The sequence below is a fragment of the Trichosurus vulpecula genome, chromosome 7 (genome assembly GCF_011100635.1).
Source record: "Trichosurus vulpecula isolate mTriVul1 chromosome 7, mTriVul1.pri, whole genome shotgun sequence".
NCBI classification, from domain to species: domain Eukaryota; kingdom Metazoa; phylum Chordata; class Mammalia; order Diprotodontia; family Phalangeridae; genus Trichosurus; species Trichosurus vulpecula.
In genome coordinates, this window is record NC_050579.1 from 61,175,527 (window position 1) to 61,319,705 (window position 144,179).

At 43.5% G+C, this 144,179-nt stretch overlaps 4 protein-coding genes and 1 long non-coding RNA gene across 8 annotated transcripts in view; 2 read left to right on the forward strand and 3 right to left on the reverse strand.

The window, feature by feature from the left end:
• LOC118856571 overlaps nt 1-5,443 on the forward strand; it is a 6,883-nt gene extending 1,440 nt beyond the window's left edge. The window contains exons 2-5 of one of the 2 annotated variants that reach the window (XR_005010873.1): nt 1-1,095; nt 2,595-2,724; nt 3,249-4,857; nt 4,968-5,443. The exon at nt 1-1,095 is cut by the window's left edge and continues 553 nt beyond it. This is a non-coding gene — a long non-coding RNA (uncharacterized LOC118856571). Of the gene's footprint in view, nt 1,096-2,594; nt 2,725-3,248; nt 4,858-4,943 lie in introns of both variants that reach the window. The other variant, XR_005010874.1, reaches the window with a different exon arrangement.
• AMPD2 (adenosine monophosphate deaminase 2) overlaps nt 1-14,687 on the reverse strand; it is a 19,354-nt gene extending 4,667 nt beyond the window's left edge. The window contains exons 1-12 of one of the 3 annotated variants that reach the window (XM_036766943.1): nt 14,142-14,687; nt 5,808-5,938; nt 5,435-5,565; nt 4,939-5,007; nt 4,382-4,493; nt 3,901-4,087; nt 3,239-3,380; nt 2,942-3,031; nt 2,626-2,755; nt 863-1,057; nt 599-730; nt 1-104 (exon numbers count right to left, since the gene is read on the reverse strand). The exon at nt 1-104 is cut by the window's left edge and continues 60 nt beyond it. In XM_036766943.1, the coding sequence (XP_036622838.1) occupies nt 1-104; nt 599-730; nt 863-1,057; nt 2,626-2,755; nt 2,942-3,031; nt 3,239-3,380; nt 3,901-4,087; nt 4,382-4,493; nt 4,939-5,007; nt 5,435-5,565; nt 5,808-5,938; nt 14,142-14,151 (1,433 nt within the window). In that variant the 5' untranslated portion in view covers nt 14,152-14,687. Of the gene's footprint in view, nt 105-598; nt 731-862; nt 1,058-2,625; nt 2,756-2,941; nt 3,032-3,238; nt 3,381-3,900; nt 4,088-4,381; nt 4,494-4,938; nt 5,008-5,434; nt 5,566-5,807; nt 5,939-12,277; nt 12,381-13,406; nt 13,463-14,141 lie in introns of those variants that run through there. The other 2 variants (XM_036766944.1, XM_036766945.1) reach the window with 2 other exon arrangements.
• A 12,020-nt stretch (nt 14,688-26,707) lies between these two features.
• GNAT2 (G protein subunit alpha transducin 2) lies at nt 26,708-38,915 on the forward strand. Its single transcript, XM_036767333.1, has 8 exons — nt 26,708-26,825; nt 28,647-28,689; nt 28,990-29,131; nt 30,368-30,525; nt 34,985-35,113; nt 35,316-35,445; nt 38,188-38,341; nt 38,606-38,915. Exons 1-8 carry the CDS (start codon nt 26,708-26,710, stop codon nt 38,794-38,796), a joined length of 1,065 nt encoding a protein of 354 aa, XP_036623228.1. The 3' UTR covers nt 38,797-38,915.
• Nucleotides 38,916-49,951: 11,036 nt separating this feature from the next.
• GNAI3 (G protein subunit alpha i3) lies at nt 49,952-94,286 on the reverse strand. The gene is made up of 9 exons (XM_036766491.1): nt 93,970-94,286; nt 67,310-67,352; nt 67,042-67,183; nt 61,966-62,123; nt 61,068-61,196; nt 56,819-56,948; nt 55,940-56,093; nt 51,288-51,493; nt 49,952-51,189 (listed from the first exon to the last, which is right to left on the reverse strand). The coding sequence occupies exons 1-8, from the start codon at nt 94,085-94,087 to the stop codon at nt 51,303-51,305; spliced, it is 1,065 nt and encodes a 354-aa protein (XP_036622386.1). The 5' UTR covers nt 94,088-94,286; the 3' UTR covers nt 49,952-51,189; nt 51,288-51,302.
• A 6,213-nt stretch (nt 94,287-100,499) lies between these two features.
• GPR61 (G protein-coupled receptor 61) lies at nt 100,500-101,339 on the reverse strand. The gene has a single exon (XM_036768867.1). The coding sequence runs from the start codon at nt 101,337-101,339 to the stop codon at nt 100,500-100,502; it is 840 nt and encodes a 279-aa protein (XP_036624762.1).
• Nucleotides 101,340-144,179: the final 42,840 nt, after the last annotated feature.

Genomic DNA, 144,179 nt, shown 5'->3' on the forward strand with positions numbered 1-144,179 from the left:
GCCCAGCGTGCCAGCTTGTCCCATTCGTCCCGAGAACGGCCATACACGGAGAGACGCAGCTCTGCATTCTGGTACTTACTCTCCTCCAAGTCCGACATCACCTCCTGGGGGAGACGCAGAGATACCGCCCAGTAACATCTGGGTAAAGCACCAAACTTGGAGGCAGGAAAAACCAAGTTCAAATCCTGCCTCGGACATTTGCCAGCTGTGTAACCCAGGGCAAACAGAATAACGAAAACAGTAATAAATGGTAATGATAAAAATGGCTAGCACTCATGCAGCCCTCTAAGTCGGCAAAGCTTTACTTCCAAGTATTATCTGATCCTCCCAGCAACCTTGGGAGGGTAGCTGCTATCATTATCCCCACCGTACAGACGAGCAAACTGAGTCATCACAAGGTCAAGGAACTTGTCACACAGCTAGTACGCACTGACTCCAGGCCCGGGGCTCTATCCCCTGTGCCAGCCGGCTGCCTCAACCGCCCTCAGCCTCATCTGTGAAACGGACACAGTAACAGCCTCTACCTCCCGGGGTCACTGTGAGGACCGAACGAGATAACCTCCCTGCGAGCTACTGCTATCACAAACAGCGCCCTTACCTTGATGATGTGGGCAAAGTATTTCCCCGAGACCCTGTTGTCTGTTTTGATGAAGATCTCTCGAAGGACGGACTCCCCAATGGGGTTGTACTTGGCGTTGAACTTGTCAAACCGATGGAAGGTGTTCCGATCCTAGGAGCCAGGCCAGACCAGAGAGATCTCAGAGTCTCCCTCCGCCCAGACGCCCGCCACAGACCCCGGAGCCCGAGCCAGGACCCTTCCCTAGCCAGGCCTGGGCCCCTCCCCCTCTGCCGTGGGACCTACCGCATGCACATCAAGCGTGTCCACACTCAGGTCATAGGCCGTGAGGTTCATGCTCTGGAAGACCTCCCGCAGCGTCTGCTCCCGGCCCTGCTCCACATGCACAATCTCCTCCAAGTGCCGCTTCATGGCCCTCTTGATAAAGCGGAGGAGGTGCTTCTGGTTCATACAGGACGAGGCGTGTATGTGAGTGTCCACCTGGAGGCACCGCAAGGTCGCAGAAGGGTCACAGAGTGGTAAGGGGGTGTGTGTGTGTGTGTGTGTGTGTGTGTGTGTGTGTGTGTGTGCACGTGTGGCAGGAGGGCAAGGGAGCTAGCTGGAAATGTCCTTGGGCTCAAAGGGCAGGATCTGTACTGGCAGACCCCAGGAGGGCAAAATCCTGCTCAGGATGGGACAGGACAGCCTCAGGGGAGGAAAAACTGTCTCCCTCTCCAAGAAGTGAAGGAGAAAGAGATCGCCCCACGCTACACGTGCGCTTTATGGAGAAGGATCAGTGGGAGGTACACCAGACAGGGATGGATTTGGGGAAAAGTTAGGGAGAGGAGACAGCAGTGAAGAGAGAGGGAGAGGGAAGAAGGGAGAGAGAGAAGGGAGGGAGAGGGGGGAGACGAGGAGAGAGACAGGGAAGGGATGAAGAGAGAGGGAGAAAGAGAAGAGAGAGAGGAGAAATAGAAGAGAGAAAGGGAAGGGAGGAGAAAGCGAGGGAGAGGGGGCAGAAGGAGAGACAGGAAAGGGATGGAGAGGGAGAGGGAAGAAGGGAGAGAGAGAGAGAGAGAAAAGAGGGGGAGAGAGAGGGAGAGGGGGGAGAAGAGAGACGAGAAGGAAGGGAGGGAGGGAGAGAGGGAGAGAGAGGGAGAAGAGGAGACAGGGAAGGGATGGAGAGGGAGGAGAGGGAGAGGGAAAAAGGGAGAGAAAGAGAAAAGAGGCGGAGAGAGAGGGAGGGGGAGAAGAGAGAGACAAGGAAGGAAGGGAGAGAGGGAGAGAGGGAAAGAGAGGGAGAAGAGGAGAGAGGGAAGGGATGGAGAGAGAGGGAGAGGGAAGGGAGAGAGAAATAAAGGAGGGAGAGGGGGGGGAAAGAGAGAGACAGGGAAGGGATGGAGAGGGAGAAAGAGAAGAGAAATGAGAAACAGAAAAGGGAGAAAGGGAGGGAGAAAGAGGAGAGAAGAAAGGGGGGAAGAGGAGAGAGACAGGGAGGGGATGAAGAGAGAGGAAGAGAAGAGAGAGAGGAGAAACAGAAAGGGAGGGAAGGAGAGAGGGAGAGAGAGGAGAGAAAGAAGGGAGGGAGAGAGAGAGGAGGGGGGCAGAGAGACAGACAGAAAGGAGGGAAAGACAGACAAGGCAAGGAGAAAGACAGAAGGGAAGAGGAGAAACAGGAGGAAGAAAGATGGAGGGAGAAAGCAGGAGGGGAGGGAGAGATATAAAGGAAGAGAAAGGAAGAAAGGGAAAGGAGAAGGGAGAGAGAGCAGAGGAAGAGTGAGAGAGTGGGAAAGAGGAAGAAAGGAGAGAAGGGAAGAGGAGGGGCCTGGCCTCTTGGTAAAGGGAGGGGCTCTGCACTGTGGCACAGAGGGTCGGGCATGATTGAAGGTTCATCAGATTTGCTGAACTGCTTTCTCTCCTCCTTTTAATTCTTGTAACAAGGGAAGGATTGTTGGGAGGTGAGAGGGGAGAGATATATTTAGAAACTAGGGTGCTATGAAAACAAAAATCAATAAAAATAAGAGTGGATTTTTTTAAGGAAGGAGAGGGAAGGACCATGGGGAGCCAACCTTCCTGATGTTGTAGAAGTCCCGATGGGGAACCTTCTTCTGGGCAGCCAGCTCCTTCATCTCGTTGAGCAGCACGTGCATCTGGAACTTCGAGCTCAGGTACTGCAGCCGACGGTAGCAGAAGGACTTTCTGGGAAATGGTAAGGGGGACAAGGTCACCCAGGAGGACGGCATGGGGGCAACGAGGCGATCGTTCAGCCGGCAGGCAACCTGGGCAGCAGGAGCTGGGGCAGGGTGGCATGCCTGAGGGTCCCTGGCTGGGCCCCGGAGGAGGATGGCAGGAGATGTGGGGGCCACGTGGGGCTCAGGGGCTTACATGGGACCGTTGATGATCAGTGCCATTAGCACGTTGACATCAGCTACAAACTCCTGGAGGTCGGGGTATGGCAGCTCCAGCTCTGCGTTCCTGCAGGGAGCCCGGGCTGAGGAGAGGGAGCCGACTCCAATGGCCTCCCTCCCTCCCAGTCTTGGCTCAGCCCGCCTTCCCCGAGCCCCCTCCCTGCCCCGTTCTCACTTCCCTTCTAGGGGCCTGCATTTCTCCCTCCCCTATCACAATGTGTCACTGACTACCCCCTCCTCTTCTTCCCTCCCTCCGTCCTTCCTTCCCACTTACTGTTCCTCAGGATCCCTTTTCAGATAGACATGAACGACTCCCTTGACCATGCGGAGGCCGAAGCCCAGGTCCCCTGGCATGGCAGCAGGCTCACAGTGATCATAAGGGTGCTGTTCCAGCACTGGGGGGTGGACTGGGGCATCTGCGATGTGTGTGAGTGGGGAAGGACACAGGGGTCAGGACCACGGATATTTTACCAGCTCTGCCTCCTTCTTCACCCAAGAAGGGTCTAGAGAAGGAGGTGCAGAGCTTCTCCCCAACCCCAGACCTGGGGCAGCCAAAGGAGCCTGGGGCCACCATGCCAAGGCCAGGAGCAGAGGGTACTAAGTCCTGAAGGCCATTGGAAGAATGGTGGCCCCCACCCCTGTCCACCCCTATCTTTCCCCCAAATGCTAGCTCTGCACATGGGTCTGTCCGAGCCTAAGGCATGCCCAGCGTGGAGGCCCCAGAAACCCATGCAGATCTGAACAGGGCTTGGACAGGTAGGTAAAAGGAATGGAAATGAGAGAGGGCCAGAGTCAGAATGGACACAAGACCTGTGATAATGCAGGTGGGGGAGGGGGGAAAGCACACAGAATGCATTCCCAGAGTTGGGATAGGGAGTCATGGGGGCCCTTCTTTTGGGAACAGAAGTAGAAGGGAAACAAAAGAGGATGTCACACCAGCAGACACAGGGGTCTCTGGGCCCTGCTCAAAGGCCCTGGTCTCCAGGGGCTTCTCAGCTAGCTGCTGCAGGAAACGTCGCGTGGTGGGGCAAAAGCTCTGAAGGCCCAGGGCCATGTACTTCTCCCGGATGAACAGTGCCCGGACCACACTCTTAGCTGCATCCAACAGGTCGGTGAATGGTACCTGGGGACAAGGGATGGAGGCAGGGGAGAAGGGCTCGTTATCGCACATCCTTTTCCCAGATGCCATCTCTGTACCCACTGTGTATGTTCTGCCCCCTCCTTCCCCTCAGCCCAGGACGTCCTCCTGTGTATGCCGTGAAGGGTTAGCTTAAGAGTTCCCAGATGGCCAAGCTTGGAGTGATCCTAGAGCCCCAGAGACAAAGCACAGGGCATAATCCCAGTGACTCAGAGCTCTGAATGCAGCCTCCCCAGACCCAGACCCTACAGCTCATCTACCTGTCCAGGCCACACTCACCCCACACTTCTCCTCCCCTGAGATGGAGACCCTCTGAAACTCCCGTTCCAGATGTCCATCTCGCTCCCTGGGCCCACGGTCACCCTGAGCTTCACTCTGTTCCTTGTACAACCTGTGGAGAGAAAGAGCCCTAACAAGTGAAGGGAGGAGGTCCCAGAAGCTGAAGGCAGGGACTTATCCCACTCACACTCCTTTTCAAAGCTCTGTGTCTGGAAAGCAGGAAAGAGGTGGCGGGGGACAGACTTGTAATAACGCCTGCTCTGGGCAAGGTTGAGCCTGGCGGATCTCCTGAGCTCAGGAGTTCTGACCCAAACTAGGGCTAAAGCTGATCAGCTATCTGTACTAAATCTAGCAATACAGAGAGTCCCTGGGAGCAGAGGGGCCACCAGGTTGCCCAAGGATGGGCAGAGGAGTAGGTCCAGACCCCTGGCCAAGCAGAGATGGGATCAGACCTAGCCACGGCACTTCCAGTCTAGGTGAGACAGTGAAACAAAATGGTGAGTGGACTGGGGGGACAGTGGGGAGCAGGTTATCTCCCCACCCCCATTGTTACTCACTGTAGGTCTGCATCGCTGTCCGTCTTCAGAAAGTCTTGCTTGGCCCTAAGCAGAATGTCCGGTTCCAACCTGGAGGGAAAAGAGGTCAGGCAGCTAACAAGGGCCTGAAGGGGGTCCAGCGCTTGGAGGCAGGAAAAAGCAGCATGAATTGGGGCAAGGAAGGCCGAGGAGCACCCACTGGGCCCAGCCCCACACAATAATACTCCCTTTGGGGAGCAAGGGACTGATGGGGGTGGGGACGCTGATGGAGATGAGAGTGGTGGGGAGTAGAATAAGCCCCTTCCCTCCTCCTGTATTAGCCAAACAGGGCATGAAGGATAAGACAAAGCAGGGAAACCCCATAACTTTGAAGACAACTAAAACTTCAATAAAAGAGAAAGGACAGCTAAGGCCTGTAGCACAGGTTTCTCCTCCTCGGTCAGTGAGGCCGATCGCTGGCTTGGCTCTAGGGAGGCCTGTGACTGGGGGGTAGCAAAGAACAGGGGAAGGGGCTCACTTGACATCCTGGCTGATCTGCCGCTCCAGCCGCTGGCGCCGCTCCTCCAGTTGCTCAATGGGGCTCTCCTCCGGGAATTCATATGGGGCACTCCGAAGCTCGCTCTCTGCCAAGGAGCGGCTAAACAATTCCTGGTGAGAGAGAGCAGAGGTGGCAGGGGCATCCTCTAAGGATGTGTGACTACGGACACGCTCTGCCCATCCCCAGCAGCAGGGCGGCCCCTGGCACGCTCCTCCCTGCCCGGGCTATGTTTGGAAGGTGTGGGTGAGGACCAAGATGGAAAGGGCTGGGAGGCAGTCCGCAGGCAGTCATGCATCAGGAAAGGGAGGAGGGAGGCAGCCAGGAGGTGGACCAAAGGGCACGGGGAGGGTACCTCGGCGATCTCCTTGCATTTGCCATCCATGGAGGTGCGCAGGTCGAGCGGGTAGTGCTTGAGGCAGGGGGGAGGGCCCGGCAGGGAGCGGGCAGATTGCAGCGGGGGTCCCCCCAGCCCGCCCCGAGCCTCTGTAGAGACAGAGACGGTGACCGGGATCAGCAAGGAATAGGAAAGGAGGAGGATGGGAGTCACCAGGTACTCATTCCTCCCCCACCTCCCCATTTCTGGCTCATCTCCCTCATCGTGAGCCCGGGCCCACACCAGATGAGGATCAGCTGGGTGGCTGCCGGTGGGACTGTGTGCTGGAGGAGGGGTGGGAGCCAACTGCCTGAGACCAAGGGAGAAGGTATGTTCTAGAGCGAACTAGACTTAGAGCAACCTCAAAGACCCCGCAGCCCCTGACCCAACTCAAAGGAAGATGGGTTCTGGCTACTGAGCGAAGAACTTCAGGAAAGATGAAGCCTTCTCCTGACCCCTTACTCTACCCCAGGCTTTCTACCATCGGTAAATGAATGGTGAAATCACACAGCAGGGACTCAAATAACCATGGGTTTTGATGCAGGAGGCCGAGATGCTGCAGTCTGGGGGAGCTTCAGCATCCCCCTCTCCCCACAACCCTAATTCTCAGAAAGCCTCAGTGGGACCCAAGGCTCTGTTCTGGACCTACAGCTCGGTGCCTGTACTTAAAGGATCTTGACCGTGGTGGGGGAGGGGAGCGAGGAAGCCAACATCACTGGCTGGCAGACTAGAAGGGGAAACCATAGTTTGACTCCCCACGTAGGGCACAGCCCACAAGGGGCAGGGCCAGGGAGGAGCGGGAACTTCACTGTGTCCCCCGAGACTTATCCTTTCCCCCAGGACCCTGGAGCTGCCAAGAGGCTGCTTGGCCCCACCCCACAATTGGCTGTCCCTCAAGGAAGGAGCCACCACGAACAGGCTACGCCACTCTGAGGCCCGTGCCACAGGGCTCACCAAAGGACCCGGGGAAGGTGCAGGGAGCTGCTTTCAGTCTAAGGATCTCCAAGTTGGGACTGGCACCTGGGATGCCTTGGAGGTCTGGGGCAGACATCCAGCTCCACACCCCAGAGCTGCCAGAAGCCCCCAACCCACCTCATCTCTAGCCCTCATCTCCAGGGCCCACTGTCTCTCTCCCTCCCGACATCCAGATGTCCAGGACCAGGTACAAGTCAGGCCAAGACTCTGGCTCTGTGCCTCTCTAATCCCCCCCACTCTGGTTCGGGGAAAGGCTGGAGGACACTGCCCAGAGGAGTTCTGCAGGGGCCAAGGTCCCAGCCTAGCCCCATGTGAGACCTGGACCCCAGGGCCCTCTCCCCAGGCTACTCAGAGTTCTAGTGCCTGGCCCTTCCATGCTCAGGAGAAGCCCCCAACCCTGCCTCACTTCTCTTGGGACCAGGGAAGAGGAATGCCTGTATACTGCCTCAATCTCGGAGCCTTCCCCCTGGCTCTTCCCCGGGCACGCCACCCTCCCAATCCACTCCCCTACCTGCAGAGATCTGGCAGCCCCAAGCCAGGCCTCTGCCAGTGGCTGTGTGCCCCTCACTGGAGCTGCTGCCCGCCCGCCCGTGTGAGGCTGCAGTCAGTCCCTGAGGACGGCTCTGGAGCCGGCACGGACCATACCAAGTGCAGCTGCAGACGGGGGTGAGGTGGGGGTGGGGGGTGGGAGGGAGGAAGGCTGGGGTGTCTGGGCAGGGGCAGCTAGTGGGGGCCAGGAGTCCATCAGGAGACTTCTGGCTCTGCCACAGTGAGAGTCAGGACACTGGGAAGAGAGGTATCGGAGGTGGGCATCCCAAAGCTGGACCTTGGCCTTAACCCCTGGACTACCAAAGCAGAGGCCAGAACAGGACACCGAAGGGGGAAGAGTGGGAATATTTGGCTAGGAGTAAGGAGGGGCTGTGGACATTCCTGTTGAAAATTGGCTGCCCCTCCGGGTCTGGTGGCCTGGCACCGGCCCAGACCCAAGAGTCGGCACACCCTCTTGGACGGGCGAGCAAGGCCCTGGCGCACCAGGGGCCAACCTCCCTCAGGAATCTGGTCGGGGGACAAAGCGGGCAGATGAGACTATCACCTGCCCATGCACAATAGCCCACTCCAGCCCTCCTTCTATTGTTAGAAGCCCAAAGCTGCCACAGCTGCTTCCCTGGCTCCCTGCAGGGAAGGCCCCACAGACCGCTACAGTATCCATGAGAGAGAAAGACAGACAGACAGAGACAGAGACACATAGAAAGAGAAAAAAAAGAGAGAGAAAGAGGGAGAAAGAGACAGAAAAAGAGAGAGAAAAATAAAAAAGAGGGGAGAAAGAAGGGAGAAAGGGGGGAGAGAGAGACAAAGAGAAAGAAAGAAAAAGAGAGGCAAAGTAAAAAGACAGAAAAAGAGAGGGGAGAAAGAAGGGGGAGAGGGGAGAGAGGGAGAGAAAGAGAAAGAAAGAAAAAGAGAGGGAAAGTAAAAAGAAAGAAAAAGAGGGGAGAAAGAGAGAAGGGGGAAAGGGGGGAGAGAGAGAAAGAAAGAAAGAAAAAGAGAGGGAAAGTAAGAGAGAAAAAGAGAGGGGAGAAAGAGAGAAGGGGGAAAGGGGTGAGGGAGAGAGAAAGAAAGAAAAACAGAGGGAAAGTAAAAAGAGAGAGAAAGAGGGAGGGAGACAGAGAGATAGAAGAGAGGAGAAAGGAAGAGAGAAGAAAGGAATGAGAGAAAAAAGAGAGAGAGGAGAAAGAGAGAAGAAAGGAGGGAGAGAGAGAAAAGAGAGAGAGGAGAAAGACAGAGACAGACCCTACCTGGAACTGAAGAGGGACAGAGAGACAGGCAAGGCCAGTGACGGAGCAGATAACAGGGACAAAGGATCCCAAGGACTCCCAGCTCTTCCCCTCTCAAAGCAGCCCCATACTGTCCCTGGCTAGCAAGTCCATACCACCATCCATCCTACACACACCCTAGACCACCCTTCACCCCCACCCCTCCCAGGATTGAGAGCCAAGAGACCTGGCTTCCAAGTCAGCCTCTGCCACTTACTTAATGGGCAGGTCAAATCATTTAACCTCTCTAGGCCTCAGATTCATTTGCTCTTCCTAACTCACCAAGCTACTGGGAGGAAGCCTTCAAGTCTTCCCAAAATACGAGCTATTAGCGTTCTCAGGCAATAGAAAAGAGCTGGGCAGGAGGAGGCTCCCGACAACAGGTGAAAATTGCAAAGCGCCAACTCAGGCTCCGCCAAGGAATAAAGCTGTAGCAATTAGCTATGTGCCGTGGGCCTCTAATCAAAGCCTAGATGGCCACTTGTCGAGCATATTATGTTGAGAAAAGAAGCCGGCCCTCGGAGGTTCCTTCTGCCTGGTATTCTCTGAGTCTACGTCCCCCCAGAACCCAAAGAAGGGAGGGGGTCATTGGGAGGCCGCCTCTCCAGGGGACACCAGGACCGTCTGCTTACTGAGGGCAGAGGCCCGAGATTCCTCACTCCTTCTGGCCTGTACCTCTCCCAGGGAAAACCCACTCAAGAGGAACAAGGGCGGGCATCAAGGCAGCCAGGAAATCCGCTGAGGGCACCCGGTTCCCTGGTTTTACCCACTCGGAAAATGCATCAAAAAAGTCTTCCCTTCACGGTCCCGTTGAAGGCTGCCAGCGACGAGGACGGCAGCAGAGAATGCCAGCCTTGTGGAGGAGGGGGAAGTGGATTCAAATCTTAGCTCACCCAAAGCGAATCGCTTTACCTCTTGGGGGCTTGGTTTTCTCACCATGCCTAAGACTGAGACGAATGCTTTGAAATGCTTAAAGTGTTACAAAAATTGTGCCCGTAGGCACAGTAGATGGTGACCAGCTTGGTGGCCCAGGAAGTTACTCCTACCTCAGAATACCTTGTTTAGAGGTGAGTCAGCGGACAGAACGTGGGACCCCAAGTCAGAAGAAGGGAGCACAATTCTAGCCTCAGATGCTCACTAGCTGTGTGACCCTGGGCAAGTCACGAGCCTTTGTCTGCCTCAATCTGCCTGACTCTAAACAGTGGGACCTTCCAGGGTTGATACGAGAATTAAATGACATAATATCTGTAAGGCGCTTAGCACAGCGGTTGGTTTGAAAGTAATGATGCTCATTTCTCTCCTCCTGGTGTCAGAGATTCCCAAGGTTGTAAATCTGGAGCGGGGGAAGGGCCTCGTTTTACAGACTTGCTCGGGGACACGTCCGTCCCGAGGCCAGATTCTGGTTCAGGCTCCAAGCCCTGCACTCCATCCACGACACCACGAAGTTGCTCCATGACTCACAGAATTACACAATCTCAAGAGTGGGAAGATTCAATGTCACCTAGTCTAACCCATCTTTGAGCAAGAATTATCTCTAAAGCAATCCTAACAAGTACCTACCCATCTCCTGCCTAAAGGACAAGGTGGCCAGGTGGCTCAGTAGGTAGAGAGCTGCACCTGGAGTCCGGGAGACCCGAGTTCAAATCCAGCTTCTGATGCTTACTGGTTGCGTGACCCTGGGCAAGTCACTTAACCTGCCTCTACTTCCCCATCTGTAGATAACAGCAATTGTTGTGGGGTTAAAACAATATATTTGTAAAGCACTATAAATGGTAGCTATTAATTAATGCAAATTGCCAGTCCACAAGGAGATCTCTGGGAGTCTACGTGACCCAGACTGGAAAAAAATGTACAAAATACAAGTTGTACCACAGGCAAATAGCAACCCTGGCCTTCTGGGAGACCCAGCTGTCTCCAAAACCCTGGCACCTATCCTGAGGCTCGCCGTTCGTTAGGCAGCCCTGCCTATCTAAACCTCATAGGCAGCAACTTAAGTCAGATAAAATCTGGCTGAGCCCAACACCGAGCCAGCAGCCTCAAATACTTCCCTGGACACGCCTTTTGGCCCAGCAAGATGGCGGCCCCCGTGCCCCTCTGCCCTTCAGGTTGGTTTCCTGGCCAGCAGGTTCTCCTTCTCCCCAAGACTCTGCACTTCTTACCAACTCAGCAAGCTGACAGGTCTACACCTGAGGTTCCCAAAGACATCGGCATGGGGAAAAAGCTGCACCCTCCTGCCACACACAGTAACAAGAGAGTTGGCACAAACCTAGGTACCCCGGGGCCCCAAACATGGGTCGGTGCATGGGCGAACGGCCCCAACCTGCGCAGCATCCCTGGAGGCCGGGTACTCCCGGCTGGGCACAGATGCAAGCCCCCCCCCCCCGGGGTGCCGGGTGACTTCAGCGATGGCACGGTCCCAAGTGTCCCTGGAGGTCGGTCACCCTTGGCAATGACACAGACCTGGGCATCCCCAAGGGCCGGCGCACCCACGGCAAGGATATAAACCTGAGCATTCCTGCGTGGCAACAGCACAGGCTTCAACACCTTCATCCACGACCCAAACCTGAGCACCCCAACAGTCTGGGCTCCCTTGGCAATTGTACAGGCAAGAGAGAGCACCCTTTGGGGCTCGGTGCCCTCGGTCAACACCAGGATGACCATAAATGGGTATTCTTGGCGATTATATAGACAAGGACATTCCAGAAGATAGCGCACTATAGAGGATGCAGCTCTTTGTTGGGGGGAAGGGGGATCCTCGGTAAATACACGAATGTAAGTAAACTATGCAACGTGGGCACCAAAGTGGGAGGCTGGCCAGGAACCTCTCGGCATTGTCACAGATGCAGGCAGCCCTTCATCACCTTCCCTAAATGGTGCAATGGTGCCTGCTGGGGCAGGAGCAGGAACAAGAGAGTACAGGAAGGAGGCAGCCTGCTGAGAGCTGGCATGCTTCTATATACACACATATGTGTTCACAGACTCAGGGGAATCCTTAGGGGTAACTGGTGCCACCCTCACACGCAGGAACATCCTTCCAGAGTCACAGACGGATGTTCTGAGGGTCATCATGCCCATGAGCATAAAGACATCAGTACAGGCATGCCCTGAGACAGGACGGCTTAAAACAGATGAGCACATACCCCTCCAGCTGTCAGGCCCCCTCTGGAAATCCTGAATGGAAGCTGGGGGACAGAGGGGTTCAAGGAAGAGTAGGCAAGGGGGAAGAAAGGGCCCCCTCCGGTCCAGTGGCTTCCTCCCAGTGTGGCAAGCCCTTGTGGCTCAACACACTGGTATGTCCCCGTTTACACTTATCACTCCATTCACACACTACAGGCTGTTTTGGATACCTCTACGGACAGACAGATGCACGTGTGTACAAACACAAATCTCGGGATGTCCTACACATAAATACTGGTGCAAAGGAAGGTTCCCCCACAGGACAGGGCTCAGAACCAAACATAGCACCAGCTCTCCCCCACTTTCCCAGAAAACAAAAAAGCCCCTTTCCCCTCCCCAGGACAGCTCTCTGACGGCTTTCCACTGTCCCGGGACTACCCCAGCCTCCACCATCACCACCTGGGCACCGGGAATACCCACTCTGGGTGGGCCAGCCATGGATCTGCCCAGGGGTACTTGGGGCTGGCCCAGGGGCCCCAGACTCACCTGGGGCATTTGCTACCTGCAGACTGGACCGCTTCTTAAAGGGGTATTTGGCCTTGGGCGTTCCTGGTGAAGCCGAGGAGGATGCCATGGCTGGGGCCTCAGCTGGCAGGCAGGGACCTCAATGTGCCACATCCAACCCCTTCCTCCGCCCCGCCTCTCCTCTCCTCTCTCCTCCCTTCCCTTCCCAGCCTGCCCGCCTCCAACGGGGAGTGACTGATGCAGGAAGCTAAGCCCAGCTCAGCCTGGAGGGCGGAAGAGGCCCAGGCCAGGATTTCTACGGTTGCCCAGGCAACTGAAGAGCGCACTGCCTCCCTCCCTCCCTCCTTCCCTCCCACCACCACCCCTCAGCCCATGCCCCTGGGATGGCGCAACTGATGTCTCAGCTGGGGGGAGGAAAAAACAAGAGAAAACGAGACTGGGGGGAGGGGAAGCCAGGCGGCAAAGTCAGGGCCCAACTCTCCAGGAACAGCACCACCCCCACCCCCAGCCCAAGCACCCCAAGCAAAGCTGGGGCCCTGTTCGGGCCAAGTGAGAAGCTGGCTAGCCAAGCCCTGGTGGGAAAAGAACCCAGGAACCCGACCTCTGTCCACATGTTTAGAACTCAGTCTTTTCACGGCAGAAGGGGAGCCTGGGTCGGGGAGAGAGAGATTCTCCAAGCCGGGTCTGAGTCCCCTCCCAAAACACAGACACCCCAGCTCTCCAAGGGATGCTTCCCTCTACATGACAAGGGGGTCGATCCTGAGCCAGATGGAAAGGGGTCAGTCTGGGGGAAATTCCACTGTTCCAGGCAGTAGCTGCCCAAGACCGGAGGGAGGGGAAGAGTTGGGAGTCCACTCTGGGGTCAAGCCCTTTCTTGGGTGGATATGTTTTGTTTTCCTTTTGGGGGGTTGGAAGGGAGCAGGATTCTGGGAAATTAGAACCACAGAATGTTAGAACTGGGAGGAACATCTAGTCCAACTTAATTTCACAGACAGAGAAAAGACGCCCAGAGTTGAAGTGGTTTATCCAAGTCACCATCAGAAAATTTAGAAGCGTTCCTGGGACTGAAACCCTGATCCCACGATTCCCAATCTGTCCTTTTTGGCCCAAAGCCCCCCAGGACTTTTTCTTTCAATAATCCGGCTCTTACCTGTTCATATCTTGAACGCTCAGCCTCAGGTGTGTGCTCTGGGGAAGGCAGGCACCTGCCCTTTGCCTAGGAAACTGAGCTAGCTCCCTCCTGATCAGAGGTCAAAGAACCATAGGGTGTTATGTGCTACAACTTCCCATGCAGGGGGTCATAGCCTGGTGCCTGAGAACTTGTATTTTTAAAAAATACTTCGATGAATATATTTCAAAAGCTAAATTTAATAAAAATTACCCAAAAATGTATTTCCTTTGAAATCCTTTGTATTTTATTTTACTCATGTAAGAACATGGTTTGGAAAAGGGGTCCACAGGCGTTCCCAGATTGCCAAAGGAGTATATGACACGAAAAAGCCTCTAGAACACATCCCCCTTCTAAGAGACGAAGAAATGGAAGAGCACGACCAGGTGAAGCGACTGGCCTAAGGTCACCCCTCCATCTAAGCGCTGGAGTCAGAATTTGAACTCAGCTTTCCCAAGCTGACCTCCTTCCACATCCCAGTTAATGCTGTTTGGGATTTTCGAGATCACCTGGTCCAGCCCGCCCCCCTCCACCCCTTGATCTGCAGGTGGGCACAAGGAGGCCCAGAGAGGAGGAAGGTGGTAAGAGGCAGAGGCAGGATCCACCCCCGGTCTCTGGTTCCAAATCCTGCGCTCCCCGCACCAAGCCAGGCTGCCCCTCCGGACACGTGCGGGGGGGACCAGCCCTCGCCCCCCAGTCCCTGTAAGCCACACTCACCTGCTGCCATGCTGGCAGAAAGGGAGGGAGGAGGAGGCTACCCGGGGGTCGGGATTCTGCGGCTATCGAGGGAAGGGCTCGGGCAGCTCCGGACCTCGGAGGTCAGTGGCAGGGCAGCCACGTGCTCCCCGGGGAGCAGGGAGGCCAGGCCCGGGGCCCTGGAACTGGCTCGGTCCAGAGCTCTTCCCACTGCACCCTCCGGGTCTGCGGGACTCGGACTCCGACTCTGTGCTGCGGGCAGGGCAGAAACCCAGAGCACACGCAAAGCCCCTTGCCCGCCAAAAGCAAAGCAAAACAAAATGAAACACAAAACTGCCCCAGCTCTGGCCCCGCCCCGATCCGGCCGGCTCCTGGCCCCGCCCCCGACTCCGCTCCTCTTGGCGCTCCTCCCTCCGGGGCGTGATCACGTGGGCTCCCTGGGCGCGCTCAGAGGGATGCTCTTCTAACTAGGGCTTGCAGGTAGCCCGGTGCGCGGGCGCCTACTCAGCCGCCATCTGGGAGGAGCTTCCTAATCACCTTACCTCTCTGGCCTCTGCTTGCTCATCTGTAGAAGGAAAGTGTAGAATCACATGATCTTAGGCCTTTTCCAGCTCTAAAGCTGGGAACCAACAAAAAGCTATATGCAGTAGGAGTTAGGCTGGATGACCCTTCAATTCTCAAATTTTATAATTTGGAGCCTTATTTTCCATAGACAAGGCCAAGGTCCAGTGGGGCTCTGGTCTTCCCACCATCTACTGGGCCCTTTAGACTTCACTGGCATTTCTACAGCACTTAAAGATGAACAGACCCCTCTTTTTTTTTTATCAGAATTACCTTGTGAAGTTGGTAGGCCAACTATTATCATGCCCATTTTACAGATGGGGAAATCGAGGGGTACTGAAGTTGAAGTGATTTGTCCACAATCATCCAGCCAGTAAGGGTCAGAGGCAACGGTTGAGTGCAGGTTTTCTCCATTGCTCTTTTTACTGAACCAGTCCTACCATAACCCCAGCGGTCTCCCAGAGCATCAGCAAAAAATGTCAGCAGTAAACTCCCTGTCCCTGGAAGTGTTTGGGTAGAAGTAAGATGGTGATCCAGAGAAAGAACTATAGAGTCTGAATGCATATTTTTTTTTCTTTCTCGTTTTTCCCTTTTGTTCTGATTCTTTCTTCACAACATGACTAATGTGGAAATATGTCCAATAGGATTGTACATGTATAGCCTACATCAGATTGCTTGCCATCTTGGGGAAGGGAGAGGAGAGGGAGGGAAAAAAAAATTTGCAACTCAAAATCTTATAAAGTGAATTGTTGAAGACTTTTTTTTTGGAAGGGGAAAGGCAAGGTAGTTGGGATTAAGTGACTTGCCCAAGGTCACACAGCTATGAAAACTATTTTTACGGGTAATTGGGAAAAAATAAAATACTATTAGGCAGGAAAATAAATAAATAAAGGGGTTTTTGTTGTTTTTTTAAAGTAAAATGGCCATTTGTTCAAGATGCTGTAGAAAGGATTTGGATGAGGTGATTACTGAACTTCTAAATAAACCAAACAGATGAGTACATAGTTGCTATTTGTCCTTCATTTCTGAAGAGGCGATACTGGTTTAGCCCTTCTGCCAAGTCAGTTTACCAGGGTGTGGTTATAGCTTTGTGGAGCAACAGGTGAGAATCGGATGAATCAGGTTGATACCAAAGGTGAATAAGAAGCTCTAAAAAAAACTCAGCAAACCCTCCCCCCAGAGGTGCTGTTAGTCCTCCTGGAATACCCCATACACTCCCCTCTGGGGTACATAGTAGTCATTCAATGAATACTTCATGGAATTACAGTCTAAGAGTTGGAAGGGACCTCAGAATCCATAGCCAGATTCGTAACTGAACAAGAGTCCTTTCTACAACACTCCCAATAAATGGTTACCTACTTCTGTTTGAAGGAGGCTTCTGCTTGAAGACCTCCATGAAAAGAAACCCACAATACCTCCATAGGTCCCCATCCCATCTTTTAATATCGCCAATTGTTAGAAGAATTTTTTTCCTTCATCAAAACCAAATCTTTCGCCCACTGCCCCTCATTCTGTCCATTAGTGCCAAGCCAGCCTCTCGAATGCTTGAAGACTGACATCACATCTGCTATCTCCCTAATGCTAAAGTCTTTTCTCTAAGCTAAACATTTCCAGTTCCTTCGATTGATCCTTCATGACCTGAAAGTCTGTCATCATCCTAGCGGGATGTTCAGCCCTACAGCACTCTGAATATGGCCTGACCAGGGAAGACTATAGGCATAGGAGAGTACTTCATTGGTTATATGGAACTTCCAGGTGAGGAAACCCGCTCTATGGAGGCAAGGTCAGCACCTTCTTAACAACGTACATACAGTCTTAGAGAGTGCACTGAGAGGTTGTTGACTCGTCCAGGGTCACACATTCTGCAAAAGAACTATTACCTCTTTATCGTTGTTCTGTTCACTCTTTCCTCATACAACCTAGGTGACTTAGAACATCCTTAGAGCTAAAAGCATTAGCTTTTTGGGTTTCCATGTCACTCTATTAATTTCCTTTGTGGGATGAACAAATGGACGAAGTGACCCTGTAATTTTAGCTGTACTTGTCATTGGCAGTAATGAAAATTGCTACTAATAATAGCTGCTCTTTTTCAATTTCTCTAGCAACCATAGACCTTTGCCCCCACTCACACACCCAGTTGTGCCACTAATTTGTATCCACATCGATTTAACTCCACCTTCTACTCACTCATCCCTACTGACAGCTTTTCAGCTTCTGGCCAACTGTGTTCAGCTACTTTCAACAAACATCCATTTTTACAGCCATGGGCCCCAGGGGCCCAACCTTTGCCTTAAAGTATGCAATGCTTCACTTGGGATCTCAGCAGGGCAGTGTGGCACTGGAGAAAGAGCACTGGGTAGTGAATCAGGAGGGCTGGGTTCAAGTCCTCATCATTATATTAACTTCTTTTTTATTCAGTTTTCTTTATTTTATTCTGGACTTAAGGAGTAAAACAAGCATTTCCATAACGTAGGAGAATAAAAAAAAGATGATTGTACACGAAACTGCAAATCTATCATGCACAACTTACTATTCCTTTTAAATAGTTAATAAAATTATCATGTAATTTTCTTTTTTTTTCTTTTTTCTTTCCCGCCAAGATTGCTATCATTAGCCATTCTATACATACTTCTATTTATCAGTTCTTTCTCTAGGTGCAGATAGCATCTTTTAAAAAAACTATATATATATATATATATATATATATATATATATATATATATATATATATTTAACCAGCACCCTAACCCTTCCCCCAACTTAAGAAATAAAGAAAAATGAACCCCATTACAAACATATATAGTTAATCAAAACAAATTTCCATGTTAGCCATATCCAAAACTAAAATTTGTGTCATTCTGCACCCTGAGTCCTTCACCTGGTCTATCCAACCTTTTTTGTATAGATGTCTACTTGTGTACCATAACTATAGGAGGTAATTTTCCTTTCCCTTCCTCCTCTCAGTGTATTCCTCTTCCCCTCCCATTTCTAATAGTTCTCATGTCTTTTTCTAATTTTTTCCTCAAGCACTCTCATTTCATTTATAAAAACATGTTTTCATTTTTCTTTTTAAATTCTTGCTTCATCCCTTCTAGGAATTCTAGTTGAGTTTGTGCCCAAGCTGTGTTTTCCTCCGAGGCATTGCTTGTAGATGTTTTAGAGTCATCCTCTTCTGTGTTTGTATCTTGAGACTCCCTGACAATATAATAGCTTATTATGGTGAGGTTCTTTTTTTGTTTGCCCATTCTTCCAGCCTACTTCCTGATTTTGGACTTTATCTTAGGGCTGGGCTCTGCAGCACTTCTGGAGACAAGGTCTTGGCTATTCTTGCTGCTGGTTTCTTCGGGTATTGAGTGTTATGTTATTCCAAGATCTCAAGAACAGACCAAGGACTTGCAAAGTTTCAGTGTTTCCAAAGTGGTCTATAATCCAGGGCAAAATCTGATTGCTGCCCACCTCATCTGGGCTCTACAAGCTCCTGACCTGGGTTTCAGTCTGAATAGTAGAATGCTGCTGGGCTCAGTCCCTCTCAGCCAGCTGGGTAGTTCTGCTGATTCAGTGACAACTGCAGGATCCCCTTTGGTCCGGATTTCCTGCTGCAGTTATGGTTGAGATGTCAATGGCATGACTTCCTGCCACTTCACCATCTTGGTCCCATCCCTCCCTCCACTCACGTTCTATTAACCTTGACCAAGTCAATGTAACTTCTCTGGGCCTCACTTTCTTTATCTGTAAACTGAAGTGTTTAGACTAGACCATTTCCAGGGTAGTTTCTAGCTTTAATGTTCTATGAGGATATGAAATTGACCTGAGACGTTCAGTGGTTAGGAACATTATGCTGCTTCCCAAAGTCATTGATTCACAAACTCTCAGAATGAGAAGGTGATAGAATTCATTCTGTGTCTGGGCAGGAATACCCTCTAGACCAGGAGTTCTTAACCTTTTTTAGGTCATGGACCCCTTTGTCAGCCTGGTGAAGCTCTATGGGCCCTTTCCCAGAATAATGTTTTTAAATGCATAAAATAAAATACATAGGATTACAAAGAAAACCAGTTATTTTGAAATAAACAACATTTTTAAAAAATTCATAGGCCCCAGGTTAAGAATTCCTGCTCTCGAATATGCCAGGCTAAGTGACTATCTCAGGGATGGGGAACTTGTGACTTTGAAGTCACATGTAGCCTGCTAACTCCTCAAATGTGGCCCAGGGCCACATGTGACCTCGAGGTCACAGGTTCCCCACCCCTGATTCTGGATTTGACTGGAAGACCATCAATGATGGGAACTCACTTGTTCCTAAGGCAACCCATTCCAACTTTGGACTGCTCTAATTGTTAAGAAATTTATCTTAATATGGACCCCAAATCTGCTTCTCTGAAGCATCCGGGGCTTCTGCTTTCCCTTCAGGGGCCTAATAAACCAAATTTTCCCTCCTTTGTGTAAAATAACTATCCTGTCCTTCCCCCATCTAATTTTCTCTTCTTCAGGCTAAACATCCTAGTCCCTCAACTGATGACACACCCTGCAGTTCGGTTGCCATATTGGCCAACCTCCTACGGATACACTCCTGTGTGTAAATGCCCTGAGATATATAGTTTATCGAAGGCTAATAGTTGGAATTCACTGAGGACAAGTGAGATTCTCCTTCCATCTCCTCATTTCCCTGGTTTTAGCTTCCTCTTAACCATTTTTGTTCCATACTTTCCAGTCTGATGATCATTCTCCTTGGTAGAGAAGTCATGATTTTTCCTTCTGTTTGTCCTTCGTCGTCATTTTTCCATCCACTCCAAAGAGGGAACCTAACCATTCTTTAACCTCCCCTTGCCTTTTTTGTTATCCTTAGTATTCACAATAACTCCTATTTATATAATGCTTTAAGGCTTAAAACAATGTCCTTACAATATTACTGGGAAGTAGGTAGCAAAATGATCACTGATAATAATAATAATATCATATCCTCATTTTACTCATGAGGAAACAGTGGATCAAAGAAATTCAGGAATTTGCCCATGGTCACACAGCTGGCATCAGAATCGGAATTCAAGTCTGCCTCCTGAATCTCGTTCCAATGCTCCCACCGTACACTACCCAGCTTACTCTGCATGTTAGCGTTCCCAACATTCTTGGGACGTACATTGCTCTTTTGGATCTCCTTGGTATATATGTACTGTTTTTCCTCAAAAGATACAAGCTCCTTGAGGGCAGGAACTGGTTTGATTTTGTCTTGATCACCCCAGTGCCCAGCACAGTGCCTGACAGGTAGGGGGCATCTAAATTTTGGTTGAATTGAATCCTCCATTATCTATTCTTGCTTCCACCTTCTGTATATCTATTAAAAATCTAAGGAAACAAATAAATTGCCTGTGCGCCTATCTCACTTGTGCTTAAATAGTCAGCAACTGAGTTGAATCATACAGAATCATGGAGTTCACAGATAACTCAGAAGATGGTCTAACCACCATAATATCCTTAACAAGTGGTTATCTACCTTGATGAAAGGCTATGGGATTTATCTCCTCAAATGAAGGTCTCTAGTCTATTGTATCATTCAGGTACCGCACCTTTGCACACGGACACACGAGACCATTGTTGGGCTTCCTGGCTACTATTTCTTCTGTGTTACTGGCAATCTCCTCTGATATTTTTCTTTTGTCATACCCACAACTCTCTGTGGTATTCTGTTTAGCAGATGTATGTGGGAAGCATGGTATGATCTTGGAGGCCATAAAAGGCCGTCAAAGGTTTTCCTGCAGGGGAGTGACTAATCCGTAAGTCATGGAAGATTATTTTGGTTTAAGGCCCTCTTGATCAGATCCACAAGGAGGCCCCAGGCAAATATATTCTTCTCTGACCTCATCAGAAACACAACATCCCTGCTGAGAGTCCATCATTACTAAAAAGTTACAATTAGATTGAAATAGTACTCAAATGGATCTGTGATAACATCATTTTGGGAGTTCCTTCCTATGATGCAGATCACAACCCATCCTACGCAACTCTTGTCCATGTTCTCCCAAAAGGTCACCAAGAGAGGTTACACTCAATGTGCTGGAGGTCTTCCTTACTTTCTCCCAGCATCTCAAGCATCCCAGGGAAGCGTTTCTGGCTGGCCAGCTGTTGTCCCTGCTATTTTCATGTAACTACTTATCTTTCTGTGATGGCATCTTTTACTCCTATTCTTCTTTGGAGTTATATCTTCCAGCCCTCTTGCACCCCCTTCCATCTCACTCTCCCACCCCACTCCTTCCATCTTCTGGCTCTCCTCGCTGAGACCTAGCTGCCTTCTGATAACACAGCCTCCCCGGCCTCCCTTTCAAGGACCGGCTGCACTTTTGTTCACCTTCCCCTTCTCTTACTCACTAGTGGAGGTGGGAGAGTTGGGATACTCCTTGTTCCCGCATTGCCCTTTCCAGCCTCTCTCTCTACCATCATCACTCAGCAATCTCTCCTTCTTTGAGGTTCACTTAATCGTCTTGACTTTGTCTTGCCTCTGGACAATGATGACTGCGGAGGAGGGAGTGACAACTCTGCTTCACTTAAATCCAATTCAAGGGAAAGTCAAGACACCACCCTTGTGATGTCATTGGTCCTCTTTGAGAACAAGCCCCTTCCCATTCCAGTCCATCCTTCACTCAGCTGTCAAAGTGACCTTCCAAAAGAGCGGGCCTGACTAGGTTATATCCCTATTCAAGAAACTCCAGTTAGCTGCTCCCTATCACCTCCAAGATCAAACATAAAATCCTCTGTTGTTTAAAGCCCTTCATAAAATGTCACCCCCACCAGACTTCTTATACTTGGCCCTCCACCCCCCTTAATCTGGTTCCTAATAACATAGGCTTTCTTGATGTTCTTCAGCTAAGCTGCTCTATCACCTAATTGTAAGTGTCCTCATTGTGCTTCCCACCTGGAGTTCTCTCCTTCCTCATCTTGCCTGCTGACTTCCCCGGCTTCCTTCGAATCTCAGCTAAAATCCCACCTTCTACAGGAAGTTTCTCCTGATCCTCTGTAATTCAAGTGCCTTCCCTCTGTTGATTATCTCCAATTTATCCCGTGTATAGCTTGTTTGTACATAGTTGTTTTCATATTGTCTCCTGAATTAGACCATCAGCTCCTTGAAAGCAGGGACTGTCTTTTGCCTTTCTTTGTATCTCCGGGTCTCAGCACAGTGCCTGACACATAGTAGGTATTTAATAAATGTTTATTGACCACCTGACCCATCACATACTTCTCTCTTGCTCTTTGTGTGAAACTCGCCTTAATTCCTCGGAGGCAGGTGGTATTCCAAGTTAGTGCCACATAGCAACACTGGTAAATTATTAGACTTGGAAAGATGGGCCTTGACTTTCATGGGAAGCTTTGCAATTTCCTGAAAGTAAGGCCAACCCTCTCCTCCTCCTTTTCAATGCTGGGCTCAGCTCATTGTCCATCTGCCCTAGGTATACAAACTAGTGTTTGAGTTCTATAGGGCCTCCTTCCAATTGCCTGTTGAAATTGGGACTATGTGCATTCTTCATCTGTTTGGTCTTTTCTGTGCAGATGGGCAGGCCAAACTCCTTTGGATGGTTACAGATTTCTTCCAGGGTATTTAAGTTTAATCAAAAAAGCACAATTTCATCCATGAGCAGGAGCCTCTGAAGCACTTCAGCATCTGTAAGGAATCCCTCCTCAACCTGGAATCTGTGCTAGATCTCCTTCATTACAATGCAAGCAAACAGCTTGCTTTATGCCTCACCTGATATTTATTATCAGCAATAAATAAATAAAAACAAAGTAACCATTTCTCTTTTTTCAGCTTCCAGGGAAACCTGTAGGATCTTGATGTATGAATGACGAGAGACACCTTGCTGTCAAAGAGCCCATATGATAGCATTTTGATCTAATTACAATAATAATGGGAGGCAGAGATGTCATAGTAAGAAAGAGCCAGCCACCAGGAGAACCTGGGATGGAGTCTTCCCTTTGACACAGACTGGCTGTGTGATTCTGAGTAAGTCATTTAATCTCTTGATGCCTCATGAACTTCTCTGAGACTGTAATTCGCAGATAGCATGCTGATCTTCATTGACAGAGAGAGTTTTGTTATCTGGAAACTCCTGTTACCAACGAAATTATAGGATGCAGTCTCTATTCCTAAAATAACATGCAAATCAAATGTAATACTGCCACGAGTGTCTAACCTACTTTAAACAAGAAGGATCTTGGTTTTGATGAGGGAGGAGAAGCAAAAGACATTTTTGATTAGGGTCTGAGACCTCTCAGGTACCCCCTACACCCTCAAATTTCATGGTAGTTTGTTTCCTTGACTCCACTCAGGGAAACCTGTGACTGTCCCTTCCTTGATCCAACCCAGTGTAAGGAAATGCTACTTTTGTTAAGCTTTTCCTGCTTCTCACCTCCAATGTGCCTACCACCCATACATATCTCCTCTTTTTCTATCCAGCCAAAATGGTATCACACCTAAGAAATATTGCCCTATTATTGTCAAGTCTCTCCAGTGCCAGCTCTCCCCTCCCCCCTACACATACACACACTCAGTCACAGCACACATCTTGAGATGATGCAATTAGACGGCATAGTGAATCAAGCTCTGGATTTGGCATTAGGGTAGACCTAGGATTGAATTCTGCCTCAGACACTGGGCAAATCATTTGACCTCTCCCAGCCTCACAGTCTCCTTATCTGAAAAATTAGAATGATAACAGCACTTATTCGATAGAGTAATTTTGAAGATGAAATGAGTTAATGTATGTAAAGCGTTTTATAAACCTCAAGTATATGTAAAGCATTTTACAAAACCTTAAATATGTTAGTTATGAGTCTGATCTTGATAGGAATTTCATTCTCTCAATGTATGTAGAAATTGATAAATGGGTTTATCAGTTTCCTTCCTTCCTCGATCTACTAATCCCCAGTAGTCATCATCCTCTATTTCTCTCTTCCTTTTCATGGGTAAACTCCTTGGAAAAGCCATCTACAATTGGTGTTTCCACTTCCTTTCCTCCTATTCTTCTAAACTCTCTGTAGTCTGGCTTCTCACCTCATCATTCAACTAAAACGGCTCTCTCCAAAGTTACCAATGATCTCACAATTGCCAAACTTAACGGCCTTTTTTCAGTCCTCATCCTTCTTGACCTCTCTACCCTCTTTGACATAGTCCATATCCATCACTCTCCTATCCTTGATGTTCTCTATGTTTCCATGTCACTGCTCTCACCTGGCTCTCCTACCTATCTGACTGCTCCTTCTCAGTCTCCTTTGGTGGATATTCATTCAGATCATACCCACTAACCATGAGTATCCCCCAAGGCTCTATCAAGATCCTTCTTCTCCCTTTATTCTATCTTACTTGGTGATCTCATCAGCTCCCATCGATTCAATTGCCATCTGTATGCAGGTGATTCTCAGGTCCATTTATCCTGTCCTAATCTCTCTTCTGCATTTCAAGCTCAAAAAGATGTCCTAGAGAAGTTTTAAACTTAGTGTGTCCAAAAAAGAACTCATTATCTTTTCCCATCCACCCCACCCCTGAAAAAAAACAAAAAACTCCATTCCTTCTTTAAAACTCCCAATTATTGTCAAGGGTATGACCATCCTCCCCATCACCCAGGCTCATAACTTTCCTTCTGCAGGAGGATTTTTCTGATCTTCTTCAATGCTTCCTCCAATTTATCCTGTTTATATCTTGTGAGTACATAGTTGTTTGCACATGGTCTCCTCTATTAAAATGTGATCTCCTTGAGGGTAGGGGCTGTTTCTGCCTTTCTTTGTATCCTCAATGCCAGCAGATGGCTCTTAATAAATAAATGCTCATTGACTTGACTTGGTTAGACTTCGTGTAAGGACCTGAATGTTTACTCTAAGCCTCCAGGATCTTCTATAATCACCATCCTTTACTCTCTGGGTCTACTACTATAGTTACTTCATTGGGTCTTCCAGCAAGCCAAGCCTTCTCCCTCAACCTGGAGAATTAGATTTGCAGCCTGGGAAACCTGGTTTTGAATCCAGTGCAGTTATTTACTGAGTGAACTTAACCACTACAAGCCTGTTTCCTCGTGTACCAAATGGATTAGATGATCTTTGGGTTCAGTTCCAAGAGTTCTAAATATTTGATCCAATGGAAAAGCAACCTCCCCTCCCCCTCCCCTCTCACTATCAACTGGGCCTCATTTGTCAGCTAGACTCTTCTCTGAAGACACTGAATCCAATGGAAAAGCATCTGTGTAACTGTTGAGAAAGATAATTGGCTGGGAGTAATTTCCCAGGCCTCACCCAGTGACGAGAATATCTCCTTGCCTCAGCTTGCTGAACTCCACCTCTACTCTCTCTCGCCTCTAAGTTTTTATGTACACAGGGCATTCCTCCCTCCTGAAACCCTCCCACCCATCCACCCGTCCACCAGTCCACCCGTCCACCCACCACAGCCCCACAGCATATACATCATTACCTGCTCCTCCCCAGCCTGATAAGGCTTCCTCCAAGGAATTATAGTGACAAATGTCACTCTCTGGTCTATACCAATGTACTTGTTAATGCTATGCCTCTTTCCTGTGTGTCTATTACATCTCTCCCATTAGTTCCAGAACATAGTAACCGTCTCCTTATTTCCTTATATCTTCTTGATCTAATACAGGCCCTTGCCCCGCCCCCCATCCACTGTGTTGACTCGTCAGTCAACACACATTTATTAAGCACCTCCAATACGCCTGGCACCTGTGTGACTGACTGAATTCCATCACTAAAACATTAAAAAGCTCGTGAGGGACCCCAGCTCCCAGGAATCCTTCTCTAAGTCAGTGGGAAACAGGGGTATCTGCCCCCAGCATCCAGTTTCAGTGGATCCCTGAGCACTGTAGCTCTTCCCTCACCTACTAAATGTAGCCAGTGTAGGGCTGTAAGACCGCCAGGAGTCAGGTCAGCTAGGTTCCAGCCATCCCAACTCTGCTGCTTACTATGTGGTCGTATGCCAGTCATTGCTTCTCTGTGCTTTGGTTTCTGTATTGTGAAATGGAGCGACAATGCCTTACCTCGCCTAATTCATAAAGTCATGTTATGAGATGGCACTTATAAAAGAGCTTTGAGAAGAACAGTTGGGGGTTAGAGGGAGGAGGAAGGAGAGAGGGGGCTGCACAAATGTAAACTATCCTTAAAAACCAGGCTCTCCCAAATAGAAATTCCCAAAACCTAGGTTTGACCACATCACTCCCCGGCTCAACAAACCTCAGTGGCTTTAGGGTCATTGCCCTTCTCAGTCTGGCTCCAGCCTGGCTTTTCAGGCTGGTTTCCGATTACTCCCTATCATGGACCCTATAGTCTAGCCCAACAGGTCTGCTTTTTGTTCCCACCATGTTGATGTTCCATCTCCTGCCTCCTATACCTCAACAGAAGTTCTTTCTCATCCCTGGAATGCTCTCCTTCCTTACCTCTCCCATCAAGGCTCAGCTCAAGTGTTGCTTCCTTTAAGGGACCTTTTCTGATTCTTCCAGGAGGGAAGATCTAGGTTCAAGTCCTAATTCTGAAAGATATTCATGGGCAAGACACAACTGAGTGGCCTCTGGTATCTTTCTAATACTTTAAGTCAAAGAAGAGTTATTGATCTGCATTGGTAGAGGGAGTTTTAATACAGGGAGTTCCTCACACTGATATAATTAAAAGTCCAGACTGAGAAAACCCCCCCAAATCCTCCACATTCCACCTTTCCCTCCCTTCTACCCCTTCTCCCCCTACCCCAGCCTTCTAGTCTTTGCCGTTTGTCATCTCAAACTCCTTAATTGGCTTTCCCTATCACATGGGTGGACATAAAGCTTCCAATCCCTGGGATAAGAAAAGAGGATCCAAGGAGGGAAACAGAGAAGAAACTCCCTGTCGAGGTCTGCTCTCTCAGCTAGACCCAGCCCTACCTCCAACTTTCCGAAGTCGGGTGACAACTATCCTTCTATCCCCTTCTTCCTTCTCCTCTTTCCCACCCCACTTGAGGAAACCCTAAAGGAGAACACTGTTGGAGAGCAAGCTGAGGAAAGAAGATCGAGATGGGGAGCGGAGCCAGTGCTGAGGACAAAGAACTGGCCAAGAGGTCTAGGGAGCTGGAGAAGAAGCTTCAGGAGGACGCGGACAAAGAGGCAAAGACTGTCAAGCTATTATTGTTGGGTGAGGTACCAGTGGTTGGCAGGGAGGGAATCGGGGAAGGGAATCATATCTTTGTCTAGCATCACTCCCCTCTCTGCTACTTAGCCATCATGCCTCAGCTCTCCTGACTCTACTCCCATGGGCCCCTTCTTCCATTGGTGAGTTCTCCTTGGAACCTCCATTTTTGAGAAGGGTCAGAGACCTCATTCTCTGGACTTAACCATCATGCCCCCTTCCCCTGACCCAGATTTTCAGCATCCCTTTTATGTTTTGTCTTCACCCATTAGAAAACAAGTTCCTTTAGGGCATAGGCTTTCTTTTTGCTTGAATTTAAATCCGCAGCATTTAGCTCAGTACCTGACACATAGTAGATACTTAATACATGCTTGTTGATGGACTGCTACCCCTAAGGTTGTTGGCTGATTCTTGCCTCTTCCTGGAGAGAGGTGTTCTCTCATTCTCAGGCTCTTGGCAGACTGGGATGAGAATGGAAGTTATGGAAAAGGTACCAGGCCACTTGATCAAATTCAACACTCCCCTCTGATAGAGCGGGTATCAAGCACTGAAAACTCTGACCATATGGGCACCTTCCTTTTTTGGAGGAGGGATAGTTCAGGTAAAGGGGTAGGCTAAAAGAACCCAAGTATGGGGTAGGCCATAGAATCTGAATTAGAAAAGGATTCAGAATTATCTCTTCCAAGCCCAGTGGATGAACAGCATTTCCAACAAGTGGTTTTTCAGCCTTTGCTCAAATCCTTCCAGAGATGGGGAACTTACTACCTCTTCAGAAAGTTCATCCTCATCGGAACTCCAAAGGATGCCATGTTGAAACCAAGGGTTTCAAGGGCCCAAAGCCAGTCTTATCTGGCATTGATCTTGCCAAGTTGCTTGGACTCCCTACAAGAGAAGAAAAATTGGGGAGCAACAGAAATAAGAGCTCTCGGGGTGCGGGGGGCAGAAAATTGGAGTAGGGGTAAGGATAGTCTTCACCTATGGTAGCCTTCACTTAAGGGGAGGGGAGTGGGGAGGGGAGATGCTTACCACCTGGAGAATTTCTGAGCAGGTCTGTTGTCTAAGCTATAGAAAGTCTCTCAATCTATCTGATCACATTTACACCTGGAGTAGTTTAGCTAAGGATGGGAATGGGGGCACAGGAGACTGAATCAAACTAAAATATGTTGAATCCAAGTGGAAAGCTCAGATAGGCCCCAGGAACCTCAGGGTTAATTGGCTCAGGAGGCTGCAGACATCACCCCTCACCCAGCTGGTGGAAAGGAGATGTTCAGGCTACTAAATGATCTTTTCTTAAGCCCAAGCAGCTTTCGGTCAGTTCAGAATAAGCTGCTTAGAGAAAAGAGGTATAATGTGGTGATAAAGGGGAGGAACAATGGGGGGAAGAAAATAGAGAATTGGAAGCAGGTGGAAGAGGAAGAAGATGGAGGCCATTCCTGAGTCTGCATCACAGAGGCCAGATTAAGAAAAGGAGCTGGAGAGAACTCAGTAACGAGTCATGGCTACAGAGATGTGGGGGTGAAAAGGGGAACCCTAATCTAGAGCCAACCATCTGAGTCAGAAAAGGAGAGCAAAGAAAGGAAGAGTAGGAAATACTGTCTCCAAACCCATCCTACCAATCTGGGTCTATAGGAGTCAAGCACAAGGAAGAGAGGGAAGGAGGCAGGCATCTGGGAGGAAAATTTCCTTCCTTCTCCTCAAGTCTGAACCCAAGGATAGCATGGATTTATTTTTTCAAGGGAGAGACACGAATTTCATACGGATTCCTCCTCTCTATGGTCTGAAGAACGTACAGGGTGGGGCTCAAGGCAAACTGTTCTCTCCTTGCAGGTGCTGGGGAATCAGGAAAGAGTACCATCGTAAAACAGATGAAGTGAGTAGGACCCTAGACTTGGGAGAAGTAAGGGGCAGGGGGAGGGAGGGGAGAAGAGCCCCAGATACCCAGGATGCAGCAGAGGGATATTCTGTCCCATTCTTCCAGACCCATATTGGTTAACCCCATTTGGTCCCATCTGGGCCAGAGAGGGCACCAGGTGTGGGTTTCCAGTCACCTGGCATTAAGGAGTCCCTTTGTCTCTCTTACCCCACATGGAAAAGCAACAAGCACAGTGAGTTAGGCACTCTCTGGCTCCCCAGGCCTACCTGAGGATTAGAGCTTTGCTCTGTCTTCTAGAATCATACACCAGGATGGCTACACACCAGAGGAGTGTTTGGAGTTCAAAACCATTATCTACGGCAATGTGCTACAGTCCATTCTGGCCATCACCCGTGCCATGTCCACCCTGGGCATTGACTACGCAGAGTCATCTCATGTGGTATGTGTACATCCAGGGTGCTAGGCATGATGGGAAGGGGGCAAGGTGGGAAAACGGGATCACTGATAAAGAAACCTCAGGATGAAGTCACCCAACTGTGAGGTAAGCTGGCTTTGGAGTCAGAGGTCCTGAGTTCAAATCCTCCCTACTACCTGTATGCCCTTAGGCAAGCCAGAGATCCTTCCTAGACCACAGCTTCCTCATCTGTTTCATCAAAGAGTTGAATCAGACGCCTTTAAGTCCCTTTTGGCTCAAAATCTATGATCCTGTGATCTTAAGTGAAGAAACAAAAAACACAAAACACCAACCATATTCTCTGCTTCTTGCAGAGAACTAGAAGGAACCTTGGGCCTAAATGTCTTATTTTACAGATGAAGAAGTAGAGGCCCTGGGAAATGAACAGACTTGCCTGAAGCCACACAATGGCGAAGCACAAACTGGAACGTACATCTCATGACTCACAGGCCACTGCTTTGTTTTTATTTGCGTTTCCTCACCCACCCATTACACCACACTCCGTTCTCCTGCAATCTAAACCCAGTATCTCTTGTTTGGTCACAGAGAAGAACGGGCAGTCACTCCCCTCCCTAATAACCTTTCACAAACCTAGAGGTGGTTATGAAATGTCTTTTCAGTCCTTTATGTTCTAGAAGATACATGTTTGTCAATTATAATCATTATGTACTCAAAAGCCTATCTCAGTGATGCTTCTAAAATGTCCTGACCAGGAACCAAGAAGAGGAGCTAAATTCAGGGTTCCAGAACAGAAATTCTTTAATTCTTTTGAGTTTAGGTAAGATGAGAAGTTGCAGGGCAGGAGGTGATGTCTCTTGCACCCTTACCCTTCTTGAAGGAATAAAGCCTTTAGATCCTGGCTGTCTATTACAGGGACCCCACTTTTCCCTCTCTTGGCTGCCATTTCTAGACTCACCAAGGAGGGAAGTGGCACCAGGGAGTGGGCAGGAAGCTTCTACTAGCCATCAGACATATAGCTTGCAGGATCTGTTGCCACCTTCTGGCTTGAGAGAGGTCATTTTAGAAGCAACCCTGAGATAGCACTCTGAACACATGCCCCAGCTAGAACTTAAACAGAAACTAAATTGGCATTACCAACATAAACCCTTGACCTGGAAGAATTATTTCTATCTCAAGGTTTGGGAAAACGTTAAAGTCAGTAGCACCACCCTTCTGGAAGCTCCTCCTCATTAAGCACTTTCCCGGTTCTCTCACTGGTAGGATGATGGACAACAGCTTAACAACATGGCTGATTCTATGGAAGAAGGAACCATGTCTCCTGAGCTGGCAGCCATCATTAAAAGATTGTGGAAAGATGGGGGGGTGCAGGCCTGCTTTGAACGTGCTGCGGAGTACCAACTCAATGACTCTGCCTCTTAGTAAGTATCTGATGCCAGAAGGTCAGAACTTACCCTGGGAGGTGCTGATCACAGGACTTGCCCCTTGCATCACTAATTCAATATGCATTTAGTCATATTTGGGGTTAAAAAACCAAGCCAATTTCATAAGTATGGTTAAAAAATATATAGTCTAAATATAATATTGATATGAGCTCATAGTATAATGTTATGGTCAAAAAAAGTGAATAGGCTCTTGGGCTGAATTGGGGGGCATAGATTCCAGAAATAAGGAGGCGATAGAACCTTTGTATTCTGCCTTGGTCAGACCTCATTTGGACTATTGTGTTTAGTTCTGGGTGCTATGATTTAAGAAGTCCCCGAGTGTCCAGAAGACAGCAAACTGAACAGTGAAGGGACTTGTACTCACATCACATAAGGATTGGTCAAGGAACTGGAGAGATGGCTAAAGTCTGGAGATTTGGGGTTAGGGTTATGATATATAATCATGGTCTTCAAATATCTGAAGGACTGTCATGTGGAAGGATTAGACATGTCCTGTTTGACTAGGCCACAGTGGGTGGAAGTTGCTAAGAAGTGAATTGGGGCTGGATATCAGGAAAAATCAGAGTTGTCCTGAAGTGGAATGGATGGCCTTGGGAGGTGGGAGGTCTGTAAGCAGAGGCCAGATGTCAACTTGTCCAGTGTGTTATAGTAGGGACTCCTTTCAAGTCTGGGTTAGACTATATAGCTGTTAACATTCCTTCCAACTTTTTTTTTTAATTTATTTATTTATTTTAGTTTACCACACACGGTTCTACATAGTTTTGAGTTCCAGATTTTCTCCCCTTCCTCCCCCCTCCCTCCCCAAGACGGCATGGAATCTCATATAACTGTCATGTATAACTTCGCATTGAATTAATTTATGCACTAGTCAAGTTGTGGAGAAGAATTTTGACCAATGGAATGAATCATGAGAAAGAAGAAACAGAACCAAAAAAAAAAAACAACCCAAAAACAAAAACAAAAGAGAAGCAAAAAAGGCGAGCATGTAGTGCGCCTCGATCTGTATTCAAACTTCACAGTTCTTTCTCTGGATGAAGACAGCATTCTCCATCTTGAGTCCCCTGGAGTTGTCCTTGCACCTTAGGTTGCTGAGAAGAGCGCAGTATGTCAGGGTTGGTCCTCATGGAATCCATATATCTGTGGCTGTGCACCACGTTCTCCTGGCTCTGCTTTGCTCACTCAGCATTATGTCGTGTAGGTTTTTCCAGGTTGTTACGAAGTCTGCATCATCCCCATTTCTTATGGCACAGTAGTATTCCATCACCTTCATATACCACAGCTTGTTCAGCCATTCCCCAATTGATGGGCACCCCTTTGATTTCCAATTCTTGGCTACCACAAAAAGAGCCGCTATAAATATCCTTGTACATATGGGTCCTTTTCCTGCTTGTGTGATTTCTTTGGGATACAACCCTAGAAGTGGTATTGCTGGGTCAAAGGGTATGAACATATCTATAGCCCTTTGGGCATAGTTCCAAACTGCTCTCCAAAATGGCTGGATCAGCTCACAACTCCACCAGCAATGCAACAATGTTCCAATTTTCCCACAGCCTCTCCAGCATTTATCATTTTCCTGTTTTGTTATTTTAGCCAATCTGACAGGAGAGATGTGGTATCTAAGAGTTGTTTTGATTTGCATTTCTCTAATCAGTAGTGATTTTGAGCATTTTTTCATATGCCTATAGATAGCTTTAATTTCTTCCTCTGAAAACTGCCTGTTCATATCCTTTGACCATTCCTTCCAACTTTAAATACTATGATTCAGTAATTCTGTAATGGCACATCAGGGTAGGAATGACAACTGAAACCCAAAGCTAAGATCATAGGGTCATACATTTAGAGCTGGAAGGAGTCTTCAAAGTGAGTCCAACTCTCCTTGCTCCATAGATGGAGAAACTGAGGCCTAGAAAGTTTAGGTTAACTTTCCCAAAGTCATAGTAGCAGAGACAGATGTTGACCCTAAATTTTCTAACTCTAGTGCTGACACTGTCCTCTGTTACAACAAATGCTTCCATCTGGCTCATACCACCCTTTTTCTACTCTCCCAGGTTCTACATGTCAGGGAAGCAGAGTGGGCTTGGAAGTCAGGGGGCCTGGGTGCAAATTCCATCTCCATTGTTTACTACCTGTGCGATGTTGGACAAGGTTATTTGAGCTTCCTGGCCTCAGTATCTTCATCTATAAAATGGAGGAGTTGAACTAGATGGCTTCTGAGGTCCCTTCCAGCTCTAAATCTAGGCTCTTGCTCTTCTGCCATGCATACCCTTGGGGAGATGTAATAGAGAATGGCCCCACAATGGCCTATTCAACACAGCTTGCCACATAGCACCAACTGGTGCTACATACCAATTTGGCATTGGTTCCCAAGAGTCAGGAGTTCCTGCTGTTGTTCAGTCATGTCCCCATTTGGGATTTTCTTGCCAGAATACTGGAATAGTTTGCCATTTCCTTCTCCTGTTCATTTTCCAGATCATGAAACTGAGGCAAATGGGGTTAAGTGACTTGCCCAGGGTCACCCAGCTAGTAAGTATCTGAGGCTGGTTTTGAATTCAGGTCTTCCTGACTGTAGCCCCTGTACTTTATCCAATGAGCCACCTAGCTGCCCTACTCTACTAATTACTATTGGTGTGACCATGGACAACTCTTAATTCCCCAGTCTCAATTTCTTCTTTTGTAATTAACTGGAACTCGATTAGGGGGAAGGGAGTATAGGAGACATTCAGTAATGTTAATGAAGCATCAAACAGAAAGTAAAAGAAATATAATAACAGCAAATGTAGGACAAGATGGAATCAGTTGTGTTCCCCTCAAAATCTAACTTTTTGATGTCATGGACTCTTTTAATGCTTTTCTTCCACCCATCTCCTCACTCCTGCCTGCTGGAATCCCTTCTTCCAAGGCCCAACTTGGGTGTCACTCATTTGAAGCTTTCCCTGATTTCCCTCAGTTAGAAGTGATCTCTCTCTCCTTGAATTTCTCATAGTACTTTGTTTGGACTTCTTGAATTCAAATTAGACAGAGAAATAAAGCATTTATTAAGTGCTTACTATGAGCCAAGCAAAGGCAGCTAGGTGGTACAGTGGATAGGACAGTGGGCCTGGAGTCAGGAAGATTCATCTTCCTGAGTTCAAATCTGGCTTCAGACATTTATTAGTTGTGTGATCATGGGTGAATCACTTAACTCTGTTTGCCTCAGCTTTCTTATCTGTAAAATGAACTGGAGCAGGAAATGGAAAACCATTCCAGTATCTTTGCCAAGAAAACCCCAAATGAGGTCACAGAGTTGGACACGACTGAAACACCTGAACAACACATGTCAAAGGCTGTGCTGTGTTGGGATAAAAATACAAGACAGTCCCTGCCTTACATTCTAATGAGGCATAACTCATAAACAGCAGCTGGAAGGGAGTGGGGTTGCAGAGGCCTGAACCCAGGCAAAAGCTCACCAATCAGAGTCCAGCTGGGGTGGTTCCAGAGCTGGAGTCCAAAGTTCCACAGAGGAGGTAGAGATGATGAACTGGAAAAGGCATGGTTTGGAGATGGACAGGAAGTATATATGTCCCTTCTTCCCTTTTAGAGCATAAGCTCCTTGAAGGCAAAGTTTGTGTCTTATTTTGTATCTTCAGTTTCTTACACGTAATAGATACTTAAATGTTGGCTGAATTGAACTCCCTTCTCAGTGCTGCCTCTTAGTCCTTTGTCCTATCTATTTAAAATGCTTAGAAAACCATGGAAAGAAGAAAAGTTCCAAGCCTAGCCAACCCTAGGGAAATGAGGTCAGCTTGGACTTTATGAGGCCAATGGCTACCAGCCAACAGCCAATGTGGTCCTGCCCCTCAGTGCGGCCCTTAAGCTCCTCCTGCTTGGGTGGAGGGAGTAGCATGGAAAAGAAGAATGTCTGAAAGACTCCTTAACCTGGTATTCAGGGTTCTATACAATTTGGGCCCAACCTACATGTAAGTAGTGGGTGTGAGGCCGGAGGAACAAAACTGTGGTTGCATAATAAAGATGTCTTTCAGAGGCTCTACAGTACAAGGTTTGTGGGAGAGAGGATATATTACAGGAAATAGAACTGGAAGGCACTTAGGGATGTCTGGAACAATCCCCTCCTTTTGTAGATAAAGCTGAGGCTCTGAGAGCTTGAGCGATGACTTGTCTAGAATCACAGAATTAGAATCCAGGTCTTCCAAATGCTTTTTTTCCCCTACAGTACCTGCTTCTCCTTCTGTTAGTTCTATGACCTTGGACAAGTCATTGTCTCTCAGAATCTTGGAAGAGACAATGTTAAAATTGGAAATTAGGTCTGCTCTACGGCACAGAGATGGTGGGACTGAAATGAAAAATGAAAGCATTTTAAAAATAAAAACTCTAGAAATGCAAGAAGCTCTTCTTGGCCATTGGGTAACATTGCTGCTAATTATGATCTCTTGTCTAGCTATCTCAATCAGCTGGATCGAATAACAGCTGCTGACTACCTTCCCAATGAGCAAGATGTTCTACGGTCTCGGGTCAAAACTACAGGCATCATTGAGACCAAGTTCTCAGTCAAAGACTTGAACTTCAGGTGGGTGTGTGTTTCCCTACCCCCTTAGGCACACAAATTAGATCCATTTTCCTGATGCTGGCCCCTCTGGCAGCCCTAGTCCTTGATGTGGCAGAGGGCCACCATGCTCTTCTCGAGAGGTGGCTATATCTCCATGATGAGCACGCAGGCTTTCAGGTCACAGGTAAGCAGCATTTGTGAGACAAGTGGCTTCTTCCCCCAGGATGTTTGACGTGGGAGGGCAGAGGTCAGAGCGCAAGAAATGGATCCACTGTTTTGAAGGTGTTACCTGCATCATTTTCTGTGGAGCCCTAAGTGCCTACGACATGGTACTTGTGGAAGATGATGAAGTGGTGAGTAGAATTTGTGCCAAGTAGGGCAGCCAGTTCCACTAACTCCTGGGTGACTTTTACTTTAAGCTTTCATTCTATTATTTCCCAACTTGCGTGATTTCAACCAGGGTTCATTTTCAGAATCAGATTCTTCTGCACATGCACAAAAACAGATACCCTGCTCCTGCTACTCAGACTCTGGTAAGGTGCCCTTGGGCTTTAGAATTTGAGAAAGCTGGTCAGTTTTCTTTTTTTAGCTCACTTTGTCCCATAGGAGTACAAAGGCTATAATCTCAGTCAGAGTATTCAAGGACCGAGAACATCACCAGGTCACTAGGAGAACTTTTCCTTTCTGCCTTTGTGTATGGGGGCAGGCAAGGGAGGGGAGGAGCGTGGAGGAATAGGGTAGTGAAGATAAAAATGATAACCAGAAAAGAGGAAGTAAAGCTTGCATCTCTGTTCGACCTTACTAGCAGAGGTTGTACGGTCCCACCTGAAGTCCAACAGAACTGCCCAGGGGGAACAAAGTTAAAGGGGCTAGTAGGACATGAGCTCTTTGTTTTTATCCTTGCAGCACACAGTCAGGTTGTCAGTAACTGTGTGTTGGATTTAATTAAATGCTTCCTGGATGGCAAACACAATGGTGGAGTGACTTCCCAGGATTAATTCCTACTGAACTTTTAGACTTCTGCTCAACAGGAGTGGAGGAAGGTGTCAGGGTCAGGCCAGGCCCTTGCTCTAGAGTAATTTCAAACTCAAATCACTGAGAAGCATTGATTTCCAGTAAGTTTACGCTCCAGAAACAGGAGGGCCGTCTCTTGAACCCATTCCTTCTCTTTGTCCTCCGTGGCCTCAACCTACCTCAGTCATCAATGAAACAGCATTTTTATTTTTAATTTATCAATTCCAGTTCAAGATTCCCAGTGGAGTTTGAGGCAGTGTTAGATATCTTCTGGCTACAGTAGAGGAGCACAGACCCAGCTTAGTCCACCACGTACACCCACAGCACGTGAAACTATGACTACTATAGCCTTGGACACGAGTTGGTTTGTAACAGGCTGAGGCAACCGTGTGTATGTGCACGGAACAGGGATCACAGGGTCATTTTCTTTAGAACCAGAAGTGAAAGGGTTCCATCTCCCACCTCATCTCTGCCTCTCGGAAGCCTTGTCTTCATTACCCCCTCCCTTTCTCTTTTTGGTGCATTCACCCTCCTCAGATTGTCTTGTATCATATTTGTGTACACAATGTATCCCTTTAGGAGAAGTAAGTTCCTTGAGGGCAGGGTCCATTCTCTATCTTTGCTGCCTAGCACAGTACCTGGACCATGGTAGGCATTTACTGCTTGACAAACTGAATTCTATATTATTTAAACCAATTTGTATAAGGAAGAGGGTTTTGGCCCTGGTGCTGAGCCAAGGTGGGTGAGGTCTACAGCAGCCTCTACCCTGAAAGATCTGAGCTATACCAAGGAGCCCCATCCTCCAGAGGTAAACATGCAAACAATTCCATGGGAAGTATCTATCCTTTGTTCTAGCATAGAGAGGGAAAGAGTTGCTTCTGGATTGCCACAGGGTAATCCCACTGCCTCCCCTATTGCTGTAGTATCTGGGGCCTCCAAAATTTTCTTCTGCTATTGAGATTTGGGAGAATTTGCCTAGAATCTATGGTAAATATCCAAGGCCTCAGCAAGGCACCCACTAACTGGAGCCATCTCAACCCCACCCACATCTGGGTTTAATGTGTATACACTGTCACCTAAGCACAGTCCCTGGCACTTAGTAAGCTCTTAATAAATACTTGTTGACCCAATAATACTCAAGAACCTTACTTAGGGATGGGGTTGGGATCTGTGAGCCCACAGCTGTGCCCACGACCCCTGCTCTAAACAATGCACAGAGAAAGGAGGGAAAGCAGAAATAGTAACACGCTCATGTTTATCAACATCTTTTCTCCTCCCCAACCATCAAGCTGAGCTGGGTTCCCAGGGAGAGAAATTCCTTAACCACACAGCAACCTGTAATACCACTGTTGACTGTTGATCTGACCTCCTCCCTCCAGCTGAAAAAACAGCATCTGTACTTTCCCCAATAATAATCCCTGCAGGAGATAAGAGATATAGCTATAGAAAACACAGTAAGGGAACACCTCCTTCCCCCACCCTCCGTTTACAGGAGACCTTTTTCGGTTGTTCAAAACAGCTGGTTAAAATCAAGTCTAGCTTTTTCTGTAAATCCACAATTAGAGAGTAACTAAAACTCAGAAACAAGTTTATATGTATCTAGATGAGATAAGAAATTTCCTTGTTCTCCCATTTGGAGAATTCAAGATCAAAGGATTATAGATTTAGATCTGGGAGGGTCCTCAGGGGCTATTTAATTGAACTCTGTTATTTTACAGATGAGAAAATTGTGGGCCAGAGAGGATAAGTAATTTGTCTAAGGTCACAAAAGTATTGAGAAGCAGAGCCAGGATTCAAAACCCAGATGACTCCATATCTTTCTATCCTCCCATGCTGCCTCTTTGAAGGGACACATGACAGATATCCTCAAGTCGTTGAAGGGTTATCATGATTATCATGAGGGATTAGATTTATTCTGCTTGGTCCCAAAGGCAGCTGAAGGGAGGTAGCCTTTAAAGACAGTTTCAGCTGTGTCAGTCTCAGCTGCTTCTCTGCCTGTTTTGTTCTACCTCTAAGAGGAAGGGGGCCAGGGACTGGGTGGAAAGGTGCTCCTGTTCTTGTCTGACTTTTTCTTCCACCAGAACCGCATGCATGAGTCTCTGCACCTGTTCAACAGCATATGTAACCACAAGTTCTTTGCGGCTACTTCCATCGTCCTCTTTCTCAACAAGAAGGACCTCTTTGAGGAGAAGATCAAGAAGGTTCACCTCAGCATTTGCTTTCCTGAGTACAATGGTAAGTGTCAAAGGCAGTGGCAGTGATGTTGAGAATCCTGGGCTAGCAGTGGAGTGGTGGCCTCTGGGGGTTTCTTATGCAACAGAGAACTCGGATAAAAGCAACAGGCACGGAGGTGCTCATCAGTTGCTTCTGAAAGAAATGCAGATGTTAGATGTTATCACTACTTTTTGAAGATGAGATCATCTGCCCAACTATTATGTGACCAATGAGGAAGGTAAACCATATTGTTCAAGCCCTGTTTGTTTTTTGTTGGAAAACTAGGGAACAACTCCTATGAGGATGCAGGAAATTACATAAAGAGCCAGTTCCTTGACCTAAACATGCGAAAAGACGTCAAAGAAATCTACAGTCATATGACTTGTGCAACAGACACACAGAATGTCAAATTTGTGTTTGATGCGGTTACAGATATCATCATCAAAGAAAACCTCAAGGATTGTGGGCTCTTCTAGTTCTCATTAATCAGCAGGTACACATTGGGAAAAAAAAACAGGCAGGGCTGGACTACTGGTTTGGGAAATTGGATAATTTGAAGTGACTGTTTGGGTGGTCAGAAATCACAGGCCAATGTATAATGGGTATCATACTGCTTGCCTTCTCAGTGGGTGGGAGAGGACCTGGAGGGAGGCACAGAATTTGTAACTCAAAAAGATTTTTAAATGCTAAAAATTAATAAATGTTTAAAAAAGATTAAAGGCTAATTTTAATATGTTTTTTGAAAAAAGAAAAAAAATGATAGATCAGCCAATACTCACAGCACAGCCATTCTCTACCGGAGGTGGAGCGTGCCTAATTGCCGCCTCCACAGCATTCTGTGGCAACATCTTGGCATTATCTACTGAGGGTGAGGGTTATTAGAAGCTAACGGACCTTTGGGGCTTCCTCTAAGTTGTCTCTTATGCTTTCACAGTGGAAGGGCACAGACAAATGGTGCCATTTTAAAAATTCACCACTCAGTTTTGTGGGATAAGGCATTCCAAAACACACCCTCCAATCAAAACAGCTTACAAAATGCCCACTGCTCTGAATGTTTCCATGTACTACATTCTTTGGAGACCAAGGCCTCCAATTAGGTTTTGCAAATCTGTTAGTTTTCAAGGCGTATACTAAGAAATTATGAATTTTTTTATAAAGTTACACTCAGAAAAGTCAAAAGATGTAAAGCTATGATCCCCATTTTTTTAAAAAATGAAACACTAAAGCAGGCACACCAAGTAGTCCAAAAGTTATATCCATTATAAATGCTGAGGAAATGGAGGCATCAGCAGCCAAGAACCTTAAAGTTTTCTACACTTTTGGGGGGCCAAGGAAGAGTGGGTTCAGACATGTGGAAGCTTTGGGTATGTAAACTCTTTCCAGTACACACCACAACTTACAGTCGGTTATCTGGATTGGAGAATCAAAATGTGTTAGAGATAGGACTTGGTTGCAGAATCAGAATGTGTCCGAGATGGGACTTGAACCCAGATCCTCTATCCACTACATAATGTTGCTTTTTTAGGTACATAATGGCTGTTTAATAAATGGTTGTTGAATATTGTAGTGAAAACAATGAAAGGAAACTCATCCAAAGAGCCACAAAACAAGCAGAAGTAGATAGTCCCCTACAAAAATCAAAGCTATTCACAGACTATACCCTCTGCCTCTCACAATGTGACCTATATAGAGTGGCCTTGACAGTTATTTTTCCAGCTATGCAAAATCCATGGGGCTGTGCAAGGGATGCTGATTTGGGTTTCAGCAGAAAGGAAATCAGAGAATTATAGTGTGTTAAAAGGGACCTTGGAGCTCATCTAAGTTCAACCCTCCTCATTTTACAAATGAGAAAAACAAGGCAAAGATCTAAGTAATTTGCCCATTGCTAGTAAATGGCAGAGCCCATACTCAAACCTGGGTCTTTCTTCCATTCTGTAGAACAATGGATATGGTTCCTGGGGTTATCCGCTGTACATTCCCTGCTCTCTTTAGAGCTTGGGAAGAAACGGTAGCTGTAGTCGGGCTTTTCATATACCAATCACGCAAAACTCGCATTTCAACTATTGCATGTTCCTAGAGAACAAAAAGGCAGCAAGTGTTGATTTAGGCAACAGAAATCTCGGCAATAGGGCCCACGTAATGTTGATTGCAAACCAATAATATACCCAGTCAGGCCAAGGAAATTGCTCCCTTGAACTCCTTGAGGGGGGTGGGGGAGAGGACAAGAAACCTTGGAAATAACTTGACAGGAGGTATTTAAGTAAAATCCAGATTTAGCAACTGCAAATACCAGCGAGGAATGTTCTTGGCAGCCAAGATTTAGTATGTAAAGGAAAGCGTTGATGAAAATGAAAACCTGCCCCTTGCCAGAAACATACATTCACACTTTTGTCTGCTACCACCAATATTGATAGTATGGAGCCATATGAGCCTAAGATTCACTGAAAAATATATCTGTAGCTGTTAAATTTTTGTATATTTAATGGTATTTTCCTTTTTCCATTTCCCAAAAAAGAAACATTTGTGAGCAGAATCACCACAAAATTGAGTGAAAAAATATTCAGACTACTTCCCAGTTTTCCCAACTTCTATGAAATTCTAGCTTATTTTTTTTACTGTGACCTTTAAACACACACACACACACACACACACACACACACTCTGGAGGTTTAACATGGCTGCTCTGAGACCAGTCCTGATCAAATCTCAAAAAGGAGTATGCAATTTAAAGTATAAAAATGTTTAGATTTCTTTAATTGTGTCCTTAATAGCTCATATCACTACTGATGTGGCAGCAGGCTGGAGCGGTAGAAAACATGCCAAATTTGGAAAAAAGACACCAAGTTCAAATCCTAGTTCTGCTATTAACTACCTATATGACCCTGGACAAGTCCTTTACCTTTACCATCCCTATTTTCCTCTTTGGTAAAATGAGGGTATTGAACAGGATGACCTTCTTATTCAATCTATGCTCCAATCATCATGTGATGACAATCTCCCAAGTGCAAGAATCATAACTAGGCCATCCTTTAGAGCATCAAGCAAAGGTATATTTAATGCTTTTGAGAACAATAAACTATATGCAAGCAAAACTGAAGCTTAAATCTTATACCAAAGGGTCTCAAAATATCAGAAATAATATTCTGGTCTTTTGGTTAAAAGACCAGGAAACGAAAATCAAGACTTAAGTAACAGACAAGAAACTCTTGACCTGTAATAGTCCTTACTCTGGACATGAGATCCACCAAATTAGATGAATCAGAGTTTTCCTTGGCAGATTTTGTGAATGGAATAGACACAGCTGAGAGAGGGGCTGTGCTGCTGTTCAAATTGTGCTAACTATGATGGATGAAGTACTAATGGAGAAAGGAAGACATCCTGCCTCACCTTTCCTACTCGATTTTCCTCAACTGCCAGCATTGCTTCAGTGTTGGACCTCGAAACTCCAGTATGCCTAAATCTACATTCTTGTAGTCCAGACTGGTAGAGAGGGCAAAGAGGTTTTCTGGGTAGACAAATAAATAGGAGTCTGGGGACAGAAATTTATTGTCCCCCTTAAGCCAATAGTGATATGAAGATAAGCAAGAATTGAATTTAAATCTAAAACAACCTTCTCTGTCCCACTTAAGTTAAAAAAGTGGAATAACTACAAACAAGTAGCATTTCATTTTAGTCTTCTACTTGTGGTATGACAGTGGGGTTCAAAGGCATAATACAGCACATCATTTGCCTGCCCTACAATTTACTTTAATTATCTGGATTGATCAGAAACTTAACTCTTGGGCTAAGGGGAGGTCTCAGGTAGTTTGGTGGAGTAGTGGATAGAGTGCTAGACTTGGAGTCAAGAAGACCTTAGTTCAAATCCTGCCTCAGATATTTACTTGCTATAGGACTCTGGGCAAGTCACTTAACCTCTATCTGTCTTGGTTTACTCATATGTAAATGAGAGTCTGAAAGACTGAAAAGGTCAGAGGGCGATATTGAGCACGGAAATCTCTCCAGTACTCAAGGTGATCAAATGTTTGGCCCTAATAAAGGATGAACCAGAGAACTAAAGACCACTGGGATGAGAAACTAAATTGTATCTGTCAAACCAATGTAACAAAGAAGAGTTTGCAGTCTAAAAGCCTTTTAAAGTACAGAAATGATCTGCCCCAAGCAGTGTGGTGAGCTATATTTAAGAAATATATATATATATACTATTGTGCTATAAGAAATGATAAACAGGCAGACTTCAGGAAAACCTAGAAAGACTTATATGAACTGATGCTGACAGGAGCAGAAACATTGTGCACAGTTGTGAGATGACTAACTTTGATAGACTTGGTTCTTCTCAGCAATGCAAGGATCCAAGACAACTCCAAAAGGCTCATGATGGAAAATGCTATTCACGTCCAGAGAAAGAACTACGGAGTCTGAATGTAGATGTAAGCATACTATTTGATCTATTTTTTGTTTTGTTTTGTTTCTTCTTTCTCGTGGTTCATCCCATTGGTTCTAATTCTTTACAACATGACTAACGTGAAAATGTTTAATACGAATATATATGTAGAGCCTATAATAGATTGCATGCTATCTTGGGGAGGCAGAAAATATTTAAAACTCAAAAGCTTGTGGAACTGAATGTTGAGAACTAAAAATACATTTTTTGTAAAAAAAAATACATACATATATATACATATGTATATATATATATACACACATATGTATATGATGCAAGACGTAGCACTGATGCCACTGAAGTTCAAATCCAGCACTGGCATCGGCTAGCTGTATGACCTTGGCCAAGTCATAACTTCTTTAAACCTGTCCTTCTCTAAAATGGGGACACTAAGAAACGTCCCACCTTTCTCACAGCTTTGTTGTGAGCTTCAAGTGACAGTGTGTGGAAAGTATTATATAATTATTTTTATCCCTTTTCCTGATCCCACTAGTTTTCACCAAGACAAGAAAAAGTAAGCAGCAGGATTCATATAGTCCTTTATACCCAGTTCCCCTCCATCATCTGCACCATATCCTCTTCCCCCAAGACCAAATAAAGGAAGAACAGTGAGAACATGGGAGCAGTGTCAGCAGGACATCGACCCCCCTTTATCTTCTCAGTGATTCTGCCATGGTATTTTCTTTGGTCTTTTCAGTTTCCCCTGGTATTGGCTTTTACTCTCATAAGCTTCTCATCGCATAGCACAATAATCCAAAATAAGCAGCACTGGATTTTTTCAAGTTTCTCGTTTATTCTTCCTTTTAAGGAGTACTGTTCTAAAATAAAAATAATGGCTAACATTTATATAGTGCTTACTTATTACGTGATAGGCACTGCGTTAAGCGTGTTACAATTACTGTCTGGGAGGCAGGTGCTATTAGTATGCCGCTTTATAGATGAGGATATTGAGGCAAACAGGAGTTAAGTGACTTGGCCAGGGTGACAGCTATTGTGTCTGAGGCCAGATTTGAACTCGCGTCTAGGTAGTGCAGTGGATAGAGCACTGGGCCTGAAGTCAGGGGAGCTCCGAGTTCATATCTGACCTCAGACAATCACTAGCTACATGACCCTGGGCGAGTCATTTAACCCATTTGCTTCAGTTCCTCACCTGTAAAATGGGGACACAATGGAGAAGGAAAAGGCAAACTGTTCTAGTATCTTTGCCAAGAAAACCCAGAATGGGGTCACAAAGAGCCAGACACAAGTGAAAAACAACTTTCTGACTCCAGGCTCCGCACTATCTCCACTCTGCCACCTGGCTGCCCAAAGTGTGGAAGAATATTGTATTTGAGAAAGAAAAAAGCAGGCCCTTTTCATTAACTGGTGCCACATAATTTTTTAGGTGGGAGAATAGTGCCAAGCGTATCTGTTATCTTTTTGACGCCCTCTTGGCTACCCTTTAATAACACCTGGTGTAAGGGCAGAAAGAATTAATTGCTCTCCAAGAGGATACAGACTGGGAATAAACTTGAAAAGGATAAAAATCTGAAAAAACACGTTTTAGAAAAAAGTAGGTGTTTATGAATTTCGTTTTGTGTGACTATAGAGGATTCTACTCCACGAGCATCTGTCAGGTGCCTGTGCGCTGTTATGTGCTACGGATATAATTACAACACTGAGAAGAGCTCATCCCCTCAAGGAGCTTCCAGTCCATACGGTTAAGTCATAAATATGCCTATCCTGTGATGCCTTACATGTCATAAATATCCAAAAATATTTACTGATTTAAGAGTTGACGGACTTGGGCTAGGCAATCATATCTCATTCACAGAAATAAGGAATCCCATTGTACTCTGTGCTTGTCAAAGCAGTTCTGGAAGCCACATTTTCAGAGGCAGATAAGGACAACCAAGATGGTCACCAGACTCAAAACCGCGTCGCCTGAGGAGCAGGGCACATCTAGCTTGGAGAAGAGACCGTGGGGAATATGACAGCTGTTTTTGGCTTTTTCAGTGTGGCTTGAGGGAGCTAGGAGTAATGGGTCAAAACTTCAGAGAAGTATATTTTGACTCCAAACAAGAAAGAATAAACTAACACAACTAGAGGAACTTTCGAAGAACTCTAGTTGTTCAAAAAACAGAATGAGTTAAAACCTCGAGAAGTGGTAGGTTCCCCATTATGGAAATAGAAGTTTTTAAATAGATGCTGACCGCTCAGAGGAGATGCTGTAGAAGGGGATTCCTGTTCTGCTATGGATTGGATTAAATGACCTTTGAGAACCTTTCCAAGTCTAGTTTTTAATCATCAAAGTTAACTCTTTTGTGTCCAGGTTCCTGGGAATGCTTGAACCAGGCTGGCCTTACTCCCGTAAGAAGGACTATCCCTACTTATCTGAAGCCTGCTAACCTTTGGCTGAAGACAAATTTATCAGGGGAATAAAGTGAAATAAAACAAGAAAACAAAGTCCTTGTTGCTGTACATTGGAATCTAGTATGGATTAAGGTCCAAATAACAGGGCAACGGGGGGGAGGGGGCAGAGGGGAGGTACACTCAAGGCAGAGGGCAGGGAGAGAAGGCCTCTGGAAGGCCATGGTGTTCCCTTCTGTCCCATACATAAACACACTCTCTGTGGACAAATTTACTCCCCCATGCATCTGGCTGGGGTCAAGTCAGCTAGTAAACACTTAATCTAACAGACTTTGTGCTCTGTGAAGGGTTCTGGCCTTTTGCCATCCCATGCTAGGCTTGGCTTCACCTACCATTAGCATGCAGAGGGGAGAAGAGTTCCATTGGGTTGAACCTGCTGGCCAATACAGATGGTTAAAGGAAGAGGAAGGTGGGGAAGGGTGTCAGATCTGTAACGTGTAACCTCATGGCTGAGCTAGTCCAGTTGGCAGGAATAATTAAAAGTGCTCTCCTGTTCATATCCAAATTCCTAGAAAAAGCTGTCTGGACTTCTTGTTTTTATTTCCTCTTCCCCAATTCACTTCCCCTTCTCTAGCAATCTGGCTTCTGACCTCACTACTCTATTGAAACGGCTCCCTCCTAGGTAGATGTTGATAATCACAACTAGCATTAATATAGCACTTTACAAATATTTAATTTGATCCTCACAAGCACCCAGGGAGATATGTGCTATCATCATATCCTATTTACAGTTGAGAAAATGGAGGCCAACAGCAGTTATGTAACTTGCCCAAGATCACACCACTAGCAAGTGCCTATTCTGAATTCAGGTCTTCCTGACTCCAAGTCCAACACACTACCCACCGCGCCACCTAGCTGCCAATGGTCTTTTAGATTGTTCCCATAGCTTTTTTCTCGTTTCTTACCTTTCTTGCCCTCTTTATAGGGTGTCTCTGTCCACCAACTTCACCTTCCTGCAATCTTCTCCCTTGACTTTCCTATGAAATTGCTCTCACTTGGTTCTTCCGTCTGACTACTCTTCCTCATTCTCCTTTGCTGGCTCAGTCTATGTGTTGCCCTTTTAGCCATGATCTTTCTTCTTCTGAGGTCATCCCACATCACCAACTGTCTGTTGGGTATTTCCAACTGGATATCCCATAGGTATCTCAAACTCCACATTTAAATGGAACTCATTATCTCTTCTCCCAAACCCGTCCCTCCAAACCACCCTTTTCCCCTCTTTCTCATTGACCCCTCCCAAATATCAAATCCTGTTTCACCTGCATAACATCTCTCACCTGTCTACATCCTTCTCTCCACTCACGTAGCTGCCACCTTATTACTTTTTGCCCTCACTGCCTCTTCCCTGGACTTCTACATCCAACAGCTTTCGGGCCTTTCTTTAAGCTCTCCTCTGCACAATCATCCTAAAGCACAAGTCACGTGATATCATGCCTCTAGTCAAGAAGCCTTAGGATAAAATAAAAACACCTCAGTCTGGTGTTGAGAGCCCTCTGCAATCTGTCTCCAGACTAACTTTCCATCATTAAATTTGTTAATTCTCAGAGGTTTCTGGGAAGACTTGAACCAAGTCTGCCTCCACCTCTAGTACCAACCACCTCTAGAAGTCAATCCCTGCCTTTTCTGACGACTGCTAACCCATTATCAAGGGGATAAGCAGACTGAAATTAAAAAAAAAGAAAACATTTCTTATGACTTTCCTTTATATACTTCACCTTCCAGTAAAACTGGCTTGTTTTGTCCTTGAACTTGACCTGACACTCCCTTGTCTCTGCCTTGACACCCTTGTCCCCTTCATTTGGAATGTACTTCTTCCTCATCTTCTCCCCTTAGGATGACTATCTTCCTTCACAGTGTGGCTCGTGTGCCCTTGGTAATCCCCTTCTCATTTCCCTCGTCACCACACTTTCCTCCCAGAACAAAAGCTCCTCGTGGGCAGGGAATGCTTTTCATTTTCCCACACAGCAGGCACAGAATACAATCAGTGGATTGGATTCGAAGCTAACTAATGATCTGCAGGAAGGTTTCGTGTCTGTGTCCTAAGGTGTCTGTCCATGGCGAGTCCTTCACCAATAGGGGGTGGCCTCCATTTCTGCCTCTTGTTCCAGGTGCAAAAATTCCTAGTTATAGTTCTGCCCAAAGTTTTTGTTTTGAGGGTGTGGGGAAGGGGAAGATGGGACCAAAAATGGCAGATGTCTGCCAACAACGAAATAACTGAAGTTGTTCCTGTTAGGGCATGTAGAGAAAGTTCCTCATTTATTAAACATTCATTTTCTTACCTTCTGTGGTTAACTTGGGCACTAACTGCCCTACTACCAAAATCATCTTTGCTAAATCTTCAGCTTCTCCCTGGAAACGTGACTAGTCTACTTTATTTCTGATGTCTTTTAGGGGATCACTTTCATTATTAGTTATCCCTCTGAAATGCATCCATTCTAGAAGGTAGAAATTCCTTCCATATATTCTGCCTGGGACCTGAAGACTTTTTATTCTAATCACTCAAAATTACTTCTCTTTACCCTGAAGGAGTATGTGTAAAAGCCTTCCTACAAAAGGCACATCCCCAGAATGTCGGAGAGCCACAATCAAACGAAAACACAAAAATGGACTCGAAGGCCAGCTATTTTTGATTATTGGTCATTTTAGCTATGGACATCAGTATTACACTGACGGTAACTGTAGGTACCCTGCTACTTCCTATGTTTTACAATACAGCAAGGGAAATACTCTTCTCTCCTTTTGGCTAAATTCCCCAAGGCCATCTACAGATAATGTTTCCACTTCATCTCTTCTCATCTCTTTGCAGTCTGGCTTCCCACTCGTTCCACTGAAAATGCCCTCTCCAGACTTAGTTGCCAATCTGAGTGGCCTTCTCTCAGTCTTCATCCTTCTTGACTATTCTGAAGCCTTCAGCACTGTTGATCCCTCTCCTCTGGCTGTTGATCTTCATCCAGGTCAGGCCCACTAAGGTGGCTGTCCCCTTGAAGCTGCCCACGGCCTCTTTTCTTCTCCCTATTACTTTACTTGGTGATCTCATCAGCTCTCATGCATTCAATTATCATCTCTATGCAGATGATTCTTGGGTCTATCTAGCCTTCTCTGCTAACCTCCAGCCTCGCATCTCAGACTGGACATACCATGGACACTTTAAACTCAACATGTTTGATGAAAACTTCCCTCATCATCTTTTCCCTTTCCTCCCAACTTCCTTATTATAGGCAAGGGCACCACAATCTTCCCAGTCCCTCAGGCTAGAAACCTTGATATCGTCCTGGACTTCACTCTCACTCTCCACATCCAATCTCTTGTCAAGGCCTGTTGATTTTACCTTTGCCACATCTCTCATATACACCCCCTCTTCTCTTCTGAAACTGCCATTATGCTGGCGCAGGCCCCTCATCCCCTGACATCGGCGGTATTGTGATAATCACTTTCTGAATGCTCTCCCTGCTTCCAGTCTCCCTCCACTCCAGTCCATCTCCTAACTCAATCACCAAAGTAATCTTCCTAAAGCACAGGTCTAACCATGTGTCTCCCCTCACCCCCAATAAGCTCTAATGGCTCCATATCACCTCCAGAATCAACTACAAAACCCTGCGTTTGGCTTGTAAAGTCTTTTGTAACACAACATCTTCCTATCTTTCTTAGTTGTGTTTGCTTCCACATACCCTTGGCTCCAGGGACACTGGCATCCTTGCTCTTCCTTGCACAAGACACTCCACCTCTTGACTCTGGTGTCTTTTCCCTGGCCATCCCCGAGGCCTAGAATTCTCTCCACCTCCTGGATTCCCTGGCTTTCTGTCTCAGCTAAAATCCCACCTTTTACAAGAAGCCTTTCTTGATCTCCCTAGCACTAGTGCCTTTCCTCAGAGTGCATCCCCAATTTCTTCTATGTGTATTTTCTTTGTGTAGAACTGTTTGCATGTTGTCTCTCTCCTTAGACTGTGAGCTCCTTGGGAACAAGGGTTGTCCTTTACTTTCCTTTGTACATCCGAAGGTTAGCACAGAGCCTGTTGGTTTGACAAGTCCAGCATTGACAAGGGCCTGAGGAGAACAAAAATCTTTTCTATTTTTAAGAGACCATTACTAAATAGTATTTAATACCAACCACAGTTAAATTTTTCAGCCAGAAAAATATGAGGCTACATCACCATGGGCTAAAGTGCCAAGAAGATACCGTTTTAAATTTTTATCCCCAAAGCCCTGTTACATAACCACTATCCCCTTTTACTAGAGGAAAGTTAAGTGGCTAACGGATACAAAGGAATCTGACCCCAAAAGGCACTGCTGCTTTAACTACTGATTTGGAGTCAGTCATAACCACGGAGACTCTTTTTCTTCTAGAGTATTTAATGACAACTGCCACATAAGTAATACAGAAGAATGTGTCACTGGGCAGTGGAAAGAGCGCTAGATTTGGAGGCAGAGGACCTGGGTTGAAATCCTGCTTCCGTCATTTCTGACCTGTATGACTTTGGGCAAGTCACTCAGACTCTCTGGGCCTCTGCCAGTTTGGCTGAACTGTATCAATTCTAGCCTTTTCCACCTATAACTCTGTTACCATGTAATAGTAAAGCACAGTAGTGATTTGGCACGTAGCCAGAATGTGAATCTGAAAATGGCACATGATTATCATTTGTATCAGTATGGCATGGGCACAGTGGTTGGAAAGGGGAAAGATTCCCCCATACCTAAATTAAGCCCTTCTCAGACATTGGCCAAGTCAGAGTTGGCAAGGACAAAAAAAAAACAGAAAAGGATATTCCCAGGAAGGACATGTGTACATCAGGAGCAAAGCTGGACTCTTTACTCACCATTTTAATACTGTTGACAACTATAACAGATAGAAATCTGTACAGACTGACAAAATAGAGGGGGGGTGGGGGGGAATCCCAAATTGCAAGTTTCAGCAAAAGAAGATATTGACTCAAGTTTACTAGAGTTAACATTACTACAGTAAAAACAGTGGCAAACAGGGATTTGGCACCACATTGACAAAGCAAAGGCATGCACTGTTAATACAGATTGGATGTCTCTCAATAGAAAAAAGGCCATGGCAGATGGAAAACAAGGTGCACCTTTTACAAAACTCCCCCACTGACTTAAGACAAACACACAAGAATCAAAGTGGTCAATTTAGTAGATGTGTAGCAACAAAGTCTTTCATCCAGTTTGGAATTTAGCAATTTGTCTCTTTAATCGGCAGCTGTCCAGGGTGTGCCTAGGCCCAAGAAGCTGGCTTTTGCATACTACAACAGTCTCAATTTGAAAAGTAGTAATTTGGTAATCAGCATAAACCAGGTCAACCCTCAACCATAAGCTTAAAAAAAATAACTATAATCCTACTGCAGAAATCTTCAATATCATTTCCTTTTAGAAATTATTGTGGTCCTTGGAAACAGGATGGAAACACAAGCTTCATTCAAAAAAGTCATCATGGCCACAAGAACTCAAAACAACCTCCAGCTGTGGTCATATTAAATTCTGATCATCCCGAGAGTTAAAAACAAAGAGTTCCTACTAGGAGGAACACTTTCAAAATGATCTGGTCATACCATGTGCATAGTTAAGTGTTTGGGGTTTTTTTGTTGTTTTTTTTTTTTTTTTTAATAAAATTTCTTTTGCAAACAAGGAAATAAAAATTTAGTAAAGTTGTATTTTTTAGATGAAAAAAACTTTAAAAACGGACTAGTGGTGGTCTGTTAAGAGAAGAAGAAACAAGAATAAGCTACATATTTAAGTTGTGGAACGCAGCACCTCAAATTTACACCAGCTGTACGCGCCTGAGATTGTGAAACTCTTATGCTGTGATGATCAAGTCATACTTCAGAGCTGCTCCATTTCCAATGTCTGACTTTAGCATGTCATGTCAATCAAGAGATCCCTATTACAGAAGATTGTGCTAAAGAATGTGAAGATTCTGCATGTTGCTGTCATTCCCCTGGTCCCGTTCATGCTTGCACAGCTGCCCTATGGGGCACCAAAATTAGTCTGGTTCTTACATTCCACACCATAATCCCTGGGGAAAAAGAATATTTTTTAGACAGTGAAGGTTTATCAGAGCAGGCCAAAATATTATTCTAGTATGGATATTAAGAACATACACTAGAGTTTTACCTTTACGAATTGCATTTAATAAAGCCCACATTCCTTTAAGTTGTTTTTAATGATGACATCTGTAACAGCATCAAAAACAAACTGCACATTTTTGGTGTCGGTGGCACAGGTGAAGTGGGTATAGATCTCCTTGGTGTCTTTTCTTCGGTTTAGATCTTCAAACTGACACTGAATGTACGCAGCTGCTTCCTCATATGTATTAGAACCTGAAAAAGTAGAACACACTTGATACTTCTGATTCATGTTATTGTAGCTGCATAAACTCAAGTAAATAAGACAGAACTTCTAAATACTATTACCGTATGTTTGCAATACTGAAATATAGGACACATTACCAAGATGGTAGTCTTTCTTTTTGTGAAAGTACCATGTGACTCTGAATAAAATACATATGTCATTAAGCTTTTTGCATCTATCTATTAAATTCAGTTTCTTCAACACTATGTTGGAAGTCGATAATTTTCTCATTAATCTTTTTGTTTGATTTGTCATACTGTGATAGTAGAATATTGAAATCATTTATCACTATTTTCTCTATGTTCTTAAACTACTGCAACCTATTCCTTTACAAATTTATCTGATATTATTTGGCATATGTTTATTTAAAACTGATAAGCTCATTCTGAAAAATTCCCTCAAATACATTATGATTTCCTTGTTTCTATCTCTTGTACATCTTTTTTGCATTAAGTTAAATGTTTCATGTAGGCAATACTGCTGGGATTCTGATTTTTTTTAGTCTATGCCACAACCCTTTCCTTTTTATTGAGGAATTAAATTCATTCACATTTAGAGTTAAAACTGTTAATTTAAATCCTCTACTATTCTTAAAAAACAACACTGTATGGATACTTAAATTTTAATGCTGAATATCATTCTTCTTTAAATTATTTGTTTTGTCAGCAGGAAAAACAAAAATTCTTTCTTCATTTCTACCAGTAAATCAAATTTAGTAACTCATTTAAAGGCTATTTCGATCTACTTCATGGATCACCACAACCAAAGAACTTATCACCTACCAGCCAATCTCCTAGAGATGTTTCTCTCTGTACTTGGCTAGACTAGACAGTGGTCAGTAGATACAATCTATTTCCAAGATTAAACAAAATTCTTATATTCCATCTTAAACTCTGCAAGTCTCTTTAATATCTGGATGCCTGCTCCTTTGTCAAAAATAGGAGTTTCCCCTTGAAACAGTTGTTACCTTATATTAGTTACCATTCCTGCCTGCCCGCCCCCATCTTTCCCCCCTTTTGTTTATCTGGAATGTTTGAGTCGTCTATATTTTTTAATCAACAGGGTTGATGAAATTAAGTAATCAAATGAGGAATTCTACTAGAATAGTAATAAGCTAGAATAGACATGAAGACTTTACTACATTTACTACAATTACTACAACCCTACATAGTCTCTAAAAAGGAAAAACCCTTGGGTAACAACCAAAAAGGAGAAAAAAGTATGTGTGGGGGTGGGGATTGGGAGAGGAGATTGCTTCAGACCCAGGGAAAAAAACTGGGAGATTGGAAGATGGTATTTCTTGAGTACAAGTTTACCCACAATCAGAAAACTTAGTGCTGCGTACTTTAGGCTCATATTAAATCCTTTTCCTAGTATTCATAACTAGTGAATCAAAACTGGTTTACAAGTCATGCACTTCACCTTCAAGGGTCAGTTTACTTTTAAGGGGAATTAGAATTGGAGCCTTATGTTAATTGGGGAGAAGTCTGATAATCCCTATTTCAGCCACACTTCCAAGTCCTACACACAATGCCTTAGTCACATATTCACTACTTGTGGAGCCATGACTACAGCCTGAGAGTCAATGAAGATCAACCTAAATATCAAAATGATATTTCACTGTAATTTTTAATCACAAATGGAGTGACAAAACACAGATAAATAATTTTATAAATGGGATCATATTCCAAAAGTAGAGAAATGAGCCACAGTGCTGAAAGGAAGTGCTCTTAAGAGATTTATGAAAACTGGAATTCAAGTTCTATTTAAGACAGAAAAGCATGAAGAAATGGAGTAGTTTTCATCAGAACAAGGGTTTCAAGAATAGAAGGAAAAAACCCTGGTGAGCATTAACTAGGAAAGAGATTTCAGAAGGTATGAAAAGAGCTTGATAATGGTTGGAGGCAGGCAGCTGAGCACACTGTGACTGACAGAGGTGCTGGCAAGGGCCAACAAGTCAGGCCAGGGAGTGTCCACATGCAAGATGCAAGCAATATCTAATAGACACTGAAGCCCACAGACAAGAATTTGGATTTAATACTATAGATGATTTCTTTGACAAATTTGTAGGATAGAAGTGACATGGTCACTTCATGGTGTCTGAAGAAAATGATTTGGGCAGCAACGTTCTGGATTCCTGGAGCTGGAAAGAGGAGTGAGGCTTTGATCTGGATAAGACTAAAGCAGTTGCTTCTTAGAAGAAGGTGAACTAAAGCCTCTAAGAAAGTTCCCTGAAATTTCTGGTCATTTATACTGATGGATATCCAAAATTATATAAACTCTACAATTGGTTCTGAGCTAGTTTTTTCCAACATGCTGCACTTGGCCTGATACACATTTGGGAGCATGTTCAAAATACAACATAATGCAGAGTTAAGTAAAATTTTTATTACCTAAAATGTAAGAAAGCATTAGATACATATTCTGAAATAACAACCAGAAACTCTTGAAGAGGAAATGGAGTTTTTTTGGCAAGAGTAACTGAACCATGTGATTAGTATCTTCCCAAAAAAAGAACATCCCTCATCTTAGTCTTACCATATGTTTCCTGGAGGGCAAATGTGTTGAAAAAGGTGGGCAAGTTCAAAAATCTAGACCTAACACAAGAATGGATTCTAGCCAGCTGGAAAATGACCCCACCACTTGATCAAAGCTTCCCTCTCCATGATCACCATAAAATTTTTAATCTAATAATTCAATATGGCCTCTCCTCAGAATTTCCTTATAGCTTCTGATATGGTTGACCACTACCTCCTCTTGGACACCCTCCCTTCCCTTCCATGACGCTAATCTCTCTTGGTCTTCCTCCTATCCTTCCTATCTCCTCCTGTCTGATCATTCCTTCTGTCCTCTTTACTCAATTACTGTTCATACCTTCCTCCTAAATTCCAAGGCTCCATTCTGGGATCCCTTCTTTACTCACTCTACATCCTCTCAACTGTCTGTTGCATATCTTTTCCTGGCATCTTAAACTTATTTAGATCTAAAATAGAACTCATCTTTCCCCACTAACACTTCTTCAAACTTTTTTATTTGTATGAGGTTACCACCATCTTCCCAGGCTTCCAACTTTGGAATCAGGCTTGATCCTGATTGGCCCCACAGCCAATTGTTAGACAAATCTTATTGCTTCTTCCTCTGCAAGACCTTCAGCATCTGTCCCCTTTTTCTACTCAGCTATACTCACATCTCTCCCCTAGACTGCTGTCACAGCCTCTCAACTAATCTTCCTGTTGCAGTCTCTCTCTCCTCTATATCTTCCACACTGCTGTCAAAACAATTTTTTTCCTAAGGCATAGATTGTACCTTGTTGTCAGCTCCCCACTGCTTAAAGAAAAAACCCAAAAAACAATTCTTTGCCCTAGCATTTCAGGCCTTCCTCCTCTTGTGGCTACCTACCTCTCCAAATCTATCTACTTCATATTCCTCTTTTACATCACCCTCTATATTCCAGTCCAACTTGAATATCAGTCATTCTCCAAATCCAATACTCCGTTTTCTACCTCAAGCCATCCCCACACCTGAAATACATTCCCTTCTTACTTTTACTTTTCAGAACCCTCATCTTCCCTCAAAGCCTGCATCTCAGGTGCAACCTCTTCCACAAAGTCTTCTCTGAAATCCCAATGGTTAATATTTTCTCCTCCCTCCATTTTCCTTTTTACCATATGCTTGTTTGTGTAGATTGCATATCCTGGCCATAAGGTATGTAGGATCCTTGACAGCAAGGAATGTTTCATTTTTGTCTCTGTATTCTCAGTGTCGAACACAAAACTTTGAACATAGCAGGTATTTAATATATGTTCAATTGAACTGAGTTACTGAAGAGACCATTTACCAACTGGCATATATGAACACAGAGAGTCATTTGTATACAAGAAACAATTATTAATCAAGTAAGGTAACATTTATAAAGCACTTTGAAAACCATAAGGCACTGTGTAAATGTTGGCTATTATCAGTAGTAGTAAAAATCCCCAATCAGCGTTTTATCTACATTTTTAATATTTTCATTTATCAAAAAAATGTCTGAAGTAAAGTCTACTTAGTTTATTAACACCATTATGCTTCTTAAGTGATGATGAATTTTAATTTTACAAGTATGTGTCTTACATCTGTGACAAGTAATCTACGTTCATACTTGTACTATGTCTGTATTTTATCAATGTTAAGTCACCTCAAGATGGCAAACTTGCTGAAAATAAAGATTATGTATAAATTAAACCAGTTAACTCTACCATGCCTAGAATAACACCTTAAGGGATACTTAAGTGCTTGGTGCTTTTACTCACACCAACTGCTGCCCCCTACAGTACTAGGAGACTTTATACAAAAAGCACATATATAGGTCACAATGAGATGTGGTTCACATGATCAGAAATGCTGACTGAAAACTAGTCTTTACTGATCTTTACCTGTATACTCTGGGTAACAGATAGTTAGGGAGCTCCTTCTTATCTTTTCCTCAAAAAGGTCTTTCTTGTTAAGGAAGAGAATGATCGATGTGTCCGTAAACCATTTGTTGTTACAAATGCTGTCAAACAGTTTCATACTTTCATGCATTCGGTTCTGGAAAATTAAACACAAGATAACACATCACGAACAAAACAGGCAGAAAGTTCATCACTTAGCAACTTAAAAATAGTATTGAGTTTTAAGAACACAGACTATCAGAGAATAAAATTCAAAGGAACTCAAGTCAAGCAACAAGTTACACAGAAGATCATTCCCCCAAACCAGAAATTATTCTTCATTTTTGCAGTGAAAATAGGATTTAACCCTGTCTATATCCCGAATGCTATTAATATTTCACTAAATATTACACTAAGGCATAGGGAAAACAAATCACCTTTAGACTAGATAACTTGTAAAACTGCCTGATTCCATTTGTTACATCTGTATTACAGCCAGTGTAGAATGGTAATCAACATCTCACTCAAGACTCATAACACACAAGGAACAGATGTCAATAAAGCACACGTTATCTACATTTACTTGTTCAAAGGGATCTTTGGAGAGCTCTATCTGCTCCGATGGAGCAGATCATCTAACGTGTCCACTCACAAGGAGAGGAAGCAAGAAAGTGCATCATCACATGGCCTGGTCTCCTGCTCTTGGAAGTTTAACGTAAGGGCATTAGTTTTCAGTTCAGTGAAAAATCTGCACACATGATATAAAAGAGGTTCTCCATGAGAGAAGACTTCTTAAAATATTCTTTTCCTCCTCTACTCCTCATGCCTTATACTTTTTGGCTCTCCTGAGAAGCCTATTCACTGTAATGTTCTGCAACATACCATCTCTTCATCTTCAGCTAAGACAAGGTCATAATCGCTGAGGGCCACACAGAATATGATTGCTGTCACACCTTCAAAGCAGTGAATCCACTTCTTTCGTTCTGATCGCTGACCCCCCACATCAAACATTCTGAGAGAGGATAAAGAAGAATTCAGTAGAGTTATACACCCACCCTTGCCTAGCTTCAAATGGTTAGAAAATTTCCCACTGAAATTTTCAAAAACCTTATTTAAGGGAAAGGAAGACCAAACAATGAGCTAATGAAATATAGTCAATCCCAATTATCTGAGATTATGGAAAAAGGAAATTGCATAAGAAAACGAAATGCAAAAATAATCCCCATGCCTAAAATGATATTTTTGCTACATCTACCCACTGCTCTTGATTTGGTCCTCTGGATCCAAACAATACAAATCTAATTTCTCCTTTACATGACAACCCTTCAAAAAATTAAACATGGCTATCATATCCTACCAACACTTTTCTCTAGACTAAGTTTTTCTGGTTTCTTTGACCCAATCCTCTTACGTTATGAACTTAAGACCTTTAACCATTCTAGTGGCCAGCCTCTGGATATTCTAAAACCTACAAATGTTCTTCTTAAACTGTAGCGCCCAGAATTAAACACAATACTCCACATGAGATCTGACAAAAGCAAAGTGCAGTGGGATGATCACCTCCCTATTCCTGGAAGCCATGCCCCTCTTAATGCAGCTCAAAATGGCATTAGCTTTTTTGGCTGTCACATCACACTGCTGACTCATGATGAGGTCGCTGTCAATTACAAACTAGATCTTTCTCAGAACAGCTAATGTCTATCCATGCCTCAATCTTGTATGTGTGGCACTGACTTTTTATATCCAAGCGCAAGACTTTACATCTACCCCTATTAAATTTCATCTATCAGATTTAACCCAGTGCTCTAACCTATTAAAATCCTTTGGATTCCAACTAACCTTCCCAATTCTGTGTTGTTTGCAAATTTGATTAGCATACCATCTATATCTTTATCAAGTCATTAATAAACATATTAAACAGTGCAGGGTCAGGCACTTGGACTCCAATGCAGAACTCCTGCCACCACTGGCACTGAATCCTTAACAACTATTCTCTGTGTCTGGAGACTCAAATAGTCCTGAATCTATCTAATTATATTCTAATCTGGTCTAAGTCTCCCCATCTTCTCCAGAAGAATAATGAGATGCTTTATCAAAAGCTTTGCTAAAATCTAGGTAGCTTTTATTGACAGATGATGTCCCTCATCTATAAGAGTTTAGTAACACTGTCAAAAAAGGAAAAATAAGGTTAGTCTGGCATGGTAAAGTCGTGTAGGCTCTTTATAATCACCATTTCCCTTTCTGGATATTCACGATCCATCTCTTTAAATATCCTTTCTATAATTTTCTCAGGAATCAAAGTTTACCGGCCTGTAGTATGCAGATTCTACTGCCTTTTTAAATTTGAAAATTAGGATATTTGCCCTTCTCCAAACTTGTTTTTCCTTTCCTATTTTTCAAACATCTCTGCCAGTGGCCCAACATTCACATCAGTCAGCTCCTTCAGGCCCCAAAGATAGCTTTATCTGGTCCCAGGTGACCTGAATTCATCAAGGGCAGATAGATGCTCTCTTCCTACTTCCTAACTTGTCTTGAGAATCAATTGCCCATTGGTCATTTTTGTTCTGTCATTTCCAGTGTAAAGGTGCAGAGAAAGCAGAACCACAAAGGACTCAAGCAGCCCGACTTTATTGCCTGTTATTATCATACCCTCTACTACTGATTAATTCTATATGGAGGGGTAGTCCTTCTCCTGGGAAGCTCGCAAATCTACTGCAGCAACATATTTTGTTATTTGTTGTTAATCAAATTCAGGAGAAAAACTGCCTTGCTTATTCCAAAAATGTTCAAATAAGTCACAATCTTACCAGCAGGACCTTTATAGATTTTATACATTTCAAAACCACAACTGATGGCTAACAGTACCAAAAGGCCTTCTGCAAACTCTAAATCCTATAAAGGAACAAAAAAGCTTTGGTTACAATGATGAAAGAGTGGTAATCTCTTAGAGTGGGACCACAGTAACATTGAATTCAGCCTATGCCTGAAAAAGGAGCCAAAAAGGGAGCCCTACAATAAATCCTCAGCAAGCAGTTATTAAGCCTCGAGACCTCCAGTATGGAAAAATCCATACCCTCCCAAAGCAACACATCTCACTGTAAGATAGACATAATTGGGAGAAGTTTTCCTGACTTCAAGCTTAAATCTGCTTCTCTGTGACTTCTACCCACTGCTCCTGGTTCTGTCTGTTGGAGCCAACAGACCAAGTCTAAATCCTCTTCTACCTAAACAGCCTTCAGATACTTAATAAAGGCTAACATGTCCCACAAAGTCTTTTCTTCTCCAGGCAAAATATGCCCAGTTCCTTCAACTTATCCTCATCTGACATGGACTCAAGGCCTTTTATTTAGGCTGAACTCCTAGACTCTCTAGTTTAACGATGGCCTTCTTATAAACTGTGGCACTCAGAACGAGCATGATACAGGATTCTCACCTCCTTCTTCCCAGAAGCTCTGCCTCTTTCTCCCTTTCCCTCTCCCTTTCCCTCTCCCTCTCTCTTTAAAATGGCAGGGGAAGAGTGGCCCTGTAGGGGAGGAGAGTGACCACAAAATGACTAGAAAGACAGAGAGAGAGAGAGAGAGAGAGAGAGAGGCAGACAGACAGACACACACACACGCACACGCACAGAGAGAAAGACAGAGAAGACAGCTTTAGTCTTTTTTAAAAAATTTATATTACTTTTGGCATTCTTTTCTTTTTTACAATTTGAGTTCTATATTCTCTCCTTCCCTCCCGACTCTCCCAAGTTCTGTCTCTTTTAATGCAGATAAAATCGGATTAACTTTTGGCTGCCACATCATGCTGTTGCCTCCTATAGAGCTTGTGGGCTTCTAAAAATTCCAGATCTTTTTCAGACAAATACTGCTGTCTACCCATGCCTACCAGGTCTATTCTTGTGAAGTTAATTTTTTTGGACCCAAAAGTACGACTTTACATTTATCATTACTGAATTTCATCTTATTAGATTCAGCCCAACATTCTAGTCTGTCAAGATCTTTTTGGATCCTGACTATAATAGCCTTGTCTATAGTGTTAGCCTTGTATCATATGAAAGTCTGATGAGTATGCGATCAATAGCAATCTAAGACTTCCAGGGAAATTATTTTACAAGGTGTTATAAATTAGCTATTGTATATAGTAAGTGCTAATAAATATTTTTTCATTCATTTGTTATTAAAAAAAAAGAATTCTACCAATAGACAGCAGCTTAATCAAAACCTGCATGTTAGAACAAGAAACTGATTTAGGAGTAGAGTAAGAACTGGATTAAAGATGAAAAGAAAGGGCATAGAAAAAGTGACTCATGACCTTAGAAATCAAGAATGCTTAACAAAGAAGGAACCAAAAGCCATGTCTGACACATAAAAATTACATGAAGGATGTTGAAGTGTCTAAATCTAAAGTACCTAAACTGTTTGCACTGACCTACTTTAAGCAAAACTATAGTATTAGCCTAAAAAATTTTCTCCATCAATATCTCCCCTTTCCCCAAAATAACTCCAGTCTTAAGCTATTTCAACATATTGTTTGAGAACTTTGCCACACATGATGCCGTGCACAATATCAGTCCAAGGGCCAAGACAATATCAGCTCCATTAGAAGTAAAGGAAAAAATGCCGAGCAAACAGGAAAAGGATAAAACAATTGGCAAGAAAAAGCACTGATCTTATAAAAGCAAAAAGGCAGGACAATGAAAGCTAAATAGTTAAACCAGAGAACTGGTAATCAAAAGTTCCCTTTAATATTTTTTACTCTGTGAAACAGCAAACCATTCAATACCTGTATTGATGATTCCAACGAAAAAGCAGCTGAAAAGATTAAAATTAAAATAAAATAAACTAGTATTCACAGGAATAATTCTACTTATAGGTAAATTTAAATTTCATTTACAACCTATATCTAAAGAATGAAGTTATTTGAAGTTACTTGGAGGTAGAATGAGTAATGAATGCTTGCTTCATTCGGCATCATGAACAGAGTGAGAAGTAAATTACTGACTGATAATTATGAAAACAATACTCAAAACTAGGTGAGAATATCCCCTGGAGAATTTCGCCCCCAATTAAAAACTACTCAACAAGAAATACAGTTCTGGGTTCAGCACACTCAGGAAAACAAAAAAGTCACTTACTTGAAGTACAGGTCTTTGAAAGTGAAATGGGTCTCAACTATCCCTGTGGTTTTCACTCTTGTCCGTAGGACATCTTGTTGAGTTGGAATATAGCTGGTTTGGGATATTCTATCCAAGTCATTTAGGTAACTAAATTAAAATACAACATACTTTATTTTTAATCTGTGACACCAACCACATACCAAGCAAGTTAACAGAAAATGCTAGCAAACTTGTCAACAAGACAAAAGCATCTTTCTTTATACTTCAGTAAGGCAGAAATACAATATGATGATCTCTAGTGTCTCAGAATTAAAATACGGGAGGAAAAAGCATGGATAAAGTTCAACTGGCGGCTCATTTGCAATTTTACATCAATTTTAATCTGGAAAGCGAATTTCATGATGCCTCAACTTTAACACTCACTACCCTCTCTCTCTACCTCATAGTCATCCACTTGTGACCAGGATTAGGAATAAGATTTATTTACAAATGACTAGTACAAGAGGGTTCTACACAGAAGCCTATTACAAGTGCTAGTCACAGAGAATGGGCTATGAGAGAAAAAGAAAACATAATGATAATTTCAGTCCACAGCTGGCTGTCGGTGTGAAGCACTAATATGCAACAGTCCTTAGTGAACTGGCAGATAGCCAAGACCCCAGCTGCAAGGGATTTTCCCCTCCTCCACTTGTTCACAAGAATATCGCAGCTGTATTTTCACTATATCAATAAGCTTCCCTTCAAGTTAGTGGAATGGTTCTACAACACTAAAATGAAACAATTTTCACGAAGGATGCTATATGGCTTTTCTAAAAGATGTCTGTTATGCATATTTCTCTTCAAAGATGAACACTGGAGCTTCTCCAGGGTTCAGAGTCAGTTATTTCCTATGTCATCACTAAGAAAAATTACTTACTATGAGGCAGAGTCATTGAGCTGATATTCCCTTGATCTGCTAAAGCAGGCTTGCACTCCACCATCTCGCCATAACCGTTTAATTACTCCTGCTAGTTCTGGGGTCATGACCCCCTCTTCAGCACTACCAGCTAAAACAAACAACTGCCGAGCATCATCCTAAGGAAAAGGGTTTAGGGCAGAGAAAGAAACAAACGTTAGGTGAGTCTTTTATTTCCTAAAACACTTCAAAGACAGGTTCAAGTTCTATATGGAATAAGATTTGTCTCACTGAATCAGAAAGGTATCAAAAAGACCATTTGTCTCTTCTTCCCTAAGAAGACAATTTGAGAACTTAAATCCACTTACCTTTCTTCCCTTAAATCAAAGGTACCATTTCTACCTAGAAGATATATTGTCATCAGAAAAATCTTGTGCTGAGTGGAGAAATGATGATCACTAAAAGGGAGCCCCTTTTGACTAGCCCATGGATTCCCCCTGTAGCCATTCAGGGTTACTTACATAATACAAAGCAGAAAGATCAAAAGACAAAGGCTCAATGTGCAGTTGCCCCTCTTCCGTTTTGCTAGTGGGGGGCAAAGATTTGTTTTTGTTTTTTTTTTTTTACAACAGGTCTTTATGCAGAAAACTGAAACGGAATCTCTAGGGCTCATGAAATGGTTAAGTAAATTTCCAATAAGAAGATGGGATTTATTTCAGGAGTTATTTCTCTAGCTAACATCTAAGGTTTCCCTATATCAGAAAGAATAGTGTCTAACTAATCTTAAAAGTGTACACAGGATACTCAGAAGAAATATTATGCACTAGGAAGAATGGGTATGGGAAGGAAGGCCAATTTCTATCTCTTACATAAAATTCTAAAAGAAACTTGCTACTTGTTCTAAGAGTAATGCATTCAGAAAAGGTAACATCAAGAGTGGGAGTTATTGTGACTTGCTTCTTGCAAGAGTCCATCAAAATTACCTTCTAGCACCACCCTTCCCTTCTCTTTCCATCAGTACATTACAGTTAACACTGCCAAATTCAGTCTCTTCCCTTGATGATTTTTTATCTACTATAACCTCCTTCCTCTTCTAATATATGAGATTCCTATTCCTCCTTTCAAATATTACTTTCAAAGCCCCTCTCTTTCGGGGGGGAAAAAAACCAAACCAAACTTCTCTGACACTTGCGACATATACTCTCCTCTTTGTGTTGATAGGGAAAAGTTGGAATAAAAGTATTAATCATTAGAAATGTTGAAAAATCAAACTACATTCTCAGAATACTAAACATTTACTGTTATCTTCTATGGGTATGGTGTTGTACCTACAATGTGAAGCTTTGAGGGGAAAACCCTTCCCTGCCTTTTTAAAAGTTTGGGCCATTTCCAAAACAGTTCAGAATGTTACAAATAAATCTTACAATCATAGCATTCTATTTTAGAAACTGACTGTTAACACTTCTTCTTTACTGTCCAACCAGCTCCCTTCTGGCTTAGTAAGCCTTCTAACTACAAACAGCCCCCTTCCAGTGCAATAAACTCCCTACCTGTAAGTAGATAAGCAAGAGCAGCCCCATCCTGCAGCTGGCTTCGTTCCTGGCCTTCTCTCTTCCAAACCAATCATAAAACAGCCTAACTTCTGACCTCTTTTAGGCAGAGTTGGGCAGCCAACAGGGAGGAACAGAGAGGGGATAGAATAACACTGTGTGCATGTATAAAAGAGAGAAACATTAAAAATAAATTATAAATGACAGCAGGGAGTACTCTGCGTGTGCTAGAGAGCTCAAGAGACATACAAAGTCTAGGAAGGATTAATGATGTCAACAGTGTTCAGTGAAAAGAGCGGCCCACAAATTAATAAAAGTAATTTGATCGAGTTGAGAAGAGTAAGAAAGAGAAGGGGGTGAAAGAGATAAAGGAAGAGGAGAATAAAACAGTGGGTGATCAGAAAGGATTACTGTAACCTAAATGGAGGGGAAAAGGTTGTTTGTTGCTCAGCTGTTTTAGTCGTGTCCAACTCTGTGACCCCATTTGGGGTTTTCTTGGCAGAGATACTGGAAAGCTTACCATTTCCTTCTCCAGCTCATTTTACAGATGAGGAAACTGAGGCAAACAGGGTTAAGTGTCTGAGGTGAGATTTGAACTCAGGTCTTCCTGATTCTAGGCCCAGGAAAGGGAGAGAACAAAAGGTAAATACAGAAGAGGAAAAGGGAAAGGAAAAAAGGGGGTGGGGGTGATGAATCTACTTTGGTTTCTCTAATCATATAAATTTTTTTCTTCTCTCATGAGCTTAGAAAATAGGGTGTCTCTTAATGTGATGCTTGCATCCTACAAAAATGGGTATTCTACTAAGGAAGGAGAGAGAGGGAAAGGGAACATATGGCACCTACTACGTGTCAGGCACTGCGCTCGGCACTTCGCAGATATTATCTCATATGATCTCCACAACAACCCTGAGAGGAAGTAATAACTAATAGCTAACAGGGCCTGGAGTCTGGAAGACTCATCTTCATGAGTTCAAATCTGGCCTCAAGGCCCTTACTAGCTGAGTAACCCTGTTTGCTTTAGTTTCCTCATCTGTAAAAATGAGCTGGAGAAGGAAATGGCAAACTATTCTAATACTTTTGCCAAGAAAACTTCAAATGGGGTAACAAGGAGTCGAACAGGACTGAAATGATTAAAAACGACATCTACAGAGTGCCTACAATGTGCTGACTTCAGTGGTAAGCACTTTACAAATATTATCTCATTTGATTCTCACAACACTCCTGAGAGGCAGATGCTCTTATTATCTTTATTTCACAGGTGAGGAAACTGAGGCAAACAGAGGTTAAGTGACTTGTCCAGGGTCACGTAGTTAGTAACTGCTTGGGGCCACATTTGAACTCGAGATTTTCCTGATTCCAGGTCCAGCGCTCCAGCTGCCACCAGCTGCTTAAGAGCACAAATGTAATTTTTCCTTCCGTTTATTAAACCTGTCTCTGCTCATATTTCTTCTTAGTACTAAACCCTCTGGTTCTCTTTTCTCCCCTTCCCACCTACCAAAAGCCTGCCTTGACCAATTGGTTATACTGCCTTTCACAACCTGGCCCCAGCTCACTCTCTCCCCAATCTATACTCCATACACACTGCCTTCTCACCTCTACCTCTCAGAGTCCCTGGCTTCCCTAAAGGTGAAGTTTAGGTGCTATCTCCTCTTGTCTATTCCCCCAGAAATTACTTTGTATTGACTCTTCTACATTTTGAACATTTTGTTTCCCCCTAACATAGAGATCCTTAATCTGGGGTCCACGAACACACTTTTTAAAAAATATTTTGATAGCTACATCTAAATATAATTTAGAGTCCAATGTGATCCAGTGTATTGTCTTCTATGCATTTAAAAACATCATCCCAAGAAGGAATCCAGAGGCTTCACTAGGCTGCCTGAGCGGGCTATGGCACCCAAAAGATGAAGAAGCTCTGCCCTAATTAACACCAAGAACAGGAAAGGTTTTGCTTCCTGCCTTTGTACTCCCAGAGCCCAGCATCATGACTGGCACAAAGAAAGTACTTAATAAATTCTTGTTGAATGAATGAATGACTACTAACCCAACATGACTCAGACAACTTCTTTAATTTTACCTCCCTTCAACAATTATATATTCAAAGTGTAACTAAATTAAACTGTACTTTTTGATGCAATGCTTTGTGGGGTACATATTCTTAAGTCATTTCATGTATACAAGCTATGCTCCAACTAGACTCAAGGTTAAGACAGCACCTCAAATAATGCTGACTGACCGTCAATTACAAGAGGCTATTCTAACTCGTCTCCGTCTTCCTGAAGAGCTGTTTCTAGCCATCACAATTACTGATGATGTCAACAAAGTCCCACAACGGAATGAGAACATTTTGATTAAAGACTTAGATTGCGAAATCAGAGCTGGAGTCAGAGATCACAAAGTCTAACCTGTGAAAGTCTAATCCATAGTCTGATTCCTAAACAGGAATCTTTCCTATATAACAACCCCAGCAGTGGTCATCCAGTTAATGCTTTAAGACCTCTAGAAATAGAGACCTACCACCTCCTAAGGTTAGTTTGCTCCATTTTTCAATAACTCTGATTCTTGGGAAGTTTTTCCTTACATGGAACTGAAATCTGTCTCTGCATCTTCCCCCATTAATCTTAATTCTACCCTCTTGCATCATAACAAACAAGTAAGTTCTCTCTTACATAACAGACCTTGAAATATCTCAAAATAAATTATTGTAGTCCCGTAAGTCTTTTTTTTTTCTAGGCTTAATGTCCCCAGTTCTTTCAATGGATCCTCACATGACATTTTTTCAATTTGTCTACATAGCCGTTCTCTAGAATTCCAGCTTAATACACTTCTCAAAATGTGATACACCCCCTCTCCTCCCAGAATTGAATACAATATTTTCTGTGTTTTGACTAGAAAAAAGTACAGAGGGCCTCTCACCCACTGGACATTATACTTCTATTAATGTAGTACAAGACTGTTTAAGTCTTGGAGCTCATTAATAAGTCAATCAATAGATTATGAATGCCTAATATAGTCTAAAACATAACACAGTATGTACACAATTCTTAAAGTCCAAAATTTTCCACTAAAATTTAGTTTATTTGTATACTTTTCAAATTTAGTCCCAATCTATCTTTTCCTGGAGACCAATTTTTACCTTCATTGTCTCCACACACAAGACAGAGTGGCAAACACCTCCTCAGATGACAAAATTGTTAAAGTGGCTCCCTTCAAATAAAATGGAGAATGACCATGAAATGAGAGGAATGGTTGAAAAAACTGGTTAATTCGGGGTGTTCAGAGAGTACTGGTGCCATTCTAAGCAATTACAGACTTTTGGCACACCTTGCATTCAAACATTCATTCGCACTTTCCAGTCTCCTCCTTGTAGCTGGAGTGTGGCACCTACTACAGCGGGCTGCTGAGGCTTCTCAGGTTGCTCCATACTCACCACATGGCCTATGCTATTGCTTCAAGTCTTTTTCCTGACAGATGAAGCAAGTTCTGCCTCTCTATGAACAGGACCTACTGAAAAAGAGGAAGCTTAAAGACAGTGAGAAACACTCACAGCTCTGGCAGCTTCCCCAAAATCAATCTTCAGTCGTCCCATGGCTCTTATAATTGCAATGATGGACTGGATGGTGTTGCTGTAAACAACTACTTTGTACTGTTTGCATTCTTCCTCGGAATACCCATCTTCATGGATGATTCTTAAAAATAAAAAAAGGAAGAAAATAAAAATCCATTACTACTGCTAAGATGAAAAAATATACCACAGATTTTTAAAATACTAAGTGAGAAAATTTAGCTTTACAAAAGGTCACATTCTAACTTACTTCATTTGTTTCACAATGGTGCTTTTACCAGATTCGCCAGCACCTGAAATACACAGAAGATATACTTTAAATTTCTCAATTATTAAACATTTTAGGTAGAAAATCTTATTCAAATTATCTGTCACAAAATAATATTTATCAGACTTCAGTATGAATGGCTCAACCACAAAATTCAACTTATCACAGTGCCTTAGGGTCTGATCTTGGTATTACTAGCAAAACATACTTCCACAGAGAAGTATTACACAGATAAGCAAATAATAACGGTTCACATCTGCATAGTGCTTCAAGCTTTAAAAAACACCTCACATCAACTTTCTGAGATAAGGTCTCTAAGTGTCATTATTTTCATTTTAAGTGAAAACTGAAACCCAGTAAAATTAAGTGATTTTCCAAGGGCAATAGCTAAATAAATGTCAGAACTGGCATTTGAATGCATGTCCTCTGACTCTATCCAGTGGTCCTTCCACTACACCTGAAAATACTACTTTCTATGCTGGTGGCCTTTACCATAGTCAAGTCTACTATTACTCTATGACCTAAAATTAAAGAGTTCCTAACTCCCAAGCACGTGTTATTCACAAGTGGATAACAAGTCCACAAATGACCCAATCTGGGGTAAGACTCTACCAATTACACATTTAACACCAGTGCCCCAATTCAAGGAAGGCATTGCAATCACTAAGGCAGATGCTAGTTATAGGTATTTGCCTCAATTTACCCAATGGAAGGGACAACTCAAGAGATTCTCTTTTGTACGTCAGTACACACACATCTATTTCACCTTGTTCTTGGTACTCACAGTTCTGGAGTTTAGAATTTAGGAATTAAATGATAAGGCAGAATCAAAAATATCCAGCACAATATTTTTAAGTTAATAGGATAGCAGAATTTAGAGCTGAGTGGTATCATCTAGTAAGTTCAACTCCTTCATTTTTACAGATAAGGAAACTGAGGCTCAGAGACGTACAAAGACTTGACCACGTGGCAAAACTAGTATTTGAACCCATGCTGTATAAGATCAGACTCAGTCCTCTCTGCACCATCTGTAGACTTCCTGCTCACACACTCTCATCTACTTTTCTCCCTGATGATCACTAAAAATGAGACTTAGATCACAAACTGTTTAGTTCTCTAATATCCAACAATTTAAGATTAAGAGTGAAAGGGTTTGCTCTAATATAGTCAAAACACCATGATATACTTTTGTACAAATAAGTCACTGTCATAAATTGTAATTTTCCCCCAGTCTTAACTATCAAAAGAGTATCTAATGAGTATGGTTATCTCACTATAGCACTCAAACTTATGTGTAAAGAACCAGTGCTTCCATCAGTGGTGTTAAACTCAAATAGCAATAGCTCCCAGCTCTACATATTGATTTAGAAAACCACAAATTAACATTATCTGTGCTGTACTGTATTTGTATTCATTTTGTTAATCATTTCCCAATTACATTTTAATCTGGGTATTCAAGAATTCTACACCTCTGTTTTATACTATTTACGCTATGCTAGAAAACTACCAGTTCGGCAAAAGGAAGATAGAGTACAGATAAAGCACGCAGGTAGCATCATCAAAACAATATTTGAGGAGCATGTGGTATAGGTCTAGTATAGCTTAACAATCTACTACAAATAAAGTATTTTATTAAGGAGAAAAAAAGATGAGCTCATTACATTGTGTTTTCTTACCTTTTGGCAAAGCTAGTTACCTTCTGTATATAGACCCCTAAGATCAAAACAGTGGATTTGATTAAAGGGCTACAGAACACTCAAGTTGTTGATTACCTATTGCTTTCCAGAACAGCTTGGACCACTTCACAGGTCCACCAATAGTCCATCAGTGTGTCTTTCTTCCTAACAGTCCCTCCAACAGGTGTCATCTTTGCCAATTTGATGAGTATGAGGCAGAACCTCAGAGTTGTTTTAATTTACATATCTCTTATTAGTGATATGGTATACTTTTTCATATGACTGTTGGTAGTTTGCATGTCTCCTTTTGAAAAATACCTGCTCAGACCCTTTAATCACTTATCTACCAAGAAATGGCTCTTATTCTTATAAATTTTAATCAGTTTCTTCTATATCCTGGATATGAAATCTTGATCAAAAAAAAAAAAAACCTGCTGCAAAAGTTCCTTTGTGGGCTCCCCCATCCCAAATTAAGTGCTTTCCAATTTCACTAATCTGTTTATGCAAAAAGCTTTCAATTTTACCTATTCAGAGATACCCATTTTATTTCTGTGATCTTCTCTATCCCTTCTTTGGTCAAGAACTGTTCCCCTATCAATGACTGCAAAAGGTATCTCCGTCCCTAATACTCTGTTTATGAGAGGACCTCCTATAGCTAGGTTGTGTTTGGAGTTCTCTGTGATATATGGTGTGAGATGGTGGTCTAAGCTTCATTTCTCCCAGACTGCTTTCCAATTTTCCCAGCAATTTTTGGCTGACAGTGAGCCCTTACACCAGTAATTGGCCTCACTGTGTTTATCTAACACTGTTATTATGCTCAATTGCTTCTAAATCTGGATCTGTGATTCCTCAGTCAGTTCACTTTTTATTATACTACACTACATTCCCTCTTTTTCTCCTTTTCCATCGGTTCCTCCTATCTGTTTTTAACCCACCTTTCTTCTCCCTACTTTAGGATAAACTTCTTGAAAAAGCTTTCTACACCAGATGCCTCCACTTCCTCATCCACCAACTCACTTTCTACTAAACACTTTACAACCTATTCATTTCCACCACTCAACTTAAACTGCTCTTTCAAAGGTCACCACTGACTTCTTCACCATAAATGTAACAGCCTTTTTTTCAGTCTTTATCCTCCTGGATTCCTTGGTAACATAGGATAGTGAAGACTACTCCCCGCCTTGGCTTCAGACACCACACTCCTAGATTCTCTTTCCAACTTCAGACACTTACTAGCTGTGTGACCCTGGGCAAGTCACTGTTTGCTTTGGTTTCCTCATCTGTAAAATAAGCTGGAGAAGGAGATGACAAATCACTCCAGTATCTCTGCCAAGAAAACCCCAAATGGGGTCACGAAGAGTCAGACACAACTGAAGTGACTTAACAACACCACCATCATATTATTTCTCCAATCGATGATATTCAGTGGCTTTCTACTGCCTGCCAAGTAAAGTGAAAACTTCCTTGCTGGATACTCAAGGTTCTTTGGTATCTCCTTACCTTTCCAATTTATTTTATATTATTTTCCTCCCATATAGTATATATTTCAGTTATGCTAGGCTACTATCTGATCCCTTAACGTGGCCTATGTTATTTATATCAAGTGTACCATCACCCAGGTTTATAACCTTAATCTTATCCTTACCCTCCTTTGCCCCACATCTTGTCATTTCTACATCTACCTCTCTTGTATCTATCACTTTCTCTCCAATCACCCAGTCATCACCCTAAATCCAGGACCTCATCAACTCTCCCTCTACTGCAAGAGCTTCCTAATTGGTTTCTCTGCCTCAAGTCCCTCTCCACTCTACTCGGCAATACATGACACTTTGATCTCACTATCAATGCGCACTTTCTCTGGCTGTCCCCTATGCCTAGAATGCACTCACTCCCTCAAAATCTCTAGCCCCCTCAGCTCAAGCATCACCTTCTACATGAACTCTTCTCTAATCCTCTCAGCTGATAGAAGCTCCTCTTGCCCCCGGATTACTTTGCATTTATTTTGTACATACCTGTATATGTACATGTCTCCTCTGATGGAATGAAAGCTATTTGAGGACAGGGACTAATTCACTCTTGTTTTTATATTATCAATGTCTAGCACAATGCCTGGTACACAGTAGGCACTTAATAAATGTCTGTTGATTGATTTTGCTTTCTTGCCTTTACTCATGCTTCTCCATACATCTAGTACGTCTTCCCTCTCCTTCGGCGTCTGTTGAAATCTTATCTATCTTCAAACACCACATTTCCATGAAACATTCCCAGTTCCCTTTCTCTCTGGCCTTGAATAATACACTCATCATGTATTATTGCATACTTTTATCTGTGCATATGTCTTATTCCCTCAACTAGAATGTAAACACCAGGCAGGGACCATAGCTTATCTGAACTCTGTATCTTCCCCAGCACCTATGACAGTAGTCTACACAGAAGCAGCACTTAATAAATGCCTAAACAAATTTCCTTATCCCTTTATTAGCTGTTCATTTCCACCATTCGTTAAGTCAACATCTCAGGCTACCTGAAGGATTTATTTTCAAAGTACCTCCCATGACAATTTAATGATAAATTATGCCTTTTCCTTTATTCCAAAAACCTTTACTTACCCAGCTTCTTTCTCGATCACTACAGGAAATGCCTCCATCAAATTCCTTGTCTTTCAAGCATGAAATCTAGTAGTCATCTGTGACTCCTCACTTCTCTTCTTTCCTTACACCAAACTGTAACAAAATCCTGCCTCTTATGTACACTTCTCTTATCAACCCCCTCTTCTCCATCACTCTGCCAAGTCTCTGAGCCAGGTTTTGGTCATATTGTATCTTGTACTACTGTAACCTTTTAAATCTCCCACCCTTAAGTCTCCCTCATCACTCCAATAATGTCACTATTAAATGAGTTAAGAGCTATCTTATTTAAATAATCATTCTCCAAATTCTTTGAGGAGTCCCCAAAAATCCTCTCACTAGATAACAGGTTCAATTTTCATTTTATAGAATTCCAATGCTTCCCTCTATTTCCCAGTTTGAGTTGCTCCCTATGTTCACTTCCAAACTCAGTCTTTCCCCAGGCTGCCTGCCTGGATGGCCCCTTTAATTAGAAAAAAAAGAACAAAAAATCAAGCTGGGAGGGGAAGAGCCTCAGGGTTGCTGTTCCAAAGAGAAAGTTACCATTGACAGTCACTCTAAGCTAGAAGGGCCCAAAATACAGCCTACTTAGTGCAGGGAGATACTGAGTTAGAGGATACTGGAGAGGTAGAAGAGAGTCTAATTAATGTCACTCATATTGCCAGAATAATTAAAAAAAAAAACAGTTAAAACATAGCCATTAAGTGAAGCTTCAGCAGGGACCTATTGTGGTCCAACCTATGAGCTTCAGAATGAAGCGGGAGAAAAGACAAGAAAGAAAGACAGAAAGGTCATCATTTCCCTGATGTCATGGTCCTCTTCAAAAACAAATGACTAATACAACCTGTGAGTAGGCTGAGCTGCCTGAAAGGGGACCCAGCTAGAGTTTACTGGCTAGATCTTTCTTTCTTTCTCTGCAAGCATTATGAATGTTGGGGACTATTTAAATAACTATGAAAAGACCTCATTCTTCCACAAGTTCTTTTTTTTGGGGGGGAGGGCTAGATCTCCCTATCTTTTCCAGGTGTAAGTGCAGCAGCCATTCATCAGACGAAGGCCAATACTAACTGGCACAGAAGCTTTTTTTTTTTTTTTTGCTTTTTGGCAGGGCAATTGGGGTTAAGTGACTTGCCCAAGGTCACACAGCTAGTACATGTGTCAAGTGTCTGAGGCCGCATTTGAACTCAGGTCCTCCTGACTCCAAGGCTGGTGCTCTACTCACTGCGCCACCTAGCTGCCCCAGAAGCTCTAACCTGCTCTGTTACTGTCTTGTGCTGGTTCACACTCCTTAAACAGCCTGGTTGACTCCTCATCCTCCACCTCCCTAAATTCCCATCCTACTCCCAGGGGCTTGCCATACTGGTGCTAGACTTACACCCAGGTCAACTTTAGCCCTACTGTAACTTGGAACTGCTGAGCTCAACTGAGACACCAGTTTCAGCCTCCCAACTGAGACAATAGGTAAGCTCCAGTTCAGCACTGGTTTGTGAGTAACCCCAAACCAGGCCTCTCACCTGGGATAGATATACAGTCTCTGTAGGCAAGATGGTTGTATGACTGACTTCTCACACTTACAGTATTATTATGTGTAGAGGGTTTTTTAAGTTATTAATGGAAAGAGCACTGGACCTGGTATAGCCCTAGCTCTGACATTATCTAGATGGCTTTACACAGAATAGTTAACCTGGCCTGTGCCCAGGCTGTTCTTGACTCCAAGTCCAGTATTCTTTCCACTACACACCACTCTGCCATTCACAAAATGAAGGGTTAGACTAGACAACTTCCAAGGTGCTTTTAAGCTATAAAATTCTATTGTTTAAAAAAATTCAATAACCATTTATTAAACACTTATTAGGTGCAGGTACTATCATAGGCAGAGTTACAAGGATAAAAACAAAAAAGTCACTGCCTTCAAGTAGCTTATGGTCTGCAGAGCAGAAGTGCCAGGTGGCCTGCAAAACTCCTGAATATAGGCAAACAAGGTTAAGATATAATTGGGAAATATTTAACAAAAACAAATAAAAATATAATTCAACACAGATAACATTAATATGTGGTTTTCTAAATCAGCTTATGCCCTCCAAAGATTGGTTTCTATTGGAGTTCAACACCATCACCCTAGTACACAGGTAAGTAAATACAAGGAAGGAGAGGGCACTAAAAACTGAGAGGACATGGAGCCTGAGCTAAGTCTCCATGGAAGTCAGGTAGCAGAAATCAGAGACAGGAGATGGAACGCAGAGTCTGGGGAACAACTAATATTTCGGTTCGATCAAAATGTAGTGTCCATGAAGGGGAGTAATGCAAAACAAGGCTGGAAGGGTAGGATGGAACCAGGCTGTGAGAAGGCTCGAATATCTGGTCAAAGAGTTTGGCAGGGGTCCTAAGCTTTTGTATCTTACAGACTCTTCTGACAGTCTGGCAAAGTCTATAGACACCTTCTCAGAAGAACGTTTTTAATTAATGAAAGGAAATGCAAAGATGCAACATTTCTCCCACCCAAGTAAATAAACCTCCCGACATCTTTCCATGGATGTCCATAAACCGCAGGTTAAGAATTTCTGCTCTAAGAGGCAAGGAGCCCTGAGGACCCATCAGAGGGATCCTGGCTCAGGGATGGACTTCCAACTCAGAGTCTTTGAGTTACTGAGGGTTTCTGAGCTGGGGATTGACAAGCTAAGACTTGTCCTTTAGGCATATTGTCCTGGTAGCTGATTAGTGGATGAATTAGGAGAAGGTAGAAACTGACATCAAGAAGACCAATTAAGAAGGTATTCCAATAGTCCAAGAGGATGCTGATGAGGGCTTGAACAAAGGCAGTAGCAATGTAAGTAGACAGAAGGGAAAGGATGAAAGACTAGAAGGAGAACCAACAAGAACTAGACGTCTTAAAAGCACTACTTCCTCAACTTCCTCCTCAAATCTTTATCTTTATTCAAGGATTCAGTTGCCAACTCCTTGTGTGAACTCTTTCCTGATGCCAGCACTTCCTAGCATTTTTTTCCTTCTCAAACTATCTTGAATTTACTTACCTATGTATAAATTTTTCTCCTTCCCCCAGTAGAACCTGAGGCTCCTTAAGGTAAGGATCTTCACTTTTGTCTGCATATTCTCAGCATTTAGCACATAATAGTTAATAAATTGTAGCTGAATTAGATGATGGCAAGACTACAGTGACTTCACTGGCTCTTTCATCCAATGGAATAAAGTATATAAAGCAAAAATTTAGTTAAACTGAAAAGTTATTCACTCACCAAGCATTTAAAGGCCATCTGTTTTGCACTGTACTAAGGTACAAGGTGCTACATTTGATACAAAAGGATAACTACCTAATTAACAAAAGAGAAGCAATTGAATCAATTATAAGGAGAAATTTTTTTACTATTGTCCTAACAAGTACCAATTAAGTTTCCTAAGCAGATGAAATTATATGTTTTAAAAATGTGAATTAAACAAATTATTTGCAACTAAAAGATTTAAATTAATGACTAGGTTTCAATGATCTCTTCTTTATGCGATCTAATAATATTTTATAAAAAGCCAATAAAATGGAATTCTTAGAAGTTGGTTAATTGAAAGAGAAACAAAAATTCTACCCGTTTCCAGCTATTGCTGAACTCCAAGATCACTTTAGGCTTTGCTTTCAACCTGACCCTACTTTGATTCTAAAATGTTAGCATTCCACACCTCAATTCTGAGCTCCACTTGCACCCCACTTGCTCTAATTACCAAATAATTTTCTGGCCCCCAAAGATACCTTGTATTTCTTTAAAACTTTAAGAAGTATTCCATGCCATACCAATTAAGTTACCAAAAGATTACTTCAGGGAGCTAGAAAAAAATTATGAAATTAAGATCAAGAAACTCAAGGAAAATAATGAAAAAAAGTAGGAAAGGAGGAAACTTAGCAGTACCAGATATCAAACTATATTGTAAAACATTAATCAACAAAATGATTTCCTACTGGTTAAGAAATGGACAGATCCAATAGTGGAGTATATTAGGTACAAAACCTATAGAAGGAAGTGAACACAGTAGTCTAGTGTCTGATATATCCAAAGATCCCACCTACAGGGGTAAGGAATCATTTCCGACAAAAACTGCTGGGAAGATGTATCACTAAGGTAAGATTCATGACCTCAAGGATGACCATAAGGTTTGTATGGTTTGTAATTGCAAAGTATGAAAAACTCTCTAGCTAGAAGGCAGAGGAAGTATAACATTTATATAGACACCAGAGGATCAAATCCCAAGACCAATAACTCCAATTCGATATAGCAGTAATTATATTACAAAACCGGTAAGCCCACCTCAACGCAGCAACAAGGAAATTATAACACAGTATTATAGCAAGGAACTAAGTCATCCTATAACCTTCCTTTCTACTGGGGTCTCCCTGTAAACACGAATCCTAACTGTCTGCTTGCCTGTGTTCTCTCCCCCTCAGTTCTCTGGGCTCTGAAGCTTCCTGGTTTCCATTCCACTCTCGGCTCCACACTCTTTCTGTGGCTCTGTTGAATTCTCAGTTCTCAATGGCTACCTTCTGGGTGTATAAACTTTTATGAACTGATGAAGGTGAAGTTAAAAAGAACCAGAAAAATAAATTATTCAATAACATTGTAAAGACAAATACTTTAAAAGACTTATATAAACAATTAGATAAACTAAATGGCTCAACACAACTACAAAGGACCTAGGAAGCATTCTACCCACCTCTTGACAGAGGTAACCGACTTAAAGTACAGAATGAGACATATTTTTTAAAAACATGGCTAATGCAGGAAATGATTTTGATTGACTGTATTTGTTACAAGAAAAATATCTTAAGGGTGTACTTTCTGAACATTATCCTGCAAGGTACTCATAATTGCTCCATGAGACAGGTGTTACAGGTAATATATCCATTTTACAGGATCCGACTAAATTCTGCCTCAAAGAGGTTAAGAAACTTGCTTAAGGTCATACAGCTAATGTCAGAGGCAACTCTCTTGATCACCCTTTGGAGCCACTGTTCACTAAGTGCCATGTAAGCCAATAATACTGATCCCTCTCCTCACCAATGCTCCATTCCCCCTACATACTCAAAAGGCCCTCTGTTGTAAAATTGAAAAAAATTGAAAAAAAGCTACACTTTCTGCACAGCTCAGCAGCTAATGGACAGACTGCTGGCCCTAGATATGAGCTGAAATTCAACCTCAGACACTAGATGGGAGACCCTGAGCAAATCACTTAAATATCTGTCTGCCTCAGTTTCTTCAACTGTAAAGTAAAAGGATAATAACAGCACCTACCACCATGATAGAAAAAAAAATTAAGCTTCTAGTTCTAAAACCTGTTCTAAAAGCTATGCAGGATAATACTTTTTCAAATCGTGCTTCATTTAACCTGGGTGCTCACGATCCCACTGAGTCAATCCAAAAAGGCAGCTTAATCATTTTTACATTTATAAATCATCTGAAGAAAATATTAGTTTGATGAGCATTAGTTGCTTATGAGTCAAAGCTGAACTAGGATTTCTTAAGTGTTAAAGTGAAGTGGCAAAAAAGGAGAAAAGAAAAGCTAAGGGTCGGGATAATTAACCACAGAATGAGAAATAGGATATAAACATGGCTACTTGGAAAAGGTCTAAAATGTGGACCCAAATTACTATAATACCACTGTCAGCTGTATGCCTACAGCATAGAAAGTAACATTAGTTTCCTTAAAGCAGTCACTGACCAAAGTTGACTTTCTTCCAGACAACAAAACCCAGTAGTTACTTAAGGTTGTACAGATTTAATTTTTGCTTGGAAAAATACTGTCATAATGCAATCAAGTCAGAAAAAACTTCCTCAAACTTATCATAACACCATATCCCCTAAAAAAGCCATCATAGTAGCTACAAGGCTACCCACCTTCCTACTCCCAGTCAAGAAGTAAAAAGCCCACACCCAACACCATGTCCTGATACTGACATATTTCCTTAGAGTCACTGTTCTAAATAGTCACTTCTGTGGTAATTTTAAAAAAAAAGGTCCTATTTCACTTTTACAGAGATTCTTAACAGTTTTGTGTCATGGACACCCTTGGCAGTCTGGTAAAACCTATGAATCCTTCCCAAAGTAATATTTTTAAATGTATAAAAGACACATAGGATTATAAAGCAATCATACCGAAACATTATCAAAAGTTAAAAAAAAAAAAGTCCACAGGCCCCAAGAATAAGAACTTCTAGTTTAAGGAAAGACTCTGAAACCTCAGAAGTCTCCCAGGAATACTCTAAAACCAAACTTTGGGACCTGGGACAGAGTATCAGCTGTGTGCAGCTCCTATTTTGACTGGCACAGTGAAATGAAATCAAAATTGTGCCACCTGAAAAGTAGCCAAAAGGGATATTAACAGTAAAAGATCTTTTTTTAAAAAAAGGCATGAAAATTATAAGGATCTTCAAAGCAAGTTTTGCGGATTTTCAAAGCAATAAAAATAGGAGAACAAGAAGTCTAAGTATTAAGGTGGGGGAAGGGAGTTGATTTCAAGCATCATAGAATAAACTAAAACATGGTGAGGAAGTGGTTTGGGACTTAATTATATGACACTTAACAAGGGCAAAAAAACACTTTATTCCCACTGAAAATTCTTCTTTCCACTTAAGAATTTGTTTTGACTTTTAGCACTATGTTACTACTTCAATATTTAAATGACTTCAAAAGAAAAGAATTCTTATAACGAATACGTAGAATAACAATTTCTGTTTTGACTTTTAGGACTATTACTACTTTCAGTATTTTGAGACATCAACCACTTTCTGAACCTGATGCAGAGATTGGCCTTGATCTAAGTTAATTCCACTAAACAAAGGAAGAATTCAGGTCTAAAGGCTGAATCCTCCTGAAACATCTAAGAAGAGAACTGGGCCATAATTCAAGAACGAGCCCAACATAACTTAATTCTTTTGGAATCCTTTGCTTAGTTCACATCAGATATAATAACTCCTGTTACAACACAACAACATGTCATGGAAAATAGGACATTTCATTTACATAGGGCACTGTACCAAAACCAGAACATTCAACAGTGATCCTAACACAATGTTATTCAGTTCAAACAGCTTGAATTACAGAAATGCTATGATTGGTCACTAAGCAGGTAACAGGATAGCCTGGGACAGATACAAGGGTTTAAAGATGACTAGTTGCTGAGCGCCAAAATAAGATTACGCAAACTGAAAATAGAAGGAAAAATGAAAGAACAACAATCATAGAACACTTTTCCTATAAGCACCAAGTTGACAAACTATCTCCCCAAAAGGCATTCCTCTTATAAACACTTATGGCTTAGCCACTTTTTAAAAGTAGCATCAGGTTTTAGAAACAATGCTTAATAAAGAGCTTTATTAAAAATTACTACTAATAAAGAGTCTGTGAGACTTAAAGTCAAGAGAACCTCAGTTTAAATTCTAGTTCCCAAATCTTAGCTCCTCCTTCTGTTGATTATCTCCAATTCATCTTGTGTATATCTTGTTTGTACATAGTTTTTGACTGTTGTCTCTCCCATCAGACTGTGAGTTCTTTGAGAAAAGGGAGTCTTTTTTGACTTTTTCTATATTCTCAGAGCTAAGCACAAAACAGATGCTTAAAAAAATCCTGGTTGACAGACTGATACTTGACAAGATGTGTAGCTATGGGCAAATCACAACCTCCCTTTCTCCTTTCCTGATCTATAAAATGGACATAATTCTCTAGAATCTATTTAACAAGGTTATGAAGTTCAAATGAGATATTTATTGTACAGGAAGTACTTTGCAAAGTAAGGGCCATACAATGTCAGTTATTACTATTACAGATCAAATTCAAGCAAAATTTTCAGACTCAAAAAACATCACAAAACAGGTTTCAATTCTCAATCATTCCATCTACTTATAAATATCAGATTTACAAAAATCACAGAATTTTGTCAGTGAAGGGGGCCTTAGAGACCTACTTTAATCCCCTCCCTTTATATACGGAAACTATGAGCCACAAGGTTAAATGACTTGTTCAGAGTCATATAGCTAGTTAATAGCAGAGTTGTAAGAAAGAATGCAATCTCCTCACTTGCAGGTCAGTTAATGCCACTACAACATGGCATATCACCTATTTAGAGGACAACACAGTTTCCAAGAGATGTTCAGTCTCTGAGTTTGAACAAATAATCTACTGTATTTGGCAGAAAAACAAAATTAAAAAAAAAAACTAGTGTAACTTCAGAAAATCAGTATCTCTACTGCTTTGAATATAATTAGCAGTACAGCTATAATGCTCTATAAGCACTTTCTTTTTGTTCTGTACTGCTATTTTATTCTGTATATATTCCTTGACTACTTAAAGACTTCGGGGGACAGATGTGAAAGGGAGTCTGTACAACTAATATTTATAGGTAATAAGAAATAAAGCTCCATTCTTGAAAAATGATTCAAACTATTCCTCCATAAAATTTTTTCACCAAGGCTAACAAGTAGCAAAATTGAAAGTCTTGAGATTTATTAATTCTTTAGCCCCATCCCCTCTTCTAGATGATAAGCAATGAAACTGAAAAAAGTAGGTAGCGAAAGAATCTAACAAAGGATTTAAACTCTCTACAAGCTGAAAAATCAGATTCTAACATTTTTGTGCTGGCTATTCAGTAAATACCTCTATTATCTGACTCAGATTGAGGTGCATGTATGCAATATAACAGTATAATACTCACAATTTACTGTACTGTTTTTATTACATTACCTGAGAGAAACTAGGGCTGTGCTATAATGTACAATTCTACAACATCTCATCTTAACAGTGGAAAATGAACTTCTTAAAACTGACAAGTGAAATTTGAAAATATTTCAAGAGGAAGTAGTTCCTCTCCAGGCATATGATGGATCACTGCATCCCATGTTTGCCAGGATATAGTGTCTATGGGTTTATCCGTCTCTTGTCAGTACCACTTTCCCATGTCAAAGATAGAGGAGTTTGGGGGTTAAAGGACAGAAGATTAAAGGAGAGACAATCAAGGGAAAGAGAATAAAAGTGGGGGGAAGAAAAGAATGGGGAAACCTTATTTCTCTCTTTTTCATTCACAATCAGGCAGAGGAGAAACAGGTGAGCTGAAGACTGGGAAAGTGGAAATTACTATCACAGGTGCCTATCTATCTAGACAGCGCTTTTTTGAAGGAAAAGAGGGACAATTTTTAGGTCAAGGTTACAATGTTAAATCTCTGGTACAGCCGTTAATTTCCCAACTTTGCAATAAAGCAAAAGAAACTAAGAACTGCCATCCAAGAAAGTAAGTTTAAGCCCTGATCACTACTTATTAAATAAATTTAGTTCTTCTATAATTTAAATATTTGTTGAGCAACTACTGTTATCTATTCATCATCCCTTAAATCCTATGAAGTCCTCTATTAAATTAAATTCCTAAGGGAATTTAACATTCTAGTTGAAAAGATAAGACATGGACATTAAACAGTTAACAGCACAACATGATTAAATGTTAATGCAAGTGGCACAAATGATATGTTGTAGGTGCTCAGAGGAGAGATCAATGTGAGTTACAGTAGATTGTGAAGACCTCAGTCTTCTAATTCTCCAAATGGGACTTACATGAAATACAGTAGTGACTGAATTAACTAGACAGAACCCTCAGGAACCATACAGTCCGATCCCCTTGTTTTACAAATGAGCAAACTGAAGTCCAGGGATGTTAAGTGATTTATTCAAGGTCACAAAAGTAATAATTATCAGTGGTGGGATGGACTTCAAGGACTAACAGGAATATAAGACACTTTAGATTCTTACAAAACAAAGTGTTATAGAAGTTGAAGGGGAGACCAGGAAAGGCTTCATGGAGGAGATGTCTTTTGAGTTTGACTCTAAAGGATGAGTAGGCATGGAGGACATTCTAGAGCAAACTGCACACAAAAGACAGAGATACAAGCACACAGAGTACATTCATGGGACAATACGGCAAAAGTATAGAAAATATGTATGGGAATATAAAATAAAGCTAGATTATAAAGGGCCTTGAATGCCAGGCAAATGAGTTTAACCTCACTTGTGTGGCATGCAGTAGTGAGTCACTAAAGATCATGGGACAGCCTTCTCACTCCGGAGATGCCTCCATCCCTACAGCTTTCTCCTCCAATTGTTGAGTTCCTGCCTGGGATACCCATTTCAGGAAGTGCCAGGCCAACCATGCTCGTTTGTCTCCCATGTTTGATCTGGCTCTCTAAATTGCTCAGGAACTCACCTTCCCTATCCTCCCCAGTTTTCTTTTGTGTCATTTTCCTTTGTCTTTGTTAAAATGTAAGCTCCTAGAGGGTGAAGACTGCCTTCTTCACTTCCATTTGTATTCCCAGAGTTTAGTATACTGCCTGGCCCTGAGTAAACTCTTAGTAAGTTCTCTATCTCTCCAGAAGAATGACATGCTCAGATTTATGCATAAGAAAAACTATTCAGGGCTTAAGCATCTGAGGGATGAACTGAAGTGGACAAAGAGGAAGACACGTTAGGGAGCAACAATGCAGCGAAGTGATATTGAAAATCCTCTTCGGGTGGATGGTGGCAATGGAAACAGAAAAGAAAGGACAAATGTAGGAAATTTAACCATCCCACAAATATTACCAAGCACTTACGTATGAGGTACAAGGATAGGCATTAGACGTACAAAGACAAAACAAAATTAGTCCCTACCATCAAGGAATCACATTTTATAAGTGATTGGATAGTAAGATGTAAGAGAAAAAGGGCAAAGAGAACATTTTGAACAAGGAGACAAGATGAAAGGTCATGCCGTATAAAGAGGAGAAAGAAAATAAATTCAATTTTAGATATCCAAAGGAGAAATGGGCTGCCTCAGAAGGTGGTTGGTTTCCCTTCATAACAAATTCTCAATCAGCTGTCAACTATATTGTAAGCTGGGTTGGAATGTCTTTTTTTTTTTGTCACAGGCCCCTTTGGTAGTCTGGTGAAACATATGGACTCTATTCTCAGAATAATAGTTTTAAATTCATAAAATAAAGTACAAAAGATTATAAAAGAAACTAATCATAATGAAATAAAGATGTAATTTTTTTTCCCATTCAAGTTCATGGACTACCTGAAACTTATTCATGTTCCAGGACCCCTTGAGCTTAGGAACCTCTAGACTAGAGAGTCCCTAAGATCTTTTCCAACTTCAAGATCCTGTGATATTCATCTAAAGAAATGTCAACCTATAGAACAAAAGGTGACATCGATTTAAGAAATTATAAAGTTACTCCCCTAATAGATAATGTGTAGAACAGCAAGCATAACTGGCCATTAAGTTTTGCAAATTTAAATATGCATAACCAGTTTTACAATACAAGGGTTTAGGTGAATCAGAGGATTCAGATTCTCTGCATATTACTTCACTTTGCCAAACCAGTCCAACAAAATTGCACACAACTATTCAATAGTTATATTATTCCCATATGGTAATGTTTTCCCAGAGAGACGAGAGGCAGAGGAAAAAAAAGAAAAAGAATTTAAGATGTAGTACCCAGGAGTTGAATATTTAGCAGATAAAACTACAACATAATTGTTACCCGAAAAAAAATCTACCAACCAATCAACAAACATCTCTTAAGTACTTACTATGTGCACATAAACACTGGGGAGCAGTAGGTAAGACTGAAATAATCCTTACTCTCAAGAGGCTTACATTCTTTATTTTTTAAGGGAAGCTTCCATTCTAATGGAGGGAAAAATCTTGTGTAAATAAACATATCTATCAAATAAATACTGTATGGGGTAGTTTTAAGAGGCAATGTCTTGACAGCTAGAAAGAATCAAGAAAGGATTCACAGAAACTGTTGCCTGAGTTGAATCTTGGAGGAAACTGGAATTCCAAGAGATGAAGTTAGGGAGGAATTCCATGTATTTCAGGCATGGAAGACAGCCAACATCAAGGCATTAAGACGGGAGATGGGCTGCTGTGTGTAGAACAGCTAGCAGAAGAGTGTAGCCAGATCGAAGTGTGTGCAGGGAAATATTGAGTTAGAGGATACTGGAGAGGTAGAAGAGAGTCTAATTAATGTCACTCATATTGCCAGAATAGTTAAAAAAACAACACAACAACCCATAAGCATAAAACCCAAATTGCCACAACAATTATATAAATTCCCTGTATAACTATCCTGAAAAAGATAAAAATGGGGGGGAGGGGAAGGTAGAAATTAAAATACAGAATAATCACAAAGATAAACAGAAAATCAGGCCCTGGAGATACAAATTTTCTGGAAGTAAAGGCTCACCCAAAAGTGCTCTACATTCGACTAAAAGACAAGACAGTGAAGTGCAAACACCTGAGCAATATTTTACTGATACTGATGACAACCAAGTTAATTATCACATCTTATATTTCCTGATTTTGAAATATAGTCATTTTCTTCACAGAGGTAACATTCATTGGCTTTCAAGACAACAGAGGATTCTTGATATCAGAAGAAATTAATTTCAAAGTACACTGATTTAAAGTACTAATGAAACTGGTTTTGTCTTGAACTCAAGAGTAATAACTATATTATTTTATTGGCAACACTTAACACTTTAAAAATTCAAGGATCTGTAATTTAAGTGAACCACTGTGATGTAATGGAAGGATTGCTCCACTTTGAGTCAGGAAAGGCCTGGGTTGGACTTCTGTGGGTTAACATGAGGTGTGTGGCTTCAGGCAAGTCACTTAACCTCTGTGGACCATGATTTCCTAATTTTGAAATAAAGATAATAATACCCGTAGTTTCTACATCACAGGGTTGTTGTAAGGAGCAAATAAAACAAAGCACCATGCAAATGTAAGCTCTTCTTATTTATTATTCCCTCCACTAACAACCCCTCTATAATTTTGTGGATGGCCCTAGTTGCAGTGCCGCTGCCACCCTCCTACCACCTGAAAAGAAAAAAAAAATCATCATTCTGTAGCCAAAGCTAGAATTAGGTTGGTTCTCAGGCAGCAAGCACACAATTCGTCCAGCACAGGAACATACTCATTCTAAGCTTTCTAGTATAGCAGTACCTGCAAGGCTAGTGCTCCACTGGCATGGCCTTTAAAAATCACCAGTACACCATAACAAGGCATATAAAGTCATAACATGACTTTAGTGGAATGGCAAAAGTGAATACAAAATAGTATACTTTCTCTTTAAAAAATAACTAAATTACTGGGGCAGCTGGGTGGCGCCGTGAGTAGGGCACAGGCCCTGGAATCAGGAGGACCTTAGTTCAAATGCAGCATCAGACACTTGACACACTTACTAGCTGTGTAACCTTGGGCAAATCACTTTGCCCAATTGCCCTGCCTTCCCCCCCTCAAAAAAAAAAAAGAAAATACTAAATTACTAATGACATATACAGTTTTTCTAGTAAATGACTTAGCTGCTAACCAACTTAATTATTTGCACCCTGCCTTCTAACACAGCTATTGGCTATTAACCATTTTTACTAGCCTAAGACTATAACAGCTTTTGTTAGAAATCTAAATTTTAAACTAAATTAGCTTTTTGTGAGTCTGCTGATTCACTGTTTAATACCTTTTTTTGTTGAAATGAATTCTCTTTATCCCCAGACTAACTGCATCTACAATCCCCAGCTCAGGGCAGAATAACCACAGGCTTCGCCACAATACAGAACTCTCATGTCTGGAGGATTTAATGTGCTTCAGTGTATCCAAGAGCACTTTTAGCCAACACAGTGCTATCAAGGCCACTCTATGCAGCTTTGTTGCTATCACTATTTCCATAGCATCCACTTATCAAATAAAATCTGTGTTCTGTGAAGTTAATTCAGAGTGGGGATGAAAAAAAAAAAAAATATATATATATATATATATATATGCGCGCATGGGCATGACTATTAGACAAGAGACAAATTTAAAAGATGTGATGTTTTAGTGTCTAATTTAAGGGGTCCTTTCTATATATCTTTCTTGAATACTTCAATTAACAGTAGCAACTACAGGGGCTGTTGAACACCAATGCAGCCCAAAGAGAAAAAGGGGCTCCCCAACATAGCCTCCGGCTCCCAGCAGAAGCTCCAGCTGCATTCCTTCCCAGCTTTACTCTAGCACAGCCAAAATGACCCACATTACCCTCAGAAGAGCTCTCCACACCAATAAATTAAACTAACTACCTATCTACTACAGAAGTATTTCTTTTAGAAAAACGCAGATCAGGCTCACTCCTACCTGTGAAGGGCAGGTTTTGTTTATAAATAGAGCAAAGAAATCCAATTTGACTTTGTGTATGTATACTATAATAGAACAATGGAGAATTGGACTGGTTTATCTGCAACCTAATCAAGCAAACTTGGCCAAGTACTACCAAATTTTAAGAGTTTTAAAATGATGAAGCAAAAATTTTTAAAGTAAAACAATTTTCATTTTTAAAAATATGAACTCATAAAAAAACTTGAGTCAGAGACTATTAACTTCACCTGACTTTAGAAGCCCATGGTGCTTTCCCCACTATTACCCTGTGAAGAAAGTAGTACAAGCAGTATAAGTATTTTACAGCTTAAGGACGCTAAGACTCAGAGAAGTTAGAGACTGGCCCAAGGTCTCTGAGAACTTTGATTTGAATCCAGGTCTCTGGATTCCACATACAACCCCTTTCCATTTAAATATACTGCTTCCTTTTGAACAAGGGTACACTGTATTCTGAAGGAACAGATTAGATGGAATAGAAGACAATGAAGTACAGCGAATTACAGCAAGAAAATAAATCTTGCCTCTGTGGCAAACTTGAAGGCAAAGGGGTGTGCTGGGAAATATCTGGGTAGGGATTAAAGGAGAACAAAACATTAGTGAAATAGTGGCAGCCATTGGGGATGGCTAAACAAACTGTGGTAAATGAACTTATGTTCATTTATTATTGTGTCATAAATAATAATAGCTAGCATTCATATAGCATTTTAGAGTTTGCAAAGTGTTTTAAAAACAGCTCATTTGATCCTCACAACAACCCTGGGAGGTGGGTGCTTTTATCATCCCTATTTTACAGATGAGGAAACTGAGGGGGGCAGATTAATTACAGGGTCATACAGGTTTTCCTGACTTCAGGTCTACCATTCTTATCCACCAGCTGTAGAGGAAACTGAAAAGACCTTTACGAACTGACGCAGAGTAAAGTGAAGAGAACTAAGAGAACAATTTATATAAATGATAACAATACAGAGAAAAACAACTCTGAAAGGATTTAAAACCCTATCAAGGCAATGATAAACTATGGTTTAAAAGAATGATGAAATACTCTGCTCACTTTGTGACAAAGAGGTGATGAAGTTAAAATGCAGAGTCAAATATTTTCATATGCAGCTGTGAGAATTTGTTTTGCTGGACTATGTAGCTATGTCTTGAGGGATTGGGGGTGGGGGGAGGCAGGGAGACACTTTTTTTTATTTGCTCAATGGAGAACAGAACAGATTAAAATTTTTTAAAATACCCGTTACTTGAAAAATAAAAATAACAAACTATTTTTAAAAAAGATATAACGGTGAGAATATGTTACAGACTGCCCAACCTAGAGGAAATAATTGGATATGTCTGACCCAGCTCATAAAGTTCGTAGAGAGAATAGTTGTGATAGGGGACACATCACTTATCCTGCCGGAGGTCTCCGCTAAAACTGAAGCAGATGATAACTGTTTCTTTCCTTAATGATCTTTCAAAAGAAGAAATGAGAGACAGTGCTACTATGTCGGGCCTAATCAACAACAAGAAGGTAAAGAATGACCAGAAGTTTGGAAGTTGGTGACCATTCCATCTTAAGAGTTCATAGCAGATAAGGAGGTGAATATCAGCAGCCACACAACCTGGATTTTTAAAGCATTCAGAAACAGGATAAGGGGGAATCCATGGATTAAGATTCTAGCGTAAAATTCTAACAATATAGTCAAAACTGATCCAGATGAGAAAGAAAATAGGGAATGGCTGCAATAGGGAGCTCACTTTAAACTCTGATTTCAAAGGAGCAGGCACAAAAATCAGCAGGAGGCCCATCCTAGGCTCCCTAGTTTTCAGTGCCTTCCTCTGGGAAGCTATTCTGATTACACTTTTTACGTACATAGTTGTTTTCATGGTGTCTCACTATTAGAATGTTGTTTCTTTATCTTCTCTAGGCACAGTGCCTAGCACATATTGTTGAACAAATGTCTGTGGACGGCCAGACTGAAGAGACAGAAGCAACGGGTAACTGAGGTGGAAAAAAAGAATAGTAAGGTCCTATAAAAATATAATAAAGCCTTAAACTCAGTATGAGGTTTACAATAAATACGGAAGGCTACAAAAGGACTTTTTTTTGGCCCAGCGGGGGGCAGGGGGTGGGGAGAGGCAGTAAGTTGGAAGCAAGAGGATCAAGAAGACTGGGGTTGTTGCTTGAGGCGAAAATGAACCAGAGATACCTGTATCTCTACTCAATTTACTTTTTTCTTTCATTTTCTCTCAGGTGAGAAATGATCTTCAAATTGAGAAGTACAATACAAAAATGACCAACAGAAACTGAAACTCAAAATAAGTGACCAGGTAAGGGTACACAGCACATAACCCAGAAGGTGAGGCACTTAAATTAATTAAATCCCAGGACTCTCAAAGAACTGTCAGGAGTGACTGCCTACTATCATCGATTAAGTAAAAAGTATTTTTTAAGCCTTTACTACGTGTCAGGCACTGTGCTAAGCACCGAGGATGCAAAGACAAAAGTGAAACAAACGCAATCCTTCCAAGTGCTTACATTCCAACATGGGAATAGAACACGCATGTGTGCACCTCCATATATACATACTTGCACACAGAAACAAAATTTAATACAATAGCAGCGGGGGCGGGGAGGAGATCAGTAAAGGCTTCATGTAAAATGTAATGTGTGAGCCAAATATTAAAGAACACGAAGGATTTCAAGAAGTGGAGGTTGGGAAGGAAGGAGGACACTCGAGGTACGGGAGCTAGCCGTGAAAAGCTACTGAGAAAGGAGGATCATCGTGTATGCAGAACAAGTAGCAGGCCAATGATCTCTGAATAACTGTGATGAATAGGAGAGGTACAAGGGGACTGATAGTTGACTCAAGACAAAATTCATAAGCAGATTATCAATGAGACAACCTGTGAACACTTAAAAAGGAAAGAGATGATTCTAGATCATAAGACTTGGAGCTGGAAGAGATATCATCTAGTTCACATCATTTTATAGATCAGAAAACAGAGAACCAGGGAAACAATTTATCTTGTTTAAGGTCACGGAAGTAGGAAACAGCAGGTCCAGGATTTTAATCCACATCCTTCTGACTCCAAATCCAATGATTTTTCCATTATACAATGCTGCTTCCCAACTTGGGTTTACTAAGAACAAGTCACGCTAACTTAATTTCTTTTTTTAACAGGGTTACCAGATTAATGAATTAGGGGGATGATACAGATACAGAACATCTGGACTTCAATAAGGCAATTGAGTTTTTATTGTTATGCGTAGGATCAGTGTTAATCTGGAGGGCCACAGGATTTGTTTTGGGACCTGTTTTGATCCACATTTTTTAAATCACCATTCTAAATGAAGACAGACAGACACACAGAGACAGACAGACAGACAGACAGACACACACACACACACACACACACACACACACACACATGCTCACACTCGGGTGGCTTATCAAATCTGCAGAAGACACAAAATCGGAAGGTGTAATACACTGCATGGCTGAACTAGGATTCAAAGAGTCCAACAGGTTCAGGGGCTGGGGTGGAGCCAATGATATGAAATGTAACAGAGACAAATGTCAACTCCGGCAGCTGGGTCAATTTAAAAAAAAAAAAAAACTGAACAAGTAGAGAAAAGGAAGATGCTATGAGAACATAACACGTGAGAAAGATGTAAAGATTTAATGAGCCTAATAAGTTAATAATGTGTTGTGGGGGCAGCTGGGTGGCGCAGTGAGTACAGCACCGGCCCTGGAGTCAGGAGGACCTGAGTTCAAATCCGGCCTCAGACACTTGACACACTTACTAGCTGTGTGACCTTGGGCAAGTCATTTAACCCCAATTGCCCTGCCTTCCCCCCTGCAAAAAAAAAAAAAAAAAGTAGAAAATAGTGTGTCGTGGTGGCCCAAAAAACTAATATTGATCGTACTGAGTCTAGGGTGCTGTTTTAGAGTAGCATGACCAGGATGCTCAGGGGACTCCAATCTATGCAATAAGGATGACTTGCAGGAAAGGGAAATGTTTGGCCTAAAGAAAAAAAACGACTTAGAGGAACAAAATGACAGTCTTCTAAAAGGCTGCCGTGTTTAAGAATTGTGTTTGTTCTGCTAGGCCCCCAGAGGCAGCGCTAGCGACAAGGAGCAGAGGTTAGAAGGAAGATTTCAGTTCAACACAAGGAAAAATATCCTGATAGTTAGAGACACTCAAAAATCGGAGCGGATTTCCTCAGGGCACAGGCAGTGTTCCATCGCTAGAAATCTTCCAGAAGAGGCTGTAGAAGGTAGCCCAGCACAGCATAGCGCAGCAAGCACCGGCCCTCTTGTCAAGAAGACCTGGACTCCAAGCTTATGCCTAGTTCTTTTAACCTCTCTCAGCCTCATTTTCTTAATCTGTAAAATGGGGATATCAGGAGTCTTACGTACCAGTAGTTTCCCTCAGAGGGGTTTTGGGAGGCTCAGATGAGATATTAGTCAGTTATTACTATTAGCATTATCACCGTTGTTACTATTAGGCATGTCGTAGAGGGACGCGTGAATTCACTAAGGACCGACCTGAAGTCCACTTTCTAGGACTCTACGATTAGTCTGGTGAATTAAATTGCTTCTATCTCAAACGGGGAAGGTTTTTTCATAGTCTGACCTATAAACACTGAAGATCAGACTGACTGTGAGGTCAATGTCCAATGTCAGCTGGCCAATGCTGAACTATATACAGTTTACGACCAAATAGTTGTTTAAAAAAAGGGAGGGGGGAAAAGGGGAGTGAAGAATACTTCAGAAATAGTTTTAGGATTAAATGTGAGACTCATATAGTTAAACTTTATGATTAGGATCCAATACTTATTTTTAGCAGTACATTTGAAAAAAGTTTTTACCAAAATAGTGTTGGGTGTGAACAAGAGTAAATTTGGACAATACAACAACGTTAAAGGATAAAGTTCTGAGATTTCAATAGATGGGAACGTTCCCCATAGACACTTCACTTCAGACAGGTTTTTATACTTGGTCTGGGTAACCACTAATACTTCATTGAGGCTGAATAACTGCATGATGAAATGGGGAAAAGGGTTGTTTTGACTGGTTTAGGGCTTTCATAGACTCACAGATCTAAGCCACAGCCTACAATGTGGACTTATAAAAAGAAGCAAACGGATCTATAACAGGAAATAAAACTGAGCCAGGACAGGGAATAAGAATGAACTTGGGTCTCTGGGAGAAAAAGTTTATTCATGAAGTCCATCCCAGAGGTAGTAGATGTGTCAAGAGGAACCACATGAACCTGATGGCAACAACCAAAGCAACAGTAAAACACAGAAACTTGACCTAGCTTTCTGGAGCACAGAAAAGGATTTCCACTGGAGTTCCTGAACCAAGACTCTTGAAAAAGAAGAGTAGAAACCATGTGGTACTAGCCAACTAGCAGAACAGCAAGAGACAGGGCCGTGTCATGAAAGAGCAACCTATACCTTTTCTTCTACTACTGAGCAGGTGCAATGAGAAAGAGGTTGATTTGATTTGACTTGATTCTCTTTTGTCTTTTTTTTTTGAGGGAGGAGCCAAGAAGGGAGAAGTTAGGGCAGGCATGATTGCATCAAGACTACCAACGGGCCCAACTCCACTATGGATAGGCACAGGAAGTTTGACCTTCTCTATCACCAGTGTGGGTCAGTTCTTCCCCATAACCCTAGGTCCACCTCACTGCTCTCCCTGGGATACACCACGCTGATGTCAGACTACTTGCAGACACCAGAACAGTTTTAGCCCTACAACTCAGAACTCCTGAGCTCAAGTGATCCACCAGCTATAGCCTCCCTAGTAGCAGAGATTACAGTAATATGCTACTACCCAAGGCAGGTGTAGACTTGAAGGGTAACCTAAAGTGTAATATTCTCTTCTGGGGCTAGGGTAGCATTCCAAGTCTGGAAATCTGTACAGGTTCCTTGGAAACAGAAGAATAAGTAAGTCTTTTCCCGGGGTGTCTTAACCATAGGGTTATGACTAGAACCCCTGCAGGAAGATAGGATTCACCAAAAAAAGGAGGAATGTATCTTGTATGTGTATGGATTTCTATAAATCCTTTGTGTTTAAGTCTTTCTACATGACAAAATAAAGGCTGTTCTGTACTTGATACATATTTTTTTCCTTCAGTAATTGCATTGGAATTGAGGGTACTTTTATTCATGTGTATAGAGACTACAACACGAGCTATATTCTGATAGAACTCCCAGGGATGAAGCTGAGTAGGGAGAGAAATTGTCAAATTCTGAAGTTCCCAGGAGAATCGTGGAATGAGTATGTGATCCAAAAGGTGATTTATATGAACCGCGGGATGGAACCCAGTTATGTAAACCCAGAATGTGGAGCAGTATACCCTAGGTTACATTCATAACCCGAAAATTATTCAAATCATAAAAATAAGTACAGTTGGGGTATCTGGCAAATCCTTGAAAATACCACTATGGTTACGCCCTATACTGAGCTCTCTAAAGTTATTTTACAACATCATGAGATTTATGTAATTTCCCTTGGGGAGATCACTCCATTCTCTGGAGTAATTTAGTTTCAAAAAGAGGGGGAAAAGCTATTCCAAACCTTCAGATTCTTTTATTCCTCTCTAATGAACCTGTACGAACTGTCATATTAAATTAATTTGATCTGATTTACTAAAACCCTAAATGCCAATATATTCCAGAGAATTTTTAGAATTTGATGCCAAAATACTTTTAAGTATTTTGAGTGAAAAACATATCTGACTTCAAAGAAATACCACTAAAACCACATGTCAGGTATCAAAGACCATCGATGTGAGGCTTTATTTTAAGGCTATCAGAAAAGATAAGAGAAACAGCCCTCTGAAAGTCTGTCAGTCTTAAGTGAAAAAAAAAATCACTCTATAGTTTATTTCAAAGTTTACATGGGCTTAAATGACTGATTTATGTAAATCATTCCCTTCCTTCGGTTCAACCCAATCTTACAGGAAAGCTATCTTTTCTCTTCACAATCGTCCGATCAACCCAAAGACCCAAGAGATCACTCCTTGAAGCCATCCACCCCTCTATAGTACAAAAAGAGAAAAAAAGGAACATGCTTGCCTGAAAGTTAAGACTACTGATAATTCGGCAGCAATTGCATCGGACATACAGAAGCAGTAGTACCTCCACACCAAGACACTATCTTCCAGATGCAGGTCCTTATCTCTATTTTCCTTATTATATTCCTCTTCATCTTGCAAACTATCCCAAAAACCTATTTTCTACACCACTAAGCAAGGTAGAGAAAGAGGGCTGCACTCGAAGTCGACAATGAGTCGGGTTTAAATCCTCCTACCTCCGACACCAGCTAAGTGACCACAAGCAGGTTACCGAACTTTCTCTGACCTCGGTTCCCTCCGCTGCAAAATGTGAGGTAGTACCTACCTCACAAAGCTGTTGTGAAGCTCAAACGGGATTTTTTTTTTGGCCACACACAACAAAACGACTACGACCCTCCTTTAGGAAAAAACCTTTCTTCCATCCGGCCATCTGCCTGCCAGAGCATCCCTTATATGTTTGCTAAAGTGCTCTGCAAGTTTTAGAGCAATCAATCAACAAGCACTTATCGGGCTCCTGCTAGGCGCCAGACACCTTGCTAAGCGCAGGGGATGCCAGGAAAAGGCAAAAGCTGATGGAGGAAACAACATGCTAAGAACTTTGGAGACCATCGGCAGAGGGAAGGCGCTAGCAAACCCTGTCAGCTTCTGTTTGTTATTACTAATGAGACTGCCCCGGTGGGACGGTCCGGTCCTGGCCTTGCTGTAATCGCTCAAAGCCCCATTTGGACCTTAGCCCTGGTTAGGAGCTCCTGCACCTCACCTGGCCCATCTCCCCATCTGGGGTCTTCAGCTCCCAAACCCCAGGGCCAGGGTACTCCTTACCACCCCAAGCTCAGCTGTTAACCTCGGCCCCAGCCCCACCCTCGACAGCCGGGATTTTTCTCCCTCCACTCCAGTCACGCCCTCCCGGGCGCCCCCCCCCCATGGACACACACCCACGCACACCCCGGCCACGCCCTCCCCGACACACACATACATACACACACACACACGCACACACACGCGCACACTCACGCCCTCCCTGGCCGCCCCCGCCGAGCCTCCTTACCGAGCAGCAGCAGCTTCACCTCCTTGGCCGCCTTCTCGCCGTCCTCCCGCAAGTTGCGGTCGATCATCTTGCTCCGCTCCACCGCCGCCTTGTCCTCGGCGCTCAGTGTGCAACCCATGGCGGCGGTGGGAGAGGGGACCGGCCCGGGGTCACTCACACAAAGCGCGGAGACCCAGCTCCGGCTCCGGGGGCTGGGGCTGAGGCGGCGGCAACGGCGGCTGCTCTCGCGGGGGCTACCGCGGCGGTTGCTGCTGCTGGGCGGAGGCCCCGTCCGTCACCTTCCGTAGCTCCCGGGAAACCGGATATCCGGTGGTGACGACACTTCCGGCGACGCCCCGCGGCCGTTAGCGTTCGAACTGGGTTCGCGGAAGGAGGAAGGGAAGGGAAGGCAAGTCCGGGCCGGCAGCTGGCGCACTCCTGTCGGGGTCTCCAGAAGGAGAGCGTGGTAACGAACCGGAGTTCTTCGGGCATTGTCCAAAACGTGGGAGAACCGAGGTCTCCCCTCCCGCCGCTGGGCCTGAGCGTCCTCCCGGGGCCTGGCCTTCCACCCCAACCATCACGGACTCGCCCAGGCCCGGCTGGAGGGGCCCCTCGATTTACAGACGAGGAAACCGAGGCCCACAGAGCCTAAGTCACCTCCCCAAGACTCGAACCCGGGTCCTTTGACTCCGAACCCAGGGTTCTTTTCGATAAGTAGCCAAAAGACCCAAACTCCCCTTAACCCATTCATTCCTCCCCAGGGGAGAAACCTTTTGTTTGTCTGCTCCCCCCCCCCCCCCCCGGCTGTCGGCGCACCCCTGTGTGTCAGAACTGGAAAGCATCTTAGAGATCACCTATCCCCGGCCTCTAGTTCTATTAGTGAGAACCAGAGAGGAGAGTTCGTGTAGAAACAAGGCTGGATTTGAAGGCAGAGACCCTGGATTCAAATCCTGGCGCTGGGACTTGGGGAAAGTCTCTATGCCTTTGCAAACCCATCCTGACAGTACTCATAGACCGAGAACTGGAAGACGCATTTGAGTTTAAATCCCTCATTTTAAGGGTGAGGAAACTCAACTTGCTCAGGGACATACAGATCCGGGATTTGAAGCTTGGTCTACATCCCGCGCTCCTTCCACTATATAGACCACTTTCCCTAGTTCTTTGACCTTGGGCAAGTCACTTCACCTGAGCCTCAGTGTCCTCATCTGTAAAATGAGAATACTGATTCTTTTAATACTTCATAGGGTTCTTAAGAAGATCAGATTATAGATTATATATCTAGATATGTACATAAGCACATGCACATATATAGCACAATATAAACAGCAGTTACCATAAAACATGTAAAATGTTTTCCAAACCTTAGAGCACTATATTATTATTATCCTTACTGGCCGAAGGTCACACGTCTAGGGTTCTCGCCATTATACCGTACATCATTCCAAGCCTGATTCAGCCCTTCCATAAAATCTTCCTTTCCCTCAGCCAATGAAGAGCCTGGTGCTTTGCCCAGTAAGAGGGATGGCTTTGGAAATTAGTCAGATGACCAGGTTGGGGGCTAAGTCTAAGTCCCTGCCCTTTAGCTCACATCTTGCCCCAGCTTCTCATCAGTGACAGGCAGCCGCACTAGAACTCAGTAGCCTTTGGACCTCAAGTCCAAGTGCAATTTCTGTGTTCATCCTCATTTGTTGAACTTATGTGCTTTGTACTATGAGTGATTCCAGTGAGGTGATACAGTAGTCTCTATGCTAAGGTTCTATGCTTCTTTAATGCAGTCATATTCCTTGTAGTACAGTTAGTGCTACAAACTTCTGGCGCACAGGCAGAACTTTGCAAAGAGACCCTTATGCACTTGTCTCTGAAATGGTCTAGGCTGCAGGGGTGGGGAACCTACAGCTTTGAGGCCACATGCGGCCCTCTAGGTCCTCAAGTTGCAGCCCTTTGACTGAATCCAAACTTCACAGAACAAATCCCCTTAATAAAATTATTTGTTCTACAAAACTTGGACTCAATCAAAAGGCTGCACCCAAAGACCTAGAAGGCCACATGTGGCCTCAAGACCAGAGGTTCCTTACCCCCGCCAAGGGATGAGAAAAAAAGGGTACTTTTCATGGGTACTCAAATACCTAAGGGCAGGACAGTCCATTATGATTATGATCTATTTACTTTGCTGTTACCGGAGCATTACTCATTACATCATGTCAATTTCAATTCCCCAACAATATTGTAAATTTAAACATAAGGGACTATGTTGGCTAACACAGAAGGCTGATTCCTTTAGAAATATTATAGGACAACCTAAGAGACATGGCCTTGTCTAACTGTAACCCAATGAAGACATTTCTACCAACTTCTCCACGTTCAAACAGATTTCCTTTCATTCCTAAGTGGTCTTCATGCTGGGAAGGGCTGGTCCAGGTAAATTAAAAAACAAAACCAAGAGACCTGATTGTAAGGCATTTGCATTGGATAGAGAGTTGTTATTTTGGGTCGAGAGTAACTCCAACACTGTGAAAGTAGGAAGGAGGTCATGCCCCTCTCAGTCACTTCTCCTTTGGCAGGATATTGGAATGAGATGTTTAGGAATCGAGGCAAGAATAGCTTTCAGAATATAGGAGACAACAATCCTTCATTAATTGATCATCTTGGTGACAGGAAAATACAGCAATATTGACATTTTAAACACATACTATATGCAAGGCACTGAGACACGGGAGGAGAGCTGAGAGGGCATCTCAAGACAGTAGATTGGTCTTAAGTTTTCTTTGTAGTCCATTGGCAGCCTAAATATGCTTCCCTGGCAGTGGGACACATATACACCGGAAAGGGCCTTGGCTCCAGAGTCAGAGGACCTAGGTTCATAAACTGCCTCTGCCAGTGGCCACTTGTACCACGTTGGAGAACTTCCTGAGCCTCATTTCTTCAACTGTAAAAAAAAATAAAGGAACAGGGATACATGGCCCCTGAGGTCCCTTTCAGCCATAGATCTTTGATCCCGTGTGATTTTCTTATAGCATAGCACCAACAGTAATGCCTCATATTTGTCTTTTCAGTTTACAAAGCACTTTCATATACTTTTTCACGTTCGACTCATAATCTATAAGATAGGATAGATATCATCATCTCCACTTTTTGCAGATGAAAATACTGAGGTTTAGAGCAATTAAATATCCTGAGGTCACATGACTGATAAATGGCAGAGCCAAGCCTAGAACCCAAATGCTGCCCTTCGTCTAGCGTTGTTTTTACAAAGCCACACGGCCTCCCAACCCCGTTGGGATGGTGGTGTGAGAAAACTCGAGGTTTCTTAGTGCTGAAAGATTAGAGAAGCCCTCGCTCTTATCAAGTTCCTGGTAAGCGTAAAAGCCAAAGGTTGGGTGAAAGAGCCAACTGAGTGGGCAAAACTAGTTAACAAAATGGCTGACAGGCATTGGGGGCAAGGGCGGAGGCCACTCTTCCTATTTCTGTGTCTTACAGTGCCACCTGCCGGCTCTCTGCAGGAGCTACAAGCTAGCTGCTGTAGAAGCTGCAGTTGTTGCCCACCCAGTAGGAAGGGTATCACTGCTCTTGTCATAGGAGGGAAGAAAGGGCAGTGGAGCTGTTTTCCAAAACAGAAAGCGCCACCCTCGCTGGCTCTGCCTTGTGCCGAGCGTAGTTCCTCAAGAGGCTAGACATGGAGTAAGTGCCTAATAAATGCCAGTGCGCCTGGAGGGCCTGCTACTTTCTGGGGGTTATCGCCCAGATTTCTCTTCTGCCCTGCCTGTCTTTTGCACACTTACACTTACTACAACCCCCAGAGCTCCTTATGTGAATGCCTTAAGGGATCTGTAAGCTCAGAATTCTGGATAAAAAAATCCAGGCCATTCCTGACAAGTGACCATTCAGCCTCTGCTTAGCTTCTGCTTGAGTGTCTGCTGAGGGGAACCCACTGAGCTGGGAGGCAAGCCACGCACCTTGTAGATAGCACCAGTCATTTAGAAAGTTTTTTCTAACATTCAACTCAAGTCTTCCCTGCAACATCTAACTATTGCTCCCGGTGCTGCCTTCTGGGGCCAAGCAGAACAAGTTAATCACTTGCACTTGACAACCTTCCAGATATACTCTCCCCACCTCACTTTCTCTCCAGAGTAAACACCCTCATTTACTTCCTCTGAATCTTGTGGCATGTCACTACTGAACAGCATTAGTCCTTTTGCTTCCATGCTACACTATTGACACAGCAAGCATGCAGTCAGCCAACCCCCCCCCCCCGCCCCGATCTTTTTCACATAGACTGTTGCCTAGCCAATACTCATTAAAAGATCCTGGTTTTTTAACCTGAGTAAAACTTTGCATTTATCTCTTTTTGATTTTATCTTACTCAATTTGGCCCATTGTTCTAGCCTCTTGAAATGTTTTGGATTCTAACCATCATTCAGCATGTTAGCCATGCTTAGTTTTGTATCATGAAAATTTGACAAGCATAACTTCTGTGAGAGCACTCCACTAGAAATTTCCCTCTTAAGTTGGCATAATGATTGATTACTCTTTGGATGTGATCATTCAATCCAGTCTGAATCTACCTAGCTATAGTCTCATTTGCCCACATAGCTCTATCTTGTCCACAAAAAAGCATGACACTAACAAATGCTTTGTTGAAATGTCATGAATGCAGCATTCTCCGATGTAGTTATCCCTTAAAAAAATATGGGTCATTCAGCACCTTGAGGGCAGGGACTATCTCTGTTTATTAACATGTCTCCCAAATGCTTTCTATACTGCCACCTCATTTGTGAATAAAACTACTTGCTGAATGATATATTAAATTGAACTTTAATTTCTCGGAGGCAAGAATTACACAAGCTGTACCCTCTGCCCAAAAAATACTCTGTGGGTATTCAGTAGGTATGTGTTATATTGAATTGATGGAATCATCGGTGGTTGCAACATAACTTTTTTTTAAAAGAAAACATTTATTGACTGCTCAACGGTAAGAATGAGCTCATTTTCCCATTCTGCTGAATGAGCAAGAAATTTGGTCAGTGCTGGCCAGGTTGCACTCTAGACCTGACAGGGCCCCATGACCATGTTGAGATCCTGTGGGCTCACCCTATCCTCCAGTTAAAGCAGGAAGAATGGAGTGCACAGGAGACTATAGATAGTTTTTCCTGCTCACACTTGTTATCTCTCTTTCTGAGATCTGGTAGCTCCATGCTCTGGCCACCAGTAGAGACCACCAAATACACTATCATTCAAGTCCCAGTTGGCTAACATCTGAGCCCAGTGGCTTTCCCCTGCCCAGCACTCTTGGTAGGAGAGACACTTAAGTCTTTTGTCACTGAAGATGGTTCTGAGATTGATGGACAGGAGTAGAGAACTAACTGGCAATGTCTGGAAACCCCATTCTCCTCATGCCCCACCTTTGTCTCTTGTACCAGATTGTCCAGGGGGCTGGAGGTGGGTCACTGCCATGAGGAGGGAGATCAGAGAGGCCAGTCCTGGAAGGGAAAGATCATCAGTGTTACTGGTCAGAGTGACCACCTGGCTACTATCCCTGCAATTATTCCCTCATATATTTGTCCCCGTTCTCTCCATTATCTAGTTCCCAGCCTCCCAATACCTTCTAACTCACCAGATCCCCAGTCTCCCCACCTAAAAGTTAAGGGTTAAGGCCATGCTGTATTCTTTTAGTTAGATAAACACCCAAGCTTTTTGCCCTTGTGGTAAAAGGAAGACAGGGACAACAAAAGGATTTTTGGGATTTCAGTGGGATAGAAGAGAAGGGAGCCAAGGGATTAGGAGGAAGCTTACAGGACCAGCAGGAGAGTATCTGTCCTGTTTGGGAGCCTCTTATTCAGGAGGTCTAGATTTTTCCTGCCTCCTTTAGTACCTTCACTACAAACCTAAGAATGGGGTCTAGGATCCACTTTTCCCTGTGTTCTACCCCTTACTCCCAACCGACTTGCTCTGGCTAGATTCAGCCTTGGAGGGGATAGCCCCAGCTAGTCCTCTGAGGAAGGAAGGTCTTAGATATTAAGCTAAATAAAGTTAAAAACTGAAATAGGAATACATAGCTACAATTGTTTTTCACTTAATATGGAAATGAAAGGAGGCCAGAGGCCATTCTTTCCCTCCCTTGGTGCAGTTCTTGCTCTAGAAAATGCCATTGAAAATGAAATACCTCAGTTGAGCCCAGAGTAACTCTGGAAGTCATCTGGGATGTATACTATAACACACCCTTCAAGCCTGAATGCTAGAGTTTCCCCAGTCCTGGGACAAAAAGGGAAATTCACCAATAGAGGGGTTTTCCCTTTATGTCTGTTTCCTCTTTTCACACACTATGACCACCCCTAAGCACCTTCCTTTAGAGAGCCCTAGCTTATTCACACTGAAGCCAAAGGCTCCCCTCTCTTAGCTCTGCTTCCTCTCTGCTCCACAAAGCTGTAGGCACAAGCCATGTGCAGGACCCCATTACTGGCCACAGCTGGCTAAAAGAAGAATATCCAGCCAAGCAGTCCTTGCTGTCATCCCCTACCCCCAGCCCCTTCTCCCTCCAGGTGTTCTGGAGTGCATCAGGGTTCAGGCTGGGGAGAGAGATTCGGATGGAGGTAGCCATCTGACACAGTGATGTCACTAGGAAGCTGCTGCTCCAAGAACTCAGAAGTCTCTTCGGCAATCTGGCCTGGGATTCGGAAGTCCACAGCTGGTGGTTCCTGCTTTGGGCTGACTGGGGTTTGAGGAGCCCAGGGCTCAGGGGCACAACCAGTCCCCTGAAGGAACTGCAGGAAGTTCTCCTCTATGGAGCCTTCCCGACTGGGCAGCCTCAACTCTTCCTCTGGGGACGGCTTGAAGAAGCAAACGAACTGTTTGCTGAGCTCCCCCCTGATCTGTCGATTGAGGCAGCCATAGAAGAAAGGATTGGAAGTGAAACAGAAGTAGCCAATCCAGGTCACCACACTCTCTACCTGCTGTGTAGGAAGGGGCTGGGCACTCAGAGCAACATAAAGATGGAAGGAGAAATACGGTAGCCAGCAAAGTAGGAACTGGCCCCCAACAGCCAGCAGGACCACAGCTGCCTTCCCCCCACCAAACGTCCTATGGGGGGTGGTCCGTGGGGGCCCTGAGCTGGTCACCATAGTAGAACGACTGCTGAGTGACTCAGATCGCCGGCGTGGAGTTTCCATCCATGTTGGCAAGGGCCCATGCTGCATGGCAGCCACCCTGGCCACACGAAACATACTGCGGTAGACCACAAGAATGAGGAGCAGGGGCAGCAGGAAATAAAGCACAGCAAAGACCACCACAAAGAGTTGGCAATAGGCACTGTGGCTCCACTGGAGGGAGCAGCCAGTAAGGAAATGGGGGGGCCCACGCTCGGGTGAGGCCCTCCCCAACACTGGCACAGAGGCCATGGCTACTGCTTTCACCCACACACACACCAACACTGAAGCCACCAGACCTAGGGTCATGCGCACCTCATAGCGCATGGGGTGCACTACGTAGTAGTAGCGCTCCACATTGATGGCAGAGACCGAAAGGATCGCCAAGCTGACGAAACAGACACTCAGGAACAGGTAGAGGCGGCAGGCGGTCTCCCCAAAGAGGGCATGGTCAAAGAGAGCTGAGCTGGAGAGCATGGCCAGGGGCATGAGGGTCAGGGCAGCCAGCAGGTCCACCAGGCAGAGGTGGAAGACAAAGACAAATTTGCGGAGGGCAGGTGTCTTGGCAATGACCGTCATCACAGCTGCATTACCTGCCACAGCTGTCAGGTCCAATAGGAGCATGAAGAAGAGGGCCACAGACTCTGAGGCCACATCCCTATGCCCTGCCTCTGGGCTACCATTGACCCTTGGGGGGCCCTGGGGTAGAGGGAGCAAACCCAAAGTAGAGGAGTTCCCTGATGGCTGGGGGAAAGGGGAGGACTCCATGGGGCCCGAAGGGGATGACTGGGGCACCTCCTGTCATAAGCCCATCAGCCATCCTAGTCCAGTGCCCCCTGGGGCACTCAGGCACCCAGGAAGAACAGACAGGTGGAATGGCATGCCCAGAGTTCAGCCTTCTTAGCTCCGTGGTGGGTCACTTCTCCAATGGTCTTTCATCACCAGCCTTCTTGCTAAATGGCATTGTCGTGACAGAAGGTCTCTCAGTCCAGGTCAGCCATGAGTTAGAGGCAGTACCAGACCAGGCAGCTTGAGGGCTCAGGGGAATATGTACTTCCACCTTAGCAGGTATAGTAGCTTCAGGTGTGACTCAGAGCCTACAAAGAAACAAGATATGAGTGACTGTGGGCCCTCGAAATTGACTGCCCGACTCCCACTCCATGCCACTCTGCAAACACAACCATTCTTTCTCTTGTTATCCTTGTACTCTCTGTAAAAGAGTGGCCAGAAATCCTTTGTCTTTTTTCACAAGGGCACTGAAACCTTTGAGGGAGGACTGCCATTGTTAGGATTGCAGAAGAAAGGGATCATCTCCTAAGGACAGCCCATGTCCATACTGTATGTTCATGGCTGCGTATGTCCCTAATAAACCAGCCTTCCACACCAAGGGCATTACTGGGAACATACAACCTAAAAGTTCTTACCTCAGGAAAGGCAGGGGTGCAGTAGGGGTTGTCTTTCTGCTTCTTTAAAACCTCCCTGTCATACAATTAGCGCTGTATGGATTGCTAAAGGCAATTCATAGTTCTTGCTAGTTCTTCAGCTTTAAAAGACTATTGCTGCCATTGCAGGCAGAAGAAAAGCTGGACTTCCAGATCCTCCCGTACCCCTACTTCTTAAAGTGCTTTTCATTGTAAGGGGCAGAGGGAAAGGAAGCTGTTTTGCCAATTACATTGTTGGTCCCAATGTCCCCAGGGTAACACCAGAAGGAGCATAGGTCATAGAGCAAAGTATGGGGAGATTGAGAGAGAAGAAAGTTCCTTTCTTGGTTTCCATGTTTCCTGATCCAAGATGGGAAAGCAAATCAGTAAAATGTTTGATCTGTTTTTATGTATCTTGATCCCTCCTATGCAATAGCCCTATTTTATATAATCATTTGTGTACTTGTCATCTCCCAAACTAGATGATAAAGTCATTGAGGACAGGGACTATGTTTGTCTTCCTTTTTTTTTTTTTTAAATCCTACAGCATCTATCACAGCCTATCACAGTATGCACTTAATTGGTGGAGGTTCAACATGTCGCTACTGGATTTTTATGCAATTACAATAGATAATTTCAGTAATTTGTTTGACTTTACATGTACTATCCCTGAAGTCAGGGTCTTGTAAGTTCAATATATAAATTTAGGCAACTTAATACGTGAATTGAGGACATGCAGTCTGCTGGCCTTTCCGCTTAGTTGCCAGGCTATAAAGGTCCCAGTCAAACAGCCTACTGGTCATCGTTTCATTGAAAGTAGTATCTTATGCCACCATAATTCTTTGCTTTCTTAATTTCCCCTTCATGCTGACATGCCCTCCACCTACCTTAGAAAAAATGGTAGGGTGTCAAAGTTTAGGGATACAAGAAAAGATGAGCAGAGTTCTTCCTTTGAGGATTTCCTTGCTCCCAATCCAATATGAACAATTCAAACCTTTTGCTACCTAAGAATTCCTGGTTCCATGTCCAGAATATTCACAGAGAACGTGGATCCTGAACCCCAGAATGTATTGAGCACAAAGTTCACATCATAGCTAAAATAGATACTCCAGTTCAGCCCCCGCAAAGATGATAGTTGAAGGTGAGTGAGACCAATGGAACTATGGTGGGTAGGCCAGCCCCCTAACCTAAAACAAACTCTAATCACCGTGGCTTAAGGAGAAGCACAGGAACGGGGAAAGGGTTGGGTGTTTTGGGCCCTTCATCTCCATACCAGTTGGCACACATAGCCCCCTAGAATTGGGAGTTGAGGCACAGTAAAACTGGCAGCAACCATCCTGACAGCTGTTACCACTAACATTGTTCAGCTTGATGATACAAATGACCCTGTCTGGACAAATACCTTTGGAATGTTAAGGCCCCGACCGGAGAGTTGGCTACCTAGTGCAGAAGGGTTCAGGCTAAGGGGGAGCAGACCAAGATCCCCAGAAGTCTTGTAATAGCAATGAGTGAGAGGCCTCACTCATGCATATCTCTTTCCTTCACTGTCCCCACTAGCATCACCAGTTTCTACGCTGATTCCTAAGCCTCAGCAATTCCTGCTCACATTCTCAGTGAACTAAGAGATACCCCTTGGCTTTCTCCACCTTCCTTTCACCTCTTTCTTCTCTGAGTATGGAGTGGTGACCTGATGGACCATGGTAGTAAAGGTAATGATCATGGCTTAAAGGTTTAATAAAGTGAACTATAGGGAATCTGGCTTCCACAATGTCCTATATAGTTCTGACCATCCATGTTCTCCATTGGCTTCTCCCATCCCCCCTCCCTGCAGATACATGGACTCTTGAGCTTCTGGAGATAGCTGCCACCTTAGGGAATAGGACCTGAGCCTTTCCTCAAGTTCCTGGTCACCCTACAGTTGTGTTTGCCCTAAGAATATAGATGTGCCAAGATACAAATACACTCAGCTCCATAATACAAATGTGCCATTGACATACATATATACCTGTTTCCAGATTGAAGATGTTTATCCCAAGGACACTAGTGCTGCCGACTCCTAGACTACAGAGTTGCTTGTGGTCTCTCCAAGGAAGAGATTTCTGTTCCTGGGACAGAGAGGCATCTATGCCTAAACAGAGTTGCCCATTCAATAAGGCTTCTAAAGGGCCCATTCTAGGATACAGACAGATTAATCTCTGGCATATAGGAAGATCTTACTGCAGAATACACAGATTTCTGCTAGAAAGAAACCAAAATTTCATTCCTAGGATGCAGATGCTCTTACCACTAGGAAAGATTTGCCAACTGCCAAGCTATGGAAGTGCCCTATATACAAAATATCTATCTTTGGGATACCCAGGTACCCATCCCTTAGAAATGAAATACCCATCACAGCATACTCAGGTACTTATGATTTAGGTGCAAAGCTGCTGCCCATCTCCAGAGTACCTCAGTGTCCATTCCCAGGCCCCAGGTCCTGGCCTAGTCATCGACTCCTACCTTTCCCAAGAAGCTTTCCGGTTCCCTGGTACCAGCCCCACTCAGCTGATGCTCCTCTATGCCTGCTGAAGCTCAGAACCACTGCAGTGAGGGGTGAGAGGCAGCAGGCAGTGGAGGAAGCATAGAAGGCTTCTGGGTCCTAATGACCTCCTTCTTCCTGCCATAGCCCTTTGGATCAGTTGTCAGAACTATAAGGAACTATGCCATGAGCCAGGCCAGCACTCCAAGCAAGACCCCTGAGGTGGGTCCAGACCCTCTCCACAGTTCCCTAGGGTGATCATCTAAGAGCCTGATGAGGGCTAATGATACGGGAAGGTCTTTTTCTCCTTTCTTCCTGGGGAAAGAAGCTAACACCACAGAACATGGAGCAGCCATATCACTAAATGAGACTGTCCCCAGGGGATCAGGTGTGCATGGGGTTGAGGACTCCACTGCCTTTTCCAAGACCTTGCTTCTAGGGAGTGAAGTAGAAGCCAGGTCCTTGGCAAAGAATAGGACTGAAAAGGTCAATCACATATCCCTTAGGAGGATACCCCAATTCCAAATAATGGATGACCTCTACAAACCAAACTACTAAACAGTCTCCAGGGTCCAGAGAGGGCTTCCTGGGCATGGTTACTAACCCCCTCTCCCTTGCTCCACATTTGGAAAAGAACAAACAGACCCAAGGGAGAAAAGGTAACAGACCTAAGGGAGAATGATTATTATCTGATAGATTCTATCCTGCTGGCACCCTCAGAAAAGGGTAGAGGTCATGATACCCACTCCAGAGCCTCAGGATCTGCCTAACTAAAGGTCCTCCCTCCTCTTCTCCCCTTCCATGCATGGCTCCTTTTGGGGCTATATCCATATTGTCAGGAAAAGGAATACATCCCTAGCCAGTTTAGAAGCAGCAAGCCAGGTGACCTTACCCCAGATTAAGCTGATCTAAGCCTCTGAGCAGCCTAACAAAACAATTATCATCAGCCACTGCTTCTGTTGTCTTTGCCGCCACCATCACCATTAACAAGGTTTTGTAGTGGAAACCTCACCTGACTGGGAAGCGAGAGAACTGAGTTTAATCCTGGCTCTGCTACTAATTAACTCTGTGACTTTGGGCAAAGCACTTAATCTCTCTGGACCTATGGTGTCTAAAAGTCCTCTGGCTTTCTAAGACCCCTAGGGTTATTTTGCCAGCAGACTGTCCCTTCTCTGAACCTGCCCCCTTCCTCCAACCTAGTACTACCCCCCTCCGTTTCCCTTTTCTAGAAATGTCTATAACTAGCTCTCTGCTTGTAGTTGGAGCCTCAAAGATCAGGTCTCCTAGCATCTTCCAGTCAGTTACATCAGAGACGAGAAACCAATCAGATCCTTCTAATAGAGAAATTGCCCCTCCTATAAACTCATGACTTTCTGCTACCTTGCCAAACTGTCCAAGTGTGGAGGAAAGCACAGCACACGAGTGTCCCGGGGAAGTAAAGAACTTGGTGAAATTTCCATGGACCAAGTCTAAAGGCAGCCTTTCAGAAGGACCATCACTGACCCCCAGCAAGAACAGTGTTGCTGTGACCTAAAAACCTTTAGTACCTGAGGCCCTCAAACCCTAGGACTAAGACTCAGAAGCATCATTTGCCCTGAACCTCACTTAACTTGCCTCTGTTTTCCTAGGCCAAAGATCTTGGTTGTCTCAGGTTAGGCCTTGGGCATTCCTTTATGTGAATTAATATGTAAAATGGTAAAGGCCCGCTGTTTTAAAAATTACTAGCCTGACACTTTAGTGAAAAACCCTCCAAAGTATCCATACCACTGTTATAGATGGAGGGGGCCTCATGTTCTCATCTGGAGAATGGTTAAGATTGGATCAGATGTTCTCTTAAGTCCCTTTCCTCTATAAAATGCTTATGATTCCTAAGTCTGACCTATGATTATATATAACTACACTGTGTATAAGAGGAATTCTATAGACCTATTTTTTGTCCTCTAGGAATTTAGTTCTAAATAGACCAATTGATAAATAGATATGTATCTGTGAGAGGACAGAGACAGCGAAATAAAGATGTTGAACCAAGAATAAATGCATAGCATGCTTATTTTATTATAGTGTCCCCACAGTCTTAGTTCAGCTAGGTTTTTACTAGCTTAGAAGCTTTACTGAGACTTCGGAGACATCCTTTATATTGTAGAGATCAAAGGTTAATGGGTAATTAGATTAGAAAACATAGGGGCATGAAGAGTCCAACTTTAGCTAAATCTTAGGATTCATATGGGAGCAGATCTGGCCTACACTTATATGGAGGTTTGGGGGAAAAGGCTGGTCATAGAACCCAATTCATCAGGAAATTAATCCTCATCCAAGCAGTTTGGTAAATGGGCCCTAGGAAGCATCAAAAGGAGATCTCTGTGATGATTTCCATCCACAAGCAAGTACCAGACACTATGTTAAGCACTGGGGAAACCAAGGTAAAATCACAGGTTCTGTCCTCAGAGAATTCTCATTCTAATGTAGGAAATAACATGTAAATGCAAAATATATTCAGAACAGATATAAAGTAAACTCAGAGGTGGTTGGGAAAGGCCTCCTGCTGAAGGTAGGATTTCTGCTGAGTTTTCAGAGAAGGATGGAGAGGGAAAGAGGGGCAGCCATTCAAAGGTACCAAGTTGGGAGATGAGTGTCATGTATGAAGAACATTCAAGAAGGTCAGTATAGCTGAATTGGAGAGTTGGGTGAAGGGGAGTAAAGAGTAAGAAACCTGGAAAGGTAGGAAGGGGCCAGATTCTGAAGTATCTTCAGTGTAAAACAGAGGATTTTATATTTGGTCCAAGAAGTAATGGGGAGCCACTGAATTTTGTTGAGTAGGAAGATGACATGACACGGTCAAGCCTGTGCTTTAGGTAAATCACTTGGGCAACTGTGTATTGGAGCAGGAAGAGACAAGACAAAGAGACCACAGAAGACGATCCAATTCATTCTGGGAAGACGTGATAAGAGCTTGAACTAGGGTGGTGGCTATGTGAGTGGAGATAAGGGGAGTTATAGGAGAGATGTCATTAGATATTAGTGTATTAGTGGGAATTAATCAGATTCTTCTCTAAGCGTGGTTCTGGCAGGGAAGAAGGTCAAAGAATGGCATGGCACTGGGAATCAGGGCAGAAGGAGATGCCACCAAGAGGAGAAGGTTAAAATGGCAAGACTTGGCATCAGTTAGGATACATGAAGAGAATGCAAGTTAGGGGCTGAAGATGACATTGAGCTGGTCAACCTGGGTCACTGAGAGGATGGTGGTTCTCTCACAATAACAGAGAAGTTTAGAAGAGGTTGGGGGGAGGGGGAAGGGAAGACAAGTTCTGTTTTGGGCAGGTTGCGTTTGAGATGCATGCCTGTGGGATGTCTAGTTCAAGATGCTCCAAAGGCAGGCAGGTCTAGAGCTCAGGAGACACACTAGGGCTAGATATATAGATCTCAGAATCATCTACATAGAGATAATAGTTGAACCCATGAGAGCTTATGAAATCACCAAGTGAGACGAAATTACCGGGTGAGAGGGAGAAGAGAAAAGGGCCCAGGACAGAGCTTTGGAGACCCCAACAGTTAGTGGGAGTGACCTGGATGTAAGTTCAGCAAAGGAAAATGAGAAGGAGAACCAGGAGAATGGAATGTCATGGAAACCTAGAGAGGAAAGTGAATCCAGGAAGAGAAGGTGATTCATAGTATCTTCCAGGGTGTCACTGTGGAAGGTACACTGGACTAGAAACCTAAATTCTAATCCTTGCCTTACCACATACCGGTTGTATAATCTATGGCAAGTCGCTTAAACTTTCTGTGTCTCAGGTTCCTCATCTGCGAAATAGAAGTAGTAATTGTGGTCCTGCGCTGCCTACTTCATGGGGTTGGGATAAGGATTAAATGAGGTAATGAATGTGAAAATCTTTTAAAAACTATAAAACACATTAAACATGCAAGAAGTTGTTACATCACAGCAGCTTAAAGGACATTGACACAGGATTGTAGAAAGCAGGCCAGTTGGTAAAGGACTCAGCCAACAGAGGTCTTCATTCCATCCCCAGACCCGTTGAGATTACTCTGGTCTTAGGAAGAGTTCATCTTGCTAATGTAATCAGAGGTAGATTCTCAGCTGCTGGGGGTTAGCCATATTCTACAAAGGAGTAGAAGTAGGTTCCAGTAACTGGTATAATGAAACCATCCTGACAGAGAGAGGACTTGCATGTCTCATTAAGATCAAGAGACACTATGATTCAGTCTCTAACATCCCAATCGCTCCCAGGACAAAGGACCCAGAACAGACAGCTTTTGGGTGCTGTGTATCCAAGATAGAGAACCAGAGGAATTTGCATACACCTGGATCAGAGAGCTGCTGGGGGAGGCTTTGCAGACGACCAGTCCAGAGAGTCAGCCATACATCCAGGACAAAGAGCCCAGGGGAACCATGCACATTCCCAGGAAGGAACCTTGGGAAACCATATACGCACTCAGGAACCTTGTGCACCTAAGACAAAAAATCTCTGCTCATCCCCCTGTTTCTAGCAGAAACAGCTTGTTCTGTGGTTTCATCATCTGACTTAGGAGGTCTGGGCTATGGTTTGGTGATCTGGTGATTTCCCTTCTCTATCCCAGGCTTGCTGCTTGGTGCAGTCCATGGTGCTGTCCACCATTCCCTCCTGGGACACTCAGGCAGCAAAAGAGTTGGTCTTTAGGGCCCCTGGCTCCATACTTTCATCTCTCAGTGATATCCCCTTCTGCCCAGGCTTCCAATGCTATTTCATTCTCTCTCCTTGCTTCCTAACAGGACTACTCTCAAGAAAGAATATGATTAACTCCCACTAAAATGCTGGTAACTAGTAATGCTTCAATGTACTGCCCCTCTGATGGGTATTTGCAGTTTAACAAGGGGCAAAAATCTTAAGGCAAAGGCATAAAGCTGTGATCATAGAATAAGGCTAGATATATAGAGCTCAGAATCATCTATATAGAGATAATAGTTGAACTTATGGGAGCTGGGGAGGCAGGGGGAAGGGAAGAGGGTGAAGGGAAGGGATATTTTGATGAAGTTATAAGGGAGTCCCTTCTCAATGTCCCTAAAATCCTACCTCATGGGCAGCCCTCTCCTAGGGCCTCTTGGGATGTCAGCAGCCTGTATCCTCCCTCCCAGACTAACCCCATGTAAATAGCATGACTTGTTCCCAGCTGAGCTTTCCCCATGACAGACCAGCTGCCAGCTATCCAGGTCCACCTCAGGGTGATACCAGCTGAGCCTCCTACCCAGCCAACCTCCCCCCAGTTCTGGCTAACACAATTAAAGGATGCTAGGGTGAGAAGGGGGAGCCCTTTGCTTCCCCTGCAGTCTTAGCCCACACCCCCCCTAACTGGAGCCAGGACCAAATGGTATAGTCAAGCTGCAGCTGCTACTGGTCATGTGAGCCCATTGCTAGGTTACAAGGACCCAAAAATAAATCCTTCTCAACCAGATTAGAAACTGGGGGCCTCCCATGAATTGGGCTCCAAAGAGTGTCTGGAACACCCACAGTGCAGATACCAGACCTGGGCTGAAGTGGGGACAAGGAGATCTTTCCCACTCTTCCTTCCATGGACCTATGGTTAAATTATGAGCTCTCATGTCAAAAATTCACAAAAGGGATTTCTTGTTCTTCATTGATTACAAAACAAATAGCTATCCAGGAGAGAGGAGCCCTACCCCCACTGAAATTTACAGGTGGCTTTGATAGCACTCATACCCATATGCCCATTTCTTCCCTCCCTATATCTTCCCTTTCCTCCTAAAGAGTAAGACTCCCCCTACCCAAGGCAATAAGTTTACTGGTCCAGTGGCTGTGAGATAATCATCATTTTGGGGATAATTTTAGGGAAGGGAGAAAACAACAAGCATAGAGATGAATTGGACCCCCCCAAAAAAATTCTTTCTAGTGGCCTATTATTACAGGAATCCATCTAGCTGGCCTCTAGTGGGCAGGTCAGCCCAGCCCAGCATCCAAAGGGCTTTGCTCTCCAGAAGCAGCTTGGTAAGGTAGAAAGGGCATTGAATTTGGATTCAAAGGCCCTCAATACAAATCAAGCCTCTGTTTTTTGCCAGGATGAACCTGAAACAAGGCACTTTACTGGACTCCCCATCTATAAAATGAACCTGGACGAGAAAACTTCTAAGTAGGAAGGCCTGCTTTAAGATTTTGAACCCATGAACTACCATCTTCTCCACTACAGTCAGTCCTGCCCAAGCCTGTCTGATTCTTATCTGATGACCTTGAATTTGGCAGAAGAATCATCCTAGATCATGGACCCTGCTTCTGGCCTTAGCTTACTAGGAAAAAAAGCCATGTTCTTCCCAAACTATGATTGTAGCCTTAACCTTCAAAGGAATAACATACATATGTGGCACTTTATAAAATGCTGCACACCCAAAATCTCATCAGATTCTCACAACAATTTTGTAATGCAGGTAGTACAGATATTGCCCTCAATTTTACAGATGAAGAAACTAAGGCCTGGAAAGTAAACTCCCTTGTTCAAGGGTGACTCGTCAAAGGTCGCTTATAAACGACAGAGCAGAAAGTCTTCCAACTCTAAATTCCAATAGAATATAAACTCCCTGAGGGAGCATCATTTTGTCTTTGCTCCATTTTTGTCCCTGTAGCTGGTACTTAGAACATCACCTGGCAGTTAATAAGCACTCTATGCTTGCTGAATTGAGGCTCAATGCTTTTTCCACAACAGCATCTTCTTCAATCAATCAATATTTATTAGGCACTTACTATGTGCCAGACATTGTGCTAAGCACCGGTACAAAAAGAGGAAAAAGATAGTCCCTCCCCTCAAGGAGCTTGCGTTCTAACAAGGGAGACAGTAAACAAACAAACAGGCACAAAGTAAGCTATATGCAGGATAAGTAGGAAATAATTAACAAAGGGAAGGCACTGGAATTAAGAGGGGTTAGGGCAGGTGGGATTTTAGTTGGGATTTAAAAGAAATCTTCTTGAGAATGCCCTGTCCCAATTTGGCGGTAATTTTATTCTGTGAGTATGAACTCTACAAGAGACCCTAGGCTAGGGATGGGGAACCTGCAGCCTCGAGGCTACATGTGACCTTCTGCCCTTTGACTGAATCCAGACTTCTGAGAAGTCAAAGCACCGAACTCGAGGGGCTAGAGAGTCACACGTGGCCTTGAGGCTGGAGGTTCCCCACCCCCGCTCTAGGTTGTGGGCCCTGCCGCCAACTTTGGCTTCAGGAGCATCTTTATCAGGGTACCCTGGCTTCAATACCCAAACCCCACCCCCCCTTTCCCTTGCATTCCAGACCACTAGTGATTGTTTTTCAATGAATATTTACTTACAAGAGGAAAGAGCACTCAAAGACATATTAATAGTAAACTATAGGTAATAAAAAGGGTATATAAAAAAGTCTCCCCAGCACAGACTGGAAGGCTCCCAAGTTTTCTAAACTATCCTATCTAGCTAACATTTCCTCCAGCTGAATCAGCCTGCCCTGATTTCTCTAGAGGCTCAGAATGTTCTACCAAAAATAAAGATAGTGGCTTTTCCCTGCTGAATACCCTACCACTGCGTTTCCTCATCTGTAAACTGGTTAACTGGGTAATCTCTAAGGTTTCATGCAGTTCTATATCCTCTGATCCTACAATTTGGAATCAGTCTAGCCAGACTCTGAAATGAGGTTCATTCATCCTGGTTGTAATCCTAGGCTTTTAGCCAACCAGGAAGCCTCCTGATGATGGTGGGCTTTTGGTGAGCCAACCACACTTTCCCACTTAACCACTAAGAAACCCCAAGGGAGAGCATCACATGACCCATGATGCAGCATTACAGGAATCGACAGAACAGAATTCCAAAGGTACAAAGACTCCACCTCCCTCCTCCCCAATGTTTCTGCCACTTTTAACAGTTCCTGCTATCCAGAGCCTGAGTAGCAGCAGCATTTTCTCTGAGGCTCAGCTGAGGTTGTCTTGCATAATGTGTATGTACTTCCCACCAGGACCCCTGATGACTAAGTCCTGTCAGTCTGGCCCCCCACTCCAATGCAAAGGTCCCATCATAGACCAGGTGATTTCCCCAGGCCCATTAATCCCCTCAAGGGCCAAGGCTAGACCATCTCTACCCAGGTTTATACACATAATCATTCTCTTCTCCAGTACTGGGGGTCTCTTAAGAGACCTCTTGGATTCCCAGCTTTTCTTCCTTCCAAACTGCTGGTCTCCAGATCCCCTCCCCTTCTTTTGTAAGCAATCCCTTTATTCTCTCTAGAAACCTAAACTTACTGTCTCCGAGAATCCGTAATCATACTCTTTCCCTCACTAAAGTAGTTCCAAGGAGCCAGGAGAGGCTGAATTCCCCATCCATTTATTTCCCAACCTATTTTTTCCTGCCCCACTTTGAACTTGTGAGAATGCACTGGACCCATAGGTTCCAGAGTTGGGTACTGGGTATTGGGGGCAGCCATAATCACAGGTAATATTCATATCTCCTTTTAGGTTTTGCCTTATATACATGATCTCACTTGATCTTCACATCAACCATGTGAGGTGAGTACTACAATGAGTATTATGCCCATTTTATATCAGAGGAAACTGAGGCTGAGTTTAAGTGATTTGCTCAAGGTTGCATAGCAAGTTGCTGTCAGGGGTAGGATTCAAACCCAGTTCCAAAGCTTTTCCCATCAAGGTAAACTGAGTCCTCTCTCTTCTTGTGCCAGCCTCAGCTCCAGTGACAATCTAATAGAGAGAGAAGAGGACAGATGAACAGCTAAGCGACCAAAGCACTAGATAGGGGACAGAATAATCACGGGAGTGGCTGGACTGGGTCTCCTCTGCTTCTAAATCCAGGCTTCTTTCCATTGCTCCAGCTGGTTTCTACAGCTGCCCAAATGCCCCTTCCAGCCAGGGCAGAATTTCCAGGGTGGACAATGACATGTGCAGGACCTGTACTTCTCCAACTCTTCTGGGGAGTTGGGAGGGAGAGGCTTCCTACAGGCTGCTCCTTTCTCATGGATCTTTCTTTCCAAGAATCTAGGACTCAAGAACCCAGAGGAGGGTCCTTGTGCTCCAGCCGGTTTCCTCCACTCCTTGCTGTCTGGTGGGTCCCAGGGTGTCAGGGAAGAAAAGAGGCCAAGCTTTCTCTCTGCTCCTCCTTCAGGGCTCATAGAGTCGGGTTCTGGACTCTAGGGGGAGCTCCTGCTCCATTCTCGCCTGGACCAATCTGCCTTGGCAGCATCCAGCCCCTACCAGTCTTCCCTTAGTCTCTGGTCCAATAATGAAGCGCTAGGGAAAGCACTGAATGTGGAGATAGAGGACCTGGGTTCAAATCTGATTCTGCCATCTACCGCCTGTGTGACCTTGAACAGCAATTGAGGCTTTTTGGACCCCTGGGTGCTTGTTTCTAAAACCAGCTGGTTAGACTAGATTATCTTTGAACTCTTCAATTAACTCCAGCATTCAGTTGTTTGGTCCCAGGGTTGCCTCTTCCCCTTCAGGGAGGGGCTCCAAGGTCAGAGGGGAGGGCCAGCATGGCCCTTGCTTGACCTTTCATTCAGCCTCCTCCACAGCTCTGCTGTCAGTTATGCAGAGGAGCCCTAGCCCCAGAAAGAGATCTGATGAAGTCCTTGGGGGAGCAGCTAGGAAGGAGGAGTCCCACTCCAGAGGGGTAAAGAGATAGAAGACCCCAAGAATGCCAGGAAATCTATGAAGGGAACCCTCAGTAACTCAGAGCCGAAGGAGGGGACCTGGAAGCTGACAATTGGCCCCAAGATTCAGAAAAGCCTTCCAATAGGGGTCACAGGGTGTGAGCATTCAACTGTGGAAAAGCTAGGGTCAGCCGGCGCCTGCTTGAGTGGAGGTCCGGTCAGGTGCCCCAGGCTGCACTTGTGGCTCATAGCCACTGGGGGGCAATGTTGGCTGCAGAGTTGGGGACCAGGCTGGCACTGTAATCCCAGGGGAGGGACGGTTCACTCTCCTTTACAAGCAACATATGCCTGATATTCCCAGACTCACAGTTCAGGGTGGGGAGAGTGAGGTCTAGGAGGTGGGGATGGAGGTGGGCTGGTACGGCCCTGGGACATCTCCACGTCACTGCATCTCTGTCATTCACTAATGGCATAAAGGTCCCTCTTGACATAGTCATAGCAGCTAACATTGACATAGGGCTTTTATATATGATGACATCTGACTGCTGTAACAGCCTTATGAGACAAGGGTTATTGCCACCATCACTGTATTACAGATGAGGAAACTGAGGCTTGGTAAGGTTAAGTGACACCTAGTTTTAAGCATCTGAGGGTAGGATTGAGTCCAGACCTTGATAACAAGTCCAATGCTTTAGTCACTAAGCCATGAAGCCTTTTTTTTTTGATCAATCAACCAACAAGCATTTATTAAGTATGTGCCAGGCACTGTGGTAGGCACTGGGGATACAAGTACAAAGAATGAAACAATCTCAACACACACACACACACACACACACAGAGACACACACACACATATGATAAATATAAATATATGCAAGATAATTCAGTACAAGGTAGTTTGGGAAAGAGGACATTGGCTGTTAGAGGAATCAGGAAAGGCTTCGGGCAGAAGACGGTGTTTGAGCTGCATTTTACATGAACTGGGACTTCACAAGGTAAAAGTGAAGAAGAGAGAGTGTCTTCTTTCGGCGTGTGGAACAGCTCTTACAGAGGCATGAGGACCAGAAGTGGACTGTTGTGTGTGAGCCATGATGCCTCTTTGGAAAAGAAAGAGCATCTTGGGGTAGGGCTCTCTAACGGCAGAGGCATCATCAGCTGGAGCTAAGGGGTCTCTCCCCTACTACAAACCAGACACTGGGGAGAAAGGGCCTCTTGGCCTTCAGGCTGACAGAGTCATTGCTGACTGACCTATGAGGCCTCCGACGTGGAATGAGTGCCCAGAGAAAGTCACTGTCTGACTCAGCAGGTTCAGCGGCCTCTGTGGGCATCACAAAGAGTTGGACAAAGGAAGAGATGGGGAGATGGAGGGATGCGAGAGGACCAGAATTCCTGGGTCCCCTTCCCAACCCCAGTGCCTCCTTGGGTCAGTCCTGGCTCCAGGAAAAGCATCGGTTAACCCGTCAGAAATACTAAACTGGGTGTCACTGGAGAACCAGCTGAATAAAGTGAGAGATGAAGAAAAAGAGGGAGGAGACAGAATTAATTGTATACCAACCCAGTATTCAGAACGTGACACATTAAACAATAAACTACAAAGCATGGTAGCTATCCTGGCCTTTGTTCTAAGGACTGTGGTTGGGAGGGAAGAAGGTGGGAAGGAGACGAAATAAAGATTTGCTAAGTGCCTACTATGTGCCGGGCGCTTTGCTACTACAAACTTTTATAAATATCTCACCTGATCCTCATAACAAGCCTGTGACGTAGGTGCTGCTATCGGCCTTATTTTACAGTTAAGGAAAACAGGGCTGGCAGAGGTTTAAGTGATTTGCCCAGGGTCTCACATCTAGTAAGTGTCTGAGGTCAAATTTAAACTCACATCCAGGGCCAGTGCTCTGTCGACTTCATCACATAGCTGTTAAGTTGTACAGAAGGTGTGGCCAGTTCCCACTTTATCTTACAGAGCACTCGGGGTACACAGGGATAGCGGGGTACTGGTGAGGAGGGGGATCAGTGTTATTGGCTTGAATGGTGCCCCCTTGCAATGGGGCGGGTTGCTAAAAGAGCATTTACCAAAAGTTCAAAGTGCTCAGACATGGACTAGAGCTCAAGGAGCTGGGCTCAGCTGGACCGGGTCGATTAGGGAAACTACAGAAAGAATCCTACCATTCGTATTGCCCTTCGCTGTTGACTGTAAACTTTTACATCCATGATCTCATCTGAACCTCAAAACAGCCACGGGAGGCACATGGGAAGGCAGGGCAGGTATAAGTTTTGTCATTAGGATACAGAGATCCTAAGAGATTCAAGATTCAACAGTAACACAAATACTAGGTCTCAGAGCCAGGGCCAGAACCCAGAACTTCTCATGGTTAGGTCTGGACTCCTCCCTATGCCACCCTCCCATTCCCTCTTGGGAGTTTTCCTCTCATATATACCTAGGACCTCTCAGATGGTCCTCCCAGATGGTCCCAGCACCTCCCCGCCCCCATATCTTTCATTTCTTAGCCTCTTCCTGACTCAGTTCCAGTTTGCTACTCAAACCATCTCCACTCAGACATCACTGCCTTTCTTCCCTACAGGGTCCTAGAAGAGTGGACTCTTGTTTCCTTTTAAATAAGCAGTATCTTATCAGATAAGATAGTTCTTACCTCAAGCCACCTTCCCTTTCCTGCTACCAAAGACCTAAATATATATATGTGTGTGCTTATACTCACAAATACATATACATATATAACATGTTTATATAGATATGTATATGTGTATATATGTACATATTAGACATAATAGACATACACACATACAAACTCACTGTTCTGCCTCCTCTCCCTGCTCCTGACTATCTATATCCTAACTACCAAGCAGACATTCTCCTCAGTTTTGTAATTTCATACCAACCCCTGGGCCCATCCTATCAAGTACCTCAACTTCCCTACTAGAATAGCCTGGAGCCAGGACTGGACCAAAGGACCACAATGGTTAGGGCTAGAGTCCCAGATTTCTTGTATCCCCTTTCTTCCCTCTGTCTCTCCATCTCTCCTTGTGTATGTGTTTGTGTGTGTATACACATACACACACATATATGTATATACATACATACGTATCTATATCTATACATACATATATAGTTTCTGTTTCTCTCTTTTGGTCTTTCTCCAAGTCAAGATCTCTGCCTCTGGTTCTGTGCTTCTGTATGTTTTTCTGTCTCTTGTCTTTTTTCTCTTTACTGCCATTCTCTTACCATTTATTTCCATTTGTCTCTCTGTCTCTAACTGCATTTCTGCATGCTCACTCGCTCTCTATCTTCTCTCTATCTCTCTGTCCTCTCTCCTTCCTTCCTTCCTTTCTTCCTTCCTTCCTTCCTTCTTTCCTTTCTTTCTTTCCTTCCTTTCTTCCTTCCTTTCTTTCTCTTTCTTTCTTTCCTCTCTTCTCTCTCTCTCTCTCTCTCTCTCTCTCTCTCTCTCTCTCTCTCTTTTTCTTTGTCTCTGAATCTCTCCACTCTCACTTCCTCTGCAGATTCCTGTTAGTACATTGAGAATCTGATCCAGCCCATCCCTGGTCTCAGGGTATAAATAGCAGGAAAAAAGCTGGGCTTTGAGCCAGACTATTTGCCAGCATCTTTCTTGCAGTCCTAGGGCCTTGAGCAATCAAGATTAGGAGTAGGAAAGGGGCATATAAAACAGGAACTTCAAGGGACTGAGAATTGGACCTCAGAGACCCTAGGACTCTCAAGAGAACTAACAAGGGGTAGAGAGTTATTCCCTGAATTAGGAGGGGGAGGGGGAGGGGGAGGACTGCTGAGGCAATCTGGATAGAACAGCAAACTAGGGGCAGTGCTGGAAATGGGACCAAGGAGTTCAAACACCAAGGTGAGTGTCCTCACCACCAAGCAGTACAATGACATCCTCTATCTGATCCAGCTCTGGAATTCCTAGTTTTACCAGTAACAGGATTTGGAGGATCATTTGTCCCTTCCCAATAAACCAAAAGGAGCTCTAGAGTGTCCCTGTTTGAGACCCTCCCAGAGGATCCTGGAGAAAACCCCTGATCTTCTCCCTTCCCCCACTCCCCACCAGGACCCTTGAGCCAGCTGCCAGAGCCCAGGTGGCTGCCAAAAGCAGCTGAGGGTTGGCGTAGGGAAAGCTGTGCCTTCAGGAAAGAGAGTCCATTCCCAACAGAGTCTCACCCAAGCCAGCTCCCCAGCTTAATTAGATACTGGAACTGGCATTGATCTGTCCCTGAGCTCATTATGTCACAGCTGGAGAACATCTGGCCAGTATTTTTCCAGGCCATTAGCTGTTTTCCGGGGTGGAGGGAGGAGGGAGTGGGGTGTGGGAGAGCGCAGGAATCAATATTGTGTCTGGCTGAGCTGGCCCAGGAAAGGGGCTGCTGAGACTGCCTCCTTCAGCACTTCTGGGCTCTGCAGTTCTCCAGAAGCCCAGTCACAGGAGCTGGGATCCTTCAGCACAGACACAGAAGCTCACTTCCATCCCTGCCCAGGAGACAGGAAGTCAAAAGTCCTGCCTTCCCTAGGCCTTGCCTTATGTTTCCTCTGAGATTTCTCTCCATATGTAGCAGGACAGGCCATGGATCACTTGAGTTCATCCTGGAATCTTCAAGCAGAGGGAACCTTAAGAATCCAACTCACTGCCTCCCTGCAAGATGACACCTCAGGCAGTTGTCACTTTTGGCTTTTAGCTCCCCTTTCTCCGCCCTTGGGACCAAATTAGGTTTCATATTCTGTGAGGGTAGAGGGGACAGTGAGAACTGCTCTGACTCTTTCAGGGAAAGACTCTGGGAATGATGGAGTGAGTAAACAAGAGGGTTTCCCGTGCACAAGCAAGAACCCACACTTACAGACAGCCGTACAACCCATGGAGGGGCTGCTGCTGATCGGGAGCTGTCCAGGGCTGCTGATCCTCAGGAGCATCAGTCAGAGGGGTGGCTGAGGGTTGTTTGATTCAAGTAGGGGTTTTGTTTTTGGTTTTGTTTTCTGTTTCATTTTTTAGTTCCTATCCGGCTTTGGAGCTCCCTCTTCTTCAACTGTTTTACATGTGAAATTCTAATCTAAGAGATTTTCTGAGGGAGAGACTCTATTTTCTGGGAGAGTAGCCTTGCTGAACTCTACCTCTACCCTACCTCCTAAGCCCTACCTGAGTCTCCCCTGGTGGTATCACAGACAACAATTCCAAAAAAAAATCCTAGTCCCCCAAAACTTGCCCATCCTGCTAAGCAAGTCGTCAGTTCTCCCACCATCACTCTGCTCCTCCTCCATCTCCAACTGCTCCAAGAACATCAATAGATTTGAGCTCAGAATGGCAATCTGCCCAACTTGTTTGAAACATTTTGAGCTTCCAAATAAAACACTTGATTTCAACCCTCACCATCCACTCTGAGTATTTTGGAAGCATCAAATGGAACCCACCCAGTGGGAATTCCCTTTTCTGTTGCCCAGTTGGTCCATTTCCAACTGAATACCTTGGGTTGGGTTGATCTGGCTAGGACTCCCCCAGAGGTTGTTCTCATTAACAGTAACAGGGTGGGGGTGGGGTGAGTATAGGCAGGGATGGGGAGAATAGTCTTGGTTTGCTACTATTCAAATTACCTCAGTGGATTTAGCTATAGGTCTCAAGAATATCACTCACTGTCCAAGATCTAGTTGAGTCTGGATCCATCCCAGGTCCATTAAATAATGATCAATCACCAAGCATTTATTACGCATCTGTTATGTTCCAGATACTATGCCAGATGCTAAGGATAGAAATATAAAAGTGTGTCCCTGGCCTCAAAGAGTTTACATTCTACCAGGTGGGGTGGGAAGGAGAGGATATAACACACATTGGAGACTAGTAGCCAAGGAAGGAAACTTGGGTCTACATAGTCACCGAGCTTATGAATAAATCTTCAAAGATTTTCAAACAGTAATGGTAACATTCACTTGATCATTATTGTCTGAGTAAGAAGTGAAGAAGGGGAGCGGTACCAAGCAGATAGCACTATAGCTATGTTATCTAGACCCTGCTGTTCTGGTAGATGGCTGGATAGGATGTCATAATCTGACTCCCATATCCCAAGAGCTCAGAATGGACTCTGTCCTTCAGGGTATCCAGGACAGCGGGTCTCCTGGGACTGACTGAATCTAGTATACTCTCCTCTCAGCCTCACCCACTTCCATCCATTGTTGATAGAAATGAACCTGAGTAAGTCTCTACCAGTCCTAGTTAAGATCCATTCCCAGACCTCTAAGTACTGCATGTAGTAAATTCTTAATATATGTTTGGAGAAGGAATTAATGAATGCAGCAATCCTAGCTTCATTTGTTTTGATATACTCAGTTCAGTGTCAGTCACAGGAGATTGAACCAAGTGGCCAAGGTCAAACCTGGCAATGACTTTGGGATTACTGGGTCTTCCACCCAGACTTCCTTCTATATACTCAACATGCTGCACAGAAGTTACTGAAAAAGCTCTTTGAGGGGAAGGACTGTGTCATTTTTTAAATCTCTATATCAGATAATGGGATGATAGATAGCCTGGGTATCTTCATAACCCAGGGCTTCTAAAAGAACAAGAGCCATTGTTTGGTAGAAATGAAATTGATGAGGAAATGGAATAAAAATGACCTATAGTTAGAAGGTGTAGACAGGTTCCAACCTATACTGGCATAGGGCAGAATACACAAGTATTGGCCTTAGCACTCCTTTACACTCTTTAATTTTTTTGGAAATTTAAAAAAAATGTATATATTTTTTCGTTACATGTAAAAATCATTTTTAACATTCATTTTTTAAAAAATTCTGAGTTCCAAATTCTCTCCCTCCTTCCTCCCCCTTTCTCTTTCTTGAGAAGGCAAACAATTTGATATAGATTATATACCTTTATACTCTTAAAAATTATTGAGGGCCCTACAGGGCATTTATTTATGTGGGTCACATCTATTTATATTTACTGCATTAGAAATTACAACTGCTAAATTTTTTAAATATTTATTTATTAATTTAAAAATAACAATAAAGCCATTATACATTAATAAAAATATTTTCATGAAAAATAACTATTTTCCAAAACAACAAAAAATCTTGCCATATTCCCCCCCCATCTTATTTGTGTGAAGCTGATTTTTGAACCCAAGTGTAAGATTTTACATTTTTATTCAATCCCATTTCATTAGATTGAGTCTCATGTCATAGCCTGTCTTTTTGGATTCTGACTCAGACATCCAACAAGTTAGCTATCCCTCTCAGATTCGTGTACTCGGCAAAACTGATTAGCATGTTAGCAATGCCTTTATCCAAGCTATTGGGAAAAAAAATGTCGGCCTAGGACAGATCCTTATGGCAATAGATAGACTTCCAATTCAAAATCACACCTTAATCAAAAGCTCTTTCGCTCCTGCTAGTTTTGACCCCACCTAACTATGCCATCATCTGGCCTGCATCTTTTCCACAATAATGACCCAAGAGACTTTGTCCAAGCTTAGCTAAAACTCTAGGTGAACTGTGGCAACAGCATTCCTTTGATCTGCCAGTCTTGTCAGAAAGGAAATGAGGAAAAAGAAAATTATGTCATGACCTATTCCTGACAAAGCTATTCTGATGCTTGGTAATCACTACTTTCTTTCCTAGATGTTTGCATACCATCCCTTTCATAATACATTCCAGAATTTTGCCAAAAATTAAACTATTAGCCTATTGTCTGCAGACTGACTAGCTTATTATTTGCAGACTCCATTTTTCTCCCTTTTTGGGGAAATTGGGTCATTTGTTTTTCCCCTGATCCTACAGCACCTCCTCCCCCTGCACCTCTTTGCGATCTTTCAGAGATTGAGGCAACCCTGCTTCACCAGGTTTTTAAATGCCCCAAGATTAAGTAGTTTCTCTGGGCTTGGTCTTCTTTCCTCTCTTTGTCCTCGGTTTCCTTATCTTTACAAAGAGGGGTTTAGGCCGCATGATCTCTAAGTTCTAACCTTGCTGTGAGTCTGTGAATTATGCTAAATCCTAATAATAGATTATTCTAATGTCATTACTAATAGGGCTGGTGCTATTATGATGTGCATCGAGATTTATCTGAGCAATGAAAACAGTCACCATTTGTATTCGTGTAACACTTTAACATACCTGCTTTCTCATTTTCTCTTCGAGTCACTCTTGTCAAGTAGGTGGAACAGGGACTGGTCTGACTATTTAGTAGATAAGAACAGCTAGCATTGATACAGCACCTCAAAAGGCCTTTACAGGCTGTTTCCTCACCACAACCCTGAGAGGCAGGGGCTATTATTATCCCCATTTTACAGGTGAGGAAACTGAGGCTAACGATTTGCCCAGGGTCACAGAGCTAAAGAATATCAAAGGCAGGATTTGAGCCTGGATCTTCCTGACCCCAGGTCCGGAGCTGAAACCAAAGTCTAGGGAGAACAGGAGACTTACCGAAGACCATACATCAAACCAGAGGTAAAGCAAGAATTAGACCCTCCAGCAGGGGGTTCAACTAGGTGACACAGCGAATAGAGCAGGAGGTCAGGAGGACCTGAGTTCAAATCCTTCTCAGACGCTTGACAAACACTTATTAGCCATAAGGATCTGTACTTGGACTCGTGCTATTTGACGTTTTTTTCCCAATAGCTTGGATAAAGGCATAGCTAGCATGCTAATCAGTTGTGCTGAGTACACAAGTCTGAAAAGGATAGCTAACTTGGATGTCTGAGTCAGAATCCAAAAAGACAGGCTATGACATGAGCCTCAATCTAATGGGCAAGTGACTTAACCCCAATTGCCCTGCCTTTCCCCCTCCAAAAAATAAAAATAGAACCTCAAGCAGGGAGCTGTTTTCCCTCGGTGGGTCATGGAAATCTCTTGATGTATGATACCAGATTACTGAGCCTCACATCTCAGAGCCTGTTCTAAAAGTTGTGGTTTTCCAAGTGCCGTTTTGCCCACGGCTAGTCTCACCTTCCTCCAAATTTTTATTTTCTCTGACGAATCTGTGACCCAGGCTTTCTCTGTTGTGTCAGGATGAATCGTCCCAAGAATAGAAATGTCTAGAATGATTTATGCCTTGGCTTCCTCAGTGACTCACCTGCCTAGAGGCAGCTAGGTGGCACAGTATTTGGAGCTCTGGACCTGGAGTCTGGAAGACCTGGATTTTAATCCAGCCTTGAACATTTACTAGCTGTTTGAAGTTTGACACTGGGACGGTTACTGAGCTGTCTGTTTGTTTCCTCATCTATAAAATGCGGATAATAAGAGCACCCACCTCCCAGGATCAAATGAGATAATAATTGTAAAGCCCTTAGCACAGTGCCTGGCATGCAGCAAATACTTGTTCTCCCCTCCCTACCACCCCTTCTTCTATTGGTTGAACCTCTTCTACACAACCATGCTGGTAGAGCAGATCTATCTATAATGCCACAGAGGAGCTGGAGAACAGCCCCTCATTTTCCTATCATAGGTTTGCATATGGGCTATGGCCTGGAGAGGGATGGAGCAGAGCAATACACATACATATACATCATGCTGCCATTTTCCCCACCCCAATTTCCCTACTGGGCTGCCAACTCCCTAACTGATAGCTACTCTCTCAGGATCTTGGTGGGGCTGATTCCATGAACTCTGCCTGAGTCGGAGAGGGAGTTCCCAACCTTTTCTGCTCTCCAGGCAAGTGATATGTCCTCATGACTAAAGAAGCTGGAGAAGGGGACCTTTGGTAGTAGGAGAAGGCTGTCATGTGGGGATTAGGACTAGTTCAGCCTGAACACGTGAACAGGAGAAGAATTGGGAATGTCCCAAATCAAAGAACCCAGAATGGAGGATGAAAGCCCTTTGGCCCAAGTAGTGGGGCTAGAGTCATTAAGGAGCCGGCTTTTGAGGCCCCAGGAGACTGAACAGAATACCCATGGTCACACAGCTAGGTTCATGGCAAAGCCTAAAGTGAAACCTAGGTCTCATGATCCCCAGACCATTTCTCCTTTCATGATGCCATGCTGCCTCCCAATTCAATGGGAATGTTACAACATGGGCTGAAGATACAGAGATAAAAACTAGAGCATTCTACAGCACCAGCCCTGTCTCTCAGTCCCTTTAATCATTACCAGGCCTTCCTAAAAGCGCTATCCAGGATAGAATGGGTCCCTGTCACTGTCATGATGAAGATGCTCTCCGGCCAACTGAGAATATCTGAAACGAATGGGATGGGATGGAAAGCATATAGTATCAGGAATCCCAGGGCTTCAGGAAAACAGGGTGTTTGCCTCCATGAGACACCCAAGAAAGGGAGATTGAAAAGGGATGGAAATTTCCCCATCCTCAAAAGCATGCTTGGAATAGCATCAGCCTGCTGCACTACCACTCCAGCCCAATCTCGTTAGTAAAGGCAAGCGGCAATCAGGGAGATAATTAGCTAGCTGTTATTTATTCCCTGCACTAATCAGCGGCCCACTGCTAGCAGAGCAGAGAGGGCTCCCGCCCCCAAAGCAGTAGGGGTTCTCAGGGACCTTTAGTAACCAGCCAGGAGACAACAGGCAGAAGACAAAGGGGGTTGGAGGCAGGGAGAGGGAAAGAGAGAGAGAGAGAGAGAGAGAGAGAGAGAGAGAGAGAGAGAGAGAGAGAGAGAGAGAGAGAGAGAGAGAGAGAAAGAGAGAGAAAGGAGGAAGAGGCCAGGACCAGGGACTGAGGGTGTCTATACATCCAGTGCTGTGCTGGGAAGGGTGCACACACACCTATATGGAGCTGAGCTCAGGGCAATACAGGAAGGCTGGTCCTTGGCTCCCCGTTCTGTTTCACTGCAGTCAAATCTCCTCTTTCCAAAGCGGCTTTCAAAAAAAAGATGACATTTATCAAAGCCTGCTGAGTGGTGACCTTGGAGGCAGGGAGAGAGGCAGAAAAGGAGGGAGGTGGTGGTGTCTGCAGTAGCAGGAACGGAAGAGAGATGAAAAGGAAGGCAAAGCTGAAGGGAGAGAGAAGCACAGGGTTGGTTTGTTTTTTATTAAGGGGGGGTGCAGGTAGGGAAAGAAGTATTTTTTTAAACCTTAAGGTGACTGGAAAAATTAAGAGTAAAGATCATGGTTTTTGATGATTCCAATCTCCCTCCCATCCAACTCTCTTCATCTTTTTCCCAGTATGTATGCACCCTCAGCCAGCTACCATCCAGTCTAAATGAGCTGACCGAAGATCATGCTAACAGGAGGTTTGGGGGATGCACATGTACCTGTGAGTAGTTTATAGGTTCAGTTCAACTCAAATTTAATAAACATTTATTAGTACAAGGGAAATATGACTGGGTCCCCCAGTCCCCTCTACTAGGATTATCCCTTATTGCTGACGTTCCCATTAGGACAGTGGAACGTGTGGTGGAAGCCTCCACGCTGTTCTCCTCAGTCAGTCTCCTTCTCTGTGCTTCAATTCAACAAGCACTGACCAAGAACCTACTATTGGCAGACTGTCTTTCTCCCCACACCCACCCATCTACCAAATTTCCCTGTTTCTGCCCAGGGAATTACTACCATTCTAGTCACCTAGATTTGCAAGCTGAAGTCTTCCTCGGCTCCGCTCTCACCTTCCTTCAGCCCAGGCCAATTAACTGCACAGCATCTCTGGCACCTGTCCTCTTCTTTGCACAAACACAGCCACCCCCTGAGTTCAGAACCTCATCTCCTCCTGCACCACTTCGACAACTTCCTAGTTGGGTTCCCCGCTTTAAGTCTCTCCCTACTCTAATCCATCTTCCACACAGCCCCCCAAAAGACTTTCCTAAAGTGCGGGTGTTATCAGGTCACTCCCCTACCCGACAAACCTCGGTGGCACCTTATTACCTCGAGGGACAAATAGAAACTTTTCCTTTTGGCTCCAGAAAGTCATTCATAGCCTGTCCCTACTTTCCTAGCCTTGTTAGGTGTCACTTCCCTTCACGTACTCATCAGTTTGGCCAAACTAATATTCTCATTGTTTCTCATATTTGGCACTCCATCTCCAGATCCTTGCTCTGATCCCCCTGCTTCGGCTGTCCCCGTGCCTGCAATGCACTCCCTCCTAATTTCTACCTCTTAGAGTACTTGGTTTCCCTCAAAGCTCAGCTCAAATGCCAGCTTCTATATGAAGCCTTTCCGGACCACCCACCATCACCACCCCCAACTGCTAATGCTTCCTCAAAATTATCTTGTTTCTATTTTGTATATTGTATACGTTGTCTTCCATGGCTAGACTGTAAACTTGCGGAGGGCAGGGTTTGTTTCACTTTTGCTTTTGTATCCCAAGTACTGGCACCCAGTGCCTGGCACATAGCAGGCACTTAAGAAACACATTTTGATTGATTACAGGGCACTGCCCCTTCAAGTTCTCTCTCTCTTACAAAGCCTATGTGTAGGTCTTGATTAGTTCACAATTATTGGCACCAAAGGTACTGACCAGGTCAAATGGAGAGAGTTGAATTGGCAAGAAGGTGGGGTGATGAAGAGGGACCCTTGAGAAAGGGAGTTCAGAGGCAGAATTACTCCCTTCTCACACACACCCACACTCATCACCCTATCTCCCCACTTCCCAGAATGAGCCCCCTCCCCTGCCTCTTCAGTCCGGTCATAGGCCTAAATGCTAGTGTCACCATGGCAACTAGGCTGAGACACATTCTGGTCACCCCAAACACCTGACCTGGACAAAGAGCAGCTTAGTGACGTTGTCTGGTTGGGAGGAAAAAGAGGAGAGATCTCGAAGAGCACAGATACAGAGATACACAGATACACTGGATCCAGTGGATTAATGCTCCATCAGCATTCAGAATGACAGATTAGGCATAAGTATCCAAGGGAACACCAGCCAGGAGAGCCCCTGTGAGCTGAGTAGGGTCCTTCACACAGGTCTTTTAGGAAGACCTGAGTTCAAATCCAGCCTCAGCTGTGTGACTCTGGGAAAATCATTTAACCCTATTTGCCTCAGTTTCCTCATCTGAAAAAATATGCTGGAGAAGGAAATGGCAAACCACTCCAGTATCCTTGCCAAGAAAATCCCAAATGGGGTCATGAAGAGTTGAGCACAGTTGAAACAACTGAACAACAACAAAGAGCAGGAGAAGGGAACCACTGCCTATCTCTAGCCTAATGAAGTATATTATCCCAATGATCTCTGGGTAGAGAGGTGGAGAGTAAAGGTTAGGGGGAAGCCTGGGGAGAGTTCAGAGGCAGAGCCATCTCTTCATCACACACATGCACGGGCACTCCCTCTTTTGCTGTGACACTGAGGGAACCACTTTCCCAGTCACTTGCCCATATCAGGAGTGCTGACCATGCATAAAGAGTGTGGAACATCACTGGTGATAAGCTCTCTTCAGGCAGGACTACCAGTCTGGCAGTTCTGCCAGTCCCATAATCTTCATAAAAACCTTCACTTGGGTCCTACCATCTCCTCAAGCCGGTGTCCAATATCTCTCCTAACTTTCATAGCCCAATCGGCAAAAACGGTCCACACTGGTTTCTACTTTCTCACCTCCCACTCACTCAACTCCTTGCATTCTGGCTTCCATCTCCACCATTTAACTGAATCTGCCTTCTCCAAGGTAACCAATGAGATTTTTATTATTAACGTCCTTTTCTTTGCCTTCATTTCTTTGGCTTCATCCTTTGTCTTCATCGTTTCTTTGCCTTTTTTGGTACTAGTGACCTCACTCTCCTTCTGAATAGTCCCTCCTTCCTGGACTCAGCAGGAGATGCTTCTTGCACTATTTCACTGTTAAAGAGAAGACAACCACTACCAGGAGGATGCTACAGTTGAAAGGACTAAGAAGTCCCAAGCCATGCCTGGCTGGTCAGAAGAGCAGGACTTCATAAGTTACTGAGACAGCACAGATCCCAGGTGAATATGAAATAACAGCATCCCACAAGTCTCCTTTCTGGGAATCTTTACCTCTTCAGTTACTAGCTATGTGGCCTTAGGCAAGTCACTTAACCTGTCTGCCTGTTTCCTCAAGTGTAAAATGTGGGGATAATAACAGCCCCTACACTTCCCAGGGTTGTTGTATCAAATGAGATATTTGTAAAGCCTTACCACAATACCTGACACATAGTAGGCTCTTAATGAATGCATATTCCTGTCTGTCATTCCCCCTATAACAGAGGATGAGTTTTCATATTTTAAATATTTGTTAATGAACATGTACGAATCTTTTGTATTTAAAGCATTTACTTCATGGTAGAAGAATAAATAGCCGTCCTATAACTATCTTCCACCTTGTACAATGATGAATACCTTTTTCAGGAAGTGATCTTATTCATCCCTTTTAGGGGGAGAACCTTGACATGAGCCATACCTAAGCTTTAACAGATTGTCCCCAGAATTCTGGTGATGCAAGACAATAATCCAGAGAGCTCAAGAACAAGCCTGGATCCCCTTTTTTTAGGGTTCAGGCTACCCCAGGATGAGATCCAATCCATTTGAGTCCAGAGCTAGGGACCTTTGTGAGTAGCAGCCCCGCATATTCAGACAGAAATGGCAAATATGTATGTGTGTGTGTGTGTGTGTGTGTGTGTGTGTGTGTGTGGTGTTTATTTATCTGTGAACATGCTTTATTTCCTCAATAGAATGTAAGTTTCTTGAGAAACACAGACTGCCTCACTTTTGTATTTGTATCCCCAGTACCTAGTCTGGATTGTTGATTGATTGATTCATAGACAGAAGCCTTCCCCTACAAGCCAGTCTCCATGTCTAGTTATCACCCTTTGGACCACCAGCCTGAATCTTCTCGGATAATTGTGTCTGAATGTTAGTCAGAGAGGAAACTTTTGTAAAACTGTGTTATGAACAGAATGCTACTCTCAGCCATGGGTAATCTATCTCTTCTTTGATTGAATAAGTAGTATGTGTGTACTGTTCTAGGTTTGAACGCTGGTTACTGGCTAGGGACAGAATTGTCTCGACTTCTGTGTGATCTATAAAATACCTGACCAGGCCCAGAGGGCACAGAACTCAGGATGGCTAGGTGGACTAGATAAATGGGAGAAGTAGAGGTGGGGCAGAGTCTCACTCATTGCACTATACCCTAGGTCCACAACCAGATAAATGATGATGGTTCAGGAACAAAAGGGCTTGTTCAAGGTATGGTGCAGAAATCAGTAACAGGTTAACCAAAATAGACTCTGAATGAACCAAAGACTTAAGTCTTTTCTTTATGCCTCAATGGATTTGTGATCTCATAGATATGGATACTCTATCCAAGGATCCCAAACACAACCCACCCATGCCTTCCCATCTTGTGAAACTCTCGCCCAGATCATGCCATAAATCTATTCCAGAGGGTCCACTGAACATGTCTTAATCTTTTGACATTGCATAGGTCCTAGAACAGCATACTCACTATCCATCTGTCATCTGTCACTCTTGCTAAATTACCTGCCTGCCTTCTTTTCTGATGACTATCGTTTATACCACATTTCACTATTTATAATATTCTGCAACCTGTTTATGCCCACCATGCATCTCTCCATTGTCCTTTGGATGACCTACAATTTTGATTCCTCAGAGATAGTTATATTCCACAATTCACAGTCAGAAGAACATTAATGCTAAAAAGACAAGATATTATTTCAGGGAGAAATGTGAGGCCATTGAAAACTCTACAACATTTCCCAGATATGATCTGTCTCTTTGTGACATAGCAAAAGACACAGTGTCAACAGGATGATGGGGCAAAGACTGAAGCAAAGAGGAGGGCCAAAGCAAAAAGACACTGAACTGCAAAACATAAAAGATGGAAAATAAAGGCCCAAGGAAGGAGTTCTTAACCTGTTTACTTACTTAACCTGTGAACTTGTTTTTTAAAAAAAATACTTTTATAATTGTCTTTCAATATATTGGTTTCCTTTTGCATTCCTATGTGTTTTATTTTATGCATTTTAAAACATTCTAAGAAAGAGTCCATAGACTTCACTAAACTACCAAAGGCATCCATGACACACAAACAAGGTTAAGGACTCCCAGTCCAGAGACTCATCGGAGATGCTAATATAATTTGTTTCCCTCAGTTGGGTTGGTGCTCCTGCTGACTTTTAAGCTAGAGTGCTGGAAGCTAGCCCTGTCTGACCCTACTTGATTGGCAACAGCTGCAAGTCGGGCTGCCTCCCCTCATTCTCCCAAGGGGAAGGCCTCTGTGTTAGGGAAAACAGCAGACAGTCCTGCTGTAAGGCCACTCTCGTTTACCTGTGCTGTTGGGGGTTTGATGTTCCCAGGTTTCTGAGCTGTACAGGGGCAGAGGATATGGTAGGGGTTGGGGAAGAATGGTGCCAATAGACTACAAAAACCTGGGGATGCAAGGCCATTTCATTAGCAGTAAAAGAGCAGCATATATCATGATCCTCACTGATACTGAATCTGTGGTGCCCAGCCTCTGGCTTCACTAGCTTCAATTCCCCAAATCTCTGAACTGGTGTCCTTTTCATGCTTGGGATGACTGTCTTTGGTCTGACAATAGAGGAAGCCCAGTACAGTGAAAGACACTTACAAGCTGTGTGACCCCGGGCAATTCACTTAACCTTGTTTGCCTCAGTTCCTCATCTGTAAAATGAACTGGAGAAGGAAATGGCCAACCACTCCTGCATCTCTGCCAAGAAAACCCCAAATGGGGTCACAAAGAGTTGGACACGACTGAAACGATTGAACAAAAACAAAGGTTCAAGGAAGAAGAAAATATGCTCCATTTTGGACATGCTGAGTTTAAGATGTCTATGGAACACCCAGTTTGAAATGTCCAATAGGCAGTTGGAGATGCAAGACTGGAGGTCAGAAGAGAGATTAGGACTAGATAAATAGATCTGAGAATCATCTGCATAGTGACAATAATTAAATCCAGAAAAGCTTATGACATCACCAACTAAAACACTATAGAAGGAAAAGAGAAGAGGACCCAGGACAGGGTCTTAGGGGACACTCATAATTGGCAGGGGTGACCGAGATCAAGATCCAGAAAAGGTAACTGAGAAGGAGCCATTAGAAAAGTACAAGAGCTCAGTGTCACAAAAGTCCAAAAAGGAGAAAAGCATGGCCGTATAGCCATTCCCCAACAGATAAATGGTCACAGGACATGAATAATTTTCAAAAGAAGAACTGCAAAATATTCACAACCAAATGAAAAAATACTCCAGATCACTAATAAGAGAAATGCAAATCAAAACAACCCTGAGGTTTTACCTCACGCCTTTCAAATTGGCAAAAATGACAAAAAAATGGCAATAGTTAATGTTGGAAGGGTTGTAAAAAGATAGACACACTAATACACTGTTTGTGAAGTTGTAAAGTGGTACAAACATTTTGAAAACAATTTGCAATTATTCAAATAAAGTGACTAAAATCTCCACAACCTTTGAACCAGACTGGGCTTATACTCCAAGGAAGCCATTGATAAGAAAAAAAAATCCTCATATACTGCAAACTATTTATAGCAGCACTTTTTGTGATAGCTAAGAATTAGAAACAAAGAGGATGTCTGTCAATGGAGAAGTGGCTAAACAAACTGTTACATGAATGTAATGGAATATTACCATGCTGTAAGAAATGATGTGTGATGATTACAGAGAAGCATGGAAAGATCTACACGAACTAATGCAGAGTGAAGTCAGCAGATCCAAGAAAACAATAAACACAATAACTACAAAATGTAAATGGAAAGAACAACCACATACCAAAAAAAAAAAAAAGATCCGAAGTAAATGAAACAAAATTATAAAGATCAAATGGGATTTGAAAGAAGAGATATGATAAGACACTCCCTGCCTACCCCTTCGTGGAGGGTGATAAACTTTATACACGTTTGCAGACTTTTTCAATGTATGGATCAGTTGTGCTTACTTTTTCTTCTTCTATAAAAATACTATTTGTCACATGGGTTGGTTTTTTGTGGGGCAAGGAGGAAGGATGCATGGGATACTATGGGGAAGTAAGAAAATTTCAATAAAAATGTATTTAAAAAGAAAAGCCTTACTGTGGCAAAAGCATCAGAGAGGTCAGGAAGGATGAGGACTAAGAAAAGGCTGTTAGATTTGGCAATTAAGAGATCATCACCAAATGCCTGTTGGATAACTCTAACTATATGATTCCTAAGCATCTCAAACTCAACATATCTAAAATTCATTATCTTTCCCTTGGAACCCACCCCCTTCCTAACTGTCTTACTTCTGCTGAGGGCACCATTGTCTTTCTTATTAGTCTAGACTGTTGCAATACCTCCCCAATTAGCCTCCATACCCCTAGTCCTTCACCTGTTCAATCCTCCGCCCAGCTGCCAAAGTGACATTCCTAAAGCTGAGTTCTGACCTTGTAAACCACCCCCACAACACACACACACACACACACACACACACACACACACACACACACACACACACGAAGCTTAAAGGGCTCCCTGTTGTCTCTAGGATTTAAAAAAAAATTTTAAAAAACAACCTCTTTTTTTGACATTTAAAACCCTTCACAATTTGGTTCCCTCCTCTCTTTCTATACCAATTTCTCATTACTGCCCCTTCTCCCTCTACTAACTACATTACATTCCAGGGAAATTGGATTACTTGCTTTTCTCCATCTAGGACATTTGATCTCCTGTTTCTGCGCCTTTTCGGAGGCTGTCCATGCTTTGAATACTCTCCCTCCTCACTTCCACTTCTTGGAACTCCTAACTCTCTCCATCTATCACTTCAAATACTACCTCCTACAGGAGGACCCTCTTGGTCATCCGCCTAACTTTGTTTTATATTTACTCTGTATAGGGATAGAAATAAGGGATTACTTAATAGGAAACTCCTGGATGGGGAAACTCCCTCTATCAATGCATGTCACCCCCCTTCTCTATTACTTAGGGAGTTGCATCTACCAGGAGTCTCTCAAGTGGAGGGTCAGGGTCTATTGGGAGGGTAGGGTCTTATTCCAAGGGAAATGTAGACTGGGATCAACCACATCTAAATTTATGCACCAGCACTCCTCCATTTCTCCCCTTCTTCTGTCGTGCAAAGTCCCAACCCCCCAGCTTCCGAGCCCTTCCACGTTCTGAGGCACTCACAGCAGCTGCTGCACAGATGCTGTTGGAATAATTTTGCTCCTGTGGCCTGTCCGCCAGATCACCTTGTAGCTGAAGCAGGTGCCACACAGACAGAGTCACAGTGACAGGTGAATAAGAGTCTTGCCTCCCTTCCTCCTTTTCAAACTGAGTAGGGAAGAGTGAATCATGCAGAATGAGCAGGCATGGATGGATTATGATTTGAAAGATATGACTACATTATCTGCCCCCCTCCAAATCTCCTCCTCCTTCAAACTCCCCAACTATTGCCAAGCACACTGCTCTCCTTCTAGTCACTTGCGATGGTTCTCACAACTTGAGTGTCATCTTTTCCTCACTCCATGTAGCCAGTCAGTTGTCAAATCTTGTTGATTCTCCCTTCACATCATTTAAATCTATCCCCTTGTTTCTCTACTCACATGACCACCCCCTCCTCCAGCCTCTTTCCTCTCCAATCTATTCTCTATACAGCTGCCAAAGTGATTTTCCAAAGGAAGAAAGGAAGGAAACAAACATTTATCAAGCGCTATGTGCCAGGAATTATGTTAAGGATATACATACAAGAAAAATAAAACAATCCTTGCCCTCAAGGAGCTTATATTCTAATGGAAGGCAACACAGGAAAGGGAACTGAAAAGCAGAGTGAGGTGGGGAAATGAAGGTACGCAGTGTTGGGGCATGATTTTGAAATCCAGAAAGTCAGGAACAAGACCAGGAGGAAAATGAAGGCAGATTGGCCTATGCCATTCCACAAAACGGAGGTTCCAGGAGGAACTCACCAATGGGAAAAAGGGTAGTAGATGTTATATTTCAGGATGAGCTGACCACAAGGACAGAAGATTGTACCAAGTCAAGGAGATCCCAACTGCTGAGGGAATTTCTGGGACGAGCCAAGCAGTAGAAGGGGCATGGTCTAAACCTAACAGATAGCCCTGACCACATCACTTCCCTATGCAATAAATTCCAGTGGCTCCTGATTAACTCTAGGATAGAATATTATTTAATTTTTATCTCATATTTTGGTCATTTGTATTATGTAATGTAATGTATATAAGTATTAGTACAACAGTAGATGTTTACAAATAAATAAATATACACAGATTGAGGGTTTACGCCCCCAATTTTTTTTAACTGATAGGAGGGTGTGATCAAAAAAGTTTGGAGACCACTGAAAGGTTAAGTGCTTTGTATAGGATCATAGAACTAGTATGCATCAGAGGCAGGGCCCGGACCCAGGTTTTAATGGTTCCAAGGCCAGATATCTATTCCCTTTGCTATACTGCCTTTCATTCACTTTTTATATTTTTTATATTTATCTGCATTTATGTTCTTTCTCCCCAATAGAACATAAGCTTTTTAAAGTTTTCATTTTTGTCTTTGTATAGCATAGTTTGACACACTTAAGTATTTAATAAATTCATACTGGATTGATTTGACACATATTCCAAAGTAATGGAACCACCTTGCTTCATCCATTCCTTCTAGATCCTGGGCTTAGCCAAGTGTTTACTCTTTCCAGTGGAGCTCAAACTCTCCATTCATGAATCTCATTTAGACACTGGTAAATTCAGAAGCTCCTTTGAATTTTTTGATGTGAAATTTGTCCAACAAGAAGTTCTAAGTCAACCCTGGATCCCTTCACTAGTAATAAAAGTAATTGATGGGCTCTTTCACTTGGTCCCATCATTCAAAACAAGCCCATAGACTATAGGTCACGACTTCCCTGCTAGGGATTCGATAGTGGCCCAGAAATGATCCACAGATTTCCTGGAATGCTCAGAATGCTATTTCAAACTGGGATTATGTCCTGTAGGGGTACAATCTACGTGGAGACTAATTAGCATCTTTCGCCATCAACTAAACTCATGATCCTTAGTTTCTCTTAGTGTTAGGACTTAATTGCCCATCAAAAGCAGATGATTAGATAACATTATGGTAAGAAAAAGCAGGCTAGCATACCATAAATAAAATTTGGTCCCATTTTACTCCTATGACTCCCCAAGATCAAAACACTAAGGGACGTACAAGGAGGTATCTAGAATTCAGCAGGAAAATAAAAACAAGGTGAATAATTCCACGTAATTAGATAGAGCTAATATAATCCCATGGGAGCCAGGGAATTTCTTCATTGGGATTTCTCCACACCAGGTCTTTTCAGATCCTTGGATTTTGGTTTGAGCCTCACATAGCTGGAGAAGCTTATATTTGTGCTAGGGTTTCGTATGAATTTGTTAGTTGTCAGTTGAACAGATAGAGAAAAAGCCAGAAATAATAAATCAAGCTTCATTCAAGAGTCTTTAGAACAGTAAAGAGCCATAACATACAGAAAGTCTGCCCCAGAAGTTAATCATGTAGGTTAAACATTAGAGCGACCAACAACCTAAAAAGCCCCAAAGGACCAAGGCTCACTTCAAGCTAATATGGATGGGAAAGGCTGTTTTTGAGGCAAATGGCTCAATGTTTCCATTTCTGCCAGAACCAAATAATAGGCTGGTACTGGCACAAAGTTTAATTTGGTCTTTACCATAGGGAAAAAAGGGGGGGGAAAGGGTAGAGAAAATCACCTCTACTATCAAGTGACAGAGGGAAAGCGTTCTTTGAAAAAAGGGGAAGTACTTCAGGAAAGAAACAAATAAAAGGGATGAAGGGGAAAATAAAGCAGAGAAGGGGAAATCCTAACTCATCACGAGGTTGGCAAGTGGCAAGTTAACAAGTTGACATGAAGCAAAGAAACAATAGTAGAAAGATCATTGAACTCTTGGAGCTATGGCATAGGTATTCAGCTACTCTCATATAAGGTGGAGCTCCTTTCTCTGAGGAATATAGAGCTTCATGTACCATAAGGAAAGAGAAGAATACACAGATCCCATCAGATTGGAGACTGTCCAATAATAGTCATAGGAAGAAGAGATTAATAGAAGTAATTGGTGATTCCTAGGTGACAACATTTTCTGTTGACCTAATTAATAAAGCATTTAATAAATTCTTATTGAATTAAATTGATGTGAGACATATTCCAGAGTAATGGAACCACAGGGAAGCTTGCTATCTCCCTGAGGCATGTGATACAGACCTCTTCCCTCAGGGAAAGGAGGGGGAACAGACAAGACTGCTAGTGTAAAGACTCTTCAAAGCCCCTCTCACACTGACATCCACTCTGGAGGTTAGCCTGAGAGATAAGAAGCTTTTTCCTGCTGAATTCTAGATTACCTCCTTGTACTTCCTTTCACATCGTTTTTGTTGTTCAGTCATTTTCAGTCATATCCAACTCTTCGTGACCCCATTTGGGGTTTTCTTGGCAAAGATACTAGAGTGGTTTGTCATTTCCTTCTCTAGCTCATTATAGAGATGAGGAAACTGAGGCCACAAGGTTAAGTGACTTGCCTAGGGTCACACAGCTAGTAAATGTCTGAGGCCAGATTTGAACTCAGGGAGATGAGTCTTCCTGACGCCAAGCTTGGCACCCTATCCATTGTGCCACATAGCTGCCCATTATATAACTCCTGAGTCCCTATCCATGAGCCCCACCCCAACAATGGTTATCAGTTGAAACCAGTGAGTTAATTAGCTTTTAGAAAGGACTATTTACTGAGGTAAGTACAGTAAGAATAATCAGTACAAGACATCCCCCAAAATACTCTCTCACCAGTACATGCACAGTCCAGGGAAAAGTGAACTCAAGCTTAGATAGCACATGTGACAAAGCGGTCCCTTATAGCTTCCAGTTGCTGGGAATTCTTTTCTTCTTTGTAGAGTTCTGATGAAGTTCCCCTTAAGCATTTCATAACTTTCTGCTAGACTCCTTGTCAAGCTCTGAAATTGCCTTTCCTCAGGGCACCTAATTTCTCCTCAGCTCCTGATGTAGATGGTACCCAGCCTCCGTTATCTGAAGATGCTTACAGGATGCTGATGGAAAGTCCAACTCTAACATTCTAACATGCTAGCTTCTAACATTCTTCTAGCATTCATGAGGCCATCCTGTGGTGAAGAAACCAGGAGGGTGAATGAAGCTTGCTTGTCTCCTCCCTTCCCCCCACAAGCGATTCTCTCTCAGGAGTTTGTCTAGTTTTCTCTTTCCTGTCTCACCACTGGAATCTTTGGCTTGCTAAACTTCATAGAAGACCCACAGGGCGTGGCTAAATCTTTTCAGCTAATACCTATGCATCTAGCTAAAATGCCTGTGATCAACTTATTGATCCAATAAAAATGTCTAGGCCTTATTTACACCTAGCTCATAGCTCCATTTGATTTGAGTCCCTGATGACTCCCACCCTTACACTAGAATGAATGACAACTCCATGGGCACAACCCTTAATACTGAAAGAATTCCACCAATCCCTGTGTTTATACTTATCGAGCCTATTTATTTTTGATGTATTCTATAGCACAGAGGGTCTGCTTATCCTAGGTGCTATTATTCTTATATTTCTAAAAGTCTCTAGTTTCCTTTATCCTCCTGATTATAGAACAGTGCTTAGCCAATTAGGATCCATCTGCTATCATGGCTCACTTCTGAGCCAGAATGAGACTGGGACCCACAAAGCAGCAAAGAAATGCAATGCCCTCCCTTTGGTGTCTTTTTTTGCATGTGAGTATACCACTAATGGCTTATAGGCTATGTTAATAAACCTTGTTATATTAGAAGAGTGTGAGTCTGTCTCTCTGTTCCTTGAGATCTTGAACTAGACCTGTGCAGCTGGGGATGAAGATGGGGTCTCAGGGAATAGCTTTGATTGCCTCCTTTAGAACATGAACTTCTAAGGGCAAGGAGCATACTAAGCCATTGATAGGAATCCCAGGTTGGAAGAACCCAGAACTATTATTTCCTGTTGCCAAAAAGTTTTTTTAAATGGTAGTAAGAAGAATTTACTTAAACAACTGTGTAATCATTTTCAGAAATTATTAGAACACTAAATACTGGTTCTAGCTGCCTTTACTATCTCAACTTTCCTTCCTCCTATGCATTTCTTTTTTTTCTTTCTTTTTTCTTTAATATTTTTAGTTTTCAGCATTGATTTCCACAAGAGTTTGAATTACAAATTTTCTCCCCATTTCTACCCTCCCGCCCACTCCAAGATGGCATATATTCTGATTGCCCCATTCCCCAGTCAGCCCTCCCTTCTGTCACCCCACTCTCCCCCATCCCCTTTTCCCTCACTTTCTTGTAGGGAAAGGTAGATTTCTATGCTCCATTGCCTGTATATATTATTTCCTAGTTGCATGCAAAAACTTTTTTTTTGAACACCTGCTTTTAAAACTTTGAGTTCCAAATTCTCTCCCCTCTTCCCTCCCCACCCACCCTCCCTAAGAAGGCAAGCAATTCAACACATGCCACATGTGTATCATTATGTAAAACCTTTCCACAATACTCATGTTGTGAAAGACTAAATTTTGCTTTTTCCTATCCTATCCCCCTTTGTTCAGTTTTCTCCCTTGACCCCGTCACTTTTCGAAAGTGTTTGCTTCTGATCATCTCCTCCCCCATCTGCCCTCCCTTCTATGATTCCCCCCTTTTTATCTCCTTCCTCCTTCTTTCCTGTGGGGTAAGATACCCAATTGAGTGTGTATGTTATTCCCTCCTCAGGTCAAATCCGATGAGAGCAAGATTCACTCCTTCCCCCTCTTCCCTCCCTACAGAACTGCTTTTTCTTGCCACTTTTCTGCGAGATAATTTACCCCATTCTATCTCTCCCTTTCTCCCTCTCTCAATATATTCCTCTCTCATCCATTAATTTGATTTTTTTATATCATCCTTTCATATTCAACTCACCCTGTGCCCTGTCTATATATATGTATATATATGTATATATACATATGTATATATATGTACATATATACATATGTGCGTATATATATATATATATATATATATGTATATTCCCTTCAACTACCCTAATACTGAGGTCTCATGAATTACACACATCATCTTTCCATGTAGGAATGTGAACATAACAGTTCAACTTTATTAAGTCCCTTATGATTTCTCTTTCTGGTTTACCTTTTCATGCTTCTCTTGATTCTTGTGTTTGAAAGTCAAATTTTCTATTCAGTTCTGATCTTTTCACTGAGAAAGCTTGAAAGTCCTCTATTTTATTGAAAATCCATATTTTCCCTTGGAGCATGATACTCAGTTTTGCTAGGTAGGTGATTCTTGGTTTTAATCCTAGCTCCATTGACCTCCAGAATATCATATTCCAAGCCCTTCTATCCCTTAATGTAGAAGCTGCTAGATCTTGTGTTATCCTGACTGTGTTTCCACAGTACTCAAATTGTTTCTTTCTGGCTGCTTGCAGTATTTTCTCCTTGATCTGGGAGCTCTGGAATTTGGCAACAATGTTCCTAGGAGTCTTCTTTTTGGCATCTTTTTCAAGAGGTGATTGGTGGATTCTTTCAATTTCCATTTAACCTCTGGCTCTAGAATATCAGGGCAGTTCTCCCTGATAATTTCTTGAAAGATGACATCTAGGCTCTTTTTTTGGATCATGGCTTTCAGGTAGTCCAATAATTTTTAAATTATCTCTTTTGGATCTATTTTCCAGGTCAGTGGTTTTTCCAATGAGATATTTCACATTGTCTTCCATTTTTTCATTCCTTTGGTTCTGTTTTATAATATCTTGATTTCTCAGAAAGTCACTAGCTTCTACTTGCTCCAATGTAATTTTGAAGGTAGTATTTTCTTCAGTGGTCTTTTGGACCTCCTTTTCCATTTGGCTAATTCTGCTTTTCAAGGCATTCTTCTCCTCATTGGCTTTTTGGAGCTCTTTTGCCATTTGGGTTAGTCTATTTTTAAGGTGTTATTTTCTTCAGTGTTTTGGGGGGTCTCCTTTAGCCAGTCATTGACTTGTTTTTCACGGTTTTCCCACATCACTCTCATTTCTCTTCCCAATTTTTCCTCTATTTCTCTAACTTGCTTTTCCAAATCCTTTTTGAGCTCTTCCATGGCCTGAGACCAGTTCATGTTTTTCTTGGAGGCTTTTGATGTAGGCTCTTTGACTTTGTTGACTTCTTCTGGCTGTATGTTTTGGTCTTCTTTGTCACCAGAGAAAGATTCCAAAGTCTGAGTCTGAATCTGAGTCCATTTTCGCTGCCTGGCCATGTTCCCAGCCAACTACTTGACCCTTGAGTTTTTCATCAGGGTATGACTGCTTGTGGAGTAGAGAGTACTTTGTCCCAAGCTAGGGGGGCTGCACTGTTATTTTCAGAGCTTTTTCTACACAGCAAGCTCTGCCACACCAGTGCTCCTCCTCCCCCAAGAACCACCAATTGGGACCACGACTCAAATCTGAGCAGGCTCTGCACTCCTGCTGGGATCCACCACTTAATTCCTCCCACCAGGTGTGCTTGGGGCCAGAAGCAACTGCTGCTTTAGTTCTGTAGCTGCACCACCTCTGCAGCCTCCTGGGCAATGGCCAAACTGCAAACTCCTTTCACTCTGTCCCGGCAGTTTTTTCCCACTAACCTTCTCTGTTGTCTTTGGTGTTTGTGGGTCGAGAGGTCTGGTAACTGCCACAGCTCACTGATTCAGGGCGCTAGGGCCTGTTCCACCTGGCTCCCGGTCTGGTTGGTCTGGGCGTAGCCCAAGCTGGGCTCTGTTCCGCTCTGCCCCCAGCTCCATGCGTGATAGACCTTACCCAGCAACCATCAAGGTTGTCCTGGGCTGGAGCCCTGCTTCCCTCTGCTATTTCGTGGGTTCTGCAGTTCTAGAATTTGTTCAGAGCCATTTTATAGGTGTTTGGAGGGTCCTGGGGGAGAGCTTTAGGCACGTACCTGCTTTCCAGCCATCATCTTGGCTCTCCGCCTCCCTCCCCCCTCCACCAAACAGTTTTAAAGCTGTCCTTTAAGGTCAGATGGAATTTGAGATTAGAAGGTTCTGTGGTTAAAAAGGGAATTGTCAGGTAGGCTCAGTAGGCTTACAGGAAAATTTTATCAGTATAAGAATACGGGTGGTGTTGACTGTTTTTAATAGTGGCAGTGAAGTTAGGAGCCTTATATCATAAAATCGAAGAATTATATTCTAGACTTGGAGGGTACCTCAGAGGGCATCACAGCCAACCCCCAATCCAAAATTCTATTGGCTTCCTGAGAATAGGTACCCAAAGTGTTGTATTATGATAGTAGCCAATGTTTAGCTAGATATATTGTAAGTTTTGAATGCCACATATGCTCTATTCACTGAGTCACACTAATGCATTCAATATATTATTTAAAATGGCCTATATGATTAATCCCCAGAAAAGGAAAAGCCCATTCATAGCTTTCCATACCACACAGTGGAAACTACTTAATTATCTCAGGTTAGCAACTAAGGATAAGCAGCTGAGTACTAACTATACCATCCAAGTGACTCCCCACGCCTAGGACAGCAAAATGACTAAAAGTCGGTGACCTAGGAATATAAAAGGTTAAAATGGTTTCAAGCAGTCAGGGCTTGAGCTGTGGGCAGCAATGGCCCGGTGCTGCTATCTGGCTATGAGGTAGCATACCTGCTTATCAGGCTCACACCTATGTTAGTTATCTAGGTACCATGGTTGATTTGGAGACCTAGATCAATATTTCAACACCAAGGCAGACCATCTTTATCAGAGGAGATGACCTAGGCCTGATATGGCCTAGTTCTTTGGTTAGCCAAATGAATTGGATTAAAGTTTAGATAATCAGTACTGGCTTAAAGATTAAATAATCACTATTCAATCAGTACCCAAGGGTGTTTGAGCCAATATACTAACACAGTGACATAATACTCTGGGTTGTTATATATTTTGTAAATAGCTCATAGAAATATTCCTGGTTATCTTATTTTCAGGGAAAAAAAGTAGATGCCCTAACCAATATCTGGCTATCATATTGCTATTCTGTGCACATTCTCAAAGTGCTCCTACCCATTCTCATTCCAAATTCAGGATGGAGTCACTCAGGCCAACAGTGCTTTTATGCTACCACTAATTTTACAGATGAGAAAACTGAGGACCAAGATGATTCACGATTTATCCAAGGTCATACAGGTTGTGAAATCAAGTTCTCTGACTTTTGGAGCCAATGTTCTTTCCACTGTTCCACCCACTATTCAACTTGGCTGTGAGGGAAAGGAAGGACTTTAGATCCAGAAGGAAATATATGAAATTAATAGAATTCCTCTCAGGGACACTAAAGGTAATGTAACCTTATCAAGGCTAACATGAAAATTAAAGTTGTGGCTAATAAGCTCGTTGGTCTTGAAAGAACTTGGTGCAAAAGGGAGAACCCTGAAACTATAATCCATACCCCGCCCCCTAGCCTCTACCCCTTCCTCCATGAGTGTGGAGCACGATATTAAATCACAGGGTAAGTGAGAACAAACTCCGGAAACTTAGCAAAGGCATGTTTTTAAAGTTTTTATGTTTCACTATTAAATCAGTATCTTTTTATTTGTCTCTATGTTGCAGCACTTGCTTTAATCTTTTGTCTTTTTGGATGTAGATACACCAGTGTACTGGATTAGTTTGTTTACATGATCACTCTCACAAAGCCTGAAGTATAAGCTAGAGATTTTATATAAGACCGTTCCTTGTTATCCAAAGATAATTGGTACTAGAAAAAAAGACCATTTAAAGTGAATCCACTTAAGATAAGGACAAACATTTCAGACTAAATAATAAACTAACAGTTTTCATCTTGAAAAAAATAAAGCTAAAATTATAAAAATGAGCTTATCTTACATTTAACAATTTGGTTATAGTTCAACTATAAGGTAATTCATAGAATGAATTAAGAATGAAACAAGTGTTGGGCTTTTTTGTCATAATCTTTTTCTGACAAATTTGTATGGTAATATTAGAAGGGTGTTTCACACCTCCAAACCCCAATCAATGTAACTAGCAAGATGCTCAATAACCTGATATCTTTATCAGAGGAGAAGGCCTCTTTGATTGGGTCACGAGAGCAACTGATCATTCCGATGCATAAACTAGACGTGGAAAAATGCGTAGACACCTCTACTGAATCAATCAATCGAAGGTATAAACTAGATGCAAAGCATGAAGACTTTCGCCTAGCTATCAGTTGAAATCAGATGACGAAGTGCATTGGGAATGGTTAAAAGAATCAGACATACCTCTGAGGATATGTATGTCAGAGGAGAGTACAGCAAGGGCATTTTAGTAACTGCTTTGAGTATTAAGCCCTTTGGGGGATGAGATTCTTGTGCAGGAGGAAAGAGGTAGAGTGAGTCCAGAAAAAAGGGTCCCACTCTCCCACCCCCACTGACTGAACCAGTAGCAAACAGTACATCCAGGAGGCAGATTGGGCACGCTGAAGAAAGGCAGCTCAGAGAGAAGTGCCATTTCAGGACTCCACATGGTCCCCAATCTTGGAGCCCAGCAGAGAAGTATTTAATCTAGGAATGGAGAAAAGGGCTTCCATCTAACCACAAGCTATAACTGACTCATTTGCCAAGTGCCATCTAAGCTTAAACTCACTTTTCCCTGTACTCTATACGTCCTTATGGGAGAACGAGTCCCTAGACTTTTGGGGTGGAAGA

Excerpts from the sequence above, each read along its gene's own strand:
- GNAI3 (XM_036766491.1), bottom strand. The coding sequence starts at position 94,087 with ATGGGTTGCACACTGAGCGCCGAGGACAAGGCGGCGGTGGAGCGGAGC. Across the intron at positions 67,184-67,309 it reads ACCATTGTGAAACAAATGAA|AATCATCCATGAAGATGGGT; the intron begins GTAAGTTAGAAT and ends TTTATTTTTAAG. Across the intron at positions 56,949-61,067 it reads TTCAAAGACCTGTACTTCAA|AATGTTTGATGTGGGGGGTC; the intron begins GTAAGTGACTTT and ends ATCCTCTCTCAG.
- GNAT2 (XM_036767333.1), top strand. The coding sequence starts at position 26,708 with ATGGGGAGCGGAGCCAGTGCTGAGGACAAAGAACTGGCCAAGAGGTCT. Across the intron at positions 26,826-28,646 it reads TGTCAAGCTATTATTGTTGG|GTGCTGGGGAATCAGGAAAG; the intron begins GTGAGGTACCAG and ends CTCTCCTTGCAG. Across the intron at positions 38,342-38,605 it reads TTGCTTTCCTGAGTACAATG|GGAACAACTCCTATGAGGAT; the intron begins GTAAGTGTCAAA and ends TTGGAAAACTAG.
- GPR61 (XM_036768867.1), bottom strand. The coding sequence starts at position 101,339 with ATGGCCTCTGTGCCAGTGTTGGGGAGGGCCTCACCCGAGCGTGGGCCC.